The sequence below is a fragment of the Cibotium barometz genome, chromosome 26, assembly GCF_041138505.1.
Source record: "Cibotium barometz isolate CiBa-2024 chromosome 26, ASM4113850v1, whole genome shotgun sequence".
Classification (NCBI taxonomy): domain Eukaryota; kingdom Viridiplantae; phylum Streptophyta; class Polypodiopsida; order Cyatheales; family Cibotiaceae; genus Cibotium; species Cibotium barometz.
Genome location: NC_141071.1, coordinates 12,500,737 through 12,644,915, shown reverse-complemented (window position 1 = coordinate 12,644,915; position 144,179 = coordinate 12,500,737). Strand labels below are relative to the sequence as shown.

At 41.7% G+C, this 144,179-nt stretch overlaps 1 protein-coding gene across 1 annotated transcript; it reads left to right on the top strand.

The window, feature by feature from the left end:
* Positions 1 to 41,434: 41,434 nt before the first annotated feature.
* On the top strand, positions 41,435 to 75,745 carry LOC147623677 (ASI1-immunoprecipitated protein 1-like). The gene is made up of 2 exons (XM_086820263.1): positions 41,435 to 42,316; positions 75,338 to 75,745. Exons 1-2 carry the CDS (start codon positions 41,822 to 41,824, stop codon positions 75,491 to 75,493), a joined length of 651 nt encoding a protein of 216 aa, XP_086676389.1. The 5' UTR covers positions 41,435 to 41,821; the 3' UTR covers positions 75,494 to 75,745.
* Positions 75,746 to 144,179: the final 68,434 nt, after the last annotated feature.

The following is a 144,179-nucleotide window of genomic DNA, read 5'->3' as shown; positions in this document are numbered from 1 at the left end:
GATGTGATCGTTCTACTATAGATCCACGACATATGTCCTAAAAAAAATATAGAACTTATTCCTTTTAAACTCAATATCTGGTGTTCATAATCACTTAGACAATTGGAATTTTTATGGCTCCAAAAAGTCAATGCCTCAATTGCGTACGCATGAAGTGGCAATATTGCACTGTGAACATGTCGCGATGCAGTTGTGCCCTTACCACCATTGGTGTTACAATCCTACTCCTCGAGATAAAATGGCTGAGAAACCTGAAAATATGACAAGTGATTCTAAAATCTCGAGGTGAGGGGTGATAAAATATAACACCATGAACCAACCCTAGTCTCATCAAAACCATAGCTAAAGAGATGTTTTAACTCAGTCTCTATCGGGCTGATTTGCAAGAGGCGTGGACATATTGCGCTAAGAACCACATATGCTGTCGTCTCTCCACTGGGTCTAAAAATAATAGCTCCTGGAAATGATTGGCAAGACTCGCCCTGCTCGATCGAGTCCTGGCAGCGCGGCGGCCGGCGAAGGAGAGGATATGCTCAAAAGCAAAGGCAGTCATATCCTGATTTTGGGTAAGGTCGAGGATACCAGATAAGTACGGGGTGTCCATCTGTAAAATTCAATTTATCAATTATAAGTATTCATAAATGAAGCTTAATCTAAATGAAAATACAACATATGAATGCACCTTTCTAAGATTTTATTATAAATTTTTGACAAAATTCATCTTTGATTCTTAAGCTTTCAAAACACAGCTCTGATACCAACTGTGAGACCCCTGTGCTCTCTGTGCATCGAACTTTGGAGTGCTAGCAGAGTGAAAGTAGCAATATCTTGTGCAGGGCAGAGCTTCCCACTCAGGGCCTCACCCACGAATGTCTGGGCAAGGGACTAGTTCGGTGGTTCTTCCGAAATCGGGATCGAAAAAAATTTCCTCGAAAGCACGGGCGATTCCTCCAGCAAAATCTTTAACGAGAATTTATCTAACGGGGTCAAGAGCCTTAACTATCCTTTGTAATCTAACCGAACCCGCAGGTCACATGGCCAAATCAAGTAGGGGCTTGCACTTGGTTAATAGAGATCATCGCTTTTTTTCCCTGAAGTGAGTCTTCAAACACTTGCTTCACATGACATAGATGTTCCCCTTTGCTCTTGCTATAGATCAAGATGTCATCGAAGAACACTAGCACAAACTTGAAAAGAAGGGAAGCCAATATCCAATTCATCAATGCTTGAAAAGTGGCCGGAGCATTTGTAAGACCAAAGGGCATCACCATGAAGTGAAACAATCCCCTTTCCGTCCTAAATGCTGTCTTCTCTTCATCACCTTCCTTCATCCTTATTTGATGATATCCCGATCTCAAATCAATCTTGGTGAAGAACTTTGCCCCTTTGAGCTCATCAAGAAGATCATCAATGCGAGGTATGGGATACCTATTCTTGATTGTGACCTTGTTCAAGTCACGATAATCAATGCACATGCGAAAGGATCCATCCTTCTTCTTCACCAAGAGAACGGGAGATGCAAATGGAGATTGTGAAGGTTGAATAAGACCCATAGCAAGCAAATCTTGCACTTGCTTAGCCACTTCCTCTCTTTCTACCTTAGACAAACGGTAAGGAGGCTTGTTGACAACCTTTGCATTCGGTTCAAGTACTATGGCATGGTCAATCTCCCTCTTAGGTGGTAGACTCTTTGGCACTTGCAAAATATCTTCATACTCCTTAAGAAGAGTTGCCATTTCCTCATCTATGTGCTGTCCACTGCCTTCCATCCCCTCTTGGGTAACATGTAACACATAGATAGTGCCAAAAGCCTTAATCTCTTTCTTGAGTCGCCTTGGAGTGATCAAAGAGAGCTTCTTAGGTGCATTTGCAGCAAGTACCACTTGTTGCCCATGATGTAGAAAGCTCATGAAACCTTGTTGAAGGTTTATGTGAATGTCACCAAGTGAAGCCAACCAATCACACCCCATGATAATGTCGATGGGACCCATATCCAAAACCACCAAATCACCTTCCCAAGTGTATGAAGAGGATAAAACCACTTTTGTAGAAGGGCAAACCAAGCTAGTCTTCTCACTTTCCCCATTTGCCACTTGCACTTGGAACGTTGTAGGTGTCTTCTTTGTGTTGAGTTTGAGAGAGTTGATGGATTTAGAGTTGATGAAGCTATGAGTGCTCCCGGAATCCACAAGAATATGTGCAACCCTCCCATTGATGGTCCCCACCAACCTTAGTGTGCTTGGGTTCTTGCAACCCGCCAACAACTCTTGTGAGATAGAGCATATGCAAGCTGAAATTTCTGCATTGGTAGGCATGTCTCCGTCTACAAGGCTTTCCTTAACTCCACCTCCCGGATCAAACGGAAACTCACCATCCTCCGTGATGAAAGAATGGTCTTCAAGTGACTCCTCATGTGCTTCTTCATTGCAATCCTCCCATTCCTCAATGTCATGAGAGTCATCCTTGTTCTCTTCCTCATCCATGAGGATCATAGTGGCCACAATCTTCTTTGATTTGCACACATGCCCGGGTGACCACCTCTCTTTGCACTTGAAACATAGCCCTTTGCTTCTCAACTCCTCAATCTTTGGATCATCCATTCTTTGAGTCTTCTTGAAGGGTTGAAAGGGCTTCTTCTTCATGAAGTCACTACTCTTTTTGGCATCAAATTGATGTATCCCATTCTTTGGCTGTCCACCCCCAAATGATGTAGGAGTTCTTGGATTAGAGGATGGTAATGTAGAGGTAGGACCTTTCCCAAAATTGTAAGAAGTAGTGGTTGGTTTGAGTGTGTCTTTGGTGAAGGTCATGGGCTGAGACCTCTTGTACTTTGGCTCATAGAGTTCGGCTAACCTCATAGCTTCTTTGAGAGAGCTAGGCCTTTGAGCCGACACATCCGCCTTGATGAAGTGTTCAAGCCCATGCACAAACTTTTTCATCTTCATGTCTTCACTCAACCCTTCCACGTACATTGAAAGCTTCAAAAATCTCTTGATGTAACCTCTCACCATCATCCCCTTTTGAGAAAGCTCATACCATTCTTCATGGTATCGGTCGAGCACTAATGAAGGCCAAGTTCATCTCCCGCTTCAATCCTTCCCAAGTTGATGGCGTGTTCCCTTGTTTGACCAAGTGCCTCCACCATTGATGAGCATAATCTTCAAGATGTAAGGAGGAAAATTGTACCATATCACGCTCACTTTTTGGGTAAAGTTGGAAATAGGTGTCAAGCTTGGTAGCCCACTCCTCCAACTCTTGCGGAGATGACCCGTCACCTTTGAACTTTGATAGTGAGATTTTGTCTTTGACATCCTTGGAAGATATGTGGGATGGGTTATCATGTTGGGTAGAGGGCTTGAATCTTTGCATCTTCGAGTATGACTCCATAAATTGTGCAAAGTCTTTGTAATCCCTCTTGATGATATTCGACAATTCCATCCACTTCTCGTGAGCATCCCTTTGTCTTTGGGCAAAGGACATTTGCCAATCGAGTGCAATCTCCTCATCATTCACAAACACCTCATCCTCTTCCCTTGAATGCATTGCCCTAGAAAAGGTAGGACCCTTTGATGCATTGAGGTGAGACAAACCCGAATGAAAAGAAGGAGGAAACATGTCCTTGACAAGAGGTCTCCGTGCATCCGCCATGAATCCCCGAGTGGATGCTCCCAATGGATCCTCTTGTACGGCCTTCATGGAATCCTCATTCAAGATGCCCTTGCCTTTTCTTTGCTCATAGTCACCATAATTCCCATGCTTTTCTTGTGCTTGAGACTTCCCAAACTTGTCCTCCATCACACCAATCCGTGAGGATAATGTTTCAAAATGAGAATCAAGCTTGGAGTCTAAGGTCTCCAACCGTTGTACAAGCATTTGCATGAGGGTGTCATGGTTAACCGCCGCTTATGTCCCTTGAGAAATTTGATTATGTACATTGCCCCCATTGTCTTCATTGATGAATGCATCCCTTGCATCCATATTACCTTCCATGTCCTCATCACCAATGATCATTTCTTGCACAACATCCCCACCCTTGCGTGGTCTTCCCTTCGGCATAGTGAAGAAATACAAGATGTTGGTAGAATGCCCAAATGATGTCGGAATTGGACAAAAGAAGGTTCTATGGGTAGGTAATGGTGTCTACTATCCTCCCAAATGAACACAGTAAGAATTAGGTGTGGGCAAGTACTCTCTGTTTTAGGGTTTGTGCGGGACAACTGAAAGTAGTAATTTGGCTCTAAAACGCAAAATATATGTCGGAATTAGGATTTTGACGGCTCTATAGAAAGCTAACGGAAGATAGAACCTACCCCTAAAAGCATTTTGATTCAGTCAAAGTGAAAGTATATTCTGTTTGACTTTGACCAGAAAGTCAACATGACTACTTTGACCGAGATTGTGATATCCGATTAAGGGGTTCTATGGCTCATTTGAAAACTCTCAAGGAGTAGAATAGAGTCGTGTAATCACTCGGACCTAATCCCAAAAACCCTAGGACTGAATTAGGGTTTTGTAAAATCCCAGAAATTCCCAAAATTCGGTCCCAAAGCTCAATCCGGCTACAAATGATTGGTGTTTCTCCCCTTGGTAGTTGTGAATAACTCTTCAAGTGTATCCATGGGGTAAATCTCCAATCAATAAGCTTGTTTGGCTCCCTTGTTGGAAAAATTCCGCCAGAGTCTCCTTTGTAATTGGAACCAAATCTCAAATGAAAATGCAAGTTCTCAAATCACAATGCAATACTCTTTGTATCCCACAATGTCATGAAAGATCATATGCACTCTTTGTCCATCAAAGCATTTGCAATATCCACACAATATGACAGAAAAGGGGCCCCATTGCCCAAATGCATCCACAAAGTCGATGGTGAGGATTGTTGAGGACGCGCGTTGAAGCTTGCCGATCTCCCGGCCAAGCTCTTCTCACCCCTTCATCGAGTTTTCCTCCACCAAGGTGAAGGTTAAGGCCATTTCTTCACACCGGTGTACCTAATCCCCCTTTGTACCGCTTTACCAAGCAATCACGGCACAAAGAGTTCAAGCCATTCTCCCCTTGGCCTCTCCAACCAATGCCAAGGTACCCTCACACATTGCTAGATTCTATAGAAACTTGAAGTGGTAGCAATGGTGAGTGTAGGTACAAAATGATGTGGATAATATCAAATGATAGAACAAGTTTGTTGGCTTACAAGTATTGAGCATGACTCATGCCCTTTTACAATTTAGAACTCATCAATAAAGCATGGACTCATGCCTCAATCCATCATCCAAAAGCTCCAACACAAACCAACAATTCACAATGCCCTCACCATGGCATTTGCATAAGCATTTGTTAACCACAATCAAGGCATTTGCAATTGCATTCCAACAATCCCTTTCACATCATATTGACAAATGCATGCTTCCAAAACTTATGCTCTCTTATGCCCATGTGTAAAACATAGCAATGGCATGGCTATGTATAGCATCCATAGTGTCCATATGGCATCAAGATGAGCATGAGGGACTCCAAAAACATTGCATAAGCTTGCTATTCCATCAATGGCATGCCAAATGAGACATAATGAAGAAAATCCCCCAAAATGTGATCTATGAATTGGCCAAGCTCATGTGGAATCAATTCCTTTCACCATTGCCATCAATAATGCATGGAGAAGCAATATTGGCATGTGAATGGTCAAGCTTTAATGGTTAATTTCTGAAAATTAGAGGAGTTTGAATGTGTCCAACCCTAATCCATTCCCAAGCTCCACCAAATGGTTCAAATTTGCAAGAAATTGATCAAATCACTCACCAATGTCATCCGGAAAGCTTCAATGGAAAAAATTATTGAAGAAGCCTCTTGTAGGAGAAAAACGTGGCCTCTCTTTGCTCTCAAATTTGCAGCCAAAGAACACCATTTCTCCCTCTCCATTGGCCATGAAATGCTCCCCAAAATCTCACCAAAAAGGGCTAAAACACTTAGCAATCCTTCATGAAGCTTGTGGCTAAGCTTCATAGCTTGGAGGAGGCATGGAAGAGGCGACGAAAATCAGCGAAAATCAGCCCAAAATTCAGCGTGGAAGTGAAAATCGGTCCCATTGCTAGTCTCCATGCTTATTGAGAGAAGAAATCACCATAATATGATGCTTATCAAGTGTCTAAGAGCTTAGCAATGCAAGATTTCTCACAGCCATGGAAGAATGAACAAAAGCTCTCCAATCTTGAGAAAAATTTGCAAGAAAGAGGCTCAAATGAAAGATCTCAAGGAGCTCTACAAAAGCCCTAAGGTTTGGCATCAAAACGGGTAGAGGAAGAGCATCCCATGGCTATGGAAAGCTTGAGGAAGAAGAAGATGATTACTAAACGTGATTAGCAGAAAAGTTAATTATAATTAGTCACTTGCCCTAAGTTTTGGCCCGACTGCCCCAAATTTTTGGTCCAGAGGCCCAAAATTTGGTCCAAAAATGGCAAAATTGGCCAAAATCACTCAAAATTCAAGCAATTTCCATGAAATGCTCACCATCTCCATGAGATTAAGCAAGATTAGAGAAGATTTGTCAAGAATCACTCAAGGATTACAAGAAAATGAGAAAAAAAAATGAAAGAAACTCAAATTTTCAAGCAAATTTTCCCAACAACCCATGCATGCCCATGATCAAAATCAAGAGCTCTGATACCAATTGGAATGAAGGGATGTAATGCATGAAAAATATGAGTAATCACCATGTAAACATGATGCCTAAGTGTGTTTAGTCTCTCACCAAGAGAATGGAAATAGCCTTCCACAAGCCAAGAGAGAAGCCATGAGCTCCAAGAAACATAAATTTCCATTTCTAAAAATGATCATCAAAAGTTACAACCATGGTCCAAGTCCCCTCTTTTATACATGGACTTGTCCCATTATTAACCCTATTGAATAAAGTTCCTACTTTATTACAAGGCTCAATCCTTATGACAAGTGTGTGGAAGATTCAGCAAATGCAGTTTCTGATGAAAAGGCAGTTTCAGATGCAAAACTATGGCATGCTCGTTTTGGTCATCTGAACTTTGCTAGTTTGCTGCGTTTGCAGAAATTTTATATGGTTGCTTCATTGCCCCCTCTTGAGACACCATTGAAACATGTTTGTGAAGGCTGTATTTTGGGCAAAATGCAGCGTTCTGCGTTTCCAAAGGATGGTTCTGTGCGGGCCACTCGCAAATTGCAACTTGTACATAGTGATGTATGTGGGCCTATGCAAACTCCATCATTTGGTAAACACTTGTACTTTGTGACTTTCATTGATGATTACTCAAGGCATGCATGGGTATATCCACTGAAGGCAAAGTCCGAAGTGTTTTTGTGCTTCAAACAGTTTATGCTTATGGTTGAAAATGTATCCAATTGTACTGTGGGCACCCTTCGTTCTGATCGAGGGGGGGAGTACATGTCTAAAGAGTTTGATGCATTTCTAGCTAGTCGTGGGATAAAACACCAATGTACAGTGCCGTATACCCCTCAGCAAAATGGTGTTGCTGAGAGGAAGAACAGGTCACTTATAGAGATGGCATGATGTATGGTCAAGAGCCAAGCTTTCCCACATGCGTTTTGGCTTGAGGCTGTCATGTGTGCTGCATATGTACTCAACAGGTGTCCCACTAAGGCATTACAGTCTATTACTCCATATGAAGCTTGGCATGGCAGGAAGCCTTCTATTGGTCACTTGCGTGTCTTTGGTTGCTTGGCCTATGCTTTAGTGCCTGTGCAACAACGCAGAAAATTGGATGATAAGGCTGTCAAATGCATTTTTGTTGGTTACAATGCTGAAAGCAAGGGTTACAGATTGTATCATCCGCAGTCAAAGCGTATCTTGATTAGTCGAGATGTTGTTTTTGTGGAAGATGCTGTGCAGCCCTTGTTATCATGTACCAAAGAGACAGGTGTGAGCTCACGGGATGTATTTGCTACGTTGTTGCCTCTCTTTACAGGTGGGAATTCAAATGTAAGTTCTAATGAGGCAAATATTCAGCCTATGCAGATGTCAAACGACATCATAGATCAGCCTATTTCTGATGCAGATTTACAGGATGTAATTCATGAGGATAGGGCTGAAAATGAGCAGGCTAGAGGTATGCCTAAATGGCTGGTGCAAACCTTGTGTGATAGTAAGATTGATGCACCTATGACTAGTCGTACTCGTTCAGGTTTTCAGCATGCCTCTTATGCATCAGATTGTTATGCTTTGGCTGTGTCTAGTATGTGTGAAGAGGAAGAACCTCTTTCATTTGATGAGACACAAAATTCAAAAAATTGGTTGGCTGCAATGCAAAGTGAATATGATGCTATAATGAAGAATGGTACATGGTCTTTGTGTGATTTGCCTATTGGTAAAAAGGCCATTGGATGTAAGTGGGTTTTTAAGTTGAAACGAAAGCCAGATGGCAGTGTTGATCGCTATAAGGCTAGGCTTGTTGCAAAGGGTTATGCTCAAGAAAAGGGCATTGATTTTGATGACACCTTTCCTCCCACTTGTCGTATGACTACCATTCGTACCATTTGTGCATTGGCAGCTCATAATGGTTGGAATGTACATCAGCTGGACATAAAGACTGCGTTCTTGAATGGAGATTTGCATGAGGAGGTGTATGTATCGCAGCCTCGTGGTTTTGTTCAAAGAGGGCAGGAAAACAAATTGTGCAGGTTGAAAAAGGCTTTATATGGTTTAAAGCAAGCTCCACGAGCTTGGTATGAAAAGATACATGCATATTTGACTGCACATGGGTTTCAGAATAGTCCAACAGAAAGCACTTTGTACATTAAACGTGTGGATGGTGTACATCTAATCATTGCTCTCTATGTCGATGACATGCTGCTCACAGGACCAAATGAGAGTCATATTGCTGATTTTAAGGCTGATTTGAATGCCTCTTTTGAGATGTCAGATTTGGGGCATTTGCATCATTATTTGGGGATACAATTTAAGCAGTGCGATGGAGGTATTGCTTTGTGTCAGACAAAGTATATTGAGACATTGTTGCGGAGATTTGGCCTTGAAGACTGCAAGCCTATTGCTACTCCAATGGAGACAGGTTTGAAGTTGAGTCTTCATGATGCTGGAGATCACTTTGATGTCACACTCTATCAGACAGCTGTTGGTTGCCTCATTTATGTATGCATTACGAGGCCGGACATTCAGTTTGCAGTCTCACAGGTGAGCAGGTTTATGCATAGCCCAGGGTCTCAGCATTGGAAGGCAGTTAAACGCATCTTTCGCTACTTGAGTGGCACCATACATCTTGGGTTGTTTTATCCCAAGGGGGGATCGTTGCCGCCAAATTTACATGCTTTTTCGGACTCAGATTGGGCTGGTTGCTATGACACAAGAGTGTCCACAAGTGGTTTTTGTTTCATGCTCGGTAGCTCATACATATCTTGGTTGAGCAAGAAGCAACCTACTGTGGCCACTTCTAGTTGTGAAGCTGAGTACAGGGCAGCTTTCACAGCTACGGTTGAGTGTGTGTGGCTCAGACAACTTATGGCTGACTTGGGTGTTGGACAAGAGTCTGCCACCTCTATCTTCACTAACAGTCAGAGCGCATTGGCAGTTGCGAGAAACCCAATTTTTCATGCTCGCACACAAAGCACATTGAGGTGCATTATCACTATGTCAGGGAGAGACTCTCAGTAGGAGAGATCAGCTTGGCCTATGTGCCAACACAGGACAACCTCGCCGATCTTTTCACAAAGGCGCTTCCTCGTGAGAAGTTCGAAGCTTTCCGCAAAGCTTTGGGCTTGCTCCCCTTTGTGGATTGATCTACTTCGGGCATGGCACTCCCCTATACATGAGTGCCAGCTCTCGTTCACACCATCACTCCCAAGGGGGATTTGTTACCATATATATAGGCAGTGATGTGTGTGAACACACTTAGGACCGCCGGGGCACTTTTTTCCTCTTTAGGAGGTTTTTTCCCTCGGCTTATATATACGCCCATCCTTCTAGGGCTAACTTATCTTTGTACATTGACACAATCTAATACACTTTGTGTTGTGTGCATTCTTGCTTCTTCTTCTCCAAGCTTTGTGTGCTTTCCTGCAACCCTAATTCCAACACTCTGTTTTCTGCACACAAAACAAAGGATTAATTTACTAATCAGTGAATAATCAGTACTAATCACTATATTTTGGTATAATTGAGGGTTCAAATTAACCATTAGGTATCTGATACAGATCCCTATAACTTCAGATTTCAATTCGGAGATGGTTTGATTAGGTATCTGATACAGATCCCTATAACTTTAGATTTCAATTCGGAGATGGTTTGATACAGATCCCTATAACTTCAGATTTCAATTCGGAGATGGTTTGATACTCCAACCATTCCGTACAAATTGGTTACCCTTGATTTAATGTAATTTCTGGTGATTTTATGCTGATAAATTTGTTGTAATCATCTCTTAAACACTAAATTGAGTTGTAAAAGGGTAGACACTGCCCTTGAATCTTGAAATTGGATCAAGAGGTAAGACCCCCTTCACATCATCATGAGTACAGCGCACAAGAAATAGCCAAATTTAATGGGGAGCTGTTTTACACATGGCAGATAAAAACCATATATCTGCTCATGTGAGGAAAAATCTGTGAGGGGGCTAGTTGAGGGAAGAGATGAATGCCCAGAGGTGAGAGGGAAAAATGAGTGGAAGAGCAAGAATGAAAAAGCATTGGGACTTATTGCACTCGGTTTAAATGATCATCACATCACAGGGATACAATGGGCAAAAGATGCATGGGATGAACTCAATAAATTATTTGGCACACAAGCTAAAAATTCAAAGATAAATCTGTTAATGCAATTCTACAAATTGGATATGAAGGAAAGTGAACCTTTAATCACACACTTGAACAAATATAAAAGCATTAGGCAACAGCTGGCAGCTATTGGCAAAAAGGTAGAAGATGATGAGGCACTAGCAGTGCTTCTGAAGAGTGTGGACAAAGGTGAATATGAAAACATTATAGCAACACTAAAGAATGTACCTGAATTGAAGCTACACGAGATAGAAGGAGCTCTACTAGAGCAAGAGGCAAAGAGAAGAAATGGCTCGACTCAACAGCAAGAGGCAAGAGAGCAGAGGCAAAGAGAAGAAATGGCTCGTCTCAATAGCAAGAGAAGAAAAAGTATTCTTCACCCGAGGAGGATTCTCTCGAGGACGAGGACGAGGAAGAGGCAGAGTAGGAGGAAGTACCTTCACTTGCCACAACTGTGGAAAGCCAGGACACATGGCAAGAGACTGCTACAGCAAACCCAGTGGAGAAGGAATGACATCAGCAAACTTCATGGAGGCTGCTAAGGAATAGGAGTCGGATCATCTTTTCTGAGAGAGAGAGAGAGAGAGAAACCCCACAACCCAATGTAACCTACCCCAACAAAGTAAAACCACCTCTGAGAGCCACTGATGATGTAGGCCACGTGGTAGATGTATGTGTGAGCACTTTAGTCAAGGTCGCGGGCACTTGTAGTAGCCTTGGACACATAGAGAGAGAGCCAGTGTCAAGGACTATGAGTTTAGGGACTTGAGGCACTGGTTGCAGACTATCAAGTAAGAGGGAAACTTGGTATAGGGTCCACGTGTGCTAGGAGTATTCACTTGAGGGGAGGTGTTGAAATATACAAGTGAATAGGGTGTGTGCAGGAACAAGCCCTTGGCTAGAGGCTGTAAAAGAGAATCTGTAAATGTGAGAGAACCTGTGAAAAGGTGAGAAGAATCTACTGGGAGAGAATAAAGGGTAGCATGAGAAGATTTAGGAAGTGTGGAGATATTATGGGAGAGGTGGAGAGAATCAAGCAAAAGAGGTGGAGTGAATGAAGGAGAAATCAGTGGGATTAGATGCTTGGATGTAAACTCTATAAATTGAGGAGAATCAAGGAGAAATCAGTGGGATTAGATGCTTGGATGTAAACGCCATAAATTGAGGCATTGGCCTAATGAGAACTTGCTGGTTTTTTATTATCCATGCCTACATTAAGTTATTAGTTAATTACTCACTAATCACATCTTAATTATCATCTAAACACTTTGTTAATGATGTTGATTCTAGCATTTGATCCACCATAGCTCATCACATTACTGTAATTTTAACATAGATATGGCAAGAAAGTCTGAAATTTTGAGGCATCATGTGATATAAAATAACACCATGTATCACTTTCAGCCTCATCAGAATCATGGTTAATGAGAGATTCTATCTCAGCATCGCACGCTGGTCGCAAGAGGTGTGGACATACTGCCCTGCAAACCACTTGTGCTATCATCTCTCTACTTGGGTCGTTAGGGAAATATAGATCCTCAAAATGGCGTGCGAGTCTGGCCTGGCTCGTTTGAGTTGTAGCGGAAGAGATGAGATGCTCGAAGGCGAACGCAATCATGTCTTATGATTGGGTGAGGTCGGGAACACCAGATAAGTGTGGAACTTCCATCTATAAAATCCAATTCTTTGATTAAAAATCTTCATTAATGAAGCTTAAGGAATGAAAATACAATATGTAAATGCTGTTTCTGAGTTTTTTATTACAAACTTTTTATAAGAATTCATTTCTCCTTATTAGCTTTCAACAAAGCTCTGATACCAGCTGTGGGACCCCCGCCCCCTCCGAGGTCGCTGGCGACGAAAGCAGCGTTAGCCTCTCGCGCGGGGCAAGGATCCACACTCGGGGCCTCACCCACGGATATCCGGACAAGAGACTAGCCCGGCGGTTCCTCTGAAACCGAGCCTGGAAAAACTTCCCTCGCTCGGAAGGCACGGGCGATTCCACCAGGGAAAATCTTCGAACGGGAGAATTAATCTAACGAGTCAAAGTCTTAATTATTTAAACTGATTCGACCGAATCTGAAGTCACATGGTCAGATCAAAGAAGAGACTTGCACTTGGTCCATAGAATCACCACTTTTTTCCTCCTTTAAAACGAGGCACAACCGCTGGTTACCTCCCATAGAACAAGGGTCTTCTCATGACTTAATCTAACTAATCGTAACTTAATGGTATCGGAGGAATCCGCCGATTCCAACCTCCCAACCCGTCCATGGGTTAGCCCAACTGCCCACCATCGACCACTGTATTGGTGGGATTCCTTTATAAGGATTTGGTTATGTTTTGCTTAGGTACCGAGGAAAAGAGTTCCCATGCCCCCTAGCCACCCAGCATTTCATGCAAATATTAAGGTAGGCATACCACGTACACACCCAATATGAAATTGCCATTATAACAGCATCGGCTGTCTTTAAAACAATCCTTGAATGAAAATCATAATATTGTTGATCATCATCCTCCAAAATTCTGAGTCCATTGTATTACAATGTCATCTGGACTCTCCATTTGTTGAAGACCAGCTGGCCAACCAACGAGATCCAATATCAAAATTTGATTCACAAAAGTCATTTTTTAGTCCATCTAAATCTTCCTCGACACACGCATGGGTGTCCTAGCAACCGCGAGCCCATGCATCACCTGGTCAAAACCCTCTAGGATCCTACTTAGGTGTCCTAGTACTTCACTCAGGGGACCGCTTCGTCGGTCCTCGCCCATCGTACCGGAAGCGCACCATTTTAACCGTACCGAGGCTGGTCAAGGCCTCGACAGGCTTTGTCGCGAGCGACGTCTCTTGATGACTCCCCGCCAACTGTTGTAACGAGCCTTTTCTTAGATTAAACACATACCAAATGCTTCCTCCAGCATTCTCGCGTAAAACAATTCTTAAAAAGAAAACAGAGGTTCTATGCAAGTAAAATTCCTAGTTTAAGATTGGTTCCACAAAACCCTTTTTCCTTAATCCACAATCACGTAATGAGAATCCTTGATCTCTCATCAGGGTAATCTACCCATCATTTGATTGACTATCAAACTAGCTTCTTGGTGATTTCGGTCAAGGGAAAACTAGTTAATTTAACGGTACTCTATTCTTTGTATTATTAAGTGGAATCGGTCCACAAGGTTTTTGCTTGATTCAGATCAAGAGATGGACAAGTAGGTTTACTGACCGTCCCTCTCGTGGTCTACTAACCAAAAGATAGATGTGAATGAATGGATGAGATGTAATGTGATGTGAATCGGGATGTGAATGGATGAGATGTGATGACATGTGAATCAGATAGATGTGAATGAATGGATGAGATGTAATGTAATGTGAATGGATGAGATGTGATGACATGTGAATCAGATAGATGTGAATGAATGGATGAGATGTAATGTAATGTGAATGGATGAGATGTGATGACATGTGAATCAGATAGATGTGAATGAATGGATGAGATGTAATGTAATGTGAATCGGGATTTGAGTGAATGAGATGTGATGACATGTGAATCGGATAGATGTGAATGAATGGATGAGATGTGATGTCATGTGAATCGAGATGTAAATGAATGATATGGGATAAGAATGGATGATATGTGATGAAAATAGATGTGATGACATGTGAATCGGATAGATGTGAATGAATGGATGAGATGTGATGTCATGTGAATCGAGATGTAAATGAATGATATGGGATAAGAATGGATGATATGTGATGAAAATGGATGTGGATGTGTATGTGATAAAAATGGATGTAAATGTGTATGTGAAGAATGGATGTGGATGTGTGGATGTGTATGTGAAGAATGGATGTGGATATGTATGTGAAAGAATGGATGTGGATGTATGTGAAAGAATGGATGTGGATGTGTATGAAAGAATGGATGTGGATGTGTATGTGAAGAAAATGGATGTGAATGTGTATGTGAAGAATGGATGTGGATGTGTATGTAAAGAATGGATGTGGATATGTATGTGAAAGAATGGATGTGGATGTATGTGAAAGAATGGATGTGGATGTGTATGTGAAAGAATGTGACGAATGTGACGTGATGTAAAGAGATGTGATGTGACATGAATATATGTGGATGTGAAGTCATAGATATGCGTACATGTGAACGATTGGATGGATGTGGATGAATGAGATGAGATGTGTATGAATGAGATGATGTGGATAGATGTGATGTGATGTGGATCAGGGTAGATATGAATGGATGAGATGTGAATGAATGTGATGTGATGTGATGTGAAACGGGATAGATGTGAATGAATGAGATGTGATGTGAATGGATGAGATGTGATGGGATATGAATCGGGATAGATGTGAATGAATGAGATGTGATGTGAGGTGATGTGGATCGGGGTAGATATGAATGGATGAGATGTGAATGAATATGATGTGATGAGATGTGGATATGGGTAGATGTGAATGGATGATATGTGATGAAAATGGATGTGGATGTGTATGTGATGAAAATGGATGTGAATGTGTATGTGTGAAGAATGGATGTGGATGTGTATGTGAAGAATGGATGTGGATGTGGATATGTATGTGAAAGAATGGATGTGGATGTGTATGTGATGAAAATGGATGTGAACATGTATGTGAAGAATGGATGTGAACGTGTATGTGAAGAATGGATGTGGATGTGTATGTGAAGAATGGATGTTTAATTCTGGGACCCTGGCTTCCTTGGCCCACAGAAGGAGATGGGAAATCCTTGAGCTGGTGCCCAAATTTGTGACATCCAAAGCACCTATTCTCACTTCGAAGTTCTCCCCTCTACATTCTTGAAAGAGCCGGAGTTCCTGAGAAAGAACTTCGAGGGAAAGGTCTTCCTTCATTCTTGAAATTTCCTGACTCCAGATTCTGGTTGGGACCTTGGTGTCTCTTTGGAGGCGGAAAGTTGGAAGAACTTCCCGGTGTCTGGAATCTTTTGAAGGATGAGGGAGTTGGCTTTGGCGGGACTTTCACGATGAAGGCTTTGGCGAAGTCCTTTGCCATTCTGACAGCTTTTGCCAAGGACACTGGCTTGGCATTCTTGACCAGTGTGTCTAAGAGTTCGTTCATTCCCCAAATGAACTTGGCCATGAGTTGCTCTTCGTCTAGAGGTGGTGAATAGTTGAGGAGAAGAGCAAATGCCTGGTGATATTCTTCAATGGTTTTGCCCTCCTAGTTTAGCTCTAAAAATTCATTCATTTTGGTTTCTAAACCCCCGGGGGGGACAAAATCTCTTCATTAAATAGGCTTTAAGATCATTCCATGACTGGGTATTCCTATCTAGATGGTTGGTATCACAATCCATGCCACCCTGGCTGTTTCCACAATTTTTAGCCTGGCAAGAGCCATTTTGCTCCTCATTGTTGTAACCGGTGACATCAAAATACTCCTGCATTACTTCAACCCATTTCTCTATAGCTTCACCCAAGTTCTCCCCTTCACCTTTGAAGGGTCCTGGGCTGAGCTCTGTGAAGAGCCTTGCGAACGTTGGGGTCAAGCTCTTCTTCATCAGTGAGAGGTTCTGGCTGATGGCCACGGTTCCCTCGCCTCATGATTCTGCCAAAAATGATATATTATTAAATTTTTATTTTGATATTGTCCACGAGATCCTAAGACTTAAGAGGTTTGGAAAATAATTTCTTAAACAAGATAAATGATCTTATTGGAGATCTATGACATGTCCGGTAACAGATTTCGCTTTATCAATTCATCAATAAACAATCACTTATACAACATGGAATTTTTCCACAAAACATTTCTTTATTTATATAAAGGTTGCAATATGTACATAGAGTAGCTCGGCTCTAAAAGTCAAAATCTCCTTGGCAGATGTATAAGATGGCGGTACTGGTGGGCTATAGCCATGCCCTGATACAAATGTTCCCTTACTGCCAAGGAGCTACTATCTTCTCCTTAGGAATAAAGCGACTAAGGAGTCTGTAGATTGTTGAAATATACAAGTGAATAGGGTGTGTGTGGGAACAAGCCCTTGGCTAGAGGCTGTAGAAGAGAATCTGTAATAACTGTGAGAGAACCTGTGAAAAGGTGAGAAGAATCTACTGAGAGAGAATAAAGGGTAGCATGAGGAGATTTAGGAAGTGTGGAGATATTCTGGGAGAGGTGGAGAGAATCAAGCAAAAGAGGTGGAGTGAATCAAGGAGAAATCAGTGGGATTAGATACTTGGATGTAAACTTTATAAATTGAGGCATTGGCCTAATGAGAACTTGCTGGTTTTTTATTATCCATGCCTACATTAAGCTATTAGTTAATTACTCACTAATCATGGCTTAATTATCATCTAACCACTTTGTTAATGATGTTAATTCTAGCATTTGATCCACCATAGCTCATCACATTGCTGTAATTTTAACATAGTATCAGAGCCAAGCCTAGAATCCATCAAGTTTATGAGCCCATTATCTAGTTAATTAGGATTAATAGATAATTAAGAAATAATCAATTTTTTAGTTATTTTCAAGAAGCTTTCTGTACCCCCAGCCAATGGAGGAGCTCCCTCTCCTTGTAGGCTCAACATTAGCCCAAACCCTTCTAGCCCAACATAGCTACCTCATTGCTGCTCTAGCTCATCAAATCAAGCACAAATCGCTGGCGCATTCAGGAGAAATCGCGATTTTATCAAGCGCTTGTTTCTAGGAGAAAAACTAAGATCTTCTCTTCCACAGATCAAATGAGTCTAATTCCTCTTAGCCCCGGGGGTTTTCAAGCATGCTCTACAAGCTAGTGAAGTCAAAAATTGATTTGATCAAGTCTATAGCGAGATCCAAGTTCTTCATCAAATCTGCAGGTGACTTTGGTAAAACAGAGATTAAGCATTCAATGTTTGGTCAAATCTTGTGTTTCTTGGCTTAATCCTCTACTAGACTAATTGCTATTGATGGCCTTGAAAGCATTTGAGCTCATTTGAACTCTAAGGCCTCAGATATGGGCTCCCCGCATACTCTGTTTTCTGCACACAAAACAGAGGATTAATTTACTAATCAGTGAGTAATCAGTGCTAATCACTATATTTTGGTGCAATTGAGAGTTCAAATTAACCATTAGGTATCTGATACAGATCCCTATACCTTCAGATTTCAATTCGGAGATGGTTTGATACTCCAACCATTCCGTACAAATTAATTACCCTTGATTTAATGTAATTTCTGGTGATTTTATGCTGATAAATTTGTTGTAATCGTCTCTTAAACACTAGATTGAGTTCTAAAAGGGTAGACACTGCCCTTGAATCTTGAAGTTGAATCAAGAGGTAAGACCCCCTTCACATCATTCATGAGTACAGCACAAGAAATAGCCAAATTTAATGGGGAGCAGTTTTACACATGGCAGACAAAAACCATGTATCTGCTCATGTGAGGAAAAATCTATGGGTGCTAGTTGAGGGAAGAGATGAATGCCCAGAGGTTGAGGGAAAAATGAGTGGAAGAGCAGGAATGAAAAAGCATTGGGACTTATTGCACTCAGTTTAAATGATGAAATCATTCATCACATCACAGGGATACAACAAGGATACAATGGGCAAAAGATGCATGGGATGAACTCAATAAATTATTTGGCACACAAGCTAAAAATTCAAAGATAAATCTGTTAATGCAATTCTACAAATTGGATATGAAGGAAAGTGAACCTTTAATCACACACTTGAACAAATATAAAAGCATTAAGCAACAGCTGGCAGAAAGGTAGAAGATGATGAGGCACTAGCAGTGCTTTTGAAGAGTGTGGACAAAGGTGAATATGAAAACATTGTAGCAACACTAAAGAATGTACCTGAATTGAAGCTACACGAGATAGAAGGAGCTCTACCAGAGCAAGAGGCAAAGAGAAGAAATGGCTCGACTCAACAGCAAGAGGCAAGAGAGCAGACGCAAAGAGAAGAAATGGCGCGACTCAATAGCAAGAGAAGAAAAAGCATTCTTCACCCGAGGGGGATTCTCTTGAGGACGAGGACAAGGAAGAGGCAGAGTAGGAGGAAGGACCTTCACTTGCCACAAGTGTGGAAAACCAGGACACATGGCAAGAGACTGCTACAGCAAACCCAGTGGAGAAGGAATGACATCGGAAAACTTCATGGAGGCTCCTAAGGAAGAGGAGTCGGATCATCTTTTCTGAGAGAGAGAGAGAGAGAGAGAGAGAAACCCCACAACCCAATGTAACCTGCCGCCCCAACAAAGTAAAACCACCTCTGAGAGCCACTGATGATAGCCACGTGGTAGATGTATGTGTGAGCACTGATGATAGCCACTGATAATGTAGGCCACGTGGTAGATGTATGTGTGAGCACTTTAGTCAAGGTCGGGCACTTGTAGTAGCCTTGGACACATAGAGAGAGAGAGTGTCAAGGACTATGAGTTTAGGGACTTGAGGCACTGGTTGCGGACTATCAAGTAAGAGGGAAACTTGGTATAGGGTCTAGGTGTGCTAGGAGTATTCACTTGAAGGGAGGTGTGCTAGGAGTATTCACTTGAAGGGAGGTGTTGAAATATACAAGTGAATAGGGTGTGTGCGGGAACAAGCCCTTGGCTAGAGGCTATAAAAGAGAATCTGTAAATGTGAGAGAACCTATGAAAAGGTGAGAAGAATCTACTCGGAGAGAATAAAGGGTAGCATGAGAAGATTTAGGAAGTGTGGAGATATTCTGGGAGAGGTGGAGTGAATCAAGGAGAAATCAGTGGGATTAGATGCTTGGATGTAAACTCTATAAATTGAGGAGAATCAAGGAGAAATCAGTGGGATTAGATGCTTGGATGTAAACGCTATAAATTGAGGCATTGGCCTAATGAGAACTTGTTGGTTTTTTATTATCCATGCCTACATTAAGCTATTAGTTAATTACTCACTAATCACATCTTAATTATCATCTAATCACTTTGTTAATGATGTTGATTCTAGCATTTGATCCACCATAGCTCATCACATTGTTGTAATTTTAACATAGATATGGCAAGAAAGTCTGAAATTTCGAGGCATCAGGTGATATAAAAAAACACCATGTATCACTTTCAGCCTCATCAGAATCATGGTGGTTAATGAGAGATTCTATCTCAGCATCGCACGCTGGTTGCAAGAGGTGTGGATATACTGCCCTGCAAACCACTTGTGATGCCGTCTCTCTGCTGGGTCGTCAGGGAAATATAGATCCTCAAAATGGCGTGCGAGTCTGGCCCGGCTCGTTCGAGTTGTAGCGGAAGAGATGAGATGCTCGAAAAGGTGAACGCAATCATGTCTTGTGATTGGGTGAGGTTAGGAACACCAGATAAGTGTGGAACTTCCATCTATAAAATCCAATTCTTTGATTAAAAATCTTCATTAATGAAGCTTAAGGAATGAAAATACAATATGTAAATGCTCTTTCTGAGTTTTTTATTACAAACTTTTGATAAGAATTCATTTCTCCTTATTAGCTTTCAACAAAGCTCTGATACCAGCTGTGGGACCTCTGCCCCCTCCGATGTCGGTGGCGGCGAAAGCAGCATTAGCCTCTCGCGCAGGGCAAGGATCCACACTCGGGGCCTTGCCCACGGATATCCGGACAAGAGACTAGCCCGACGGTTCCTCTGAAATCGAGCCTAGAAAAACTTCCCTCGCCCGGAAGGCATGGGCGATTCCACCAGGGAAAATCTTCGAACGGGAGAATTAATCTAACGAGTCAAAGTCTTAATTATTCAAACTCATCCGACCAAACCTGAAGTCACATGGTCAGATCAAAGAAGAGACTTGCACTTGGTCTATAGAATCACCACTTTTTTCCACCTTTAAAATGAGGCACAACCGCTGGTTACCTCCCACAGAACAAGGGTCTTCTCATGACTTAATCTAACTAATCGTAACTTAATGGTATCGTTGGAATTTCCTGATCCAACCTCCCAACCCGCCCATGGGTTAGCCAACTACCCGCCGACCATTGTATTGGTGGGATTCCTTTATAAGGATTTGGTTATGTTTTGCTTAGGTACTGAGGAAAAGAGTTCCCATGCCCCCTAGCCACCCAGCATTTTATGCAAAAATTAAGGTAGGCATACCACGTACACACCCAATATGAAATTGCCATTATAACAGAATCGGCTGTCTTTAAAACAATCCTTGAATGAAAATCATAATATTGTTGATCATCATCCTCCAAAATTCTAAGTCCATTGTATTACAAATATGTCATCTGGACTCTCCATTTGTTGAAGACCAGCTGGCCAACCAACGAGATCCAATATCAAAATTTGATTCACAAAAGTCATTCTTTTTAGTCCATCTGAATCTTTCTCGACACATGCATGGGTGTCCTAGCAACTGCGAGCCCATGCATCACCTGGTCAAAACCCTCTAGGATCCTACTTACGTGTCCTAGTACTTCACTCAGGAGACCGCTTCGTCGGTCCTCGCCCATAGTACCGGAAGCGCACCATTTTAACCGTACCGAGGCTGGTCAAGGCCTCGACAGGCTTTGTCGCGAGGAGCGACGTCTCTCGATGACTCCCCGCCAACTGTTGCAAACGAGCCTCTTCTTAGATTAAACACATACCAAATGCTTCCTCCAGTATTCTTGCGTAAAACAATTCTTAAAACGAAAACAGAGGTTCTATGCAAGTAAAATTCCTAGTTTGAGATTGGTTCCACAAAACCCTTTTTCCTTAATCCATAATCACGTAATGAGAATCCTTGATCTCTCATCACGGTAATCTACCCATCATTTGATTGACTATCAAACTAGATTCTTGGTGATTTTGGTCAAGGAAAAACTAGTTAATTTAACGGTACTCTATTCTTTGTATTAATAACTGGAATCGGTCCACAAGGTTTTTGCTTGATTGAGATCAAGAGATGGACAAGTAGGTTTACTGACCGTCCCTCTCGTGGTCTAACCAAAAGAAAGATGTGAATGAATGGATGAGATATAATGTGATGTGAATCGGGATGTGAATGAATGAGATGTGATGACATGTGAATGTGAATCGGGATGTGAATGAATGAGATGTGATGTGAATCGGGATGTGAATGAATGAGATGTGATGACATGTGAATCAAATAGATGTGAATGAATGGATGAGATGTAATGTGATGTGAATCGGGATTTGAGTGAATGAGATGTGATGACATGTGAATCGGATAGATGTGAATGAACGGATGAGTGTGTGATGTCATGTGAATCGAGATGTAAATGAATGATATGGGATAAGAATGGATGATATGTGATGAAAATGGATGTGGATGTGTATGTGATAAAAAGAGTTGTGAATGTGTATGTGAAGAATGGATGTGGATGTGTATGTGAAGAATGGATGTGGATATGTATGTGAAAGAATGGATGTGGATATGTATGTGAAAGAATGGATGTGGATGTGGATATGTATGAAAGAATGGATGTGGATGTGTATGTGAAGAAAATGGATGTGAATGTGTATGTGAAGAATGGATGTGGATGTGTATGTGAAGAATGGATGTGGATATGTATGTGAAAGAATGGATGTGGATGTATGTGAAAGAATGGATGTGGATGTATGTGAAAGAATGGATGTGGATGTGTATGTGAAAGAATGTGACGAATGTGACGTGATGTAAAGAGATGTGATGTGACATGAATATATGTGGATGTGAATGATAGATATAGATGTGATATGATGTGGATCGGGGTAGATATGAATGGATGAGATGTGAATGAATGTGATGTGATGTGATGTGAAACGGGATAGATGTGAATGAATGAGATGTGATGTGAATGGATAAGATGTGAATCGGGATAGATGTGAATGAATGAGATGTGATGTGAGGTGATGTGGATCGGGGTAGATATGAATGGATGAGATGTGAATGAATGTGATATGATGAGATGTGGATATGGGTAGATGCGAGCGGATGAGATCTGATGAGGATAAATGAGGAAAGATGTGATGAGAAGAAAATGATGTGATTGGATGAGAATGGGAATACATATGAAATGGATGTGGATTAAATAATGTGGATTGATGTGGAACAATGTGGAAAGACAAGAGTTCGTTATAGAAACTGTATTTATGACTTATTTTTAAATGATTGTTTTATGTCAAGAATGTTGGGGAAGCATTTTGACCGTCTTATGAATGAGGTCTGGAGACCTATCTAATAAAGTTGCAACAGCTGACGGAGAGTCAATGGAGGACGTCTCACATAGCAAGGTCGGCCGAGGTCTTGACCAGCCTCGGTTCGATTTAAATGGTGAACTTCCGGTACGGTGGATGAGGGACCAAGGAAGCAGCCTATGAGTGAAGCTCTAGGTGACCTGCGAAAAGGATATCCTAGAGGGTGCTGACCATACGGTGCTTGGGCTTTGGGTCGCCGAAGATACCCACACGTGCGTCAGGGAAGATATTTGGATCAAGGAGTAAGTTGTTTTCTGAATTCGGGCATGGATCTGGTTGATTGACCTTGCTGGTCCTCAATGGATGAGTCCACAGCTCTTTTATATGGATCTGTTGTGGTTGATCTTGCTGATCTTCAACGGAGATTCCATTTTCATTTTTATAAGTGAATATATTGTTGGGTACTATGGAGCTAGGAACTATCAAAAAGGCCCCTGAGTGGACAGGTGGTGAGCATTCTGGTTGCCAATGATGCCATAGGTACACCGATGAAGGAAAAATTGGAAATTAGGATATTCAACCGGATATTTTGGAGGATTATGATCACTGATACTATAGTTTCAGTAAAAGATTGTTTTAAAGATAACTGAATCTGTGAAAAAGGCAATTTCATATTGGTGGTGTGACTAGTTTTAAGTTTGCATAAATATCCGGCTAGGGGGCCTGGGAAATTTTTTCCCTGGTACCCAGGACAAAACCTAACCAAATTCTTAAATGGATCCCATCACTACAGTGGTTGGGCAGGTGGTTAACCCATGGGACTGGATGGGTAGGCTGGACTGATGGATCCCTAAAAAGAGACTCAATTTTTGTTATGGTACGATAGATGAAGTAAATCTCGGATAAAAATTGTTCTATGGAAAAGAATCAATGGCTGTGCCTCTCAATGAGGAAAAAAGCATTGGTCTCTATGATCCAAGTGCAAGTCTTTTCCTTGATCTAACTATGGGACTTATGGGTTTAGTCAGATCAGTTCAGTTAGTTAAGGCTCTTGACTACGTTAGAGTAAATATATCACGGAGGAATCACCCTTTTCGGGCGAGGGAAGTTTTTTCGGGTTCGGTTTTGGAAGAACCGAGGGATTAGTCTCTTGTCTGAATATACGTGGACGAGGCCCTGAGTAAGGGACCCTGCCCCACGCAAGAAGTGCTACTTCCGTTGCTAGCACCCCAAAATTTGTTGCGCTGAGGGGACAGGGATCTTTCAGCTGGTATCAGAGTGAATTAGCTAAAGTGGATCAACCGAGAAGCCAAAAATGTCAAAAATTTATGAAGTAACAGTAAAAAGTTAGAAATGTGTGATGAAATTCATACAAATTGATAATCAGATTGAAATTCATAAATTAGTAATTGGGTCTTCAAATGGAAGTACCGCAATTGTATGGAATCCGTGACTTGCTTGAGGCCTAGACGTGATGGTATTTACCTTAAAATTCCACGAACTATGACTACCCGTATATACCGAGGGTATAACTATAGCTCTTTACTGGCAGTATATACGAGTAAATCTAAGACCTTGAAATTATAAGCAAAAATGCTATCCAAATGATGAATTCAAATGTGGTTGATATGATTTTAAAACTCTGGTTGAGAACTGATGAGTTGATTTGGATTCTGATTGAAAAATGATGATTCCTGAATTTTGATTGAAAAGCGATAAGTTGAGCAAATGTTATTCTTATTAAATTTGATTTTTATGCATAGAAAGATGCATAAAGGATTTTTATTTTATAAAAGTGTTATTCTTATAGAAATTGATTTTTATGCATAAATAGATGCATAAAGAAATCCTTTTTATTTTATAATTGTTATTCCTATTAAATTTGATTTTATGCATAAATAGATGCATAAAAGGATTTTTTTTAAATAAAAGTGTTATTTCCATTGAAGTTGATTTTTATGCATAAACAGATGCATAAAGAATTTTTATATCAAAATTAGAATTCTCTTAAATTCTATGTTTGAATTCTATGAGTATTTGATAAATAAATAATTAAATACTCTAAGAGAGAAATTTCTATCGTTTTATATTCACACAAATTGTAAAAAGAAAATTCAAGAAATCTATCGAGATCGAAATATTCAGATAAATGATTAATTTATTCCTCATTGGAATTCGTAACTAATATAGAAATTAGTTACATGAATATTCAAAGAAAGAAATTCAGTAAAATAGTAACTGAATTATCAAACCTTTTCGAGAAAGATAATTCAGGAAAAATCTTATCCAACTCGAACCTTGAATCAGATAGATGTGAATGAATGGATGAGATGTAATGTGATGTGAATCGGGATGTGAATGAATGAGATGTCATGACATGTGAAATAAGATAGATGTGAATGAATGAGATGTGATGAGATATGATTTGAATAGATGTGATGAGATGTGAAACAGGATAGATGTGAATGAATGAATGAGATGTGATGTGAATAGATGTGAATGAATGAGATGTGATGTGAATAGATGTGATGAGATGTGATGTGAATCAGATAGATGTGAATGAATGGATGAGATGTAATGTGATGTGAATCGGGATGTGAATGAATGAGATGTGATGACATGTGAATCAGATAGATGTGAATGAATGGATGAGATGTAATGTGATGTGAATCGGGATGTGAGTGAATGAGATGTGATGACACGTGAATCAGATAGATGTGAATGAATGGATGAGATGTGATGACACGTGAATCAGATAGATGTGAATGAATGGATGAGATGTGATGACACGTGAATCAGATAGATGTGAATGAATGGATGAGATGTGATGTCATGTGAATCGGGATGTAAATGAATGATATGGGATATAAATGAATGATATGGGATGTGAATGGATGATATGTGATGAAAATGGATGTGGATGTGTATGTGATGAAAATGGATGTGAATGTGTATGTGAAGAATGGATGTGGATGTGTATGTGAAGAATGGATGTGGGTGTGTATGTGAAGAATGGATGTGGATGTGTATGTGAAAGAATGGATGTGGATGTGTATGTGATGAAAATGGATGTGAATGTGTATGTGAAGAATGGATGTGAATGTGTATGTGATGAAAATGGATGTGAATGTGTATGTGATGAAAATGGATGTGAATGTGTATGTGAAGAATGGATGTGGATGTGTATGTGAAGAATGGATGTAAATGTGTATTTGAAGAATGGATGTGGATGTGTATGTGTATGTGTAAATGAATGATATGGGATGTAAATGAATGATATGGGATGTGAATGGATGATATGTGATGAAAATGGATGTGGATGTGTATGTGATGAAAATGGATGTGAATGTGTATGTGAAGAATGGATGTGGATGTGTATGTGAAGAATGGATGTGGGTGTGTATGTGAAGAATGGATGTGGATATGTATGTGAAAGAATGGATGTGGATGTGTATGTGAAAGAATGGATGTGGATGTGTATGTGATGAAAATGGATGTGAATGTGTATGTGAAGAATGGATGTGGATGTGTACGTGAAGAATGGATGTGGATATGTACGTGAAGAATGGATGTAGATGTATGTGAAAGAATGGATGTGGATGTATGTGAAAGAATGGATGTGGATGTGTATTTGAAAGAATGGATATGGATGTGTATGTGAAAGAATGTGATGTGATGTGACATGAATATACGTGGATGTGAAGAGATAGATATGAATGTATGGATAGATGTGGGTAGTCGTACATATGAACGATTGGATGGATGTGGATGAATGAGATGAGATGTGTATGAACGATTGGATGGATGTGGATGAATGAGATGAGATGTGTATGAATGAGATGTGATGTGGATAAATGTGATGTGATGTGGATTGGGGTAGATATGAATGGATGAGATGTGAATGAATGTGATGTGATGTGATGTGATGTGATGTGATGTGAAACGGGATAGATGTGAATGAATGAGATGTGATGTGAATTGGGATAGATGTGAATGAATGAGATGTGAGGTGAAATGGATGTGATGTGGATCGGGGTAGATATGAATGGGTAGTCGTACATATGAACGATTGGATGGATGTGGATGAATGAGATGAGATGTGTATGAATGAGATGTGATGTGGATAAATGTGATGTGATGTGGATTGGGGTAGATATGAATGGATGAGATGTGAATGAATGTGATGTGATGTGATGTGAAACGGGATAGATGTGAATGAATGAGATGTGATGTGAATTGGGATAGATGTGAATGAATGAGATGTGAGGTGAAATGGATGTGATGTGATGTGATGTGGATCGGGGTAGATATGAATGGATGAGATGTGAATGAATGTGATGTGATGAGATGTGGATATGGGTAGATGCGAGTGGATGAGATGTGGATATGGGTAGATGCGAGTGGATGAGATCTGATGAGGATAAATGAGGAAAGATGTGATGAGATGAAAATGATGTGATTGGATGAGAATGGGAATACATATGAAATGGATGTGGATTAAATAATGTGGATTGATGTGGAACAATGTGGAAAGACGAGAGTTTGTTATAGAAATTGTATTTATGACCTGTTTTTAAATGACTGTTTTATGTCAAGAATGTTGGGGAAGCATTTTGATCGTCTTGTGAATGAGGTCGTGGAGACCTATCTGATAAAGTTGCAACAGCTGAGACGGAAAGTCACTGGAGTACGTCTCGCGTAGCAAGGTCAACCGAGGTCTTGACCAGCCTCGGTTCAATTTAAATGGTGAGCTTCCGGTACGGTGGATGAGGGACCAAGGAAGCGAGTTATGAGTGAAGCGCTAGGTGACCTACGAAGGATCCTAGAGGGTGTTGACCATATGGTGCTCAGGCTCTAGGTCGCTAAAGATACCCACACGTGCGTCTCGCGGAAGATATTTGGATCAAGGAGTAAGAGTTGTTTTCTGAATTCGGGCATGGATCTGGTTGATTGGCCTTGTTGGTCCTCAACGGATGAGTCCATGGCTCTTTTATATGGATCTTTTTGTTGATCTTGCTGATGTTCAACGGAGATTCCATTTTTATTTTTATACGTGAATATAGTGCTGGGTACTATGGAGCTAGGAACTATCGAAAAGGCCCCTGAGTGGACAGGTGGTGAGTGTTATGGTTGCCAATGATACCATAGGCACACCGATGAAGGGAAAATTGGAAATTAGGATATTCAACCGGATATTTTGGAGGATTATGACTAGTGATACTATAGTTTCATTAAAAGATTGTTTTAAAGACAGCTGAATCTGTGAAAAAGAAAATTTCATATTAGGTGTGTAAGTGGTGTGACTAGTTTTAAGTTTGCATGAATATCCAGCTAGGGTGCTTGGGAACTGTTTTGGTACCCGGGACAAAACCTAACCAAATTCTTAAATGGATTCCATTACTACAGTGGTTGGGTGGTTGTTTAACCCACGAGACTGGATGGGGTTAGGCTGGACTGATGGATCCATAAAAAGAGACTCAATTTCTGTTATGGTACGATAGATGAAGTAAATCCCGGATAAAAATTGTTCTAAGGAAAAGAATCAAAGGCTGTGCCTCTCAAAATGAGGAAAAAAGCGTTGGTCTCTATGATCCAAGTGCAAGTCTTTTCCTTGATCTGACTATGGGACTTACGGGTTCGGTTAGATCAGTTCAATTAGTTAAGGCTCTTGACTACGCTAGAGTAAAAATATCACGGAGGAATGGCCCGTGCTTTCTGGGCGAGGGAAGTTTTTCCGGGTTTGGTTTTGGAAGAACCGAGGGATTAGTCTCTTGTCCGGATATATGTGGGCGAGGCCCCGAGTGAGGGACCCTACCCCACGCAGCAAGAAGTGCTACTTCCACTGCTAGCACCCCAAAATTCATTGCGCTGAGGGGACAGGGATCTTTCGGCTATGGTATCAGAGCGAATTGGCTAAAGTGGATCAACCAAGAAGCCAAAAATGTCAAAAATTTATGAAGTAACAGTAAAAAGTTGGAAATGTGATGAAATTCATACAAATTGATATTCACACTGAAATTCATAAATTAGTAATTGGGTCTTCAGATGGAAGTACCGCAATTGTATGGAATCCTTGACTTGCTTGAGGCCTAGACGTGATGGTATTTACCTTAAAATTCCAAGGACCGTGACTACCCGTATATACCGAGGGTATAACTGCAGCTCTTTACTGTGGCAGTATATACGAGTAAATCTAAGACCTTGAAATTACAAGCAAAAATGCTATCTAGATGATGAATTCAAATGTGGTTGATATGATTTTAAAACTCTGGTTGAGAACTGATGAGTTGATTTGGATTCTGATTGAAAAATGATGATTCTTGAATTTTGACTGAAAAGCGATAAGCTGAGCAAAACCACAATGAGGATGATTGGGACGAGTCCCTGTGATGATGTTCGTAACTGGAATGACGATAATGACTTCAGCAAATCACTATGAGATTAGTGGATTGTGTTGACAGATTGCTACTGTTAACACTTAACCCAGTGGATCAAGTTAAGGGATGACAAATTAAAAACCTGTATAATTGCAATTCCCATGGAGGAATTTTCAGATGGAAATTTCGGTCTAATGGACCATTATTGTGTTAAGGATATGAATGATATGATCTGAATGAATTGTTATCTGATGATGAGTTCTATATAAGGGATCTTTATCCCATGATTATGTTGGGTTGACCAGACTATAAGGAGCCCCGGAATCAATTGGATCTTAAGGGAAAGAGTTGTCCTCTAGTTTGCGAGATGAGGAGATCTCGCTTTTTTTAAGTGGGGTAGAATGTAAGATTCCTCCCTCTAGATTTTGAGGTGTGCTGGTGTAAGAACCTCCCCTTCTGATCTTATAATTATTCCCTTCTCTGAAATAAAAGAAAGATCTTGTTTTACCCTGTTTTGGTCTAGAGAGAGAAAATGTCTAGATGGAGGTAATTCAAAATTAAGATATTTTTGGATATAAAAATCCTGCTAGTGTCTAAAATGGTTTCCCCTGAAACAAAATTTTAAAAAGAACTTTCCAATGTGCAATTCGAATTAATTGAAAATAGGTATAAAGGACCTTAGCCTAAGGGTCTAGATTTTCAGAAATTTTTGAATTATGGTCCAATTAAGTTTCCTATGGGCCAATAGGATCGATCCAAGTGTAGGGAGGAGATAAATTGAAGAGTAAAAGAACCCCCCCCCAAAAAATGAGTAAATTCCCACATAAGATGAAGAGTGGACTAAGGACCAAAGAAAAGAAATAAAAAACTGAGTTTTGACACCTCAGTGTGGGGATCTCCCCTCATGAAGTAGGTGCCTTTTTCTCATCATTACCCCCAATTTTTAATCAATAAAATGAGATATTTTCATCTCTCCTCTCTCCTTTTTCAAAACTAGATCCAAAAAGTAAGCTAAACTGAACCAAAAATGGTCAAAAATTGACCAAACTGATCTAGAAAATTCTAGAATCAGTTTGCTTGGTTAGAGGCTCACTTCTTCCTATAAATAGAAGCCTCCCCCTTTGTAAAAGCTTAATGGTTTTTATGCACTGTTACTCTACTCCTGTCCTAAGCCATCTACATTGAATTTTTTAATAATTCAATTATTTTTGGCCTAATCCTCTCCAAAGTGAATTGGTGGCCATTATTGCTTCAAACAATAGTAGAACCCTCAATCCCTCAAGCCAAAGGAGAGCTTACAAGCTCCATGTAAGCTAATTTTCTTACTTTGTTTACAAATTTTGATGAAAAATCTATGGTTTTCTTGATTTTTATGTTTTGCAAATGATTGAATTAAATTCAAATGCTATGCCTTTGATGAAAAGGCTACCCCTTTCTCTTCTTTACATTCCAACCTTTCTTAATCCTAGAAAGATTAACTAAGTGATTAATTAAACTCTTCTTATTGTTTACTCTCTTGAATTTAGAAAATTATGTAGATTAGAGTTCTATAATTCTAAATTGGGTTAATTAAGTTAAGTGGAGAAAGATAAAAATGAGAAATGGTCAGCCATACAAAGGAGGTTATGGTAAAATTTTCTAGAATTTTGTGAAAAAGAAAGTTTTTATATTATTCCAAAAGAGTAATTCCTACCATTTTTGCATCTTAAAAAGAAATATTCTAATTACTCCATGTACATATTCACCTATGAATATGCATGGATATCACTGATATTAATTATTAAATTTGATTTCTATGCATAGAAAGATGCATAAAGGAATTTTTTTGATTACAAAAGTGTTATTCTTATTAAATTTTAAAGGAATTTTTTTGATTACAAAAGTGTTATTCTTATTAAATTTGATTTCTATGCATAGAAAGATGCATAAAGGTTTTTTTTAATTACAAAAGTGTTAATCTTATTAAATTTGATTTTTATGCATAGAAAGATGCATAAAGGAATTTTTTTATTATAAAAGTGTTATTCTTATTAAATTTGATTTCTATGCATAGAAAGATGCATAAAGGAAATTTTTTTATTACAAAAGTGTTATTCTTATTAAATTTGATTTCTATGCATAGAAAGATGCATAAAGGAATTTTTTTAATTACAAAAGTGTTATTCTTATTAAATTTGATTTTTATGCATAGAAAGATGCATAAAGGAGTTTTTTTTATTATAAAAGTGTTATTCATATTAGGTACTAGACCACATGGAGAGTTAACCTCCTTAATTACACCTGGCACACTAACTTGGAAGCAAACCAAGAGTCCTTCACTATGGAAGAGACCACATCAATTATATAGGGTATAAACCCCATAAAGCTTCTGACGAGCTAGCAAGAATGGAGTCTAGTGAGAGCCAGGTATTCATTGAATCATCAAGGGCTAAAAGGGCTCAAGTAGCTCAAAGAGATGAGTGAATAGTGAGAATGTGAGGTGCAACCATAGAATTAATCAGCTGGTTCTATGCGGTATAGTGCTACGAAGACTGTAAAAGTTCTAATCTATATTGACCATGACATAGTCCTCTTGGGGTGATGGTCACATCTAGCATTGCCAAGTCATGAACTAGAGATCCTTGACAATATAAAAATCATCTTGAACTAGATATCCTTGACAACCCAAAAATCATCATCATCTTGCTACACATAATGGACACGAATTCAATGTAGATATGGAAGAAAACATATGTATCCCCATAAAACTCCTCCAGTATCAAGTCATTTGGTGTACCTACTAGACCACAAGGACCTCATTTGATTCCATGAAACTTCAAGAGCTTGCACAAAGATCTTGTTGAGGCTCAACCTCCAAATGTAGTGGATATAATTTTTATGAATATAGTTCGAGCCAATCAAGGTGACATAGGCCTGTGTATATGAGGATACCCTTGGTAATGTCTACACTATGACCATCGACAATGTTGTACAAAGGGATGGAAACCACAAGTTTCTAGATACACCCTTAGTCCAGTAAGTGTTATCATCCAACTTGTGATTAAACTATGTATACAGATGAGGATATGAATACATATATCCAAAAACAATCAAAGAAGAAAGAGATACAGAAGATCTAGGTAGGGGGAATATTCCCATCCCCACTAGAGCATAGAACTTTAAGGCAAAGATAAGTAAGGACTTATATTGAGGAAATCATTTTAAGATCAGGAAGTTCTATAGTCAGAGGAGAATTTTCATTCTATTTCACAAGGGAAACTACCCTAGTAGGCGACAAAGCCAAAGTTAAGCTTTCCTCCACATTCGACCATATAAGGGATGAGCTCGCGTATCTCGGGCTTCAGTTGTTGTTATGAGAACCAGTAGGTAAGAAATTGCACCTTTTGAAAAAACCAAATTGGCATCCCCAATCAAACCAATAGTACTAATCCATTTAAGATGGGGAACTATAAGAGTTGAGAGCAATGAATATAGAGCCTACGATGGGGAATTGTAAGAGTTAAGATCCATGACTATAGAGCCTCAAGCATACCTAGAGTATTGGTATATGAATAACTAATGACACATTTAGGATTCATACCTCTTGAGAAACCAAGGGAAGTATCTTTTAGGGCACCAGCCTATGGTTATGTGGGACCATCCTATACTAAAGTACCTCCCACTACAATGGATTTGCAGCCAATATACTAATAGAAGAACCAACTAAAACAAAGGCCCAAGCTCATATAGCCCATGAAAAATGAAAAAAACTACAAAAGCCATTTAATTAGACCCATAAAGAGAATGAGAGAGAAAGTGGAATATAGCCATCCAAAGATAAGACTCTCTCATAGCCAACCTAATTTCCAAGTTTAACAGAATGGGAGATCCCTATAGCCATTTGGTCTCTTTCAAGCAAGTTTGTATAGTAGAAAGGGTGACTAATCTTGGAATGAACATAGATGATTGTCACACTTGGAAAGTAATACTTTGCTTTGGTTTCAAATGCTACAATATTCACCAAAAGAACCATAGAAGACTTGGAAAGTAATGCTTTTCTTTAGTTTCAATGCTATTATACTCACCAAAAAAACCATATAAAACCAAATTCCAACTATAATAGCAACCATCGTGTGATTATTCCTTTGGTACAAGGCTTATTCACTAAGTACAATAAGGCTTGATGGTCCACGAAGAATATGAATTTGTTGGCCAATTGGTAATGTCGATACTTCTTGACAGTGTAAACCATGGCCAATCCTTCTCTCTCTATGGTGGTGTAGTTTACCTCTGCATCATTTAATTGATGGACTAGCGAAGCAGACTACTATAGATAGTCCAATTTGAACTCACCGGGCTGGGCTAGTATGCATCCAATAGCAAAGTTTGATGCATCAATATGCACATGAAATATGAGGTCCCAATTGGGGGGTCGTAGAATTGGCGCGCTAGCCAATACCTGCTTTAGTTGATCATATGCTTCCTAGCATTCCTCAGTCCATTCAAAGACAATGAGTAGCTTGTACAATGGCCTCGCTATTTTAGCATAGAAAATTATGAAGCGGCGGTAATACCCCACGTGGCCCATAAATCTTTGCACACCTTTGTAATTAGTGGGCAGTGGCAGCTCCAATATCAACTTGACTTGGCTATCATCCGTGGATATACCGTTCTTTGAGACAATGTGTCCCAATATCACACCATGTTTTACCCAAAATTGGCACTTTAAAATGGGTTCAGGGATATGCGATATAATCGACATCACTCGAACACCTTCCTTAAGCAAGCCAGATGGTCCGCCCATCGAGAGGGTGCACACAGATCATCAATGAATACCTCCAACCACTTCTGCAACAAGTAGTCTTTGAAGGTTGTGCACATCAATCGTTGGAATGTTGGTGAGGCATTGGTGAGACCGAAGGGCATGACTTTATATGCAAATGTCCCCCACATTGTATTGAAAGCGGTTTATGCTGGTCTTCTGGTGCTATTAACACCTGATTGTAGCATGAAAATCCATCCAAGAAGCTGTAAGCTTCTTCACTAGCCACTCTCTCCAAAACATGTTCCGTATAGGGTAATGGATAATGGTCTTTCCTAGTAGCTGTGTTGACCTTTTTAAGATCGACACATACCCTAGTTTTCCATTCGTTTTTGGCACTATTATGATTGGTGACAACCAATCCGTATGTTCTATCTCATAAATGAAATCTGCAGCAACAATGAGCTTGTCTATTTCCTCCTTTACAATTGTCGCATACTTCGGATTCATCTGGTATGGTTTCTGCATGGTTGGTCTTAATCCTTTCAATGATTGGAATCGTATGCTGCACTATCTCAGGTGGTACACCCTTCATCTCCTTGTGTAAATCCAGGCGAAACAGTCCTTAAATTCCTTAAGGAGGGTAACAAGCTCATCTTCTTTAGCCGAAGTCAAGTCCTTAGCAATGTATATGGGTCTGGTTTCCTTCCCTGGTCTCATAATATCAACTTCCTTGACTTCCGCCAGGCCATCGTATGATGTGGATAGCCTATCCTCCTTAACCCTTGTTGCTGTTAGTCGGACCACTTTCCGTTCGCCATCACAACAGTGTAGGTTTTGAAGTGGTTTGGCATCAAGAGAAATTCTGGTTTATCCTCATTCTCACTTTTTATTTTAGCCATGACTTTTCTAGCCTCACATTCAGCTTCTGCCAAAGCTTTATTCCGTTTTCGACGCCCATCTTTTGTAAGCTTAGGTGTTTCTGGCTCTTAAAGGGTGACTGTCTCCTTGTGTCTTTGTTCCAGTGATATCTTACTCAACTCCTCACCCCAATCCTTAGAAAACTCATTGTGTACCTTAGTGGCTTTGAGGTATCTCAGCCACTAGGTATCCGTGGGTTTTCTTCGTAATAGGGCATTTTGTCGGGTAATATATCGTTTCTGTTTTCGCCATCTTATGGGGCGTTGAGCGTTGGTATAGCCTTGTGTTACTGTACCTTCTATGCTAGAGGCTTTCTCTTCTGATTCTTCATCAATGATTTGCCACTTAACCATACAGACAGAGGTCGTAGAGGGACATTTCGAGATTCCACATACTGCGCCCCCTGGGTTGCATCACACCTATGGTAGCTAGCACATGCATCCAGTTTTCATTGAAGTCCGGAGGAGGAAGTGATGCATACATTTCCGTTTCCTCTTCTTCCTTGGAATTTTCCACTGTGGTTTGGCATATTTGTATAGATGCGGTCCGCTCCATTGTGACCGAATCATTACCGAACAATTGCCCTTCCATGGGATGTGCTTTCCATGTTCTTAGATCTATCTTTAAAATTTGTAAATCCCTACGCACGTACACAAAATCTAATGCCCAATCATGCACCAATTGGGATTCCCTCATGAAGGGTCTCCCCAATATTATATCATATGAGTCAAGTTGGCGCAGGAAGTCCATTACCACAAATGTATGATGGTAGCGAAACGTAAAGAGTTTGAGTTTCACATTCTCTAGAAGTCCAATGGGCCTTGAAGATGTTCGGTCAGCCATTTTAGCGATTAGATTTGCCCTTTTTAGATCGGGTTTTCCCTAGTTCTCCCAACGCTTTGTAATGATGCTAACCCCCGCCCCACCATCCAGGATAGCTAGTGCTTGGTATCCACCATGATGAATCGGGATTGTAGCATTTGTGTCATCGCGTTTGTAACAACGTCCCAATTGATTAACTGGTGTCTTGACGACTCCGGTTTTCCTTGTGTGTCTTAAGAATCTTTCTGCCAGAGGTGGCAGAACCTTCTCTATAGTATTGGCTGGATTTAGTCCACCTTCTACACATTCCTTTATGTCTGTCCATAGGGTTGGTGAACTGCGTAACAGTTGCCCCAATGGCATTTGTACAGTCGTGGTGACAGTACGCCGGCGAGACTTCCGATATCTCTGGGTTCTCTGGTGATTGAGGGTTCCTTCTAGGTGTGTGTCTCGTATTTTTCCCACAGCAAGGAAGGAATGGATGGACTTGCCCAACACATTTTCCTCAAACATTCTGGACATTGTGTTTGCTTGAGATCCCTCTTTTGTTACTTTTGGAATAGGAGTAGGTACATCTAATTCCCTTTCCCTTGTGGGCTCGTTTCATGGATACATCGTGGATACATTGTATCCCTGACCCGGTTAGCCCTTAGCTTGGCTTCATGAAGCCGTTGGCATTCTTCTACTAAGGCCCTGGTGTCTTCGAGCTTTCTTATCTCCTCATCGGCATTGGGGTACTCACCGACTCCTTTCAGAGTTGAGGGTCGCTCCCCTTGCTCCTCTAGGTTTGGCTCCTTGTGGTTGATCCTTTGATCCCCTTCTTCTCTCGAATGGGTGGATCTGGTGTCGATTGTATCTTCTTCGGATCCATCTTGGATTGTGACCCTTGTGTCACCCTTATCTATTTTTTTCACTCTTCTCCTGTGGCTAGTTCTGGAAATGGTCGTATCTGCTCGGTTCTTCCCCTTGTCTCCCAATTGGGCTTGGGCTCGTGTCAGGACATTGTGTGGTGTGATATTTTCAGGCTGCACACTAATGGTTCGGATGGTGGCCTGATTAGCAGTGGAAGTCGAACCACTTGCGTGATATGGACAATCCTTGATCAAATGATCAATACCACATTTAGTACAAATGAGTATTGGAATGTCATTGGACGTAGTAGTCACTTGTTGGGGTTGGTGCATATGAACCATATTCTTGTTTGGGCACTCAACGATTCGATGCAGCCTTCCGCAGCCAAAACATTGTAGCGGTCCTCTCCTCATGTTTGAGTTCATGTCCTTGCCCTTCCACTGTATCGTGGTTTGAAACACAGGTGTACTGGCATGTTATTCTATAGGACATAGAATTCAGGCATGACCTCCACAGTTTCTTTATAGTACTCTCCGCTAAGTTCTACTTCACGTACCACATCAACATCTTTTGATGGCTCTGCAATCAATACTTGGTTGATTTTAGCCTGTGGTGGTTATGGTGGTAGAACTGGTGGTGGTAGAGGTGAAGTGTCTTGTACTCAGAACATCCCCCTAGGTAAATAGGAAGAGTTAGGTTGTCCTGCAGAGCAGCAGTAGTGATCTGTCCAAGTGGTGCTAGTAAAGCCAATGAAGCTCTAGGTGCTGGTAGCTGTGCAACAGTTTGGAATCTTGGATATCTACACATTGAAGTGTCATGATTTCCTAATTTTACACAGTGTGCACAATAGAGTAATGGCCTTGCTCTTAATTGTGGACATTCGGTGGTAGTGTGATTCAATCTGCACATAGAGTGCCACACCAATTCCTTGCGGGAGTAAAGATGGTTATGCCCCTACCCAAATGCTTATATCCTCTCTTTTATCTTCAATTTCTATAGTATTGCGTTACTGAGCGCATCCACAGTCATGTTTCTGACTTGCTTGCTCCGAGTTCCAATTTCTTGGTGACTCGAGGCACGAGAAGTCGTAGTTGTTGAAGATATTCTAACATCTTCTGTTTGCGGCAATTCCAGCATATTATCTTTATATTCAATTGCGAGTTTGCAACATGCATCTAGAGTGGTTGGTCAGGCTAGTATCAGATAATCATGCATCTTGTGGTCTCTAACCCCTCTCCGGAAGCAAGGCAATAACTGATTGTCAGTTAACCTCTCACGTAGTTTGCACCTTGAATTTAAGTGCTTAAGTCGAGACACGTAGTCTCTCATTGACTCCATTTCCTTTTGTTTGATATTGTGCAGTTGTGCCACCGGGCTCCATCACCACTTCTGGCAAAGCTGGGCACAAACACGTCGTTGTGAACTTAACCTTATCCTCGCGTTTGAGGGTTCGGAACCACTGATGCGCTTTCCCTTCCAGGGTCAGTGAGAAAGCATGAATCATTGTCACATCACTGACAGGTTCGCAGGTTTCGCATGTGGATTCAAAAATCTCTACATGTTGGATAGGGTCTCCGTCCCTAGAGAATTATTGGATGAGTTTGGAAATGATATGTGGCTTCATCTAGGAGGGTTGGGATTCTAGAGCGATGCTTAGTTCCTTGACTATTCCTCGGCTCATCTCTGTAGCTATATTCAACAGATCTGTCCTTGTGGCTATATTAAGGTCAATGGGTGGATCCACCCTTGGTCTTTGAGGAATTTCTCCCCCCTACCTAGACCTCGTCCTCTTCCTATGTTGGCTCTTCTAGGCATCTTCGATCCATGGGATGGTCCTACTACTACACCTTGGAGTAGCTCATCTCATTAGTTGCCTCTGTACGCCTTTGCATAATTAAAAGTTCCATGTCCTATAGGAACGTAGGATGATTGATCATATGCTCAATATCTTTTTCGGTGTACAAACGGTCCTCCACGTCACCCCCTGTTCTTGCTAGATTATCCTTTTCTTCTAGGGTTACAAACCCCTCCTCAGCTCTGGGCTCTTCATTTATGGGTTCTAAGTTTGGAATTTCTCTCTCACTTCTTCCCACATGACTAATTCCAGCTCCTTACCCCGTGATTGGAGTAAGTTTAAACCTCCCATCTCAGCTCTCGTCCTTCGAGTTGTCGAGCTCTTGTTTCCTTAAGCTCAACTCTTATAACTGTCGTTCCACCTCGATCCTTCTTAGATCTAACTCTACTTCCTATGAGGTGGGGAAGAATACTTGACCCGTCTTAGCCACACTTTCCATGTCCCATCTCATTTGGGAGGTGCTGGTGTTTGGCAGCCTTGAATTTGACGTTTGGATGGGTACTTCTTGTCTTGGACCAAGTCCAGCGCTGGTTGACGGACCCATGCCCGCAGATTGCGCTTCTTTGTCATGACTGGTTTGGAGACCAAAAAATCCCTAGGTGATATCAACGATACCACTGGATCTAGTTGGGGAGGGTGGTTTCTCCTCTTCCCCAAACCCAAAGTACCTCAACCCTTCTTCCATGGACTCTTCACTACTAGTTTCAACGGTGGTCAGGTTCCTTAAGACACTCAGGTGAGTGCTTTACTGAGTGACCTGAACCCACACTTTTTTGATATGAAGATCCTGGGTGATTCGATTGACTATCGTCAGGTGCAAGATCGTCTCCAATGAGCTTTCCAGATCTTAAGTGCATGTATGTATGATTTGATAAGCTACTTTAATGACCCAATTTAGTTTTGATCAGATCTTAAGTGCATGTATGTATGATTTGATAAGCTACTTTAATGACCCAATTTAGTTTTGATCTGATTCTGTCGATCTGTTTTTGAGGCCGTGAGATTGCAAAGAACAGTTCACGGTGTGAAGTGTTAGAAAACAATTCACATCGTGAATTTTTTTCTGCACTTTCACGTGTTCAAATTTTTTTACTCTTGGGGTCAGAATTCCTTGTCCTTGTTGTAGGTGTCACTCCTTTCCAGAACTTCGTAGCCTTAACCTGACTATACTAAACTCATGCGTTGGATTGGACTAAACCGTGAGTTTGCAGGAAAAAGTTAACGTCGTGAAAAATAACGGGTTCACACCGTGAAAGTCTTCTAAAATGGTTCACACCGTGAGGAGTTATGAAATAGTTTAACGTCGTGAATGAATTTCTACACCTTCATGATTCTTGATTTTAACAGACCTCGTGGTGTCAGGATAAGGTTACCTATTTTTGGCAAGGTAATCCCGTGATTTGCGGCGTTAATCGTGGCGGGAGCGGTTCGCGACGTGAAGTTATAGAAAACGATTCACGGCATGAATATTTTCATGCAGTTTTATATGGAAACTTTTCGCGGTCGACTATTATGATTTTGGGTGCAAAATACTTATCCAACCGTTCCCAAAATGATTGTGCTACATATAAGGAGTGGAATACAAGTTCAAGGCACAGTCAATGGTTCCTTATTTTTAAGATTTTTATGGATTTTTAGAAAGGAAGAAAAATAGAACACCAACTTGCTCATTCATGTTGATGCTTCCAATGATGCAAATATCAAAATTAACTAGAAAAAATAGTGAAGCTCTATTTCAAGAGCACTCCACCACACATATACACAACAAACATAACCAATTTCACACGATTTTTTATTCCCACACAATTCTTATCCATTAATTTTCTACACAATGCACTACTAGAATGCAAAGGCAATCATGAATCTTATGCAATGGGAGATGAAACTCCAAGAGGAAGGAAGAAACAAAGGTGTTTCCCTGACAGCGACGCCAAAAATGTTATAGGCTACCACACCTCCAAGAGGGAACTTAATGCATTCACCTAAAGGATGAGCAATAGATCACAACTGTCGTAGGGCACTTACCATTGCTTCGAACTTGAGTCCCTTGAGGCCTCCAAGCTCACTTGTTAAGCTCCAAACCTCTAAGCTCCACCTCCAAGCTCACTTGTTAAGCTCCAAAGCTCCAAGCTCCACCTCCACACTGTTACCGTAGAGTTGCTCACACTGTTACCGTAGAGTTGCTCACACTGTCGCATAAGGCAATCACTCTCTCTCACTCTCCCACACAAGCATAGAAGAGGCACAATGCTAGAATGCTCTCTCTCTCAATCTCCTCTATAGCACAAAGGGGGATTGTGTCTTTTCATTATGAGAAAATGTTTTATATACATTTGGCCCTTATTCATACTTGGGCGCCCAAAACTTACTTAACTAGGCCTTGGGTGGCCAATATCTCATAATGTATAACTTTTATAGTGCCATTTCATGACACTTATGCTTGTTAATCCAAAATGGGATTAACAATTAGTGAGAGAGTGGTGACTTTAGGTGAAAGGGAAAACCTTAGCATTTGGCAAGGTTGAAAGGTTTAATAAAAAGAAGACCAAAATATTTCTTTGCTATTAATTAATTAGTGAGAGAGTGGTGACCTTAGGTGAAAGGGAATACCTTAGTATTTTGGCAAGGTTGAAAGGTTTAATAAAAAGACGTGAGGTTGTGCAATTGATAAGAAGTTAAAAAAAAATAAAAATAATTATCCATCGTGAACTTTCGAGATGCTTCTCTCACTGCCTCTATTTCATATTAATAGAGGAACGCTACGTGATGGTTGTGAGGCTTTTTGCCTCCATGAGAGAGAGAGAGAGAGAGAGAGAGAGAGAGAGAGAGAGAGATATGCTTCTTATCTGAACTCGGCGAAAGAGTTGATGCGAGAGTCAGTTTTTGAAAATGACGATCAGTGATTGAGACAACAACATGACGAGAGAGAGAGAGAGAGCACTACGATGAGAGAGACAAAATTTGCCTTTTTTGAGTGTGCGTTCTATTTTTTTTTTTGTGTGCTCCCTAAGGTTTCACTCTTCACTTTTTTTTTTTCCCTTAATGAGAGATTTTTATTTGTACAGAGCAGTGTCCTTACGGATGAGAGTTCTATTGAACGTTGGGAAATGTCTCGAGCGAAACAAAAAGTGAAATAGAGAACCATAAAGAAATTCTGCAACGTAAGATAAACTAAGGTTTTGGAGCAGGCTAGGGTTTCAAGAAGAGAGCCTCATGTTTGGGGGAAAGGAAAAGCAAACGTAAAAGCAGAAGCTGATGCGACCCATAAAAGCAGAGCGATCAGGGATAAATCCATAAAAGCAGAGAAACTTGGGTTGCAGAAATTCAGCAAAAGAAATTTGGGTAGTTTTGGGTTGCAGAAATCAAATTTTCAGCAGATGGGACCTGCAGCTGAGCCATCCTCATCGGAGCAGAAACCCGCCCCCTCCAATGCCGCAAACGAGTTCCAGAAGTTCGAGGAGAAGGTAAAACGGTGCCTCGTGCTGGAAGACGTGACCCCGCAGGCCACTGTCCCTATGATCCAGACCGCCCTGGGGCAGTTTGGCAGTGTGGTCTCCATCGACATCATCACCGATCCCCTTGACTCAAAGTTTTCCGCAAAACGTGTCATTGTTGAGATGAACAGCGCCCGTGAAGCCTCTCGCGCTGTGAAGGAGATCCATGACCACGCCTTCATGCTCAAGGGAGTCCCCAGGCCCGTCAGAGCGGTAACCGCCGCGTCTACCATGTTTCCGGACAGGCCTCGAAAGCCTAGCAGCAGCTCCAAACACGTTTGCGAATGGGTAAAGCCTGGTGATCCTGATTGGGATAAGTGCAATGAGCAGAAACAACTAGCCAAGAGGCACGCAGCGGAGACGGCTTACCTTATGCAGGTTAATCTTACTCTACATCAAAATAACAGCATTTCCAGATTTGCAGAGTGACTGATGCAATGTCTGTATGTGGATGGGGTATGCCCTAGAGTCAGGAAACGGTTAAAGGTTTGACGAGTGTAACCGTTTTTTGACGGATGGAATAATTGAAGATAGATGTCCTTTTCTTCTTAACAAGACATGTTGCAAAAAACATCTGCTGATGAAGACCAATTTAAGGCCAAAGACGGATTACACAAGCTCAATTACGAGCCTGTGATGATGATCTCATCTTGATGGAACTTGTTGGCTTTAGGGATGGTGAGGGGTAGCCATAAGAGCTTGGAAAGAGGAGTGTTAGATACTCTTAAAAAAAGTAAAAATAAAAATGTGAGGATTGTTACTTAATGGCAGAGTCTTTGAGCTCTATCGCTCGGGTGCCAGGTTCAATACCCAATGGGCCCCTCCCATCCCCTTAAGGTGGGATTACGTGTCATATACACTTGTGGAAGTGATTGACTGTATGCATAGATAGACAACATTTACACAATTACCACACAACACTGATCCCATTTGCTGCACACACGCACACACACACACACACACCAGCTGGCTTTTGATGTTATGGTTTTTGTATCCCTATCCTTTTCCCAGCAAGTTCGGACTAACACGTCATTTAGAAAACCTTACTTTCAAAAAAGCAACAATTCTGTTGTTGCAAGTTCTCAACCTTGGTTGAGCAATGTCGTGATCGTGCGAGAACTGGAGCCTCCCCCTGTGTGAACATGTCGCCCCCTCACCCACAGCGCCGCCTTTGCCAGGTCGCCCCCCCTCCCTGCGCAATCTCAGCGCCCCCGCGTGCCCGTCACCAGCCCCCCGCCGTGCCTTGTTGACCTCCTTCGCCCCCCCCCCCCGCGGGCGTCTGCAAGCCTTTGTGCCCCAGCCGCCTCATTGCCCCTTTCCTCTTGCCCGATGTTGGGTTCTCGCCTGCTGCCCTCACCTCCCACCTCCAACTGTCTGCCGCCTCTCGTGTCTGCCAGCCTCTATGCCCCGGCCTCCTCGTCGCTGTGTGAAAATATACCCAAAAAGGGTATTTAACCCAGCCCAAAAAGGGCCACTTTGTCTTTTATATTATTTATCTGCTGGCCGACCAGCACCCTGCCCTCATATAAATATGAGGCGCCTCCTAAACCTCTCCACCAACTGACAATTACAGATCGGCTGGGCATCCACTCCAGGACTTCTCATCAGCGTTTTACCCTCCTTCTCCTGCTGGATTGATCGCCCACTTCAGGACAGCACTTCAGCGTGCTTCTGTACCGGCTGCTGGTGTTGGAACAGGCCGCCTACAAACAGGTGGAACCCTTCCCTACTGCTACTGAACTGGACGTAATCATTTGCAGTGTTTCTTCTGCGCTTTATCACAAGTTGCTGCTGCTGGTCCATGGTGCATATATCTGCGTTTTTCACCACAGCTCACTTCTGCCGTTTTCCATCAGCAGCCATCAGGACATAAGCGCTTACATCTCAGCCCTACATCAGGGATACATCAGCGCTCACTTCTCAGCCCTACATCAGGCATATATCGGCGCTTACATCAGGCTTGCTTCGGGATTGTCATCTGCGTTTTTGGGACAACAGCCTTCTTTGCTCGTTTGGAGTCTCACATAGAGCTCCTGTACTGGACTTCATCTTTTATATACATATCACCATTGCATGCTGTGTGATTTGCTCTGATCTTTCATATATTTGGTCATTTGGTCTCTTTTGCCCTCACAGTCGTCCCTTTCCTCCAGTCCTCCTCTGTAGTTGAATCCTCGTGCTATGCGCCGCCCTTCCTCCCTCTCTTGCTCCCCTCTTTTTTCCTTGTCCGCCCGTTAGCCTCCTCTTCCTTGCAGGTTCTAGCTTTGGGGTTTTTTGTTATTCTCTCGGCAAGCTTTTGGCTCCTCTGGTCTTTCCCCTTTAGGACTCCATGGCAGCCAATTGTCATCCCCGATCGAGGCCGTTGTCCCTTGCCCATCTTTTTCTGAAGTGGACCTCCAGCTCCTCGCATTGATTGTTGCCACCCTAGAGGTCACCAGCTTGGTTTGCAAGATTGTGGGGTAGCCACCCGGCGTGCAGACAACTCAGAGATCTTCTGTAGGCTGGCCTCATTGGCGAGTTGGAAAAAATTACTTTGCAAACGGCCCAGGTCTTCTGTGCGAGGTGGCAGTATAGCTTTGACCCAGCATCCGGCCCCCTGCTCAGGCTTCCCAGTCACTCCAGAGAGGAGATAGCCGACCAGCTTGGTGCGACAACTGAGACACGATTTTATTGAGCCGGTTGAGATGACCGTTGCTGCCTCTCCGGTGCGTGCTCTCCCCCAAAGTCCCCTTCCCCCCCCTCCCCTTGTAGCCAAATACTAGGCATCTAGCATGTAGTTGCATTAGAAGAAGGGGCAGCCCAGTGGGCTACCCTAGATAAGGGTTCAAGACCCTTGCCTAAGAAGGGGGTAGGCCTTGTAGGCCACCCTATGGGTCAAGGAGACCCATGGTGAGGTCCTATAGCCAAGCATGACTGGGCATGCAGTTGGCTAGGTCTAGAAGGGCATGGGCAGCCAGTCAGCCAGTCCAAAGGATTGGGCCGCTAGACTGGTAGGTGGCTAGTGCACAAAGGCTGCCAAGCAGCTTGGACAGCATCTCCAAGACAGCCAATAAAGCAAAGAGGTGCATGTTATATGCATATAAACGGGTCGTGGAAGATTTATCAACTGGCCGACCCCTGAATGAACATTTGAAGAGGCTATACAAGCATAGACTAGATTGTCATTTTGGTATCTCATAATTCACAAAGTGCTGAGGTTCTTGATGATTTGCACAATGTAGCAGAAATAAGAGAGAGAGAGAGAGAGAGAGAGAGAGAGAGAGAGAGAGAGGCACAGTACACCTGATTGGGTCCCAAATACCCTTTGCAGGGTCCCCACCAAGGATGAGGTATTTGCTTTATTGAATGATGAGAAAAGACTCAAATGTGTAAATCTTCTCTTGGCTCTAGATTTTCAGCTTGTAGATGATCTGGTTCTTGACCTTCAAGCTTCACCTTTGCTTAGGAATTCCCTTGGCTGTCCTGGCCCTTGAATACCTATATCGTTATCCGAAGTATAATCCTGTCTGAAAGCTTCCGCAAGTATGGGATCGAAAGATGGAGAAGCTACCGATCCGGATTCAGGACTACGAAGATATTTTGGAGTGCTATGTTATGCATCTAGAGCATGTAGAGTGAGAGAGACTGTTAAAACTTTGTTGTTGGAGGTTTAACACAAATCCATTTTTCTAAGTAGAAAATGATATTTTTGATATACAAATATACTAACATGGAGTTTTTCATCAATAAATTACATTTATGAGAAAAATTAAAAAATAACAATTTGTGGGGTCCCCACAATTTCGGGATCTCATGGATGTAGTGGTTCCTGACAGTTAGTTATGTTTATGGGGTTGTGGGGACCTGACAGTTAGTTATTAGGGATTGAGTGGTTTAAGACTCTTCAGGTCCAGATAAATTGGTCTAGTCATATTTTTTCTTCTGAACATAGGAACACCCAGTATTGTATCTTAGGTGATTGTATACATCCCTCTCAGGGACCTCTTGTAAATAACGTTGATTTTGGAAATATATTGGATTCTTCTTTGTATAATGCTTTCCACTGCGTCTTGATTTCACTTTCTTCATTTCTCATACCTATTATGGATGTCAATGAATTAAGTGTGTTTGAAAGCAAAGAATTACAGAAGTCACTTGATTCGTTTAAAGATGTATTTCCTAAGGAACTGCCATCAGACTTACCACTTGAAAGGGCAGTGGATCATCGTATTGATATGGTCCCTGGTGCTCAACCTGTTAGCATTCCACCTTAGAGGATGAGCCAGGCTGAGGAAGATGAGTTGGCCAAACAACTCGAAGAAGATTATTTGAGGATGGGCTAGATTCGTCCAAGTAAATCACCGTGGGGTGCACCTGTGTTACTCAGGAGAAAGAAGGACAACACTTGGAGAATGTGTATAGATTACAAGAGATTAAACAAACTGACAATCAAGAACCGTTATTCTCTCCCTAGATCATATGACCTGATTGACTGTTAGCCGGAGCGAAGTGCTTCACAAAGATAGATTTACGTACTGGCTATCACTAGATACGTATTCATGAAAGGCACGTCGAACGAACGGCCTTTCGGACTAGGTATGGCCATTACGAGTTTCTCGTATTACCTTTTGGGTTAACCTGCAAGAAATGCTACAAGTTGCGAAGGAATCTATTAGAAGTGCTCAAGACAGAGATAGATTTTATTCTAATAGACATCGTTTATCCAGAGAGTACTCTGAAGAAACGATGGTGTATTTGCGAGTTTCCAAAGATTTCGAGACTTTACGGACAGGTCGATCTCCGAAATTATCCCCTAGATAATGTGGACCATTTCGGGTTACACGACGGATTGGTTCAGTTGCATATGAACTGGATTTGCCTTCTCATGTGAAAGTTCATCCCGTATTTCATGTTAGTAGACTTAATGAAGTACTGGGTGGAATAGACCAATTAGTAACTAAAACTGATCCACCCACACGCGTAATAGCACAACTTAAATATCACAATATAAATGGACAACTCACTAACAACTGAAAACTGAAATGAAATGAAATGATGATCAATGGACACCAGCAGTGGGGGCGGAACGGGCCGACCCCCCCCTCAATATATGATATATTATCGGGAGTATTTAAGTGATACAATGCTCCATGGGTTCAATGAACCAGATGATGTGCATGCACAACTGAGATGAATACAGTTACCAAACAAGAGACTTGAAGTAGACGTTCGAAGGAGAGCGATCCACTTGAAGAAGTCTAATCTCTATGGAGGCATGCACCGTATTGTTGTAGGCAAATTCAACAAGTGGAAGATATTTCTCCCATGCAGTCTTTTGATCTGCCACATAACACGGCTCTCAATCATGCGTGTAGTAGGCATGATACCTCTATGACCAGCATAAGGTGGAGCGTGACATTCCTCCATAACCTTTGGACGCATATCCTTCACCACACATAAGCAATTATCCTTCATAAGATAACCCTCTTTGATCACATAAGAGGCATGTGAGTGACCAGCCATCAAATCAGTCCAAATATGACAAAAATCAGCATCCAAATGATACTAATTACACATAGTAGTCAATTCCCCATGTGAGGCTACTGAAATTGCAGCCACATATGGCCTCTTGGACAATGCATCTGCCACCAAATTCTTCTTTATTGCTTTATTAATATGGATGTGTGATACAATAAGGATGGAATCTCCCTCTTTGCCAGCATGATCAACACTACCCTACATATCGGGAACTGCAAGCACATTAGGCTTAGACTGCTTGTCCTCTTGCATCTTGCTTACGTTTGGGGCATTGCCGAAACATATGCTCTTTGCTTCCACATGCAAAACATTTTCCCTCTTTCGCATATTGCTCCCTTTGCTCAGGAGTCAAGCCAAACCTGTTCTTCTTGAGCACACTATCCATGGATGAGGTATTTTCATCTTTACCTCCCTTCTGGATCTCCCGGAAGCTCTTTTTAGGTGGCTGTCCACCTTTTTGCAGATTTGGGACAGCCTTATCTTTGCCCTTAGAACCCCCTTGATCTTGCTTAATTTTGAGCACCAATTGCTCCGTAGCAAGAGCAAAGGCTATAAGCTGTTGCAAAGTATGTTTCGGGTGCAATTCAATGCCTGAACGATAAGCTGGTTGCAATCCGGAGCGAAACTTCCTCTTTCTTTCATCTTCAGTGATTTGCATAAAGGGAGTTACCTCAAGCAACACTTTCCAAAACTTATTGACATACTGTTGCACACTTTCATTATCTCTTTGCTCAAGTCTATCCCACTTTTGGGTGAGAGTTTGCTCCGCATTAGGTGGCAAGAACTGGGCATAAAATCTGTCCTTAAACTCTTTCCAAGTGCAAATGGGATCTTTGGTGGTCTTTTCAGTGATCCACCAATGAGCGGCGGTCCCCTTCAAGAACATGCTAGCATGGTGTACTTTAGACTTCTCAGTGAAGTCCTCATCACTAAAAGCAATGTCAAACTGTGCCACAAATGCTAACACCTTGGAAGCATCATGCTCTCCATTAAAAACATCAAACTTAATGGACTTGTCACCTGCTTTAAATTCCTTGAGCTTTCTGGGATGAGGCTCATGGTCCTCTCTTTTTCTTTTCCCCTTATCCAACGGGGCAGCCCTATCTGCATGGGCTCCATGGGCCATCATGGAAGTTTCATGAAGCACGGTGGCATGTGCTCCACGAACCTGAGAATCAGATGCATGTGACCTTCCTGCATAAGGCAATGTCTCTCCATGAGACAACTCAGTAGGCAAAGCTCTTCTAGTGGCAGACCTGTCACCCCCTCCATGGGATACATGCTAGAATACATGTGACCATCATGCCCTCCATGAGCACTAGCATACATATACCTGTCACCCTTTGTGCCTTGTGGAGAAGATGCATGACGAGAGGTGGCTGTCACCTCTTTCCTTTGCATAAATGACCTCAACCTTTGAGATGCGGGATCTCCATGCTTCAAGCGAGGTGGATTTCTGAATTTCAGCTCTCCATCTTCCCCCTCTTTGATGTCACCTTTGCGGAGGAGGTAGGAAAGTGCCAACTCTCTTGGCTTCTTGCCCACTTCTTGTGCCATGGACTCAAAAGTCATGTCCACCATTGCATCGGCTTTCCTTGCTTCAATGGCACTTTGCACATGGGGATCTTTGAAACCGGCCTTTGGTAGAAACCAAAGTGCGGTAGACTAGCAGTCACCCTTCCAATTGTATCCAAATAAATAACAAATTAACAGGAGCTAGAATGCTCCAGAACTGAAAGGAAATCGACACCTGTTGGCCCCAAAGCTTGGCGCCCCTTTCGGTATTTCTTTATTCAAATTCAATGAAATGTATAACTGAGTACAACAAAGCCAGCCCAGGAAAGTAAACCTGCATGTCCAATCTGGCAGCCCTCAAGACCTCTTAGCACAGAGGATTCACACACAGATCTGTGTCCCACAAAAGCAACACATTGTGCTTCCCTCTAATCAACCAAGACAATTCAACAGGGCAGCCTTGAGCACACATCTGACTGTTCCATGAACATGGTTTCAATTCAGTTCAAATACACATCCATTGTCCAATCTCTGTTTCCACCCTTCAAACTGCCATACCTCTCCTCTCACAAGGGGCCAGATGATACAACTCTGCAGCAGACATATGCCAGTGGAAAGAAAGAAAGATTGATATGTTCAGAGCTTACCAATTTTAATGCGTGGTTCTGCACCAGAGGGACTGATTGTACCAGATTGTACTTGCAACAAGCTGTCTGTACTTTTCTCCCAGCAGCCGCCTGACTGATGCACCAACTATACTCTGATAAAACGCCGCCAGCAGCTGAAGATGCGCCGCCTGCAACTGTTCAGGACTGAACAGTACTGTAGCCGCCTGTACCTGTCCGTATAGGTTTGTAGTACTCGGCTGTACCAGTCCGTACAGGACTGTACTTGCAGTCGCCTGAACCTACAGCCGCTTGCTGTCCGTACTCTGGTCGCCTGCGCCGCCTGAACCAGGCGGTGCGCAGCAGCCTGTACCTGTTGTTGTACAATAGTCGCCGCTTGCACTAGCTATACGGAACTGCAGCCACCTGCTCTGTCCGTACAGTACTGTTTGTACTATTTTCGCCGCCTGTACCTGCTGGACAGGGTGGTCCTTGTCAGCTTGCTCTGTACGGCCTGCAATCACCAGCTCTGTACGGCCTGCAGCCACGTGGTCTGTATGGCCAGTTCTGTACGGCCTGTTCTGTACGCAGCAAAAACCAGCAGCCACTCTCCTCAACGCAGCTAGCTTCCACGATTCCTCCAAAAGCAAGAGAGGGAGAGAGAAGAGAGGCGTGTAACTCCAAAAGTAGAGTTGCCCCTTTCCCCCAAAAATATCCTAGTGACCCCTTTCTCAAGTTTATCAAACTTACGAAGGGTCACTTATGCCTAGGGGCCACCCAAGGTTAAAACATTAAAAATATTAAAGTCCTTGGTCCCCCTTCACATTTGAGGATGTCCACACATCATACCATTTGTCCGGGCACCCCAAATATGAATCATTAAATATTTATCTTGCTCACCAACCACCATGCCCACACTTGTGCTGTTCCACTTTCAGAGGGTCATGACATACCCCCCTCTTGAAAAATGGCAAGCGTCCTCGATTGCAATCTGGTGATATAGCAAAATATCCAAAGTGAAATGTACAATATGGCAAGATCAGCGTCCCAATCTCTCTAAGCCATGCATATGTAACAACATTCACTGCAAACCAATGGTGTAGTAGTAGTCCAAGTTGTATACCACTGTGAACCATACACAACCACAACATCCAATGTGACTAGTACACATATATCATAGAAGTCTCATAAACAGATGTACCATCAGCCATCAGTACCTTCGGGTGAGACAAAAGCTGCACCAAGCGACCTCTAGATGTCATCTGAGCTTGTCTGTATCAAGGGAGTGGAGGTGCTACCCCCCTCTTGAGCATCAGGCAATGCTCCAGACCCATGCTTTGCTGAACCTGAATGAGCCGTAACAAGAGTCGGCTCCAACTCAAAGGCATCGAGATAAAGCTGCAAAACCTGAGGTGAATCTGTTAAGTCACCTTCCTCCATCCACTTCGCATCCATCGGTGAATAATTCTTGAACTTCACAAGATAGCGACGGGAAACTTTACCTCGTACCTTTCTTTCCTTATGTGCCAGTATCTGCTCTGGAATAAGAACCTCATCAAGTTCCTCAACTTCCGGCTGAGCCTCATCTGATACATCCTCAGGCACATCCCCACGGAAAGGTCTAAGTAGACTCACATGAAATGCATTGTGAATCCTCCAGTGATCTGGTAGCTTCAAGCGATAGGCCACCTCACCAATCTTTTCCAATACCTGAAAAGGTCCATAATAGCGCATGCTCAACTTAGGGAATAAGCGCTCTTTACCCTTCATCTTCTTGAGCCTAGCTTTTTCAAAGCGCAAAAGAACCCAATCACCCAATGCAAACTCTAATGCACGTCTGTGACGGTCTGCTGCTTTCTTTTGCTTTTGCTGAGTTTTCTGGAGTGCCAACTTAACTCTCCGATAAGCTTCATCCATATTCTCTACATACTGATCAGCCTCAAAGATCTTATCCTTTGTATGCAAAATAGGTGGTACCTTCTTCCCTCCTTCCACAATCTCAAAAGGCGCCTTGCCCGTCGAGGTATGGACGGTGTTGTTATATGCAAACTCGGAAGATACTTTTCCCATTGTTGCTTGTGCTCTGACACATAACATTTAAGAAGATCTAACACTGTAGAATTAGCCTCTTCCGATTGACCATCTGTTTGTGGATGAAATGAAGATGAAAACTTAAGAGTTGTACCCATGTTGTCAAACAACCCTCTCCAGAATAAACTCGTCATCCGTGGATCACGGTCACTAATGATAGACGAAGGCAAGCCATGATACTTGAAGATGTTCGCCATGAACAACTTCACCATATGATCAACTTTGATCGTCTTACGCACGGGAATGAAATGAGCTTGCTTGCTGAACCTGCATATGATAGTCCAAATGCCATCATTCCCCGTTTGTGTACGTGGAAGATCAAATATAAAATCCATGGCAATGCTCTCCCATGGTCTATCTGGAATAGGTAAAGGCTGAAGTAACCCTGGTGTTTTTTGATGGTCAAACTTCACCTTCTGACAAACGATGCATTGCCTAACAAAAGCATCAACATCTCTTCTCAAGGTTGGCGAATAAAAGAAAGTCTCAACTGCTTTTACCGTGGCGTCAATACCTCTATGACCTGCATACGGTGGAGCATGACTTTCAATCATAACCTTGAGTCGAAGTTGCCTGGTAACACACAATCTACCATGCATCAACAAAAACCCATCTCTGAGAGTATAATGATCATGCCGCTGACCCTCAGACATCTGATCATAGAGCCTTCCAAAATCCTTATCATGGGCATACTGCTCTTTCATTTCATCAAGCTCATGATGATAAGCAAGTGAAACTGCTGAGACCTGTGGCTTGCGTGACAAAGCATCTGCCACAACATTCTTTTTGCCTTCCACATGCACAATCTGAAAGTGGAACATAGACAAAAAGTTGGCCCATCGCATATGCTTCTCAAAAAGCTTAGTTTGCGTGAGGAAATAACGCAAGGTCTGATGATCTGTCTGCACAGTGAAATCAGCCCCAAGCAAATAGTGTTTCCATGTGGAAAGAGCATGAATTACAGCCAACATCTCTTTCTCATAAACCTGTAAATGCTTCTTGGCATTCTGCAATATTCGACTCTCATAGGCTATCACATGTCCTTCCTGTATGAGAACTGCCCCAATGTTGTTTCCACATGCATCACATTGGACAACAAAAGCCTTTCGGAGGTCCGGTAATACCAATACTGGATCTGAAGTAAGCTTTTCTTTAAGCTTTTTAAAGGCTGTAATTTCCTGATCAGCCCATCTAAATGGAGTTGCCTTCTTTGTTAAGGCATGAAGGGGCGAAGCAATTTCAGCAAAATACCGTATGTACCGCCTGTAATAGGAACACAATCCCAAAAAGCTACGTACATCATACACGGTCCTCAAATTTGGCCAATTAAGAATTGCTTCCACCTTCGATGGATCCATACGGACTCCATGCTTAGACACAATATGCCCCAAGAAGTGTATCTCTTGCAAGAAGAACTCACTCTTCTTGCCATTAATGACCAGCCTATGCTTCTGGAGTTCGTCAAACACAATGGCCAAATGCCTTCTGTGCTCCTCCTCAGTGTGTGAATGCACAATCATATCATCAAAGAATGTGCCCACAAATGCTCTATGAGGCCGGAAAATCATACATATTCCCTTGCATACCAGGCTGAAAACTAGCTCCAAAATTCCCTGGAATACCCATGCCTCCCTGAGGATAACCCCCAGTCATGGATTGGAACACAGAGCCACCACCAAAATAGCATGGATGCATAGACTGCTGAGGAATAGATGGCTGCTGAAAAAGGAACTCTGTGAGTTGGCACCAAAAGTATGTTGCATGTTCGGAAACTGTCCAAAAGAAGGATCCTGTGGGAAGGCACCACTATTGCCCTGAGGTGGGTTCTTAGAACGCACTTTCTTCTTCTTCTTTTCAGGCTCAGAACGGGATCTCATAAATTCAGCAAACTTCTCACTTTGAGTGAGTTGCATAAACACATCCATTACACCTGCCAAACGATTTTTAAACTGAGCATCATCTTCCTCTTTACTAGACATATCTTCTGGCTATGTTACATCCTCATATTGTGCATTATCTGCAGCCCGTTCTCCTGCAAGAATATCCTCAGATTCATTTCTCTCAAGAGAGGTCTCTTGCTCTTCCTCTTCATTATAAAAATATTCATCTTCTGTGTCCGACATGTTGCTGATTTTTTTTTTTCAGCAATGACTTTCCTCGAGTCAACCACGAGCTCATGAAAGGGAGCAAGGAAGGTGGCAGGTGATGCACAAGGTCCAATAGTGTGGTCTGGGGGCTGCAGCAAAGAGGCGTGAGCACACACAGAGAGAGGCGTAGACCTTCGAAAAAGAGAGAGAGAGAGAGATCGTACGATTTGGGGGAAAAACGTTAGGGCATTTTGCCCTTGTGTTCCCTTTTTATTAAAAGTAAGGTCTTGAGACCTTTTTAAAAGTCTTTGGCCCAAGTTCAATGTGAACTTGGCCAAGGACCTTTTTTAAAAAGAAATCCTAAGCCTTCAAAAAGGCCATGTACAAAGATATACAAAAGTACATAGAGGGGGTCATTTAGGCCTGTAACCCAACAACCTCCCACTTAAAGGCATAAATGGCGCCTTTAAGCTAAGTCACTCCCACCATCTGTATGCATAGCTGATGTTGTGCTTTGGGTAAGCACTTAGTGAGAGCATCTGCAGGGTTTTGTGACGTATGTACCTTAACAACTGTGATAAGGCCATCCTCAAGCACTTCCCTAATGAAGTGATACCGCACGTCAATATGCTTTGTGCGCGCATGGAACATGGCATTCTTTGCCAGACATATGGCACTCTGGCTATCACAACCAAGCATAGGTGCCTTGTCAGGCAAACCAAACTCACTGCATAAACGTGCCAACCATATGGCTTCTTTGGAAGCCTCAGTGGCTGAAATATATTCAGCCTCTGTAGTAGACAGTGCAACTATCTTTTGTAGTCTAGAGCACCATGAGACAGCACCTCCTGCAAGAGTATATACATAACCACTTGTGGATTTGCGTGTATCCACATCACCAGCCATGTCAGAGTCACAAAATCCCTTCAATTCCAAAGGACCCTTACCATAACAAAGGCATTTGTTTTTAGTCCCTTTTAAATACCTCATAATGGACTTTACTGCATCCCAATGCAATTTGCCTGGATTAGCCATAAATCGGCTCACAACTCCCACTGCATGGGCTATGTCAGGCCTAGTAGCAACCATAGCATACATAAGTGAACCACAAGCTGATGCATAAGGAACACCTTGCATATCATTGGCTGCCTGATCAGATTTGGGGCAATCATCCTTGGAGAACTTAACATATGGCTGTAATGGCACACCAAGAGGCTTTGCATTAGCCATGTTAAACCTGTCCAGCACCTTTTCAATGTATTTTTCTTGAGACAAATACAATATGCGCTGGTCCCTTTGCCTTCTAATCCTTACTCCAAGAACATGTTCAGCTGCCCCAAGGTCTTTCATGGAAAACGCAGATTTCAGCTGCTGTTTAAGAGCATCAACAGTGCTTCTTTTCTTCCCAGCAATCAACATATCATCTACATAGAGCACAAGAATGATAGGGCTGCTATCCTCATCAAATTTTGTGTACAAACAGTGATCTGCATGGCTCCTTTTGTACCCATGTTTGAGCATGAAAGCATCAAACTTTTTGTACCATTGTCTAGAGGCTTGTTTCAGCCCATACAAGCTTCTTTTAAGCCTACATACCAAATGTTCCTTTCCAGGAATAACACAGCCCTCGGGCTGCTTCATGTAAAGTTCCTCATCAACATCGCCATGCAAGAAAGCTGTATGCACATCCATTTGGTCTAATTCCAAATCAAGGGCAGCCGCTATGGCAAACAATGCACGCAAAGTGGTCATCTTCACTACAGGAGAGAACACTTCCTGAAAGTCTATGCCCTTCGTTTGGGCATATCCCTTTGCAACCAGCCTTGCCTTATACTTGGGTTTTGCATCAACTGTCTTGATTTTATACACCCATTTGTTAGGAATGGCTTTCCTTCCCTTGGGCAATTCCACCAAGTCCCAAGTATCATTCGAATGCAAAGCTTTGATCTCTTCCTGCATAGCAAGCTCCCACTTCTTACTGTGCTCACATGTCTTTGCCTCTTTATAAGTGAGAGGCTCCCCCTCATCTGTCAGCATAATATAATGCAAAGAGGGATCATATCTACTCACATTCCGCCTAGGATGAGTAGATCGTCTCACCCAATGATCCACATTATCTGGTAATGGGTCTACATCAGGTGGCACAACAATATCATCAGCAAAGGGCTGTTGTACATCATTTTCAGCCCCATTTTCAGCATTGTTATGTGGCTGCACATGCCCTTCAGGAGCCTCATTTTGCTGTCCAACATCATCTGGCTCAAACACCACTGGTTCATCAACATTTTCAGTCATATGTGGTGCATCCTGAGGGTCAAAATCAGGCCTAATAGGTGGCTGTACATGCTGAAATTTGACCTTTTTATGGTCATCCTTAGAGGCACAATTGTTTTTAAGCAGCTTTGCCTCATTAAAAACAACATCCCGGCTGCGCACAACCTTTTTGAGTTGAGGTAACCAAATCCTGTAGCCCATTTCACCTTCTTCACCATATCCCATGAAGAGGCCTTTAATGGACTTTGCATCCAACTTACTCCTCAACTCAGGTCTTATATGCACAAACGCTTCGCAACCAAAGACGCGTAAGTGATCATATGAAGCAGGTTTGCCAGACCAAACCTCCTCAGGGATGTCACCTTTCAAAGACATGTGAGGGGATCGATTACATATATGCACTGCAGTTTTTAGAGCTTCTCCCCAAAATCCATGAGGGAGATTAGCTGTGGACAGCATGCATCTCACCCTCTCACATAGAGTCCTATTATATCTTTCAGCCACACCATTAGAAGAGGGGCTGTATGGAACAGTAAGCTCCCTCTTAATGCCCAAATTTTCACAAAATTTATTAAATTCACCACTTGTGAACTCACCCCCATTATCCGTACGCAAGCATTTCAGCTTTCTACCTGTTTGGGTTGTCACAAATGCATGAAACTTCTTAAACGCAGCAAAGGCTTCATCCTTAGATCTGAGCAAATGAACCCAAATTTTTCTAGAATGATCATCAACAAAGGAAACAAAGTAGTGTGCACCCCCCCTAGATTTGGCAGGCATGCTACAAACATCAGAATGTACAAGATCAAGCACATTAGATTTGCGAGAGACACCGGAGTAATAAGAACTCTTCACTTGCTTACCATATTGACATTCATTACAAAAGTCAAGTTTTGTGCCTTTAGCATCAAGCTTATTCAAATTACCAAGCTTAGTAAGGCCTTTTTGGCTCATATGGCCAAGCCTCTTATGCCACAACTCCATATGTGAGTTAATTTCAGCCAAAGCAATAAATTTGCCCAACAAGGCCTTTCCATGCAAGCAGTAAAGTGTCCCTTTCTTTGTACCTTTCACAATCAGCCTTGAGCCTTTGGTCATCTTCCATGATCCTTTCTCAAACAAAATGCTGTAACCATGCATATCCATCTGGCCAACAGAAAGCAGACTTTTCTTGATTCCCGGCACATATCTAACATCATGCAAGACAAGCTCATTTGTGCCATCTATAGAAAGATGCACAGTGCCAATACCCTCAATGGAACATGCATGATTGTTTCCAAGGTATACATGACCATGGCTGCCTGCATTAAAAGTAGAGAAACACTCCTTGATAGGAGTCACATGAAACGAAGCACCGGAATCGACTATCCAAGTCTGAGATAATGCATCATTAACAGTCAATAAAGCATCAATTAGATCACTCTTGGTGATCTGCATATCCTGTGTATGAACATTGAGAGAGGCATCAAACTCATGAGCATCATCGGCTGACAAAGTGGCACATAAGATGTCTTCTACATCTGACAGCTCCTCAATAACAACACTAGAGGCCACATTGGCCTTCTCCTTGTTCTTTGGGCTGTCCTGTGTATCTGTCTTGATCTCCTTCTTCTCTTTCTTTTTGTCTCCACCACTCTTCTTCCTTTCCAACTCTGCCTTATAGTACCTGCAGTCAGGTTTCTTGTGACCTTTCTTGCCACATTGATAGCATGTCACATCACTCTTGCCTTTGCTGGCATTTCCCCTTTCTCTACTCTTACTCTTACTCCTTTGTGCATAATCAGTCTTCTTTTCTGTCCTGCCTCTAACCATGTTGGCTGAACTGCCACCCTCTCCACTTGCTTTCCTCCTGATTTCTTCGTTCAATATAGAACCCCTAACACCATCAAAGGTCAAATTGGGATTGTTTGACAATGAGACCACCAAAGTCTCCCAAGAATCAGGTAGAGTCATCAGCAAGAAGATAGCCTTGAGCTTATCTTCAAAAGGGGGCAAACCTGAGTCCTGTAACTGAGATAGAGTACCTGTAAACAACGACAAGTGCTCTGCAGCGCTCTTGGACTCATCTAACTGCATGCCAACAAGTTTTCGCATCAAATGCACCTGATTAACTGGCGTTGTATTCTCATACGTTGCCTTCAACTTCTCCCACAACTCAAACGCATTGACAAGACCCTTGAGGTCTACCAAGATCTCGTCAGAGACGGCCATTTTAATGTAGGTAATGGCTTTCTTGTTCAATGTAAGCCATGCTGCATCTGACATATCTTCTGGCTTCTCTGCTTCAAGTGCCCTGTCACAATCTTTAAGGAAGAGGATTCCTTGAATCCTATCCTTCCAAAGATCAAAACCTGTTCCCTCAAACCGCTTGATCTCAAAGAGATTCTTGACGTCAGAGGAAGTCGATGCCATAGTTGCACAAACGAGAGGGCTTAAGTGCTGAAATTTTTTGGGTAAACTGCACAAAAACCGAACTGTAGCCTCACCGCAATGTGCACAGGAACTCCAAAGGGTCACAGGAGCAAATCAAGCCAAAATATGCAAGTTTAGGCAAGAATAATCAATTCTGAATTTTCTGCGCAGAAAATTCAGCAAGCTGATTTTTGCCCAAAAACAACAAAAATGTTGTTTTCTACCTCACAAAGCGTACATAATGCAAAAGCACAGCCTTTGGGAGCATATGTAGGCAAAAGCCCCAATTTTTAGCATAAATGTGCAGCAAATTGACTCGAAATAGGCATTTCGCATCCAAAACTTGCTTAATGCTCGCAAATTACATCAATTAATACATTCCCCAATCGAAATACATCACATGTACATTTGCATAAACCTGCGCAAATCTGTAATTTGCTGTAAAAACCCTGTTTTTGACCTGTTTTTCAGCAAATTTGGCCGATGTAGGGTAGTAGGGACCATGTACAAGTGTTCCCACAACTTAATACATCAAGATAAAACCTGCACTTCGCTGTAATAACCTGTTTTTGACCTAAAAACAGCCTGTTTTGGGCTGTTTTGTCAATGCCGGCACCCGTAGGGACCCGGGAAACAAGGGGCTTCGCGATGGAAAGCAATTTTGTCGCGATAGAAACCCTTTTTACTTGCTGTCCAGCCACCTGCTCAGAAATTTGGGAAACACTAGAGGCTCTGATACCAGTTGAAAGGGAGCAAGGAAGGTGGCAGGTGATGCACAAGGTCCAATAGTGTGGTCTGGGGGCTGCAGCAAAGAGGCGTGAGCACACAGAGAGAGAGGCGTAGACCTTCGAAAAAGAGAGAGAGAGAGAGATCGTACGATTTGGGGGAAAAACGTTAGGGCATTTTGCCCTTGTGTTCCCTTTTTATTAAAAGTAAGGTCTTGAGACCTTTTTAAAAGTCTTTGGCCCAAGTTCAATGTGAACTTGGCCAAGGACCTTTTTTAAAAAGAAATCCTAAGCCTTCAAAAAGGCCATGTACAAAGATATACAAAAGTACATAGAGGGGGTCATTTAGGCCTGTAACCCAACAGCTCACCCCCTTAAGAAAGTTGATGATGGGTCCCGGCAACGGAACCTTGAAACCGGCCTCTGGTAGAAACCAAAGTGCGGTAGCAGTCACCCTTCCAATTGTAGTCCAAATAAATAACAAATTAACAGGAGCTAGAATGCTCCAGAACTGAAAGGAAATCGACACCTGTTGGCCCCAAAGCTTGGCGCCCCTTTCGGTATTTCTTTATTCAAATTCAATGAAATGTATAACAGAGTACAACAAAGCCAGTCCAGGAAAGTAAACCTGCATGTCCAATCTGGCAGCCCTCAAGACCTCTTAGCACAGAGGATTCACACACAGATCTGTGTCCCACAAAAGCAACACACTGTGCTTCCCTCTAATCAACCAAGACAGCAACAGGCTGTCTGTACTTTTCTCCCAGCAGCCGCCTGACTGATGCACCAACTATACTCTGATAAAACGCCGCCAGCAGCTGAAGATGCGCCGCCTGCAACAACTGTTCAGGACTGAACAGTACTGTAGCCGCATGCACCTGTCCGTACAAGTTTTTAGTACCCGGCTGTACCAGTCCGTACAGGACTGTACTTGCAGTCGCCTGAACCTGCAGCCGCCTGCTGTCCGTACCCTGGTCGCCTGCGCCGCTTGAACCAGTCGGTGCGCAGGCGTACATCAGCCTGTACCTGCTGTCATACAGCCGCCGCCGCCTGCACTAGTTGTACGGAACTGCAGCCACCTGCTCTGTCCGTACAGTACTGTCTGTACTGTTTTCGCCGCCTGTACCTGCTGGACAGGGTGGTCCTTGTCAGCCTACTCTGTACAGCCTGCAATCACCAGCTCTATACGGCTTGCAGCCACGTGGTCTATACGGCCTGCAGCCACGTGGTCTGTACGGCCTGTTCTGTACGCAGCAAAAACCAGCAGCCACTCTCCTCAACGTAGCTAGCTTCCACGATTCCTCCAAAAGCAAAAGATGGAGAGAGAAGAGAGTCGTGTAAGTCCAAAAGTAGAGTTGCCTCTTTCCCCCAAAAATATCCTAGTGACCCCTATCTCAAGTTTATCAAACTTACGAAGGGTCACTTATGCCTAGGGGCTACCCAAGGTTAAAACATTAAAAATATTAAAGTCCTTGGTCCCCCTTCACATTTGAGGATGTCTACACATCATACCATTTGTCCGGGCACCCCAAATATGAATCATTAAATATTTATCTTGCTCACCAACCACCATGCCCACACTTGTGCTGTTCCACTTTCACAGGGTCATGACAATCTTCATGCAAAAATTTCAGCTCTTGCTCTTGTGCCTGCAAAAGCTTTCTCATATGCTCCAATTCAGCCCTCATTGCATTAGACTCTTCTTGCATAACTGTCTTTCCACGAGACGGTTGTCCCCTCGAATCACTATCATTCACCCTCTCAAGGGGCTTGTGCCTTCCCTGTAAAGCATCAGAACCACGCGGGGCACTTGATGGGCTCTCGAATTAGGCACTTCTAAAGGGTTGCCTTGGCTGTCCATTGTGTTAAGTGTGCTAGAAGCGGGGTGTCCAAAACACAGGTTCGTTTCCCCACTAAGAAGAGGGAAATGACTGTGCTCTGATACGAATGAAACCGATCCCGTCAAGTGGGAATAGACTCCGTTGGACACCCACACGCGTAATAGCACAACTTAAATATCACAATATAAATGGACAACTCACTAACAACTGAAATCTGAAATGAAATGAAATGATGATCAATGGACACCAGCACTGGGGCCGGAACGGGCCGACCCCCCCCTCAATATATGACCAGATGATGTCCATGCACAACTGAGATGAATACAGTTACCAAACAAGAGACTTGAAGTAGACGTTCGAAGGAGAGCGATCCACTTGAAGAAGTCTAATCTCTACGGTCGTGTGCCTTCACTGGAATCCGCAGAGAGTGCCCCACTGGTGGCCAGGACCACGCACAAACAGGTGCTCCCGTACTAACGCCTGGCTCTCCCGATCTCGGCACCCATGGACCGTGGTTCTCCAGAAGCTTGGACTACCCGGCACCGAACGGGTGTTAGCAGCAGAGAGTATCCCTTGTAAGATTTACACCGAATACCTTTGCTTAAATCTCAATCCACTTACCTTGTAAAATAATGGATATGGCCTTCAGACGTACTAGGCACCCACGTATGAAAGGAGAAGTCTCTATTACTGTTGTTGCTACCAGCCCGCAAGTGAGAGAGTCGCCTGTAGCTCGCTAGTGGGAGAACAAGTATCAGAGGCGCCGGAGTGCAACTGCATAGGGGCTAGAGAAGGACACATGGGCACAGCCGCCTGCGGGCAAAAGAAGGAGGGCCTGTGCGCAGCCGTCTGCAAGCAAGAGAGGGTGGCGCCTGGGCGCAGCCGCTTGTTGGCAAGAGAGGTGAGACCTGTGCGTAGCCGCCTGTGGGTAAGCGATAGAGATGGGAACCTGTGCGCAGCCGCCTGTGTGCAGCCGCCTGTGGGCAAGCGAAAGAGAGGTCGCGTGTGCGCAGCCGTTTGTGGGTAGCCAGATGAAGAGGTCGCCTGCACAGCCGCCTATATGCAAGAGGAGGATCACCCTGAGCGATGGAAGGGGCACACGTCGAACAGCTGGCCAGCCTGCATGGAGGCGGCCAGTTCCAAAGTTTCCAAGGTGGGGGGGGTAGGTGGCCATGCACGCACCCCCACACACGTGAGGGGTTCCCTTCCCCACCATGACCCAAACGTGGGTGTCCAAAATGGGTGCCCACCCTACCAAGTACACCAAGAAATATTTGGGAGGGTGCCCACTCATTAATGAGTGTGAACTTGCAACCTTATAAAAACAAAGGTTAAAAAGAATGCTATGAAATAAACAAATGCAATACACTTACCACCTGTTCACACGCAACAAAACTCGTTAGAAGACAGAGCAAACTTCACGACTCACTGGCAGGCATCCCCGCTCAGTAAGTGGCACGTCAAACAGGCAAACACAAGAATACAAGTCACACGAAAACAGTTCCAAGCATGCAAAACTTGAATGCATGTGCAAACAGTATCATGGACATATCTCCCGTTCATGGAACAAGTACTAAACATTCATGTCGGGCACAGTGATGGCACGACAGAAAGTATAAATCCCGGTCTTCCTATGGAGTGACAGTCCCATAGGTAAGACACAGATCCAGGCACGAGCCTCCCTATGGAGTGACAGTCCCATAGGCAAGACACGGCACAAATACTGGCTCTTCCATGGCGTGACAATCCCATGGATTGAACACAGTCCAGGTCATACACTGGTGGCACCAGTCTGGCTCCCGTCCATACGACACCATCCTGCTAACACACGGGTGGCATCAGTCTGGCTCCCGTCCATGTTATGCAAAAATACTGGCCCCTTCACATGAGACACCGGCCTGGCCTCAAGTGAACGAGACACAAATCTGGAGATGGACCAAATGGTCGGCCAATTGGTGACAGTAACTTCTCAAGAAATCATAGATGTCGAGGATATGGATACACTCTGTGCACATGACATACTCCCCTTCCTCTAAGAGCTCACTCCTGAGCTCAGTAAAAACCCAGGGTAATGCCTCTCAAGGGTAGTCAATGTCTCCCATGTAGCGTCCTCCTCAACACAATCCTTCCGCTTGATCTTGTATTCCGTGAGAAGTGTATTTCGCAATCGTCTTTCACGAAATCCAAGAATCTTTTCCGGTTCGTGTGGAACAAATGTTACCGTGTGCTACACGCACACAAGACTAGCTTCGAGGCTTGGGGAAGCTTGGAGCCAGGTAGGCTAATTGGCGAGCTGGGCTAGGGATAGATTGACGGGCAGGCACCCAAGTATGGATGGGCGAGCGCCCAAGTGTGGACGCCCGGTGACCGGCCAAGAGCCTATAAAAGGGTGGCCAAGGTTAGTCAATAGTTCATAGAGTCTCGCGTGTCTTTGTGAGAGCTCTATGGTCAGGAGCTTGGATCTAGTGCAGACGTGCACCTGCTTTATGCAGCTAAGGCCGGCAGTAGTCTTGAGGCCTGCGAGGGTAGCTTCGTGGTGGTATAGGACGTCACGAAGTAGAGATTGGTCGGTACGTCTAGCTAGTTAGCTCAGCTCGTGGCTCGGTGGGGACAGCCAAGACTTGTGGGTTGTACCCACGGCCGTCAAGGTTGGGAGGTGTGTCAGGCTTGCACCCCCTTTGTACCAGGAGTGTTCTACGAGGTGATCCTTGGGGGATTTGACACACACCTTGTGAAGAAGATGGGAGTGTCTCATAGGCGACAACGGAGCGGATCTAGCAGCACAGGCTTCTTGTGCATATAGAGTCTGGGCCCCTTCTTCATGAGGGGGGACAATGGACAGATCTGGGATTACAGGTCCTCAGTTGTAGCCTCCCGAGAGTGGCCAGCCGGAGAGGGAGGCTCCCTTTCCACTGTTTTGTGAGAGGGTTTTTTGTACTGCCTTGGCCTTTACGGAGGGTAACAGGGTTGTAATCTGCATCACACGGACATTACTAATAGAAGGTTCATATCTTGGACAAAAAGGCCATATCTAACTTAATGGCATCAATTTCTGATTTTTAAAAGAGTGTGTCATGTGCATGAATATGCCTTGGACCTTCTCAAAGATTATCCAGAAGAGGCAACCAGAAAAAGACCATTAGAACTAGGGATTTGGAGCACAAGATACAGAAGTGGACAGTGTGGACTTGGAGCAAGGCTTGGAGGGGTCCTGTCAGTGCGTTAGAAGAACAAGGATGCTGTCGGCTGCTCACGGAGTGTGGTCGGCTGAACCAAAGGACAGGGGCGGGCTGCAGACGCATCACAAAGTGAAGAGGTCCAGTCGGGCTGGGTTGAAGAGCATTTAATGTATTTTTGACTGGCCGACCAGCAGTCGGCCAGTATACCAAGTGTCCAAGAACCATATAAATAGCAAAGTGTGCTGATTGTTTTAGGCATTCAACTCATTTAGGAGTTGGGTCTTTAGGGTCCCAGCTAGGGACAGATTTTGGTGATACCTTTTCCAAGAAGGCAGCCTAGGGCTGTGGAGTGAGTACCTTTTTGTACTATATTAATATACTGAATTTCCAGCAAATCTCTCTCTCTCTCTCTCTCTCTCTCTCTCTCTTCATGTCTGCGTTTTGCATCAGCATGCTTCCAGTGGTGTTTAGGGCTGAAAGAAGACTTCCAGAGCTTCCGCATGTTACATTGGTATCAGAGCATCAGGCTCAGCAAAGCTAAACCTTGAATCAGTCCCATATGATGGTGTACAGGTCCAAGGTACAGGAAAGTACACGGATACGAAGCCCAAGGCAAGGAACACAGAATCAGGAAGAGCTCCCAGGAGGTTTGTTGGTGGTGTTCCACACAGAGCCAGAGGGGATGGCAGTCCTGTGAGCCAGATAGGTTCTCGGACAACAGTCCCAAGGGAGGATTATCCTCCAAGGGGCGATGTGAGAGTGCCAGACTCATTTCTCAGGAATGAAGACCAAGACAGTGTTCAGAGTCAGGGCAGGAATGGATTGTGGACTAGAGGGAACAGATGCATAGATTTTATTCAGAGTCAGAGTGGTTTTGGAGACCAGGCCGGGTGTTTAGTGAAAAGGGTTTGCCAGAGTTGGATGGTTGACAAAGGGACTCTGGGAATAGAGTGGGATGATGACAGTCATCCAAGAACAGGTTGGAATCCCGTCATCAAGTTTAGCAGAGGGGGATGTCATGTGCATGAATATGCCATGGACATTCTTAGAGATTATCCGGAAGAGGCAACCAGGAAAAGACCATTAGAGCTAGGGATTTGGAGCACAAGATACAGAAGTGGACAGTGTGGACTTGGAGCAAGGCCTGGAGGGGTCCTGTCAGTGCGTTAGAAGAAAAGTGATGCTGTCGACTGCTCACAGAGTGTGGTCGGCTGAACCAGAGGATAGGGGCGGGCTGCAAGCGCATCACAAAGTGAAGAGGTCCAGTCGGGCTGCGTTGAAAAGCATTTAATGTATTTTTGACTGGCCGACCAGCAGTCGGCCAGTATACCAAGTGTCCAAGAACCATATAAATAGCAAAGTGTGCTGATTGTTTTAGGCATTCAACTCATTTAGGAGTTGGGTCTTTAGGGTCCCAGTTAGGGACAAATTTTGGTGATGTTCACCTTTTCCAAGAAGGCAGCCTAGGGCTGTGGACTGAGTACCTTCTTGTACTACATTAATAGAATTTCCAGCAAATCTCTCTCTCTCTACTCTCTCTTCATGTCTTCGTTTTGCATCAATATGCTTCCAGTAGTGTTTAGGATAGCAAGAAGACTCCGAGAGCTTCCGCGTGTTACATTGGTATCAGAGCATCAGGCTCAGCAAAGCTAAACACTGAATTAGTCCCATATGATGGTGTATAGGTCCAAGGTACAGGAAAGTACACGGATACGAAGCCCAAGGCAAGGAACACAGAATCGGGAAGAGCTCCCAAGAGGTTTGTTGGTGGTGTTCCACAGAGCCAGAGGGGATGGAAGTCCCATGAGCCAGATAGGTTCTCGGGCAACGGTCCCAAGGGAGGATTATCCTCCAAGGGGTGATGTGAGAGTGCCAGACTCATTTCCCAGGAACGAAGACCAAGACAGTGTTCAGAGTCGGGGCAGGAATGGATTGTAGACTAGGGGGAACAGATGCATAGATTTTATTCAGAGTCAGAGTGGTTTTGGAGACCAGGCCGGGTGTTCAGTGAAAAGGGTTTGCCAGAGTTGGATGGTTGACAAAGGGACTCTGGGAATAGAGTGGGATGATGACAGTCATCCAAGAACAGGTTGGAATCCCGTCATCAAGTTTAGCAGAGGGGGATGTCATGTGCATGAATATGCCATGGACATTCTCAGAGATTATCCGGAAGAGGCAACCAGAAAAAGACCATTAAAGCTAGGGATTTGGAGCACAAGATACAGAAGTGGATAGTGTGGACTTGGAGCAAGGCTTGGAGGGCATGTCCTGTCAGTGTGTTAGAAGAAAAGGGATGCTGTCGGCTGCTCACAGAGTGTGGTCGGTTGAACCAGAGGACAGGGGCAGGCTGCAGGCGCATCACGAAGTGAAGAGGTCCAGTCGGGCTGCGTTGAAGAGCATTTAATGTATTTTTGACTGGCCGACCAGCAGTCGGCCAGTATACCAAGTGTCCAAGAACCATATAAATAGCAAAGTGTGCTGATTGTTTTAGGCATTCAACTCATTTAGGAGTTGGGTCTTTAGGGTCCCAATTAGGGACAGATTTTGGTGATGTTCACCTTTTCCAAGAAGGCAGCCTAGGGTGTTGGGGTAAAGGCGTTATGCCCACCCTTATAGTGTGTACAAGCCCATAAGTTATAGTACATAGTACACTTAGTACTTTTAATGTACTAAGTGCACTATGTGTACTAGTGCAATATACATGTGTGATAGGGGAGTCACACACTCATGCTTTTCATGAGTTGACTTATCCCCACAACTCTCTCTCTCTCTCCCTTGCTTCTCTGTGTATATCTCCCATGAATGAACTCTAACCCTAATTACAGGTTTCTCCCCATTAACTGGTATCAGAGCCATATGGTCCCTCCCTCTTCTCCTTGCTGATTTCTGGTCGTATTCAGCCCCATCAACTGGTCGCCTGCTTCCATCAACTGGTCGCCTGCTTCCATCAACTGTAGAAGGTCGCAGACAGGCTGGGCGAGCTAGTGGCACAAGGCAGCATTCGCAGGAGCCGATGCAGGTTAGCCAGCGCACCAATTCGCAGGAGCCGATGCAGGTTAGCCAGCGCACCAATTCGCAGGAGCCGATGCAGGTTAGCCAGCGCACCAACAAAGTGCACTAGGCGGGTTCTGTGCAACACAAGGCGTCGACAAGAGCAGCGAGCGGAAACAAGCGCTAGGCGAATGAGCGATGGCGTAAAGATACGCATGCGAAGGCGTAATATCAGCGCTCGCACAATACTTGGCGTCCGGAAACCAAAAGCTGTGTTACGCGAATGGAGGCAAACAAGTCACTTCTCCTGGCCGTCTTCGCCCAGTACGAAATCGCCTGAGGAGTCCAGAGCGTCTGCCATTGTGCCCTGCAGTACCAAGTGCCATTGTGCCCGCTGTTTCTCATCGCTTGCTTCCTGTCACTTAGCCTCTCGCTTCCCCCACTGGCAAGAGCAAACCACTGGCAAGAGCCCACAATAAAGAAAAGAGCCCACCTGCACAGCAGCAACATCAACAAGAAGCCTCCCTCCCTTTTCTGCAACAGCATCAAATCTCCTGCAACAGCATCTGCAATCAACAGAAATCAACCTGCAAATCAGAAAAAATCAGAAAAGCAGAGGTATTTTGCTTCAATTTTGGGAATTTCTCATCAATTCAATTAATTGAGCAGGTACAGGTGCATAATTGCTCAATTTTTGAGCAAAATTGGCAAAATTGGGTGACATTGGTCACATCCCACGTCAATTGGCAGGAAATCGGTGACATTGGTCACATTTGCAGTCAATTGGCAGTAAATTGGGCATTGAAATTTGGGGCTTTTGATGTAATTGTGCAATTAAGCACTCATACATGCTGTATGATGTGAAAAATCGCACATTTGGGCAAAATCGCAGCAAATTGCAGCAAATTGCAGTGCAAATCAAGGGGCTTTTGTGCCGATTTGGTTGATTTGCATGCAGGCAATCGCATTTGATGCTGTGAATAATGTGTTGATGCCTTACAAGCACTCAATGTGCCTGTAAATCAAGGGGCTTTCATGTATTTGATGTATATGTGGCCAAGGGGAAGCATCGTGAACACTCTGGATGTCTTCATGTGCGCCAATGTACCATGCATGATCAGAAATTGATCTCAAATCAAGGGGCTTTTCAAGTTCGTATGCTTGTTGAGCTTGGCAAAGCAGCAGGCAAGACTTTTATGCCTTGAATCCTCAAAAATCAGCTTGCAGTCAAGGGGCTTTTGCCCAATTTCTGTTCGGGACTGTTGTATGCAGTGTACAGGACTGTAAAAGTCTGATTTTCACTCATTTGGACAGCCAGGAGAGCATTTATTGCTATTGTACCTGCTGGTACAGATTTGGCACAGCTTTGTGCATGTTTTGGCATGGCTGTACACTGTTTTGAGTGATCAAAAGGTTCAAATTCAGCTGCTGAAATTGCCGGTACAGGTTTGGTACATCATTGGTGAGCGCTTAGTACTGCTGTACAGTACTTTGGAAGGGCAAAAGAGCACATTCAAGGTGCTGTCCAAAATCTGCAGCAACCAGATTTTGGTGTTTTCATCACAAAAAGTGGGAGAAAAGTTGCATTCTTGCTTCCGCAGTGGGAGATAAAGCTTGGGAGAACATTTGTGAGCACTTTGTGTGCTTTGGGTGCAGTGTTTGCACATCTTTTGGTGCAGTGTTTGCACATTTGCAGGGAGTCAGGCATTACAGGTTGCATTTTGCTATGGCAACCACAGGTGAGAGCTCTTCATTGCTTCACATCAAGAAGCTTGAAGGCTCGCATAATTATGATATTTGGCAAACCCAGTGCTACAATGTGTTGCTCCAGAAAAAGCAGCACAAGCCTATCAAAGAAAGGGGTGTGATGCCCGCTTCTCTTACAGCTGAAGAGTGGGAAGATATGGATGAGCTGGCAAGATCTACTATCATGTTGTCTGTGTCAGACTCATTACTTTTCAGCATTCGTGAAGAGAAGACAGCTTGGGGAATGTGGCAGAGATTGCAGGACTTGTATGCCCAACAAAGTGCCTCAAGCAAAGTGTATTGGTTGAAGAAACTCATAGGCCTTCAGATGAAGGAAGGGGCTTCTATGACAGCCCATCTCAATGAGTTTAATGGTATTGTCAGCCAGGTCATCAATCAAAAGTTGGCAATGGACGATGAGTTCAAAGCCACTTTTTTGTTATGCACTTTGCCAGAGAGTTGGGACACATTTAGGACAGCCACTAGCAATTCGAATGCTATGCTGTCATATGCAGATGTTGAGGGTGCTCTTCTTCAAGAAGAGATGAACAGGAAAAACAACTCTGTTGGCAAGTCAAATGCAATGAATGCACGTGGGAGATCCCAGCAAAGGGGGAAAAGCCAAGAAAGGGGAAGGAGCAAGTCTCGCTCCAAAAAGGATTTGGAATGCCATTATTGTGGCAAGAAGGGACACATTAAAAAACAATGCTACAAATGGAAAAATGATCAAAAGGAAAAGGGAAAAGGCAAAGACAAAGAGAAGGATGAAGCCAAAGATGTAAAGCCAAAGGGCAAAAGTGGAGTCAAGATCGAAGAAATCAATGTGTCACATGCAGGTGGCAGTGAGGATGAGGTCCTATTTACTTCTTCACTTGATGCCCATTCACTTCTTACAGGTGGTCATGGTATGCACTCATGGATCATTGATTCAGGTGCCTCCTTTCATGTCACAGGTTGCAGAGACTTGTTTGTCAGGTATACTGCTGGCAATGAAGGAGTGGTTTATTTGGGTGATAACCATGCATGCAAAATTCTTGGCAGAGGTGATGTGAGGCTTGTATTTTCAGATGGCTCACAGCTTATGCTCCATGATGTCAGGCATGTGCCTGAGATCAAGAAGAATCTGCTTTCTACTGGACAGCTTGATGATGCTGATTATGTTACCACATTTGGTAGTGGAAAGTGGAAGATTAGTAAGGGCTCACTGGTTGTTGCCAGAGGCTCTAAGGTGGACACTCTTTACTTTATGCATGCAGGTGTTTGTCACCATGCTAATGTAAATGCAACCGAGCTGCCGGAAATTTCTATGTGGCATAGCCGGTTGGGACACATGAGTGTCAAAGGAATGGAGCAATTGTCTCGTTTGGGTTACTTGCCTTCTCTAAAGTTTTCAAGTTTTCAGTTTTGTGAGCATTGTATATATGGTAGGCAACTACAGTGCCCCCACAAGAAAGCTCTTGGACAGAAAGATGCTCAGTTAGAGCTTGTGCATACAGATGTATGTGAGATGCCTTAGCTTTCTTTGGGAGGGGCAAAATATTTTGTGTCATTCATAGATGATGCCACACGCAAGGTGTGGGTTTATCCTCTTCGTTTGAAGAGTGATACATTCTCAGTGTTTCAGAAGTTTGTTGCTCATGTTGAGAATCAAACTGGCAAAACACTGAAAGCTTTGCGTTCCGACAATGGTGGAGAGTATACGTCCAAACAGTTTCAGGACTTTTGTGATGCTAAAGGCATCAAGAGGGAGCTCTCTACTCCTTATGATCCTCCACAAAACGGGACAGCAGAGAGGATGAACAGGACCATACAGGAGAAGGTCCGTTCTATGTTGTCACATGCTGCATTACCTCATGGTTTTTGGGCTGAAGCTGTTATGACAGCCGTTCACCTTATAAACAGGTCACCTAATACGAGGCTTGGTGGGAAAGTGCCAGAAGAAGTATGGACAGGGAAGCCTCCGTCATACAAGCACTTGAGAGTGTTTGGTTGCGTTGCGTACGTGCACATACGCAGGGAAATGCGCACCAAACTTGATCCTAAGTCTCACAAATGCATATTCCTAGGATATGGTGACAGAGGTGAAATGGGGTATAGACTTTGGGATCCCATGAATAGAAAGATCATACGCAGCAATGATGTCATTTTTGATGAAACATGCATGTATAAGGAGCCTGCAAGGCAACATGAGCCTGGCAGAGTCATCTTTGATGATGATGGACATCATGGACAACAACAAAGGGCTGTAAATCAGCCATTACAGCAGGAAAACCAGCCCTTAAATGGTGCTGAAAATGGTCCAAATGGACAGCCAGACATGGCAGAAGATATCCCTATGGATATACCACAGTTGGAGGAGATACCGGGCATGATTTTTCAGCCTTATGGCATGGAACAGGAGCCACCAATGGGTGATATGCAGGCTGGACAGCAACCTGCAAATGATGGTCATTGGGTACGGAGGTCCACTAGACCCTCCAGAGCCCCTGACAGGTTTGTTCCAGGGGTTGACTACTTGATGCTCACTGACTGTGGGGAGCCCTCATGTTATAAGGAGGCTTTACAGAGGGCAGACAAGGCTCTATGGGAGCGTGCCATGAAGTCAGAGATGGATTCTCTGCATAAAAATGGAACATGGAAGTTGGTGTCTTTGCCTGCAGGCAAGAAGGTTTTGCCATGCAAGTGGGTTTACAGGCTCAAAGTTGCACCAGATGCAAAGCCAAGATACAAAGCCAGGTTAGTGGCTAAGGGCTTCAAGCAGGAATATGGTGTGGACTTTGAGGAGATCTTCTCTCCAGTGGTCAAAATGACCACACTTAGAGCTGTGTTAGCTTTGGTTGCGCATGATGATCTGGACTTGATTCAGATGGATGTGAAGACTGCTTTTCTTCACGGTGATCTCCATGAGGAGATATATATGCAGCAGCCAGAGGGTTATGCAGTAAGTGGAAAGGAGAAGCTTGTATGCAAGCTGAAAAAGAGTCTTTATGGGCTCAAACAGGCACCAAGAGAATGGTATCATAAATTTGATACATTCATGAAATCTCAGAAATTCAGGAGAAGTGACATAGATCACTGCTTGTACACAAAGAAAGCTTTGGATGGCAGTCTCTTGATTCTCATTTTATATGTTGATGATATGTTGATTGCCGGGAAATCTCGTAAAGAGATGGATGCCTTGAAGCAGAGGCTGCATGAGACCTTTGATATGAAGGATCTGGGTGATGCAAATCACATCTTGGGTATGCGGATACTTCGGGACAGAAATCAGCATGTGTTGTATTTGTCTCAGAAGGAATACATTGGCAAAGTTTTGCAGAGGTTCAATATGGACGGGGGGAAGAAAGCTAGTACTCCTTTGCCTCCATATGTGAAACTCAGTGCTATGGACAGCCCACAGTCAGATAGAGACAGGGCTGATATGGCCAAGATTCCGTATGCTTCAGCATGTGGCAGTCTCATGTATGCCATGGTTGCTACTAGGCCGGACATTGCATTTGCAGTGGGAGTGGTTTCTAGATACATGGCCAACCCTGGCAAGAAGCATTGGGAAGCAGTGAAAGGTGTCATGAGATACCTGAAGGGCACACAGGATTTGTGCATTTGCTTTGGCAAACAGGATGCATTAGTGCATGGTTACACGGATTCGGATTATGCCGGTCATCCAGATAACCGGAAGTCTACTACCGGTTATGTGTTTACATTCACAGGAGGTGCTGTGTCATGGATATCCAGGATGCAGAAGTGCATTGCCTTATCTACTACAGAGGCCGAGTATATTGCAGCCACAGAGGCTTGCAAGGAGGCATTATGGCTATCTCGGTTAGTGGTTGATCTGGGCTATACAGGGGATATTCCATTGTTGCATTGTGACAGTCAGAGTGCCATCCAGTTGGCAAAGAACCCTGTCTTTCATGCAAAGACGAAGCATGTGGATGTGAAGTATCACTTCATCAGAGAGGTGATAGAGAACAAGCAAATTCAGCTTGTTAAGATTCATACGGATGACAACCCGGCTGATCTGTTGACGAAGAGTTTGCCTCCGGAGCGGTTTGCTCATTGCAGACACTTGATGGGCATTGGATGAGGCCATTTTCAGCCTTGATATGGCCTTGTATATTATCATGTACATGCTGATTTTTTCTTTTCCTTTACTTAAGGGCACTTTGCCTTTAAGTGGGAGGTTGTTGGGGTAAAGGCGTTATGCCCACCCTTATAGTGTGTACAAGCCCATAAGTTATAGTACATAGTACACTTAGTACTTTTAATGTACTAAGTGCACTATGTGTACTAGTGCAATATACATGTGTGATAGGGGAGTCACACACTCATGCTTTTCATGAGTTGACTTATCCCCACAACTCTCTCTCTCTCTCCCTTGCTTCTCTGTGTATATCTCCCATGAATGAACTCTAACCCTAATTACAGGTTTCTCCCCATTATAGGGCTGTGGACTGAGTACCTTTTTGTACTATATTAATATATTGAATTTCCAGGATCTCTCTCTCTCTCTCTCTCTCTACTCTCTCTTCATGTATGCGTTTTGCATCAGCATGCTTCCAGTAGTGTTTAGGGCTGAAAGAAGACTCCCAGAGCTTCCGCGTGTTACATTGGTATCTGAGCATCAGGCTCAGCAAAGCTAAACCTTGAATCAGTCCCATATGATGGTGTACAGGTCCAAGGTACAGGAAAGTATACGGATACGAAGCCCAAGGCAAGGAACACAGAATCGGGAAGAGCTCCCAGGAGGTTTGTTGGTGGTGTTCCACAGAGCCAGAGGGGATGGCAGTCTTGTGAGCCAGATAGGTTCTCGGGCAACGGTCCCAAGGGAGGATTATCCTCCAAGGGGTGATGTGAGAGTGCGAGACTCATTTCTCAGGAATGAAGACCAAGACAGTGTTCAGAGTCAGGGCAGGAAGGATTGTGGACTAGAGGGAACAGATGCATAGATTTTATTCAGAGTCAGAGTGGTTTTGGAGACCAGGCCGGGTGTTCAGTGAAAAGGGTTTGCCAGAGTTGGATGGTTGACAAAGGGACTCTGGGAATAGAGTGGGATGATGACAGTCAGGGCATGTCCTGTCAGTGTGTTAGAAGAAAAGGGATGCTGTCGGCTGCTCACAGAGTGTGGTCGGCTGAACCAGAGGACAGGGACGGGCTGCAGGCGCATCACAAAGTGAAGAGGTCCAGTCGGGCTGCGTTGAAGAGCATTTAATGTATTTTTGACTGGCCGACCAGCAGTCGGCCAGTATACCAAGTGTCCAAGAACCATATAAATAGCAAAGTGTGCTGATTGTTTTAGGCATTCAACTCATTTAGGAGTTGGGTCTTTAGGGTCCCAGTTAGGGACAGATTTTGGTGATGTTCACCTTTTCCAAGAAGGCAGCCTAGGGCTGTGGACTGAGTATCTTTTTGTACTATATTAATATACTGAATTTCCAGCATATCTCTCTCTCTCTCTCTCTCTCTCTCTCTCTCTCTCTCTCTCTCTTTCTTCATGTCTGCGTTTTGCATCAGCATGCTTCCAGTAGTGTTTAGGGCTGAAAGAAGACTCCCAGAGCTTCCGCGTGTTACAGAGTGTAATGATCATATTTACCCTCTCTTTGTATAGAAATCCTTAGAAAGTATCCATTAGTACAACCCAGGTATATGTTTTTGCATCAAATCTCATTCTTGATTGTGGTAGAAGTAGGGTGGGACCTGAATTGCTTTTCCTACCCTGGTCGAGCCTAGCACTTAGTAGAAGTTTTTCCAAGGCTGATTGCTGATTGCCACGTGCAGCTATAATGGATGGGTTGTGAAAGAACTGTGTTTCAACTCGTTGACTCGAGAGAGCTCAAGTGGCTCTGTCAAGGTTTCAATATCCATAAGGACCCAAGCAAGCTCTCTTGGGCAGCCCATTGTGTTGGGCTTTTAGGTGTCTTTGTTAAGTGGCTCTGTCAAGGTTTCAATATCCATCAGGACCCAAGCAAGCTCTCTTGGAGCCCATTGTGTTGGGCTTTTAGGTGTCTTTGTTAAGTGGCTCTGTCAAGGTTTCAATATCGATAAGGACCCAAGCAAGCTCTCTTGGGCAGTCCATTGTGTTTTGGACTTTTAGGTGTCTTTGTTGATCATCTGAAAGCTCACATATTGTCACGTGCAACAAGGGGTGCATGTGTCCCACTACAGAGGAACCATTAAGATTTAGCAGTGTTTGTCATTTTAAAGTCCAAGGAGACCAAGATAAATCAGCCATAGTTTGGCAGAGAATTGTTGTAATTTAGGTTTCAGAGTTTGATGATTGGGTTTCAAAGATGGAGGTCCTCATGGCTTCTTGATAGGTAGTATACGTGTGTGTTTAGTTGTTCATTCTTACTAATTAGCTCATACTCTTCAGTATAGTTGCTGACTGCTATGTGATGGCATTTTTGTGTTGGCAGGAGATACGGAAAGAGGAGGAAAAACTAGCACAAGAACAAGAAGACAAGGTGAAAGAGAACATTAAAAAGCTAGATGAAATTCAAATTTGCATCAGAGACAAAACCATGTACCGCTTGAGTCGATATTATGGGGTCAGATATGAGGGTGGTGATTGAACATAGAGGTGTTTCTATTGAATACATTTGAGAGTAGCAAAGTGGGCGATACATGCCTATCTTTTCTGAATGGTTATGACCTTGTTCTATTTTTGTTTTTTGTGATTCTTTCTTTTCTCTGATGATGAGCTTCTCTTTTAGCAACACATGCATCAAACTCCTCAGTCTCTTGTCCTTGCTCCTAACCAGCCTTGGCATTGGCACACCTCTCATGGTGATTTTTGATATATAGTTTGATGACTTCATTGTTTACACAGGGCTTCTGTAGTACACGTCTCCTTTGACTTTTGATACTTAGTTTGATGACTCCATCGTATACACATGGCTTGTGTAGTACAGTGGCCGCGTGTTTCTTTTGGGTAGCTTGATTTTTCTTTTTCGTAATGTCTTGACATCCAATTTACTCACGAGTCATAGGTAACATCTTTTTGGTCTATTGATTGCAGGATCTTCTGCGCGCGCCTGCCTGTCCCCCCTCTCTCTGTCGCCTGCTCGCCCTCCCACCTCTCCGCCTGTTCGCCCCTCCACCCCCCGCCTGCCTTCTTTTTCTTTTTCTCTTCTCGCCGTTACGCCCCCCCCCTCCTGCCTCGCTGCTGCGCCTCCCCCCTCATCGCCATTTCGTCCCCCCCTCCTAGCCGCCTCTTCGCATTTTCACCCCCAACCCCCTCTTCGCCTGTTCGCCGCCTCCCACCTCTCCGCCTGTTCGCACCCGCCTCCCCTCAGCAGCGCCCCGCCTCCCCTCCCTTTCGCCCTTTTTTCTTTGCCGCCCCCCCCCCTCAGGGCTTCTCCTTCTTTTTTCCCCCTCTCCCTCCTCGTTCGTGCTGTGTTTCACCCCCAGGGGGTTTTTGTTTTTCTTCATTTTTTGTTTTTCTTCATTTTCTTCCGGTCTTCCGCCTCTTCGTGTGCAGCCCGTTTCTTGCAGGTTTCCCGCATTCGCCTCGCCCTCGCCTGAGCTTCAGACTCTGATGGAGACTCCTCCCGCCTCGCCTCAGAGGGACTCATCCGCAGCCCCCTCGCCCGCCCCCGAGGACATCCCCATCAGGCTTTCTCTTTCGCCGGAAGAGGAAGCGAGCCTCACCGCAGAGGTGGAACGCCTCCAGGCTCATTCCACCATCTGCTGTATCGTCGGCACTCGCCCCAGTAGAGGGGAGATCAGGGATCTTCTTCAGGCTCGCCTTCTTGCAGATGTGGGCAGATCCTGGATGTACAGCTCCTGGGCCGGGGCCATTATCAGATCGAATTCGAGGCCGCCCAGAGTGTTGCCAAGGTCCTTGCCATGAGTCCTCTGGACATTAGGGGTGCTCGGGCTTTCTTCAGACCTTGGCAGCATGGTTTTGACCCAGCAACGGCGGAGCAGGGAGAGTGCCTCTTCCATATTACAGTTTGTTTCCCTGGTCTCCGCCGGGAGTATCTTCCGCTCCTCTCCAGGCTCGGAGCATTGGTGGGCTCGGTACTAGAGACGGGCCCCTCAGCTGCTTCAGTGGTGGCCAGAGCAGCTGGGCTACCTTCGGTCAGAGTGTTGGTGTCTGACATCTCCTCCCTTCCTAAGGTCATTCAGCTACCTAGGATAGGGGGGGGGTGGATAGATCAGAGAGTGGAGTTTTCGGGGCTCCGGAACCAGTGCTTCATTTGCAGGCAGGTCGGTCATCTGGCCAAGGCCTGCCCTCGCAGGAGACCTCGACCCGCACCACAGCAACAGGCTACTGATGGCCCGCCCACAGATTCGGCTCGGCAGGCTGCCTCAGGGACACCTGCTCAGGCCACAGAGACCTCGGAGTGGCAGCCTGGACAGGGGCGCCGCCGAGGGAGACAGCCACAGCAGCACGCACAGAGTCCGCTGCAGCAGCAGCCACAGTCTCAGCCTCACCGGGTTCCTGTGAGGAACAGCTTTGCTCCCCTTCAGGAGGAGACCCTTGCAGCGACCGAGGACCAGGAGATGCCAGCTCCCCCTCCTTCACCTCCCCCACCCCCGTCCCCTCCCACCGCCTCGCTTCCACCTTCGCCTCCGTCCGCCCCCGCTCCGGTTTCGGCAGCGGCTCCCTCTCCACCTCCCTCGCCTCCCCCTCCTCCCCCTCCGCCCGCCTCACCTTTCCGGGAGCCCCTGGCAGTTCCCTGGCGCTCACCTGCAGTCCGGAGAGCGCTGAGCACTGACCTGGCTCGAGCATCACAGAGGAGACCTATGCCGATTAGGGCCTCACGGATTTCATCTATTCGCAGTCGGCTGAGTCGCCTTGGCATTAGACAGCGCTCGGAGGCCTTTGATTATACCTTTACACGGCTTTTTGGAGCAGAGGGCCCCCATGAGCCAGCACCCATTCGAGTTCATGTAGTGATACCTCCGGCCCGCGGGGAGGAGGCACTAGACTCAACGGTGGCCTTCTCCGTCCCTCTTTGTGGACCCTGTGATCGGGAGTGGACTCTAGAGCTCGCTCTCAGCACTCTGAAGACTCAAGCAGTTGAGTTTTCTCACCACATGAGCGATCTGGAGGTGACTGATGTGATAGGCCGACTTTGGGAGTTGGCTCATTTTTTCTTGGATCCCGGGAGTGTGGATACCTCAGGGATTCGGCATTTGGTCGTGCGCATAGTGGCAGACTTGGCACGTGACCCTGGATATGTGAGTATACACGAGGTTTCTTTGTCAGAGCAGGAGGCAGTCGCCATGGGCCACAGCCACTGGCGCCTGATCCGGGATTCTTGCAGTACACCGGGTGGGCAGATTTGCAGCCGTTCGGATGGGGACTACTCCCCATCCAAGCCGCTTGCGAAGGCCCGCCATACAGCTGAGACAGCATCCACCTCAGCAGGGCATCCATGAGGATCATCTCATGGAATGTACAGGGCCTTGGCGGAGCACACTTTATACGCTATCGAGGTTGCTTGAGGCAGGAGCTTCAGAGATGCCTGGTTGGTGGTAGCATTGACATTTTGATGATGCAGGAGCACCACTTGGGTGAGAGCAGGATCCGGAGATATGGTTCGGTGATGCCTGGTAGATGGGACACTTTTTGGTCTGCAGGGTTTGGTCCTTTGGGTGGACAGGGAGGAGTATGCATGGTTATTGCAGATGTATGGCGGCAGGCCATTGTGGATCGAGGGATCATTGTGCCAGGTAGAGCACAGTATGTCATTCTGAGGATGCATGATGAGCTAGTGGGTGTGCTCAACATCTATGCGCCCAATCATGCTAGTGCCAGAGCAGAGTTCTGGACTCAGGTTACAGATGCATTGCCAGAGGCCGCACATTGGTGTGTTGGGGGAGACTTCAACATGCTTGAGGACCCGGCAGATAGGGTGGGAGGCAGTCATGTTACAGTGCACGGCACGGAGCTTGCAGCTTGGGACCGGTTTTGCATGTCACTGAGGATCACTGATGCATGGCAGCATGGGGCTTTCTCCCGGTCTCGGGACAGTCTTAGTTTCTCTCGGTCGGATCGCCGGCAGGGAGGGACTAATCTATCACGGATTGATCGCTTTTATGTGGGCGATTGGTTAGGGGAGCGAGGGGGCTCCGTCGGCATTCTCGCTGGCACCTCATTTTCAGATCATGCGCCAGTTATATTGACATTGGAGGAGGGGACACGGGAGCCCAGCTTGCAGTTGAGGATCCCAGAGAGGGTACTTGCAGATCCCAGTCTCGCTGAGGACATTGAGAGGATCTGGCATGATAGTCAGTGCTCTGACCAGGATGCAGCGGGCCAGTGTGCCCAGGGACTCATTGATCTTAGCTCTTTTCTACACGCTGCAGCTTTGACTCGACTGGGAGAGATTCGCGAGCGGGAGCAACGGCTGAGACGCAGCCTTGCTTCGCTACAGCGCCTTCAGGAGCAGCAGCCTGCATGTGAGTGGGTGGCGTCCCAGCTGAGCCAGGCACGCCAGGAGGTTAGAGAGGTAGAGGAGCAGAGACATGAGTTTTACTATCGTCGTCAGGCCTCACAGTGGACGCAGCTTGGTGATAGAGTGACTGGGGAATTTTTTGAGATCACTGGACCCCGTCATGCGCGAGCAGGAGTCCGTCAGCTTGGTAGACCGGATGGATCGGTAGCTACTGAGCTCGGGGAGATCAGAGCCATTGCCACTGCTTTTTATAGTGACCTGCTTTCAGCAGAGCCAGCCACTGAGGATCGAGATGTTTGCAGACAGACTGTGTGGGCCCATGTGCAGCGGAGGGTCACAGACCATATGCGTACAGTTCTAGGTGCGCCTCTGTCAGAGATTGAGCTTGCCGAGGCCTTGAGGGTCCTACCGCGACATAGTTGCCCAGGGGAGGACGGACTGACGCCGGCCTTTTTTATGCGCTATTGGGACCTTTTGGGGCCAGGCCTCCGCAGGGGCTTTCAGCATGTTTTGGACACTGGGGTGATGCCGCAGAGCTTTTCAGAGGGCTTGATCTATCTTATCCCCAAGGGGGAGGGAGTATCAGATGACATTCGGCATTGGAGGCCTATTACGATCCTCAATACTGTCTACAAGGTCTTAGCAAAGGCCTTGAGTTTGAGGATCCAGCCCTTCCTGGGGGAGTTGATTCATGCTACTCAGACAGGATTTGTCAAGGAGCGCAGTATCCTTGACAACATCTTTACTTTCTGGGAGGCGACGGCCCGAGCTAGGTTTCTTGGCGAGGACTTGGTCGTGATGCTTCTCGATTTTGAGAAGGCATACGATAGAGTTGATTGGGGATTCTTAGAGGGCACTATGCTTCGCCTGGGCTTTGAGCCAGGATGGATCAGAGGAGTGGCAGCTCTGTATTCCACAGCTCGCAGCCAGGTGCTGATTGCAGGAGGTCGGGGGCCGAGTTTTGAGCTGACCAGATCAGTCCGTCAGGCGTCAGGGGTGTCCTCTCGCCCCTTTCCTTTTTCTCTTCTTTGCGGAGGCTATGAGTATGTATTTGACGGCAGAGGAGGTTGGTTTGAGAGGACTTCAGCTCCCAGTCCAGGGGGAGGATTTGCTTGATGCTGAGTTTGCAGACGACACGGGCTTATTTTTGCATGGCCAAGAGGCCAATCTTATTCGGGCTGAGCAGTCGCTCCAGGTTTTTAGTGCAGCTTCGGGAGCATTGATCAATTGGCGCAAGACAGTGGCCTTTTGGATCAGTAGTGCTCCTACTCCGGCATGGAGCCCGAACCCCGGTTTTAGATGGATTCCTCCAGGCACAGCAGTGCGGTATTTGGGATGCCAGATTGGCCTCGATTTGTCACCTGAGCATCAGATTGCCCCGCTTCTTCTGAGCATTCGGAAGAAGCTATTGTATTGGAGTACAACTCGACTATCCTTGGCTGGGAGGGTGGTGGTGGCAAATCAGGTGCTGTTAGTGACCATGTGGTACATTACGTCTTGCTGGATTTTCTCGAGCTCTTGCATCAGCCAGGTACAGAGGCTGATCAAGAACTTTCTGTGGTCTGGGCGGGACGGTCAGCCAGCTCGGGCAAAGGTTGCATGGGCAGTTATTACACTTCCGCTGGCTCAGGGCGGTTTGGGCATTATAGATCCAGTCGATCAGAGTAGAGCCTTATTGGGGAAGCTTATTGTTCGGGGGTTGCTTCCAGGCGCTGAGCCTTGGAAAGAGCTCCTCTTGCAGCGACTGCAGGCTCGGGCGCCCCCTGCAGGGGGTACTTGGGCACCAGCGATTCGCTGGATCTTCATAGAGATGAGGAGGACAGGCCTCAGTAGAGGATGGGAGGACAGATTTGCTTTGAGTATCCTGAGAGCTTGGGAGCTGCTGAGGCCGGGGCTCTCTCAGCGGCCTCCTTCTTGTGTTGAGGAGCGGGCCAGGCAGCCGCTCATCTGGAGCCCAGCGGTTCGTACGGAGCAGGGTCATATGCTGGGTTCTCGGCCTCGTCTAGCCTGGGGACCTTTAGCGGCAGGCCCAGCTCGTAGTTTTGGAGACTGGCAGGCTTTCTGCAGTCTACCAGAGGAGATCCAGGTGGAGAGGCTGAGTCACTTCAGAGGGGGGTTGATTATGAGGGATGATATTCAGGAGGCACTTACAGAGGAGTGGTTCACACCTCTCGAGCCAGTGGCCCCACGGTGGATGGGAGCCTTTACACAGTTGGAGATCCTGATTGCTGTGAGAGCTAGCACTGAGGATGGCAGATGCCTCTACTATGAGATTCAGGATGAGGGCAGACTCCAGAGAGTGGAGGTGGAGTCGCCTTTGGTTGCAGAGTGCACCTTTCAGAGGATCAGGGTAGTGGCTGTCGCTTCTCGGAAGTGGCATATTGACCCCGACCCTGCTGATGTGCTCCCGGATTGGCGCATATGGGCATATGCAGCGCGCCCCTTGGCCCGGCTACAGTGGGACCCCGGGGAGTACGAGTGGCATGATCCTTATGCATCCCTTGAGGCCACAGAGATCACCTTTTTCCAGTACACTGTTCGGCTGGGACGGCATATTTTGACGGCGAGGAGGACGGTTTCTCCAGCGGCAGCGGGGCACTGGCGATTGCAGGGACTCTCACAGGAGTTCCTGGAGGATTTCTGGGCTCGGCTCTGGGCTAGTCGACAGGCCCGCAGGATCTCGGCTTTTCAGTGGTGGCTGGTCGCCCACAGGGGCTCAGCAGTTGGCACTTGGCTTGTTTACAGCGGTCTTCCGGCGGCCTGCGTCCGATGCGGCCACCCTATGGAGACACAGAGACATTGCCTTTGGGACTGCCCTCAGGCACAGCAGATTTGGCTGCGGATGCTGCGTATTCTGGCCCCCCTCTCTCCAGAGGGTATGTTTACGTGGGGTGCCGCTGCTTGGTCGACTTCGTCAGGGCCTGCTATGGGCTATGAGATGGAGCAGGGCAGTCAGGCCATCAGATTTATTAGGGGTCAGCCTCGCCTGGTTCCGGCACCGGATTTCTCGTCCGCCAGCTGGACACAGGAGAGGGATTTACGATGGGAGCTCCTCAGCAGCCTCACCATCTGGTTCACCTGGAGGGCCCGGTGCTTTACGGCCTTCGAGGGGAGATTAGAGCCACCAGCAGAGACTGTTCGGGGGATTTGGCAGGAGTTGATCCACACCCTGCGAGGACAGTACGACCGCATCCGGGGAGACTCGGATGAGGCGATCTTACGGCGGCAGGCCTTTCACACCACTTGGCACTGCGGCCCGTTCTACACCCTACACACGGGATCCCCCCGTTGGCACTACAGGCCACCTGTTTGGCTCTTCCCCCCCCCTATTGTATGATTTAGCCGCTCAGTTCTTTATACTGATTCTTGTATTTTGCAGCACCTAGGGAGAGTCTCCCGGGCTGCCATGATGTATTCACTGCTCTTCTCTCTCTCAGGAGCAGGAGAGATCTTTTGTAGCCCTACGGGCGTTTTTATATAACTAATGAAAGGATCTTTTCTCGGAAAAAAAAAACATCTTTTTGGTCTCATAGACCCTTAATGTCCACAAAATATCTATATGCTACAATAAATTTTTTTTCCAAAATCATTAATATAATAGTAAACAAAATGTGGAGGAGTTGGAGGTACCAAAAATCATCTGTACGAAAAGAAATACATGTCAACATATGCAATAAGCTTGGTAAAAGATAGACCTTCCTATTCTACATTTTCATAAATTTTGTAGTCATGAAAGACTACATATTGTACAAAAATCAGGAAAGAGCAACCTAAACAACCTTCCAATTCAATCATCTCTTCAAATTAAGTGAGATTAGAGACCGCAATGCATGGCTAGAAGTTTATCCAATAAGGCTCACTCAACTTTTTTTTTATTAAAAGTTGGGCGTTAGGAAGCGGGCTTAGTACCCATGGGACCCCCCTTATCCCACAAAGCAGGGGCAAGCTTCAATCGGTACACAAGGGTAAGGCATCAATCGGGGTAGCCAGCAGGGTTCGAACCCATAACCTGGGTTTTGACAACGAAACACCTTAACAACTGAGCTACCGCCCGATGATGGGCTTACTCAACTTTGCATCTTCCTAAAATTGAAGCAATAACTATACTAAATGTAAATGTAAGTCCCTAATTATACCTTTCTATCATACTTAAATGCACAAGAGTGCATATGTATGTTCCACTCAAGTATAAAACATTTTAGTCTATTAATAAGAATCTAGAAAAACTATTACCACATTCAATATGAAGAGATGAATCCATTGATGCAAATAGAACTCACATTGATGAGAGTGTTGGTCATAAGAAATCAAATGGCAGGTCCTTTTTCTCCGCTCTATGTGTGCGTGTTGTTGAGGGTAGTTGCATTGCTTATCATATATCTTCTTCTTTGATCACAATCCTTCTGGTGCTACCATCTGGCAAGGTGACCTCACTTGTTTTGGTCCTCTTATCATAGGTCTTTATGAACTCGGCACAGAGTGAGGCATTGACGATCTTTGGCAGTTGCTGTACGTATTAATCTAGCCCAATTGTTTCTAGCTTGGTCTTGACATCTGGTGTTTCCAAGAAAAGTAGGCACTCTGGGGAATGGTATTGGAAGGAGACTTTGCCCTTGGTGTTGGCACATCTCTGTTGTTGATGATGGTACTTGCCACATTCTTGAGGTACGTGTCTAAACGGGTTAGAAGCTATGCTCTTGAGACTTTCATTTTTCCCTTGTTTTTGGTTGGGGTGGTTCCAACCTCTCCAAAGTCTTTGGGCTTCGAGGGTGCATAAATTGAGTTCTTTTGCTCTTTTGCGGGGGAGTCATCCTATAACATTGAAAATCAGATATGTCAGCCCTAATTGGCTAGGGGGACTCCTCACTTGCCTTGCATGCTCTTTTTTTTGAAGTTAGTGTGTTAACAATACAAGCTATTGTTAGTGAAGCTTTCAGCATGATATGTGTTGCTTTGAATTAGTTTTTGTCAAGTGTGAAAAAATAGTCTAGTTTTTCACGGTCGTGAATATCTGGAGATATTCACACCAAAAAAAGATTTTTGAGTAAAAACAAGCAAGAATGATTCGCCGATACATATGGAGTTCATATTAAGTGTATGTGAACCATTTGCAAGAACTTTGAGTGATGTAAAAAACCAGTCTAGTTTTTCAGCCTGAATATATGATGTATTCACGTCGAACAAATGTTAGTGATCATATATTCACATCGAACAAATGTTAGTGATTGAAAATAGAAAAGTGTTAGAATGATTAAATTAGTCATGAGAATATGAAATCAGTAAAAAAGTTACTTCTAAGAAAAATTAGCCTGGTTTTTCACGGTTGTGAATATTTGGAGATATTCACGCCAAAAAAATTGTACCATTTTGATCAATATGATGCATACTAGTAATGCAAGTTATGCTCTTGATGAGATGAAGTTAATAACACATGCAATGTTTAAGATTTTGTAAAAACATTATGCTATAAATGAATCGAAGGCAAGCCTAACGAGAATCCTCTTGTTACTTTGAATTATGGGGGTAGGGATGGGAGGTGCAGAGGGGGTTGTTGGACACCTTAATGTGGGCGCAACCTTGCCCACAAAAAAGGATTGTCTTGATCTCTGTGGCTTCTTGTTTTGGTACGACACCCTTGGGTAGCTTTGGGAGCTACACATCTCTGATTGAGGAGCTGTGTAGGTGCGAAGGCACCTATATAGTGCATAGTACTTTTGCAGCTAGATTTATGTTTCGGGCAAGTTTCGACCTTTGTTTGGCCACTGCAAGATGTTTTCACGCACTTCTGGGAAGTTTCGATTTGGAACTATTTTTTTTCGAACTCTTATTTATTGTAGTGCGCAATGGTGCATTTTGGGTATGTATATAGTGATTGCACATATATTGTTGATTGTGGGTGTATGTATATGTACTCGTCACGTGTCGTGACATACAAATTGTGTAGAAGTACTGCTATACGGAAGTTATTGTAGATATTGTTGTGTTGCGGGTTACATACATAAATTGTCTGTTTGTAGGTTTCTGGTTGTTGTAAGTAAAGATGTCTGACATCAACCAAATTGTCAATGAAAAGATTGACAAGAACAACTTCCATGCATAGAATTTTAGAATGACCAATTTCTTGATGGGAAAAGGATTTTGGGACTATGTTGAAGGAGACAATAAGGAGTCTCCAGAACTACTCCAGAAGAGATAAAGGCGTTTAAATACTGGAATAGGGTGCAAGAAAAGTCATGCATTGGCTTTCAATCAGTGTGACATACACTATGATAGGGCATATATAGGATGCCAACACTCCCACACTTGCATGGCAAAACCTGGTGAAGATTTTCTAGACAAACACAAAGACAAGGAAGTTGCAAACTAAAACAGGAGCTGCATACAGTGGAGAAGAAGAACATATCCATCAATGAGTTTGCGTTGAAGATCAAGGGTATTGTTGAAGCCCTTGGGTCTATTAATGTCTCAGTGGGAAGACGATGACTTGGTGAGCATATGTTTGAATGGTCTTGGCAAAGAATACAAGCCATTCAAGACCTCTATAGCTATAAGAGAGAATTTTCCAACTTTTGGGGTTTGGTATCTAATTATATAAGAGAAATATTTGGGTTAAGAATCTTCATCCCAAATCAAAAACACTTTAGAACAAGCCTTCTACTCAAATTTAGGTAGAGGTAGAGGTAGAGGTTGTGGTTGAGGCCAAGGTGACGGCTATATTGGAAATTAGAATTATGAACAACAATAACAGCCAATGATTCGTAGAGCAAGTACACATAGGTGGAAGAGGCCAATCTTAAGGCAAGGAGAGCCACAGAGGCCAAGGAAATTGGCAAAGGTATCAATTGAGATCATGTTCAAAGGATGGTTTTTATTGTAGCAAACCAGGTCCCTTTGCAGAACAGAATGTCATAATAAGAAGTAGAGTGACATAAGAAGAGGCAAGTTGCAACAAAACAATTATGCATCTTCAAGCAAGTAGGCTGAAGATAGATATGAGCGTTTGTTTTTGTTATACAACACATGTTGAATTCAGTGAATGATGATTGCTGTAGATGTATCCACAAATAGTGATGATGTATGGTATGTGGGTTTAATAACCTCTAATCACATGAATTGTCATGGTGAGTGGTTTAGAGATGTCAAAAATATGGAAAAACCAAGTTATATAGAGATGGGGGATGACATGGCTCATTCTATTACTCAAATTGGGAAGTATCATTGGCACAATAATACAAGATGGAAAGATGAGGTACTTGATTGATGATGTACTTCATGTGTCTAACATAAAAAAAAATTTGGTTTTTGTTTTGGGGACAGTTGGTGGTTGAGCAGGGTGTATAGGTACGCTTTAACCCTGAGGGCTACTATGTTGAGGACTTCAACATAAAATGTCATTTGGTTGCATGAGTGGGCAAAATGTTTACTTTAGATGTAAGCATGCCTGGGTGAAAGCTTCTATGTTTGCAAAAGGTGCAGGTGTTGTGGCCGATATAGATATTTGGCACAAACGTATTGCATCTTTCATTGACCAAACAAGGAGGGTGTGGGTCTACTTCATGAAAGAGAAAAGTGAAGTGTTCAATCACTCTCAGAATTTCAGAATATTGGCTGAAAAGCAAACATGTTTTGTAGGTTAAGTGCCTAAGGTCAAATGGAGGGAGATTACTTCTACAGATGAATTCAATCAGTACTTGAGAAAGCATGGAATTCAAAGGTAATTCACATGTAGGTACACTCCATAAAATGGTAGTGCTGAGAGGAGAGCATTACAAGACACCGAGAGAGCGAACATAACCGAGCAAGCTGACTAAAAAAACCATATAGGTGATATGGTCTAGACCTCGATGTCAATGTCGTGTAGGAGATATGGTGTTTTGGTGGTTATGATGTGCCTAGTCAATGACCTCAACTAGGGATAGGGTCAGCTGTGAGGGTCAACAGTGGTCAGATAGTGTCAAGATAAGTCAGCTGAAAGTGTAGAAGGGTAGAAATAAGGCTTTTGGGCTAAGAGGAAGCCATTTAGGGTCAAATCTGATAGCCAGAAGTCTATCAGAGTCAGAAAAAGTCTTGTGAGAAGGAGGATGTCAAACAGGGCTCAGCTAATGTTAGATGAGGGACTGTAGTGCTGAATAATTATGGGATCTAAGGTGTTTGAGGGTTTGTAAGTGTCAGAGGACACAAAAGTGGAAAGGTCCGAAGTTAGCTGGAACCAGACAAGAGTCAATATAGTATATAATATCCCTGAGGTGGTTAATCTTCAAGAGATGTCCACATCACATGCATTCAAGCCCTATATATAAACCCCCCTTTTTACATTTTGTTTTGTTTTTAAAGGAACCCCTATTGTATACAAACTCCTTTTTATAAAAGGCTCTAATGTATGTATACATGTATCCTTACATATTTTTTCATTGCAATTTCACTCACCCATTTCCATATTAGATTGTGGATCCTTAAATAGCCAAGATACAAATAAACTCTTCATCTTCCTCCTTCAAGCAAACCTTCCTCTTCCAAGCAAACCTCCATCTTCAAGATTCATGATCTAAGCTCATTCATCTCCACCTCTCCCATGTGAATCCTCAATCATCATCTCGACCTACCATGTGAAACTTTCTTCATTGCTTACATCATTGAATTCACCTTTTTATCCATTTACTTTTATCCACATACATTCACTAATGTGGAAAATAACATGCAACCTTTGATGTGTGATAAAATACACATAAATACTAATCCATCCACAAAAGAATTACGAGATTCTAGATCCTTTACAAATTGCCACATAGGGTAAGTGGAAACGTGGCTGAGTTTACAAACGTGGCCTTTACCAAACCATGGCCAATAGTGTTGGGAAGCAGCCCCGTCTCGCGGGCTGCTTCCCAACACCATTGGCCATTGCTTGGCCATGGAAGTCATTGTAATTTTGCTCATGCATAGCATATATACATGGACCCCGTAGATTTTGCTTATGCCATCATGCATGGAATACACACATATTGTACCCATAATACAATCAATACATGGCCATGATTGTGCAAGCAACACTATTGGCCATGGCTTGGCAAAGGCTTTGACATCATGCATTGTATATATACATATAGACCCATAGATTTTGCTCTGCCATCATGCATGGAATACATACATATTGGACCCATAATACAATCATCCTTGCACACATAACTACCAATGTTAGCAAAACGGAACACACTCCCATGCTGTCCATGATACCTGGTTTTTGGGGTGGCCGTCTTGATACCCCGGTGGTGAAGTTGAAACTTTTATATGGTTCTGTAACTCCATCAGCACACACTTATGGGCTGTGGATACGTCCAAGTTCTTGGGGACACTTGGTCTGGCTCCTAACGTTTGGCCAGTTGCCATCGGGACAAGCCTCACCATCATTGAGATTGAATATCTTCATGTAAGTGGTTTTGTTTTGGAGAGAGGAAGCTCAACCTCTAAAATCAGTAGAGAGATCACCACACCACTCCAAGGTCAGTCATCGGTGTACGTCCTAAATGTAGCCTAAATGTAGAGACGGCAAGGTAGTTCGATGCAGGGAGAAGTTGACAAAGGAGTTCAATGAAAAAATTGAAAAGGGTAAAAATCTCTCACTTGAAGTGGTGCTGGATGGAAGTAAAGTTTGGGTTTTGGTTGTTTCTATTATAGTGTTGGATGTAGGTTTGTTTGTTTGATGGTGTAGCATTCCATTTTTGACATGCGACTGAGATATATTTCTAGCTTGCATATCAAGGGTGACAATTAATCCAAGCCAATGATATTTTTGGATGCTTTCTTGATGGGAAAGTTGAGTTCCGTTGGCTTCTTGTATTTCACACAGAGAATGTATGTTTTGATATCATTGGGCCAGATATGTTTGCACGCACTCAAAGATGCCTCCTGCTCCATACCCGTGATTTGGTCCTTTGAAATCCTCATAGACTATTTATGCATAGAGTGTATTGAGGTCAAACGTACCTTGTTTTGAGGTGTTCCACATTAGTGGATTTTTTATTTTTTGCAATGAATCTTTGGCTAATATGGAGCTGTAAAAAATTGCTTCTACGAGGACTCGGGAGGAATATCAAGGCAAGTAGACTGCTTTGCATGGAGGCTGCAGGCTGAGCCGGCACTCTTATGGGGTTGCCCTAATTTTGGCGCGGGGAACTCTGATTGGATTGATATGAAGGAGTCTGTCTCTGAATTCTAGGACCCTGGCTTCCTTGGCCCACAGAAGGAGATGGGTGATCCTTGAGTTGGTGCTGCCCAAACTCCTGACATCTGAAGCACTTGTTCTTACTTCGAAGCTTTTCCCTTTGCATTCTTGAGAGAGCCGGAGTTCCTGAGAAAGTACTTTGAGGGAAAGGTCTTCCTTCATTCCTGAAGCTTCTCATCTCCAGATCCATACATCCATTTCCACATCCGCATTCATACATCCATTTCCACATCCGCATTCATACATCCACATCTACATCCATACATCCATTTCCACATCCACATCCATACATCCATTTCCATACATCCACATCCACATCCACATCCATACATCCATTTCCACATCCGCATTCATACATCCATATCCACATCCACATTCATACATCCACATCCACATTCCATATCTACATCCATACATCCACATCCATATCCACATCCATACATCCACATCCACATCCATACATCCATTTTCACATCCACATCCACATCCATACATCCACATCCACATCTACATTCATACATCCACATCTACATCCACATCCACATCCACATCCACATCCACATCTACATCCACATCCACATCCATACATCCATATCCACATTCCACATTCATACATCCACATCCACATCCACATTCCACATCCATACATCCATATCCACATTCCACATCCATACATCCACATCCACATCCACTTTCCACATCCATACATCCATATCCACATTCCACATCCATACATCCACATCCACATCCACATCCACATCCATACATCCATACATCCATATCCACATTTCACATTCATACATCCATATCCACATTTCACATTCATACATCCACATCCACATCCACATCCATACATCCATATCCACATTTCACATTCATACATCCATATCCACATTCACATCCATACATCCATATCCACATTTCACATTCATACATCCATATCCACATTGCACATCCACATCCATACATCCACATCCACATCTACATTTATACATCCACATCCACATCCACATCCACATCCACATCCATACATCTATATCCACATCTACATTCATACATCCACATCCATACATCCATTTCCACATCCACATCCACATCCATACATCCACATCCACATCTACATCTACATTCATACATCCACATCCATACATCCATATCCACATTCCACATCCACATCCATACATCCACATCCATATTCACATCCATACATCCATATCCATATTCCACATTCATACATCCATATCCACATTCCACATTCATACATCCATATCCATATTCCACATTCATACATCCATATCCACATTCCACATTCATACATCCATATCCACATCTACATTCATACATCCACATCCATACATCCATTTCCACATCCACATCCACATCCACATCCATACATCCACATCCACATCTACATTCATATATCCACATCTACATCCATATCCATACATCCATATCCACATCTACATTCATACATCCACATCCATACATCCATTTCCACATCCACATCCATTTACATCTATCTGATTCCTATCACATCTCATCACATTTATTTATAGAATGTAAGAGAATTCTATTTTTTTTGATATAAAGATTCTTTACGCATCTAATTAGGCATAAAGACGACTTTAGTAGGAATAACACTTTTATAAAAATCCTTTTATGCATCTATTTATGCATAAATTCAATTTTAAGGAAAATAACACTTTCGAATTAAAAATAAATCTTTTATGTATGCATAAATTCTATTTTAATGAGAATAACACTTTCAAAATAAAAATAAATCTTTTATGCATCTTTCTATGCATAAAATCAAAATTGTTAAGAATAACTTTTTTGGAATAAAAATAAAATTCTTTATGCATCTATTTATGCATAAAATCAAAATTGATGAAAATAACTCTTTTGAATTTAAAATAAAATTCTTTATGCATCTTTCTATGCATAAAATCAAAATTGATGAAAATAACTCTTTTGAATTAAAAATAAAATTCTTTATGCATCTTTCTATGCATAAAATCAAAATTGATAAAGAATAACTCTTTTGGAATAAAAATAAAATTCTTTATGCATCTATTTATGCATAAAATCAAAATTGATGAAAATAACTCTTTTGAAATAAAAATAGATTTCTTTATGCATCTTTCTATGCATAAATCCAATTTAGTAGGAATTACACTTTTAAAATAAAAGAATTTCTCTTATGCATCTAATTTATGCATAAAATCTATTTATGATAAAAATCACGCTTTTAATATAAAAAATATCTTTTATGCATATATTGATGCATACAAATAATTTATGATGAAAATCATTCTTTTAATATAAAAGAATTTCTTTTATGCATCTAATTTATGCATAAAATCATTTATGATGAAAATCACACTTTTAATATAAAAAATATCTTTTATGCATACAAATCATTTATGATGAAAATCACTCTTTTAATATAAAAATTATCTTTTATGCATATGTTTATGCATACAAATCATTTATGATAAAAATCACTCTTTTATAATCAAAATAATAATTTCACTATGCTTCCTTCTATGCATAGAATTTAATTCTAAAGAGAGTAACACTTTTTTAATAAAATATTTTTAGTATGCATTTTCTTATACCTAGGATAAAAATTAACACTTTAAGAATACATATACGATGGGAATTACTCTTTTTGAATAAAACAAAAAGTAAAACCTTTTTTACACAATTTTAGAAAATTTTGCCATAACCGCCTTTGTATGGCTGACCATTTTTCAATTTTTAATTCTCTAGAATTAATTAGAATTTCACCAAGAGTATTTAAATCATTCTATTGTAAACATTTTCTACTTATCAAAGAGAAACATTATGAAAAACTTGATTTTATCCATTAATCATTCATCTAGGATAAAAAATGATTGGATTTACTAAAGAAGAGAGGGGAATGCCTTTTTTCAATGAGGCATAACATCATAATCATTTTAGAGAAGATAAAAATCATAAAAACCATTAAAATTAAGCATAAATGGGAATTTATGTATTTCCTTACTACCATTCATCAATTAACTTCAATAGCATTAAAAAGCCATTCCAATTAAGCTTCTCAAGCTTGAGAGGGGTTGAGAAGAGAGAAACATTGAGAAATTATAGAAAAAGATCAAAATTCACCCTTACCCTTACAAATTGCTTGATTCTTTGATCACAGTAGAGGCTCCCAACCAATCAATTGGTTTGGTGTGTTGATGGAGCCACCAATGGAGATTGAAGGAGGGAAGCTCCAATTTCTTCAATTTGGAGAGAATTTTAGAGAATAGTAAAAATTATCATTATTTCAGCATAATTCTGGCATAGTAAAATTCTCTTATTTTTTTACAAAGGCTCAGGTTCTATTTATAGGAGAGGGAGGCTCTAACCAAGACCAACTGATTTCTAGAATTTTTCAGATTCAGTTTGGTTGAATTTGGACCAGATTTGGACCTAGTTTGGTTCCTTTTGATTCCGTTTTGATTCGATTTGATCCAAGAGAGAGGAGAGAAAAAAATATCACATTATTTTTGAGTTTAAAACTCATTCAAGCATGTGAAGTAGGCGCCTCCTTGAAGGGAATCCCCTTCCTTACACGTGTCAAAATGGAATCATTATACCCAAAATATCTCATTTTTTTAGTAATACTCATAGTTTTTTACTAATAACCCTTGTACATAGTCAACTCTTCATCTTATGTGAGCATTTACTCATTTTTGGGTATTTTTCTTTTACAAATTGGATTTATCTCCTCTCCCCACACATAGATTGATCTTATTGGCCCATAGGAACCTTAATTTAAAATTTTGAAAAAATCTTGACCCTCAGGATAAGGCATCTTGAACAGATTATACTTGATTTCTAATGCACCTTCTGAAAATCTTTTTGAACTTTTATTTCGGGGAAACTTATTTTAATAAGAAGAGATATTTTTCCATCCAAAAATATTTAAAAACTGAATTACCACTCTCTAGAAGATTTTCTCTCTCTAGGCCAAATCTGGAAGAAACAAGATCCTTTATATTTCTGAAGAGGGATTTGACTACAGGGCAAGATACTGGATATCCTGAGAGGCTGGGGAGGAATCTTACATTCTACCCCACTTAAAAAAATGTGAGATGTCCTCATCTCGCAAAACTAGAGGAGAATTCTTTTCCTTAAGATCTAACTGATTCTGGGTTCCTTATAGTCTGGAGAACCCAACAGAATCCTGGGATAAAGATCCCTTATATAAAAATCATCATTAAATAACAATTCACTCCAGATCATAACATTCAAGTCCTTATCACAATAATGGTCCATTAGACTGAAATTTCTATCTGAACTGTCCATTGAAATTTTTCATTTATGCAGATTTTTAATTTGACCTCATTTAACTTGATCCACTGGGTCAAGTGTTAACAGCAGCGATCTGCCAGCACAATCCACTAATCTCATAGTGATTTACTGAAGTCATTAACGTCATTCTAACTACGAACATGATCACAGGGAGTCGTCCCATTCATCCCCATTGAGGTTTTGCTTAGTTATTACAATTCAGCCAAAATTCAAAAATCTTCATTTTTCAATCAAAATCCAAATCAACTCATCATTTCTCAATCAGAATTTAAAATCATATCAACCACATTCGAATTCGTATTAATGCTTATAATTTCAAGTCTTAGATTTACTCGTATATACTGCCAGTAAAGAGCTGCAGTTATACCCTCGATATATACGGGTAGTCACACGGTCCTTGGAACTATAAGGTAAATACCATCATGTCTAGGCCTCAAGTAAGTCAAGGATTCTATACAATTGCAGTACTTCCATCTGAAGACCCAATTACCAGTTTACGAATTTCAATTTGAATATCAATTTGTATGAATTTTATCACACAATTACAATCCTTTACTGCTTCTTCATAAATTTTTGACATTCTTGGCTTCTTTGTTAATCCTCATTAGACAATTTTGCTCTGATACCAGCTGTAAGTTCCATGTCCCCGCGCAACAATTTCAGGGGTGCTAGCAGCGAAAGTAGCACTTCTTGCACGGGGCAGGGTCCCACACTCGGGGCCTCGCCCACGGATATCCGGACAAGAGACTAATCCATCGGTTTTTCCAAAACCGAACCCGGAAAAACTTCCTTGCCCAGAAAGCACGAGCGATTCCACCAGGATAACTTTTCCCTAACATAGTCAAAAGCCTTAGCTAACTGAGCTCATCTGACCGAACCCGTAAGTCCCAAGTCAGATCAGGGAAAAAGACTGTACTTGGATCATAGAGACCAACACTTTTTTCCTCATTGAGAGGCACAACCGTTGATTCTTTTCCATAGAACAATTTTTGTCCGGGATTTACTTCATCTATCGAACTAAACAGAAATTGAGTCTCGATTTACGGATCCATCAGTCCAGCCTAACCCCATCCAATCCCATGGGTTAGCCAACCGCCCAACCACTGTAGCGATGGGATTCAATTAGGAATTTGGTTAGGTTTGTTCCCGGGTACCAAGGAAAAGAGTTCCCAGGCCCCCTAGCCGGATGTTCATGCAAACATAAAACTAGTCACACCACTTACACACCCAATATGAAATTGCCTTTTTCTCAGCATCAGCTATCTTTAAAACAATCCTTATGAAACCATTGTATCACTGATCACAATCCTCCAAAATATTCGGTTGAATCTTAATTTCTAATCATTCCTTCATCGGAGTATCTATGGCATCATTGGCAACCAGAACACTCACCACCTGTCCACTTAGGGGCCTTTTCAATAGTTCCTAGCTCATAGTACCCAGCAATATAATCACTTATAAAATCAAGATGGAATCTCCGTTGAAGATCAACAAGATCAACCAACAGATCCATATAAAAGAGCCATGGACTCATCCGTTGAGGACCAGCAAGGTCAATCAACCAGATCCATGCCCGATTTCAGAAAACAACTCTTACTCCTTGTTCCAATATCTTCCACGACGCACGTGTGGGTATCTTCGGTGACCCAGAGACGAGCACCGTACGGTCAACACCCTCTAGGATTCTTCGCAGGTCACCTAGCGCTTCACTCATAGGCCGCTTCCTTGGTCCCTCATCCACCGTACCGGAAGCTCACCATTTAAATCGAACCGAGGCTGGTCAAGACCTCGGCCGACCTTGCTACGCGAGACGTCCTCCATTGACTCTCCGTCTCATCAGTTGCAACTTTATCAGTTAGGTCTCCACGACCTTAATCACAAGACGGTCAAAATGCTTCCCCAGCATTCTTGACATAAAATAGTCATTTACAAACAAGCTACAAATACAGTTTCTATAATGAACTCTCATCTTTCCATATTATCTCTCATCAATCCACATTACTTATTCCACATTCCATTCATATGTGTACTCATTCTCATCCAATCACATCATTTTTCATCTCATCACATTAGATTCATTCACATCACATATCATTTATTCACATCCCAATTCACATGTCATCACATCTCATCCATTCACTCATATCGACATCACATCATTTCACACACATTCGCATTCATTATTCCACATATATATCCACATTCGTACATCCACATCCATACATCCACTTCCACATCCGCATTCTTACATACACATCCATATCCACATCCATACATCCACATCTACATTCATACATCCACATCCATATCCACATCTACATTCATACATCCACATGCACATCCATACATCCATTTCCACATCCGCATTTCCACATCCGCATTCATACATCCATTTCCACATCCGCATTCATACATCCACATCTACATCCATACATCCTTTTCTACATCCACATCCACATCCATACATCCATTTTCACATCCGCATTCATACATCCATATCCACATCCACATTCATACATCCACATCCACATTCCATATCTACATCCATACATCCACATCCATACATACATCCATACATCCACATCCACATCCACATCCACATCCACATCCATACATCCATTTCCACATCCACATCCACATCCATACATCCACATCCATACATCCACATCCACATCCATACATCCACATCCACATCTACATTCATACATCCATATCCACATTCCACATTCATACATCCACATCCACATTCCACATCCATATATCCATATCCACATTCCACATTTCACATTCATACATCCACATCCACATTCACATCCATACAGCCATATCCACATTCACATCCATACATCCATATCCACATTCCACATTCATACATCCATATCCACATTCCACATTCATACATACAAATCAACATTCCACATTCATACATCCATATCCACATTTCACATTCATACATCCATATCCACATTCCACATTCATACATCCATATCCACATTCCACATCCACATCCATACATCCACATCCATACATCCACATCCACATCTACATTCATACATCCACATCTACATCCACATCCATACATCCATATCCACATCTACATTCATACATCCACATCCATACATCCATTTCCACATCCACATCCATATCCATACATCCACATCCACATCTACATTCATACATCCACATCCATACATCCACATCTACATCCACATCCATACATCTATATCCACATTCCACATCCACATCCATACATCCACATCCATATTCACATCCATACATCCATATCCACATTCCACATTCATACATCCATATCCATATTCCACATTCATACATCCATATCCACATCTACATTCATACATCCACATCCATACATCCATTTCCACATCCACATCCACATCCATACATCTACATTCATACATCCACATCTACATCCACATCCATACATCCATATCCACATCTACATTCATACATCCACATCCATACATCCATTTTCACATCCACATCCATTTACATCTATCTGATTTCTATCACATCTCATCACATCTATTTATAGAATGTAAGAGAATTCTAATTTTTTTGATCTAAAGATTCTTTACGCATCTAATTAGGCATAAAGACGACTTTAGTAGGAATAACACTTTTATAAAAATCCTTTTATGCATCTATTTATGCATAAATTCAATTTTAAGAAAAATAACACTTTTGAATTAAAAATAAACCTTTTATGCATGCATAAATTTCATTTTAATGAGAATAACACTTTCAAAATAAAAATAAATCTTTTATGCATCTTTCTATGCATAAAATCAAAATTGATAAGAACAACTCTTTTGGAAAAAAAATAAAATTGTTTATGTATCTATTTATGCATAAAATTAAAATTGATGAAAATAACTCTTTTGAATTTAAAATAAAATTCTTTATGCATCTTTCTATGCATAAAATCAAAATTGATGAAAATAACTCTTTTGAATTAAAAATAAAATTCTTTATGCATAATTCTATGCATAAAATCAAAATTGATAAGAATAACTCTTTTGGAATAAAAATAAAATTCTTTATGCATCTATTTATGCATAAAATCAAAATTGATGAAAATAACTCTTTTGAAATAAAAATAGATTTCTTTATGCATCTTTCTATGCATAAATCCAATTTAGTAGGAATTACACTTTTAGAATAAAAGAATTTCTCTTATGCATCTAATTTATGCATAAAATCCATTTATGATGAAAATCACGCTTTTAATATAAAAAATATCTTTTATGCATATATTGATGCATACAAATCATTTATGATGAAAATAATTCTTTTAATATAAAAGAATTTCTTTTATGCATCTAATTTATGCATAAAATCATTTATGATAAAAATCACACTTTTAATATAAAAAATATCTTTTATGCATACAAATCATTTATGATGAAAATCACTCTTTTAATATAAAAATTATCTTTTATGCATATGTTTATGCATACAAATCATTTATGATAAAAATCACTCTTTTATAATCAAAATAATAATTTCACTATGCTTCCTTCTATGCATAGAATTTAATTCTAAAGAGAGTAACACTTTTTTAATAAAATATTTTTAGTATGCATTTTCTTATACCTAGGATGAAAATTAACACTTTAAGAATACATATACGATGGGAATTACTCTTTTTGAATAAAACAAAAAGTAAAACCTATTTTACACAATTTTAGAAAGTTTTACCTTAACCTCCTTTGTATGGCTGACCATTTTTCAATTTGTAATTCTCTAGAATTAATTAGAAGTTCACCAAGAGTATTTAAACCATTCTAATGTGAACATTTTCTATTATCAAAGAGAAAAATTTTGAAAAACTTGATTTTATCCATTAATCATTCATCTAGGATAAAGAATGGTTGGATTTACTAAAGAAGAGAGGGGAATGCCTTTTTTCAATGAGGCATAACATCATAATCATAGAGAAGACAAAAATCATAAAAATCATTAAAATTAAGTATAAATGGGAATTTATGTATTTCCTTACTACCATTCATCAATTAACTTCAATAGCATTAAAAAGCCATTCTAATTAAGCTTCTCAAGCTTGAGAGGGGTTGAGAAGAGAGAAAAATTGAGAAATTATAGAAAAAGATCAAAATTCACCCTTACCCTTACAAATTGCTTGATTCTTTGATCACGGTAGAGGCCCCCAACCAATCAATTGGTTTGGTGTGTTGATGGAGCCACCAATGGAGATTGAAGGAGGGAAGTTCCAATTTCTTCAATTTGGAGAGAATTTTAGAGAATAGTAAAAATTATCATTATTTCAGCATAATTCTGGCATAGTAAAATTCTAGCATAGTAAAATTCTCCTATTTTTTTTACAAAGACTCAGGTTCTATTTATAGGAGAGGGAGGCTCTAACCAAGACCAACTGATTTCTAGAATTTTCCAGATTCAATTTGGTTGAATTTGGACCAGATTTAGACCTAGTTTGGTTCCTTTTTGATTCGGTTTTGATTCAAGAGAGAGGACCTAGTTTGGTTCCTTTTTGATTCGGTTTGATCCAAGAGAGAGGAGAGATAAAAATATCACATTATTTTAGAGTTTAAAACTCATTCAAGCATGTGAAGTAGGCACCTCCTTGAAGGGACTCCCCTTCCTTACACATGTGTCAAAATGGAATCATTATACCCAAAATATCTCATTTTTTTAGTAATACTCATAGTTTTTTACCTAATAACCCTTGTACATAGTCAACTCTTCATCTTATGTGAGCATTTACTCATTTTTGGGTATTTTGCTTTTACAAATTGGATTTATCTTCTCCCCACACATGAATTGATCTTATTGGCCCATAGGAACCTTAATTTAAAATTTTGAAAAAATCTTGACCCTCAAGATAAGGCCTCTTGATTGATTTCTAATGCACCTTCTGAAAAGCTTTTTAAACTTTTATTTTGGGGGAACTTATTTCAATAAGAAGAGATATTTTTCCATCCAAAAATATTTAAAAACTGAATTACCACTCTCTAGAAGATTTTCTCTCTCTAGGCCAAAACTGGTAGAAACAAGATCCTTTATATTTCTGAAGAGGGATTTGACTACAGGGGAAGATACTGGACATCCTGAGAGGCTGGGGAGGAATCTTACACATGTTTACATTCAATGTAAACATTCTATCCACTCTGTTGTCTTTTGCAACCAACCTGCACTTGTCTTTAAAGTCTTCAACATAACAACCATCAAGGTTAAACCAAACCTGCAAACCTTGCTCAATCATCTGGCCAACTGAAACTAGATTCTTTGTTATGTGTTCGAAACATGAAGTACATCTGCAAGGTACTTCACTTTGCCATCCTGCATAGACAATGGCACATCTCCAACATGGGCAATTGGATAAGCAGTGTCATCCCCTGTTTCCACAAAACCTGGTCTTTCAAGGTTTTTCATCTCTTTGAACCACTCCCCATGACTTGTCATGTGGTTCGAAGCACCTGAATCAACGTACCATATATGTGCTGCTTCTACATTTTCAGACATGGCATTAATAACGACATGTTACATAATAAACAACCTTTCATTATCCTCATTGTTTCTGCTCGAGGATGCATAGTTGTTTTGCTATAATTTTCCATTTTGCATGTCAGCTTGCTTCTTATAACAATCTGCCTGCACATGTCCAGGAGGCTTACCATAATAAAAGCATCGACGTGTATCATTATACTACCTTTGTCGATTTCCACAACCTCTTTGACTCCCCCTGCCTCTGAATTGGCCTCTTCCACCTGCATGTTGTTATTGTTGTTGTGAATTTTGGGACTGTTGTTGTTGCTGCTACTGGCCATAATTTTGATTGCCTGTTCAACCACCTCCTTGGCCGCGTCCACCACGGCCTCCTCTACCTCGTCCTCTTCTTGAACTTGTGTAGAAGGCTTGTTGCTCTGAACTGTTTTTGTTTTGTGAAGGCTGTTGGTCTTCACCCAAGCTCTTCTCTTCTATAATCAACATAGACACCAAATCTGTGAAATTGGGAATGTTTTCCGGAGTCTGAATAGACATCTTGAATGCCTTGTATTGTGGCCCAAGACCATGTAGATAGACTTCCACCTTATCATCATCATCTACTGAAATGCCAATAGATGCAAGGGATTCCACAATACCCTTGATCTTCAATGCACAGTCATTCACAGACATACTCTTTTTCTCCACAGTATGAAGTTCATTCTTCAACTGTATCTCTCCCGCCTTGGTGTTCGTTTCATAGAGTTTTACCAAGGTGTCCCACGCCTCCTTGGGGGACTTGGCAATCATGGTGTCCTGTATACTGATAGAGAGCCAATACATAACTTTTCTGGCTCCTTGGTTCCAATCCTTGAACTCTTTCACATCTGCAGAGCAGTCCGATTGATCTCCGGTATCTCCGGTGCCTCTTCATGCTGCTCACCTTCTATGTAGTCCCAGTAACCCTTTCCCATCAGGAAATTTGTCAACCTGAACCTCCAAGCATGGAAGTTGTTCTTATCAAGCTTCTTTGCAACAATCTGGTTTATGCCATCATTTGACATCTTGCCAGACGCACAAATTTTACAGAAACAGCACTCTGGTTTGTCCTGCACAAACTGCTGTATTTTTTGCAACGGTACTGTACTACACTCAAATGTCACAACTAGTGACCTCAATGTGCATAAATACACCCAATGGCAATTGTTGACCCTCCTTGCAGCACACACAATGTCTGCACAACCAATCTGTCTTCCTGCAGAGTTCTGCACAGAATCGATGACTTACCTGGAGTGCTCGAAATTGCCTGCTTTTTGAAAAACAGAGGTCTTAACGTGCTCGAAACGCATTTTCAGCCCAAAAAATATTGTCCAATAGGATTGTATAGTTACCCTATAGCATTACTCCCGCGAAGAAAGCTCCTCAATTAAAGATTGTTTTCCGGTGCCTCCCATAGAGCTCCCGACAAGGGTGTAGTCGCCAACACAAATAGGGAAGAGTAGATGAAGCTCTTACCCTCGTACCGCTTCCTGTGCTTCTCTTGCTTGCAGCAGCTCAGCCCTTAGCATGAACTAGGCTCTGATACCATGAAAAGATGCAGGGGAGAAGAGAGCTCGAGCTCTTGTAACCACACACACACTCACAAAACCCTAAAAGAGAACACACAAGGTGAGAGGCTGAAAATCTTTTTGTTCTTCACACAACACTCAACACACCACATAAGAGTACACTCAACATGAAAGGTACTCAACCAAATATATACTAGGGTTCTCTATAGTGTGAACCCAACTAAATGAGCTGGCGCTATAACTATGCCAGTCTCTAGAATGGCTATCACACAGCATGTCATCCCACTGGCCGCATATCACCCATGATCTCACCAACCATGCCAGTGGTGTAAGTGTGGGGCCTATCCCCCAGGCGGGTCATTAGTGTCCACCGCCTCACTAGATGAGCTCGATATCTCAACACATTAGACTTTATGTATCTGAGAATCCATCTAGCCACACGTAAGTGTGGCTTCTTGGGGGCTTGCATAAATTGACTTACAAGTCTAACATCATAGCTCAAATATGGCCTAGTAATGCTCATATGGATCAAGTTACCCTCTACATAGTGGGGTCCTCCAAAAGCTTAGTTGTATCTGTAGAAATTTGTGTGTTCGCTCCAATGGCAGTGCTTACAACTTGTCATACCATACTTAGACAACATGTCCAAGCCATACTGGCTTTGTAAACAACAAAATGCCATCAGGTGATCTCACCATCTCTATACCAAGAAAATACTAGAACTCACCCAAATTTTTCATCTCAGACTTTTGTTTCAAAAGCATTCGACATCATATATGTCAACATCACTATCACCATTGATAATCAAGTCATCCACATGAATGACTAAAAAAAACATGATTCCTCTATTTGTCTTTTTTACATAAAGTGAAAAACCTACATTGGATATCTAAAACCATGCTTAGGTGCTTGCTTCAAGCCATATAAGGCTTTGGGTATCCTGCACACAAAATCTATATGTGCATGAAGGGGCTACATCATGCAAACTTCTTCTTATAAATCATCATGCAAGAACACATTCTTTACATCCATCTAATGTAAAGACCAACCCTTCACTGGGCAACCTAGCAATGATAGCTCTCACGGTTGCCATTCTCAAAACCGGGTTGAATGTCTCCTCATAGTAGATGCTACATGTCTCTATTAACATACACATGGATGTGATAATTGACTCATGACCAATAACCAGTGATTAATCTATAGTTCAGAGCCTAATCCTTGGCAACTAGTCTTGCCTTATATCTATTCACAAATCCATTTGAGTTATACTTAACCTTGTAAACTCACTTGCCTTCTATTCACAAATCCATTTGAGTTATGTTTAAACTTGTAAACTCACTTGCCTTCTATTCACAAATCCATTTGAGTTATGTTTAACCTTGTAAACTCACTTGACACATAGATGTCTCTATTCACATTGTTAATCCTATTTTGGATTAACAAATATGCTCCTCCATTTGAGGACATTAATAAGTGTGATGCAAAGGCACTATAAAAGTTGTACATTATGAGACAATGGCCACCCAAGGCCTTAGTTAAGTAAGTTTTGGGTGTCCAAGTGTGAATAAGGCCCAATTGTATATAAGGCATTTTCTCATAAAATGAATGGACGCAATCCCCATTTGTGCTATTGATAGCTCTTGCTTTTGTCTTGAGAGAGAGATTGAGAGAGAGAATTATAGCACTTGTGCCTCTTCTATACGTATATGTTGCATGCTTGTGATGAGGAGTGAGAGAGAGTGATTGCCTTATGTGGCGGTGCGAGTGACTCTACGGGTGACAGCAATGGAGGTGGAGCTTGGAGGGTTAGAGCTTCTCAAGTGAGCTTGGAGACCTCAAGGGACACAAGTTCGAAGCATTGGTAAGTGCCCTACGACAGTTGTGTTCTATTGCTCTTCCCTAAGGTGAATGCATTGAGTTCCCTCTTGGAGGTGTGGTAGCCCATAACATTTTTGGTGCCGCTACTGGGGAAACACCTTTGTTTCTTCCATCCTCTTTGAGTTTCAGCTCCCATTACGTAAGATTCATCATTGCCTTTGCATTCTAGTAGTGTATTGTGTAGGAAATGAATGGATAAGATTTGCGTGGAAGTGAAAAATTGTGAGAAATTGGTTGTGTTTGTTGTGTATTTATGTGGTGGAGTGGTCTTGGAAGAGGGCTCCACTATTTTTTCTCATCAATTTTGATGTTTGCATCATCGAAATTGTCAACATGAACGAGCAGGGTGTTGTTCAGTTTTTCTTTATTTTAAAAAATTTACAAGAATCATAAAAATAAGGAGCCATTAATTGTGCCTTGAACTTGTATTACATTCCTTAGGCATGGCACAATCATCTTGGAAGCATTTGAATAAGGATTTTGCACCCAAATTCACCTCAGTCGTCGACGCGGAAATTTTCCACGTGAAACTGCAGGAAAATCGTTCACGACGTGAAACTTTTTCTATAACTTCACGTTGTGAAATTCTCTCGACATTAACGCCGCGATTAGCGTCGCAATTCACGGGATTACCTTGACAAAAATAGGTAGCCTTATCCTTACACCTCTAACACCACACGGGGTCTGACAAAATTAAGAACCGTGAAAGTGCAGAAATTGTTCACAACGTGAACTATTTTAGAGCATTTCACGGCGTGAACCATTTTAGAACCTTTCACGTCGTGAACCATTTTCAGTTCACGACATGAAACCTTTTCCCTTCACGGCGTGAACTGTTTCTGCAATTTCACTCCTTACTCAAATCCAACTTCCAAACTTGGTATTGTCGGATTAAGGCCAAGGAAGTTCTTGAGATCATTGAAAATCATAACAAGGTAACATGGAATTCTGAGTCATTTTGAGTCCAAAGCAAAAATTTTAAACACGTGAAAGTGTAGAAAATCATTCACAACGTGAACAATTTTCTGACATTTCAAGCCGTGAACTGTTCTCTACAATCTCACGGCCTCAGAAACAAGTTGATAGTATTTGACCAAAATTTAATTGGGACAACAAAATAGCTTATCAAATCATATTCACATGCACTTGAGGTTTGTAAAGCTCATCGGAGATGACCTCACTCTTGAGTGACGATAGTGCATCAAATCACCCAGGATCTTCCTATCAAAAGAGTGTGGGTTTAGGCCACTCAGTAAGCACTCAATTGAGTGTCTTAAGAAATTTGACCATCGTCAAAACTAGTAGTGAAGAATCCATGGAAGAAGGGCTGCAATACTCTGGGTTTGGGGAAGAGGAGAAACCACCCTCCCCTACCAAATCTAGTGGTATCATTGATATAGTTCGGGGCTTTTTTGGTCTCCAAACCAACAATGATGAAGAGGCGCAATTTGCGGGAATGGGTCCGTCAACCAGCGCTGGACTTGGTCCAAGGCAAGAAGTACCTATCCATTGTTCAAATACGAGGCTGTTAAACACTCGCACCCCCCGAATGAGAAGAGACATGGAAAGTGCAACCAGAATTGGTCAAGTATTCTTCCCAACCTCAGAGGAAGTAGAAGTAGATCTGAAAAGGATTGAGGTAGAACAATATCTATGAGAATTGAGCTTAAGGAAACAAGAGCTCGATACTCGAAGGAGGGCTAGAGCCAAACAAAAGGAGATGGAAAGTGTATATTTACTTCAATCACGAGGTAAAGAGCCGGAAATAGCTATGGGCAGAAGTGAGGAAGAAATTCCAAACTTAGAACCCATCAATGAAGAGCCCAGAAAACGGAAGAAGGGTTTGTAAACCTAGATAAAGGGGATAATCTACCAAGAGAAGCAAGTGAAGTGGAAGACCGCCTGTAAACCAAAAATGACATCGAGCAGATGATCAATCATCCCACTTTCTTACAGGACATGGAACTCTTACTTCTGCAAAGGCGTACAGAGGCGACTAATGATGATGAGCCATTCCAGATTGAAGTGGCCGGACCGTCCCATAGACTGGAAATGCCTAGAAGATCCAACATAGGAAGAGGACGAGGTCTAGGTAGGGAGGGAGTAGTTCTTCAAAGAACAAGGGGATCCAACCATAGATCTTAATGCGGCCACAAGGACGTATTTGTTGAATATGGCTGCGAAAATGGGCTAAGGAATGGTCAGGGAACTAGGCACTGCTCTAGAATCCTGACCCTCCCAAATGAAGCCACAGATCATTTCTAAGCTCGTTCGAAAATTCTTTGGGGATGGGGATCCTATTCAACATGTAGAGATCTTTGAATCCACATGCAAAACCTATGGGCTAGGCAGTGATGTAACAATGATTCATGCTTTCTCATTGACCCTAGAAGGAAAAGCACATCAATGGTTTTGACCCTCAAACCCAAAGATAAGGTTAATTTCACAAGGCTCAAGAATGTGTTTGTGCCTAGCTTTGCCAAGTGGTGACAGATAGAGTCCTGTGGCACAGTTGCACAACATCAAATAAAAGGAAATGGAGTCGATGAGAGACTATGTGTCTCGGCTAAAGCACTTAAATTCAAGGTGCAAACTATAGGAAAGGCTAACTGATGATGATCGATTATTGCCTTGCCTCTGGAGAGGAGTTAGAGACCATAAGATGCATGATTATCTGGTATTAGCCCACCGACTGGCTACTCTGGATGCATGTTGTAACCTAGCAATTAAATATGAAGACAATATGCTGGAATTGCACAATCAGAAGATGTCAAAATATCTTCGGTAGCAATGACTTTGCATGTTTCGAGTCACCACCAAGAGATTGGAACTCGGAGCAAGCAAGCTGGAAACATGACTATGGGATGAACTCAGTAATGCAATACTGGAAAAATTGAAGGTAAAGGATGGAAGAGAAACATCTGGGCATGGGCATACCCATCTTTACCTTCATAGAGAATTGATGTGGTGCTCTATGTGCAGGTTGAATCACACTACCACTGAATGCCCATAGTTAAGAGCAAGGCAACTACTTTATTGTGCACACTGTGTAAAATTAGGGAATCATGACACCTCCATGTGCAGATATCCAAGGTTTCAAATAGTAGCATAGCTGCTAGCACCTAGAGCTCCATTGGCCTTACCAGCACCACCTGTGCAAATCATTGCAGCTGTCTGCAGGACAATCAAACTCTTCCTATTTACCGAGGGGGGATGTTTTGGGTACATGACACTTCACCTCTGCCGCCACCTATTCTACCACCACAACCACCACAGCCTAAAATCAACCAAGTATTGATTGAAGAGCTATCAGAAGATATGGATATGGTGCATGAAGTAGAACTCAGTGGGGAGAGTACTAAGAGGAAGCTACGGAGATTGCACCAGAATTCTATGTCCTATAGAATAACATTCTAGTACCTGTGTTTCAAACCATGGTATAGTGGAAGGGTAAGGACATAAACTCAAACATGAGGAGAGGACCGCTACAATGTTTTGGTTGCGGTGGACCGCATCGAATTGCTGAATGTTAAAACAAGAATGTGGTTCATACGCACCAACCCCAATAATTGACTGCTCCACCAATGACATGCCAGTACTTACTTGTACTAAATGTGGGATTGATCATTTGATCAAAGATTGTCCATACCACTAAAGTGGTTCGACTTCCACTTCTAATCAGGCCATCGTCCGGACCATTATTGTGTAGCCTGGAAATATCACACCACTCAATGTCCTGACATGAGCCCAGGCCTAATTGGGGGACAAAGGAAAGAACCCAGCAGATGCAACCACTTCCAGAACTGGCCGGAGAGGGAGGGTAAAAAAAGTGGGTGAGTGTGACCCCAGTGTCACAATCCAAGATGGATCCGAAGAAGATATGATCGATATCGGATCCACCCAATCAAGAGAAGAAGGGGATTGAGTGGTCAAACAAAAAGAGCCTGATCTAGAGATGCAAGGGGAAAGACCATCAACCCCTAAAGGAGTCGGTGAGAATAACCAAATGCTGAAGAGGAGATAAGGAAGATCAAAGAAGACAGGGCCCTAGTAGAAGAGTGTCAATGACCTCACAAAGCCAAGTTAAGAGCTAACTGGGTTAGGGATACAATGTATCCAAGAAACGAACCAACAAGGGAAAGGGAATTGGATGTACCTACTCCAATTCCAGAAGAGATGGAAGAGGGATCTCAAGGAAACACGATGTCAAGAATGTTTGAGGAAAATGCACAGGATGAGTCCATCCATTCATTCCCTAGGGATGGGTACGAGACACACACATGGAAGGAACCCTCAACTTCCAGAGAACCCAGAGACATAGGCAGCCTTCGCGGTTGTATTGTCCACTTTTGTGCAAATGCCATTGGGACAACTGCTATGCAGTTCACCAACATTATGGGCAGACGTAAAGGAATGGGTAGAAGGTGGACTAAGGCCAACCGATACTATAGAGGATGTTCTGTCACCTTTGGCAGAAAGAACCTTAAAACACACAAGGGAAAGAACAACCAGAGTCATCAAGATACCGGTTAATCGATTGGGGCGTTATTACGAAAGTGACGACACTAATTCTACAATCCTAATTCATCATAATGGGTACCAGACACTGGCTATCCTAGATGGTGGGGCGGGGGTTAGCATCATCACAAAACAATGTTGGGAAAATTGGAGAAAACCTGATCTAAAAAGAGCAGACCTTATCATTGAAATGGAAGACATAACATCTTCAAGGCCCATTGGGCTTTTAGAAAATGTGAGACTCAAGCTCTTTACGTTTTGCTACCACCATCATACATTTGTAGTAATGGACTTTTTGCACCAACCAGACTCATATGACATAATATTGGGGAGACTCTTCATGAGGGAATCCAAATTGGTGCACGATTGGGCATTAGACCATGTGTATTTGCATAGGGATTCACAAATTCTAAAGATAGATCTGAGAACATGGAGAGCACACCCCATGGAAGGGCAACTATTCGGTAATGATTCGGTCACAAAACTGAGCAGACCACATCTGTACAAATATGCTAGCCCACTGCGAAAAATTCCAAAGAGGAAGAGGAAACAAAAATGTATGCATCACTTCCTCCTTCGGATTTCAGTGAAAACTATGGATGCATGTGCTAGCTACCATATATGTGATGCAACCCCGAGGAACCCAATATGTGGAATCTGGAATTATTCCCACTACCTCTGTCTGTATGGTCAATTGGCAAACCATTGATGATGAATCAGAAGAGGAGGTCTCTAGCATAGAAGGGGCTGGATATCACAGGGCCGTACCAACACCCAACGCCTCAGAAGATGGCAAAAGCAGAAACAATATATTGCTCAACGAAATGCCCTACTCTACGAAGAAAACCCATAGATACCTAGTGGTTGAGATACCTCGAAGCCACTAAGGTACACGACGAGTTTTTTAAGGATTGGGGTGAGGAATTGAGTAAGATATCACTTGAAGGGAAACATAAGCAGGAAGTCATCCTTAAAGAACCAGAAACTTCTAAGCTTATGAAAGCTGGGTGTCAAAAATGAAACACAGCTTTGGCAGAACCCGAGCGAGAGGCCATGAAAGTTATGGCTAACACAAAAAGTGAGAATGAGGATAAACTAGACTTGCTTTCAGTACCAGACCATTTCAAAACCTACACAGTTGTGATGAACAAAAGGTGGTTCGACTGATGGTAAAAAGAGTTAAGGAAGATGGGTTGTCCTCATCATACGATGGCTCAGATAAAATCAAGGAAGTTGATATTGCAGGACCAGGGGAGGAAGCCAAACCTGTTTATATTGCTAAGGAATTGACTTCGGTTGAAGAAAATGAGCTTGTTACTCTCCTTAAGGAGTTTAAGGATTGTTTCACCTAGAACTACAAAGAGATGAAGGGTGTACTGTTGAAATTAGAGAATGTGATGAGCTATGGTGGATCAAATGCTAGAATCAACATCATTAACAAAGTGATTAGATGATAATTAAGATGTGATTAGTGAGTAATTAACAGTGATTAGATGATAATTAAGATATAATTAGTGAGTAATTAATAAAGTGATTAGTGAGTAATTAACAAATAGCTTAATATAGGCATGGATAATCAAAAACCAGCAAATTCTCATTAGGCCAATGCATCAATTTATAGAGTTTACATCCAAGCATCTAATCCCACTGATTTCTCCTTGATTCACTCCACCTCTTTTGCTTGATTCTCTCCACCTCTCCCAGAATATCTCCACACTTCCCATAATATCTCCACACTTCCTAAATCTTCTCATGCTACCCTTTATTCTCTCCCAGTAGATTCTTCTCGCCTTTTCACAGGTTCTCTCACATTTATAGATTCTCTTTTGCAGCCTCTAACCAAGGGTTTGTTCCCGCACACACCTTTTCATCATAGGTTCTCTCACATTTACAGATTCTCTTTTACAGCCCTCTAACCAAGGGTTTGTTCCCGCACACACCCTCTAACCAAGGGTTTGTTCTCGCACACACCCTATTCACTTGTATATTTCAACACCTCCCCTCAAGTGAATACTCCTAGAACACCTAGACCCTATACCAAGTTTCCCTCTTACTTGATAGTCCTCGCGACCAGTGCCTAGCACACCTCCCCTCAAGTTAACTTAGCACACCTGGACCCTGTACCATGTTTCTCTCTTACTTGATAGTCCGGGACCAGTGCCTCAAGTCCCTAAACTCATAGTCCTTGACACACTCTCTCTCTCTATGTGTCCAAGGCTACTACAAGTGCTCGTCGCGCGACCTTGACTAAAGTGCTCACACATACATCTACCACGTGGCCTACATCATCGGTGGCTCAGAGGTGGTTTTACTTTGTTGGGGTAGGTTACATTGGGTTGTGGGGTCTCTCTCTCTCTCTCTCTCTCTCTTTCAGAGATTTTCACATGGCTCCTCACTCTTTGGAGCCTCACATCTTCTCTTGTCTTCAGTCTTCTTGTCGTGGCAGCTTCTCTTCACACGTCCGTGTCTTCCTCTTCTTTCAGTCTTCTTGTGGCAGCTTCTCTTCTCGTGTCCATGTCTTCCTTCAATGCTTCCTCTAGATCTTCTTGGTGTGGATCTTCTTCTTGGAAAGAGATCTTCTTCTTTCATGGCTAGGGCCATGAGCTTGTCCGTCAGGTCTTCTTGCTCCATGTGAGCAACATTTTTAAATGTTTTGTTGACAGTTCTTTTGGGCTTTTGATGTTTATCTTGTATCATTATGCAATGCAAACCCAAATCTATGCGGGAGGTCTTACCTCTTGCCTTATTCTGGACAAGGACAGTGTCTGATCCCATTTTTACACTGATGCAATGTGCCCAATACATAACGCGTATAGCATTCATTCTTATGCACATTCCCAAATGCAACTCTAGCTGTGAATAATCTTGAATTTGAGTGAGATTTACAGGCATTAACCAAGGGTTAAATGTAAAATGATGATTACCATAATTTTATCAGCATAATTTTACCAGAAGTTACATTAAATCAAGAGTAACCAATTTGTACGGAATGGTTGGAGTATCAAACCAACTCCGAATTGAAATCTGAAGTTATAGGGATTTGTATCAGATACCTAATGGTTAATTTGAACCCTCAATTGCACCAAAATACAGTGATTAGCACTGATTAATCATTGATTAGCAAATTAATCCTCTATTTTGTGTACAAAAAACAGAGTATACGGGGAGTCCAGATTTGGGGCCTTAGACTTCAAATGAGCTCAAATGCTTTCAAGGCCATGAATAGCAATCAGTCTAGTAGAGGATTAAGCCAATAAACATAAGATTTGACCAAATATTGAATGCTTAATCTCTGTTTTACCAAAGTCACCTGCAGATTTGATGAAGAGCTTGGATCTCACTGTAGACTTGATCAAATCACTTTCTAACTTCACCAGCTTGTAGAGCATGCTTGAAAACACCTGGGGCTAAGAGAAATTAGACCCATTTTATTGGATGAAGTAGAGATCTGAGTTTTTCTCCCAAAAATAGGCGCCTGTAAAAAATGCAATTTCTCCTACGTCCGTCTGACGGTTTGCGCTTCTTTCTTGATGGGCTGGATCGTGGAGATGTTGGAAATGTTGGGCTAGAAGGGTTTGGCCTAATGTTGAGTGTGCAAGGAGCTAGAGCTCCTCCACCAGCTGGGGGTACAGAGATGAGTTGAAAAATAACTAAAAATTTGATTAATTTCTAATAATCCTACTTAACTAGATAATGGGCTCATAAACTTGATGAATTCTAGGCATGGCTCTGATACCATGTTGAAATTAGAGCAATGTGATGAGCTATGGTGGATCAAATGCTAGAATCAACATCATTAACAAAGTGATTAGATGATAATTAACAAAGTGATTAGATGATAATTAAGATGTGATTAGTGAGTAATTAAGATGTGATTAGTGAGTCATTAAGATATGATTAGTGAGTAATTAAGACATGATTAGTGAGTAATTAAGACACGATTAGTGAGTAATTAAGACATGATTAGTGAGCTATGGTGGATCAAATGCTAGAATCAACATCATTAACAAAGTGATTAGATGATAATTAAGATGTGATTAGTGAGTAATTAACAAATAGCTTAATGTAGGCATGGATAATCAAAAACCAGCAAATTCTCATTAGGCCAATGCCTCAATTTATAGAGTTTACATCCAAGCATCTAATCCCACTGATTTCTCCTTGAATCACTCCACCTCTTTTGCTTGATTCTCTCCACCTCTCCCAGAATATCTCCACACTTCCCAGAATATCTCCACTTCCTAAATCTTCTCATGCTACCCTTTATTCTCTCCTAGTAGATTCTTCTCACCTTTTCACAGGTTCTCTCACATTTACAAATTCTCTTTTACAGCCTCTAACCAAGGGTTTGTTCCCACACACAGGTTCTCTCACATTTACAGATTCTCTTTTATAGCCTCTAACCAAGGGTTTGTTCCCGCACACACCCTATTCACTTGTATATTTCAACATGTACCACCTGAGGTGGTACAACATATGATTCCAATCATGGAAGGATCAAGACCAACTAGGCAAAAACCATACCAGATGAATCCTAATATGCGGCAATTATAAAGGAGGAAATTGATAAACTCATGGCTGTGGATTTCATCTATGAGATAGAATATACGGATTGGTTGTCACCAATCGTAATAGTGCCAAAGAAGAATGGGAAACTTAGGGTAGTGTTGATCTTAAAAAGGTCAACGCAGCTACTAGAAAGGACCATTATCCATTGCCCTATACGGAACACGTTTTGGAGAGAGTCGGTGGTGAAGAATCTTACAGCTTCTTAGACGAATTTTGAGGCTACAATCAGGTGTCTATAGCACTAGAAGACCACCATAAGACAACCTTCAATAAATGTGGGAGACGTTTGCATACAAAGTCATGCCTTTCAGTCTCACCAATGCCCCATCAACATTCCAATGCACAACCTTCAAAGACTACTTCAGAAGTGGTTGGAGGTATTCATCATTAATGATCTGTGTGCACACTCTCGATGGTGGACATACCATCTGGCTTGCTTAAGGAAGGTGTTTGAGTGATGTTGATTGTATCATATATCCCTAAACCCTTTAAAGTGCCAATTTTGGGTCAAACATGATGTGATATTAGGACACGTTGTCTCTAAGAACGGTACCACAGATGACAACAAGGTCAAGTTGATTGGAACTGCCACCACCCACTAAATCCTTAACCTGGAGAGATTACGGCTCGCAAGGTGCTTCAAGAAGCAAGACTATAGTGGACTATGTTGTTCGGGGATGCCATAGAGTTTGTCAAAAGGTGCAAAGAATGTCAGTGATTTGCTATCTCACAACAAAGAGACAGGATGCCACTCACCCTTATTATTGTAAGACAACCTTTTGAGAAATGGGGGATTGATCTTGTTGGACCTATTAGTCCAGCGGCGCATCCATCACACAAGCTCGATATGTAATCATGGGGCCATATACTATTTCACAAAATGGGTAGAAGCCACTGCCTCTAAGCGAGCTGATGTTGCACAAACAACAGTAAAGTTCTTATATGAGAAAATCATCTCGCGATTCGGCTTCCCATTAGAGTTAGTGAGTGATCGCGGTTCACATTCATTAATGAGGTGATTGGTCACTTACTTTTGCTCGATTCTTAGTAGTGCACTAGAAGTCATCACCTTATTATCCACATGATGCTAATGGTCAAGCAAAAGTACAAACAAGATTTTGTGTACTATCTTGACAAAAACATTGGAAGCAAGTCGAACGGATTGGGAGCATAAGATAATAGCAGCCTTATGGGCATACCGAACATCGTATAAGGTGGTGACATGATACACTCCTTTCCATCTAGCTTATGGGGTGAGGCAGTAATGCCAATGGAATACTTAGTTCCAAGCGTGAGAATTGCAGTGCAAGAACGTTTGATGGAAAATGCATTAGCTGAAAGGCTAATCGATTTAGAGAAGCTTGATGAGACCAGACTAATTGCATCGCATGGACTTATGGTCGAAAAACTATGAAGAAAACATTGGTTCGACAATAACTTAAAATAAAAAAACTGGAAACGGGGGACCTTGTCCTCATGTATGGTGTAGGGAGCACCAGAAAAAAGAAACTCAAGTACAAAGTTCTAGGACCCTTCCAAGTGTCCGAGAGCACACCTCGGGGGTCGGTTAGAATTGAGACAGTCAAGGGTGTACAAATGGAGGTTTACGTCAATGGGAGAGACCACTGACCTAAGAGATGCTCTTGAAAGAACATCTTTTAAAACAACGGAAGGAGCTTGCAAAAGAAAAAATCCAGCAACAAGCTCAAGAAGAGGCTAAGGCAAGGGAGGCTAAAGCTAAACAGATACTCCAGAGAAGAGAATGTTGCATGTGAACATGGCTTCACTAACTCTCGTAGTAGATGAAGATACACTAAACATTGAGCCAGCGCGCGACTGAGGGTGGGACTCTCTACGGCTAAATGTCATGCAATGAGCATTGCATTGATAGATACGGGATCAAGTCATAACTTGATCTCATATGAGACATGGGTAATTTTAGATAAACCGCACGTTGAAATCACCAATGCACAAGTACGCAGTGTGCACTTGTTTGACAACTATGAAAGTTGAGGGATTTTTAAGTGTTAATGTTTCCATCCAAAATAATTCCTTGGTTGGAAAGGTGTTTGTCATGCCTGCAGGTTCGATGGAGGAGGAAATGATCCTAGGACGATCTTGGATTTGCGGGCGAGCAACTGTAATATCCAATGGGAGAGAGAGGACAACACTACTGAACAAAGCCAACAATGTCATTTCCGTACCCTTATGGAGCCCTATATACATAGGGAAGCAGGACATGATTGAGGATATAGAAACACCAAAGCACGATGACATCAGCTCATGAAGCAAAAAGGCATCAATTCCACAATCCCTATGCAAGAAGTAGCCCAAGTCATAGGGTACACATTAGTGGGTGCCTAAGGGTCAACTTGGAAACTAGCTCTACAAGGATGAGAAGGGCATCAATAAGGAATCAAAAAGAAAGGTTCAAAGAGGAGACGAAGGACAAAAACGGTCTTCACAACAGGTAAGTTGGCGGTATTCCAAACAAAATAGTACTCCAGAAAGCCTTCGTAAGCAATGGGTTCGAAAAGACTTGCTAATGGCACAAGGTTATTACCAAGGCAAAACAACCATATGGGTGCCCAAACTCCACCCAGTGGCTACCATTGCAAACACCTCCGAATACAAAGAAAAGAGCAGTAAAGGCATTTAGAACCAAATCCCAACTACAACCAATGCTAGTAGTGCACAAAAACTGGTGTTGTGGAGGAAGAAGCCAATCCAAGAGGATGGGTTAAATTTAACAAAAACACTACCTGTAGTAACCACCTCAATCAAGGAGCTGGCCAAGGACATTGAAAAGAAGAAAAAAAAGGTGCAACAAATAGACACTGTTACAAGCCTCAATCCACATGACTCAGTAGAAACATTGTTTAGTTGGGTGGAGGGAAGAATCAAGCACTCTCACACGGAGTTAAAGTGCCTACAACAACACCTACCTAGAAGTGCCAAAGTACCACCTTGGTTTCCATGGCAATAAAAAGATGAAGGTATCCATTACTCAAAAAATGGATACAAGGTAAAATTGGGTATCATTCACTTCTTTGAATGCATGGTTTAGTGTCTGAGCATGAAGAGAAATATAGGGTATCAATCTTGCACACACATGGCCCAAAAAGGTTCACGCCACGCCATGAACTAGTCTTAAAAGCTTCACGATGTGAACTGGTCTTAAAAGCTTCATGCCATAAACTGGTGCAAAATGCTTCACGTCGTGAAACAGTTACTTTTTTTTAGACCAATCATAGGATGATACATGGAATTCTTCATTAAGGCAGCCGCCCAGTCCGACGGCTACGGCATAAAATCAAAATTCCTTCATTTTTTCGTCATTTTGCATTTGTCGCTCATCGTGTGTACAATGCAAGAATTGAGCCCTTCCTTGCATCGCCTTCCTCCTCACTTCTTCGAGTACAAAATCGACACATACAGTTTGAGATGGGAGCTTGGGCCTTTCCTTTGTGTTTTCCTTCCTTTCAAATCATTCATTGCCCTTGTTGAACAATGTCATTGCTTATCAAACAATGTCATGTGTTCAAATTACAAAAATTGTAATCATTGATTGCCCTTGTCAAACAATGTCTTTCGTTATTATCCTTGCATAAACCCCACTCTGCGGTTCATAAAATCATGCATTCATTAAATCAAATTAATAAAAAATGAAACCTCACTAATTCACGACCACAAACCTGCAAGTTCACGGGGCTGCCAAAAACCTATAAGTTCATGCGCTAGAGCCAAAAACCTGCAAACTCATGGAATTCCAACTCAAGAATCGCGCCCTTCCTTTCATTGCCTTCCTCCTCACTTCTTCAAGTACAAAATCGACACATACAGTTTGTAGGAGCTTGGGCCTTTCCTTTGCATTTTCCTTCCTTTCATGTATTCAAATCATTGATTACCCTTGTTGAACAATGTCATTGCTTGTCGAACAATGTCATGTGTTCAAATTACAAAAAATGTAATCATTGATTGCCCTTGTCAAACAATGTCTTTCGTTATTATCCTTGCACAAACCCTGCTCTATGGTTCATAAAATCATGCATTCATTAAATCAAATTAATCAAAAAAGAAACCTTACTAATTCACGACCAAAAACCTGCAAGTTCATGATTGAGAGCCAAAAACCTGCAAGTTCACGGGGCTAGAGCCAAAAACTTGCAAACTCATGGAATTCCAACTTGCAGGGTGGTTTATCCCATCTCACGAAACTACCATTTCACCCGTAACTAACTCTCACAGAATTCTAACTCACGGAATTCCATCTCACGAAACTAACTTTCATGGGTTTATCCCATCTCACGAAACTACCAACTCATGGAATTCCAACTCACGGAATTCCATCTCATGAAACTACCATTTCACGTAACTAACTCTCACGGAATTCCATCTCACGGGATTCAATCTCATGGAATTCCATCTCACAGGAATTCCATCTCACGAGATTCCATCTCACGGGATTCAATCTCATGGGATTCCATCTCACGAAATTCCATCTAACGAAACTACCATTTCACGTAACTAACTCTCATGGAATTCCATCTCACGAAACTAACTTTCAAGGGTTTACCCTATTTCACGGGATTACCTTTCATGGCCTGCACTTTCACGGAATTCCATTTCACAGAATCCCACCTACACTTTCATGGTGCTTAACCCAATCATGAGAATTGGACCCTCTTATGTCCACAACACTTATACCTCGTTAATTGCTCACACCACTAACTGACTTCCCATGAAAATTAACCTTGTTACAACCCAAAAAAGAGAGAGAGAGAGAAAAAGAGAAAACAACAAGGCGTGGAACATGCCCCACCAGTCTATGGACTAACCTTTTTCTCCATGTACAGATGTCGACCTCAGCAACATTTGACCTGGAAGTCGTAGAGACCCCTGCGATGACACAAGCTAGTGCAATGGGATCCCTAGTGAGCAAAAAGAAAAGACCAACACGGGGCCCGAAGCTAAGCTACCTAGGTTAATACACCCAGGAATTCCATGGTGCCATAATTAGCAGGAGAACTCCACACGGCGCATGGAAAGGTGGCATTACAGTACCACAGCCCTGAGTGCCTCAAGATTTTGGAAGATGCAGAAGAGTCAAAGACAAGCTGGAGAAGGTGGGCCTCGACGAGTGGATGGCACAGATTCTCCCTGAAACATAGACATAGATCTATGTGCAGAGTACATAAAGACATATGACAAAGCCACCAAGAGGGGGACAGTGACTAAAGTAGATGGCACCATGGAGCAAGTTTTGATCACAAAGGACTTAATACATGAGGCTCTGCAGCTCCCACCACCAGTGAAAATACATAAACATGCCTTTGAAAAGATGCCCTTAAATGCAGTGCTGAAGAAGAGTTCGTACAACTCCAATGGAGCAGAATACGAAAATCTCAGGGATGAAGTCAGAAAAAGCATGCAAGGAAATGTCACTAATAATGCAAGTGAAGCCAGTGGACAGGTACAACAGGGTGTCATTAAATAGAATAGCAAAGGTGCATGAGGAAAAGGAGGATGACTGGGCCTAGTCCATCCAGAGGGAGATGGAGAATTATCTTAAGGCTCATTATTAGGTGAAGATCTACAACCCGTATACCTGATGACACATGTACTAAATCATGTGGCTCAGAGGCCTCTCCTAGAACCAAAACTAGAAGAAAGAATGCAATTGGCACTCCTGACATAGCAACCAGCACTGACTGTTGTGAAGATGCAAGAAGGACAAGCTGTGCTCATGGTGGAAACTAAAGAGATAATGAAGGAGATCAAGAGAGGAAGGAAAAAGAAGACTGAAAGAAAGATGAGGGGATTCATACTAGATGTTGCTGAAGAAACATAGAGAATTGAGGCCGAACTCGCTCAAGACATAAAGTCATACCAAGAAGTACTAGGGCAGCAAGAAGCCAATATCAGCGAGGCAACACATCAAGAGAGGACAGAAGTATAACACATGACTCCTCCTCAAAGCCCCAACCCAATTAATCTTCAAAAATCTGTCTCCCCTAAAGAATTACACAATGTTAGACATACCTGGCAGGGTTGCAGCCAGAGAGCCTGAACCGAAAGCATTGCCAGTAGTAGCAGAACCCCAAGGACTTGAAGAAGCTACATCGCTCCCGTGCAACTCACATAAGAGCCAGTAGATACAGGCAAAAGGCCACGGGATGAAGATACAGTGAGTCCAAGAAAAAGGAGATGTCTGGAGGACGAGGAGGTGATACCAAAAAATTTCTTCCTACATAATTTGGATTATGAAAGAGTCTTTCAAGAAACCATGGAGGGATTGGACGAGCTCCTGAATTTTCCACAAGCTAGATTTGGAAGGGGTTGCAGGACAAGTGCTTCACTTTGGGAGAAAAAACAATGGGTATGGCAGTGCCATCTCCTCACGATCCACATGCTTTATGATCGCAATGCCACACTCTGGAAGCAGGTTCAAGAGGCAACCAACCAAGTACAGACATTGCAAGAACACCTCACAATGGTAGAAGAAACCCATAAAGATGTGATCCTAAAGAGCTTAAAGGTGACTGGAGGAGCAGGAAGCCAGGTACCAAGCACTGGAAAATAATAATCTGGTTCTAAGCCAAACAATTGTGCAAAGTATTAAAGAGAATACAAATTTGAAAGCGCAGCTGGAGCAAGCCAAAGAGAAACTTCAGAAGGAAATCACACATAACCAGGAGCAAATAACCAAGAGCAAGCAACTATCCATGCTCAGCAGCAGCTACAGGAGCTTAAGCACACTTCCCTAGCTAAGGAAGAAGAGCTACAAGGCCAAATCCATACACTATCCTTAACTCTAAAGGAAGTAGATGCTGAATTGGATATAGGCATGACATCGTATCCCAGACCAAACAATAGTGGCCAGTGTTTGATTCCAAAAATTGCTCATGGTCCTAATAGATCAACCCAAGGAAAGGTATGATGGATATGATGCTGAGCAGCTATAGTTCAACATGAATCAAGGACCTTGTGAGACAGAGGCATGATGTTGTATTATCATCTCCTAAGGTGTCTACTAGCCTATATGCATGTCACATTCGAAGACATGGTTGACACCGGGTTATGGAGATCACACTCGACATTCAAAAGAACCCTAAAAAAGCTTCAGTCATGCTGCAACTTCTATTGTCATGAGTTCAGTGACTAGGTCTTTCGACCTCGATAAACAGGTTCTGAGGACAGAAGGAACACCAAGGACTCACACATCCAAGAGTTGGAACATCAACTAGCTATCCAAGAACGGAGTCAATGACAAGAACCCACAGATGAGATGCGCCTACTCCTTGAGTGAGCCAGTTGCCAGTAACTCCTCGAGCCCCTCCTCAAAATCTTACTCTCTTTTTGTCTAAACTAACCCTCTCATTGCTTTAAAATGATATAAACCTGTCTGAGGACCTAAGCCTAGGAGAACTAACACTCATTAAACAAAATACCGAACGTGATGCTGATCCCACCATCATCATGGGACCTTTTTGGGAGGGGGGGACATAGTACTAACTGATCCTCAGGATATTTACTTTTATCCCTTGCACCCTATTGCTCATGGTCCTGATAGATCAACCCAAGGAAAGGTATGATGGATATGATGTTGAGAATCTGTAGTTTGACATGAATTAAGGACCTTATGATAGAGGCATGATGTTTTATTATCATCGCCTAAGGTGTCTACCAGCCTATATGCATGTCACATTCGAAGACATGGTTGACACTGGGTTCTAAAGATCACACTCGACATTCAAAAGAACCCTAAAAAAGCTTCAGTCACACTGTAACTTCTATCATCTCATGAGTTCAGCAACTAGGTCTTTCGACCTCGATAACAGGTTCTGAGGACAGAACCTACATCAGGTAGGGGGGATGCTAATCCCATTTTGGATTAACAAATATGCTTCTCCATTTGAGGACATTAATAAGTGTTATACAAAGGCACTATAAAAGTTGTACATTATGAGATAGTGGCCACCCCCAAGGCCTTTGTTAAGTAAGTTTTGGGCGCCCAAGTGTGAATAAGGCATATATAAGGCATTTTCTCATATAATGAATGGACACAATCCCCCTTTGTGCTATTGAGAGCTCTTTATTTTGTCTTGAGACAGAGATTGAGAGAGAGCATTCTAGAACTTGTGCCTCTTCTATACCTGTATGTTGCATGCTTGTGTTGAGGAGTGAGAGAGAGTGATTGCCGTATGTGGTGGTGCGAGTGACTCTACAGTGACAGAGTAGGAGGTGGACCTTGGAGGATTGGAGCTTTTCAAGTGAGCTTGGAAACCTCAAGGGACACAATTTTGAAGCATTGGTAAGTGCCCCTAGGACAGTTGTGTTCTGTTGCTCTTCCCTAAGGTGAATTCATTGAGTTCCCTCTTGGAGGTCTGGTAGCCCATAACACACATACACATGGATGTGATTATTGAGTCATGACCAATAACCAATGACTATAGATAGTTCAGAGACTAATCCTTTGGCAACTAGTCTTACCTTCTTATACTTGTTCACAAATCCATTTGAGTTATGCTTAACCTTGTAAACTCACTTGCCTTCTTATCGATAGGCAAAGTGACTAATTCCCATGTTGCATTTTTATCCAATGTTTCAATACCCTCATCTAGGGCATCTTCTAATCTCTAAGTGCCTGCTCAAAACAAGTGGGCTCTATCTCCTGTATTTCTTTAACCATGTAAGCATAGTGATGTTTGTATATATCCATCACATCTGAAATTGTCAAGGGTTATCTAACCCAAGTAGACCCTGCGTACACTTGGACTAGGTGTCCTCAAAATAGCCTTGGTTCTTCATGCACTAGGAGTAACCACTGTGAGACAGAATGTTAATCTCCTCATTAAAGCTCTGCTCAGAGCCACTCGAGTCACCATCAACCACATAAGAGTGACTAAAAGATTAGGCACAAAAGTTTTATCTACCTTTTCCTTCCCTTTATAGGATACATGTGTACCACTATCTCTATAGTACCATGAGATGGTGCATCTACATTCCTTGCATATGTCCTTAATCTACCTCACCGTGGACTAACACTACTAGAGGACTCTCCAGGTCCACTTAAGAACCTGAGTTTTACTCCACATGTGGGGCAACATCATTACTTCTTACATCTACATCTTCAATTACCTTCACTGGTGTATACCAGCTACTCATCTCATCAAAGATAACATCTTTGCTTACTCGTATCTCACAAGAGGTAGGGTTAAACATCTATAATCTTTCTACTCCAAAGCATAACCAATAAAGGTGCATTTCTATGCATTTGGATCCAATTTGGTTATCAAAACATACACATATGTAAACACATCCAAATGCATTTCTATGCATTTGGATCCAATTTGGTTATCAAAACATACACATATGTAAACACATCCAAACACTTTTTAGGTAAGACACATCCAAACACTTTTTAGGTAAGACACATCCAAACACATCCAAACACTTTTCAGGTGAGACACATCTCGTTTTATGCTTTTTGTTTAGGCATTATACCATGAATAGCTATAGTGGGGGTCTTTTTCATAACATAAATATTAGTTGTTGCTTTAGTCCAAAAATACTATGGCATATTCTTTTCAAACATCAAGGCATGACTAACTTCAATGTGCATGTTTTTCCTTTCTTTGCAACACCATTTTATTACAAAGTGTACCTATATTTGAATTGCCTCTTGATTTCCTACTTTTGATTGACTGCATGTGAACTTCCTTTTTATTACTTGATTTCTTGAGAAATCAATGAACTCATTGGAGAAATGCTGTCCCCCACCATCTGATCTTAGGCATTTGATATGCTTTTTCCTTCTTGACCAAGGCCTTAAAATCTCTAAAAGTTAGCAAACACCTCACTTTTCTCCTTCATGAGGTAAACCCACACTTTCTTAGTGTGGTCCTTAATGAATGTAACATAGTACTTGTAACCTGTAACACCTCACTTTTCTCGTTTTCATGAAGGAAATACACACTTTCTTAGTGTGGTCATTAATGAATATAACATAGTACCTATAACTTGTAAACACCTCACTTTTCTCCTTTCATGAAGTAAACCCACACTTTCCTAGTGTGGTCATTAGTGAATGTAACATAGTACTACCTGTAACTTGTAGTTGTTATAGTCTTGGTTGGTGCATCATAATGTATAACATCTAATGGCCTTTCATTGACATGATTTTATGTGGGAAAGCTTGTTTGGCTTGCTTACTACGCTTGCATGCTTCACATATGTCATATTTTGGGCTTGCATAGACTTTAGCCATTGTCGCTATATATGTGAGGTGGGTTTTCTATCCGAAGGGACATGGTACCTTGAGGGTATGCTAGCCCGCCCCGAATAGTTTGCCTTTATATTCACGTGACCAATTTGCTTTTGTGCCATGTGTTAATATCTATGATGACACCTGTCTCATGTGCAAGCATGGTTGCCTTCACCTCAAGCGTGTTAACATCTAAAGTAAATATCTTGCAATTTCTGTTACACTACAATAAACCCGTACTCATTTTTGAAGTCTTCCACAAAGCACCCTTAAGGACTAGACCTCACTTACAGACCCTACTCAACCATCTATCCAATAGAAGCTAGGTTTTTCATAATATTAGGAACATCAAGTACATCTTCCAAGTACTTCATTTTTTCACCCTGCATAGATAGTGACACTTTACTAACATACGTACTGGGGTGCATAGTATTATCACCTGTTTTCACATATTATTGTTTTTCCATTATGTACATGTCTCTAAACAACTCCCATTACTGGGTTCATGTGGTTAGAAATGCTAGATTCCACATACCAAATATCTCCCGGTCTTGGTATATCTCTTGTCATGGACTTGAGCATGTGTTGCATCACACATAGCTGCTCACTTCTATCATCACCATGTTTACTTGATGATGCATAGTTACCTTGTGCAACTTCCACTTTTGATATATTCTACTTTTATAGTAGTTCTTAGAAATGTGTCCTGGTTTACTATAGTAATATCACTCCATACTATTTGCATTTTAATTTCTTTGTCGAGCACCTCAACCTCTTTGGCTTCCCTTGCCTCTAGAGAGTCACCTTTTCCGCATGTTTGTACATTAGATTCCCGTTGTTTGTTGCCCATAATTTCTATTTTTAAAATGACATGTACCTATGTCTCTAGATGATGATCTTCCCCTACCTCTACTTGTTTATGAGTAGAAGACCTTCTCATGTGAAGTTTCAAAAGGATGAACCTCCCCTAATATTTATCTCCTTACAGATGAGGAGAGAAAATAAGGAAAGTTCTCTCTAACTCTAATGGAGGTCCGAAACTGACTGTATTCCTTGCCAAGACAATTAAAGGGCTCTGCTACTATATTATCATCATCTATTTGATAGAAGCAAGGGAATCTATAAGCCCTTTAACCTTCATTGAGTAATCATTTATACTCAACTTTCCTTTGGTCCCATTATGCAGTTCCTAATTTAGCTACATATTTCGAGCTTGAGTGTTTGTATTGTACATCTTCACCAAGGTGTCCCAAGGTTCCTTAGGCATTCAGCATGTATATGTATAATCATAGAGTTTGTTACACTGACAAATAACCAGTACAACACCTTTGTGGTTCTTTCATGCCATGCTTTAAATGTTTGCACACCTGTTGTGGAGTGAGATTTTCTTTAGAAATCTTTGGCTCATTTTCATCACTTGCATAGTTAATAAATTTAACTATAGTTAATGAAGTTAACTACATAAAATAGGTCTTCTTCCTTTATTCAAGAGGATACCTCAATCTGAGATAATGACTTCCCTATCTGCTCTATAGCTCTCACTACCCAAAGCTGTTACTCAAAAATCAAAGAGAGAAAGAGATGGAGTTACCCTTACCTGTGTACCGCTTTCTTTGCTTGCCTCTTGATCTCTTCACATGAGCAGGTGCTATGATACCATGAGAAGAATATGGGGAGAGGATGACATTGAGCTTGACCTTGAGCTTATAAGCAAGCACACACACAAACACACATACACAATAATAGATAAGCACATAAGAGAGATGGATGATTGAATTTTCTTCTATTCTCTTCTCTTCTCTATAACCATAATCTAAAGATATAAAAGTACATGCTATAAAAGAAACTAGTCTCCCATTATAGTATATGAAGGTCAAACCATAATGTGAACCTGACTAGATGAGCTGGCACTATAATTATGTCTCTAGTATGCCAAAGTGGCTATCATGTAGCCTATAAACCATTGGTGGCATATTGCCCATAATCTTACCAACCATGCCTGTTGTGTAATTGAAAGCTATCACCTAGGTGGGTCATCAATATTTGTAGCACTAGTTGAGCTAGATATCTCAACAAATCCTATACGAACAATTCTCTATACGAAGTCCTTTTGGGCTTGATATCTCAAATCCTATATGAACAATCTCTATAAATACTAAGACATTTTGAGCTCGATATCTCAACAAATCCTATACAAACAATCTTTATACCAAGACCTTTTGGGCTCACCATACCCTATAAAAAAGGTTATTTTTTACCTTTGTGTGAGGTCCCCCTGTTCCCACCGAGCAACGGATTCGGGTACTAGCAGCGGAAGTAGCACTTCTCGCGCAGGACAGGGGTCCCACATTCGGGGCCTCGTCCACGGATATCCGGACAAAAGACTAATCTGTCGGTTTTTCCAAAACCGAACCCGGAAAAACTTCCCTTATCCGAAAAGCACGGGCGATTCCACCAGGATAACTCTTTACTCTAACGTAGTCAAGATCATTACGGATCAACTGATCTGACTGCACCTTTAACGGTACTTGGTCAAATCAAGGAAGAAACTTGCACTTGGATCATTGGGATCAACGCTTTTTTTCCCATCAAGAGGCACAGCCGTTGATTCCTATCCATAGAACAATTTCTATCCGGGATTTACTTCATCTATCGTAATAATAGAAATTAAATCTCGATTTACGGATCCCTCAGTCCAGCCTAACCCCATCCGATCCCATGGGTTAGCCAACCGCCCAACCACTGTAGTGATGGGATCCAATTTGGAATTTGGTTAGGTTTTGTCCCGGGTACCAAGGAAAAGAGTTCCAAGGCCCCCTAGCCGGAAATTCATACAAACATAAAACTAGCCACACCACTTACACACCCAATATGAAATTGCCTTTTCTTAGCATCAGCTAACTTTAAAACAATCCTTTAATGAAAGCATGGTACCACTGATCACAATCTTCCAATTTATCCGGTTGATTCATAATTTCCCATCATTCCTTCATCAGAGTATCTATGGCATCATTGGCAACTAGAACGCTCACCACCTGTCCACACAGGGGCCTTTTCAATAGTTCCTAGCCCATAATACTCGGCAATATAATCACTTATAAAAATCAAGATGGACTCTCGTTGAAGATCAGCAAGATCAACCAACAGATCCATATGAAGAGCCATGGACTCATCCATTGAAGACCAGCAAGGTCAATCAACCAGATCCATGCCCGGTTTCACAAAACAACTCTTACTCCTTGTTCCAATATCTTCCTCGACGCACGCGTGGGTATCCTAGGCGACCCAGAGCCCGAGCACCGTATGGTCAGCACCCTCTAGGATCCTTCGCAGGTGACCTAGCGCTTCACTCATAGGCCGCTTCCTTGGTCCCTCATCCACCGTACCGGAAGCTCACCATTTTAATCGAACCGAGGCTGGTCAAGACCTCGGTCGACCTTGCTACGCGAGACGTCCTCCATTGACTCTCCGTCAGCAGTTGCAACTTTATCAGTTAGGTCTCCACGACCTTAATCACAAGACGGTCAAAATGCTTCCCCAGCATTCTTGACATAAAACAGCCATTTGCAAATAGCATTTACAAACAGTTTACAAATACAGTTTCTATATTAACTCTCATTTTTCCACATTATCCCTCATTAATCCACATTACTTATTCCACATTCCATTTATATGTGTACTCATCCAATCACCTCATTTTCCATCTCTTCACTTCAGATTCCTTCACATCACATATCATATATTCACATCCATATGCACATCCATACATCCACATCCACATCCACATTCACATCCATACATCCACATCTACATGCTTATCTCCATTTTCACTTCTTCATTTATACATCCACATCCCATATCCACATTCATACATACACATCCATATCCACATCCATACATCCACATCCACATCCACATTCACATCCATACATCCACATCTACATGCTTACCTCCATTTTCACATCCTCATTTATACATCCACATCCCATATCCACATTCATACATACACATCCATACATCCACATCTACATCCACATACATACATACATCCACATCCACATTCCACATTCACATCTATACATTCACATCTACATTCACATTCACATACATCCACATCCACATCCACATTCCCATACATCCACATCTATACATCCACATTCCACATTCACATCTATACATCCACATCTACATTCACATTCACATACTTCCACATCTACATTCACATTCACATACATGCACATCCCCATTCCCATTCACATCTATACATCCACATCTACATCCACATACATACATACATCCACATCCACATTCCACATTCACATCTATACATCCACATCTACATCCACATTCACATACATCCACATCCACATTCCCATTCACATCTATACATCCACATCTATACATCCACATTCACATTCACATCTATACATCCACATCTATACATTCACATTTATACATCCACATCCATTCACATCTATACATCCACATCTACATCTACATTCACATACATCCACATCCACATTCCCATTCACATCTATACATCCACATCCATTCACATCTATACATCCACATCTACATCCACATTCACATCTATGCATATACATCTTCATGTATATATCCCTTTTCACGTTCATACATCCACACTCCCATCTCCACATCCACACATCCACATACATACATCCATTTCCACATTCCCATTTATATAACCCCATATACCTTCACATCTAATCTTTTACATCACATCCATTCTCACCCTATCACAACCCATATACATCTTATCTCATCTCATACACTTCTTATCTCATCCCATACACATCTTATCACATCTTAACTCATCTTATATGCATCTTATCATATCTTATCACTTCCCATATCTTTTATGCATACTTCTATGCATGAAATTCAATTATGCTAAAAGTAACACTTTTATAATAAAATAATCATCTCTTATGCATACCTCTATGCATGAAATTCAATTATGCTAAAAGTAACACTTTTGATATAAAAATTTATCCATTATGCATACTTCTATGCATGAAAATAAAAATGATAAAAGTAACACTTTTGATATAAAAATTTATCCATTATGCATACTTCTATGCATGTAAATAAAAATGATAAAAGTAACACTTTTGATATAAAAATTTATCCATTATGCATACTTCTATGCATGTAAATAAAAATGATAAAAGTAACACTTTTGATATAAAAGTTTATCCATTATGCATACTTCTATGCATGTAAATAAAAATGATAAAAGTAACACTTTTGATATAAAAATTTATCCATTATGCATACTTCTATGCATGTAAATAAAAATGATAAAAGTAACACTTTTGATATAAAAATTTATCCATTATGCATATTTCTATGCATGTAAATAAAAATGATAAAAGTAACACTTTTGATATAAAAATTTATCCATTATGCATACTTCTATGCAAGTAAATAAAAATGATAAAAGTAACACTTTTGATATAAAAACTTATTCTTTATGCATAATATAAAAATTCAATTTCTCCATGATTATAATGAAATTCTTTCAATTAGTCTAGGATGATAATTCCTAGAATATGGTAGGAAGTCCTCTTTTTATGCTTTGAATGAAATTATTTTATGCATAATTTTTATAAAAATTTTGCCATAGCTCCGCTGCTATGACTGATAAATCTCAATTTTTCTAAGGGATAAAGCTTATCATTAAGGAAATAATTTAAAATGATCTCTAATTGGATCATTAATCTATAAATGGATTGAATCATCAATATGCATAAACTAAAAGCATAGAAAAAGAAACCATTAATTTGGCCTCAAGCATAGCTTAATCTTGGATTAAGAAAAAGCTTTATGAAAAGCTTCTTTTGGATTGAGAATGGGTCATGAGTATGACCATTTCTTGAGTGAGAGAGAGAAATTACATAAAAACCATTAGAATTTAAACATAAATGGAAATTAACTTCAATAGCATTTATTAAATTATGTAACTCTTCACTACTATTCACCAATTAACTTCAATAGCATTTAAAAAACCATACCAATTAAGCTTCTCAAGCTTGAGAGGGGTTGAGAAGAGAGAAACATTGAGAAATTATAGAAAAGAGCAATATTCACTAATTACCTTACAAATTGCTTGATTCTTTGTTCACGGTAGAGGCCCCCAACCAATCAATTGGTTAAGTATGTTGATGGAGCCAGTAATGGGGATTGAAGAAAGAGGGAAGCTCCAAAAAACTAGTGAATTATTAAATGAATTCATAGTTCTTGGCTTAGGTGGAGTAGAGTAACGATGCATAAACACTATATATTTTTCAACAAGGGGGAGGCTTCTATTTATAGGAAAAATTGAGCTCCTAACCAAACAAACTGATTCTAGAATTTTCCAAATCAGTTTGGTCAATTTTTGACCATTTTTAGGTCAGTTAAGCTAATTTTTTGGAACTAGACTTGAATGAGGAGAGAGGAGAGATGAAATATCTCAATTTTTATGAGTTTAAAACTCATTCAAGCATGTGAAATATGCACCTCCTTTAAAGAACTCCCCTTCCTTACATATGTCATATTTTTAATATTGCTCATAGTTTTTTACTAATAAACCTTGTACATTTTCAACTCTTCATCTTATGTGAAATATGCACCTCCTTTAAAGAACTCCCCTTCCTTACATATGTCATACTTTTAATATTGCTCATAATTTTTTACTAATAAACCTTGTACATTTTCAACTCTTCATCTTATGTGAAATATGCACCTCCTTTAAAGAACTCCTCTTCCTTACATATGTCATACTTTTAATATTGCTCATAATTTTTTACTAATAAACCTTGTACATTTTCAACTCTTCATCTTATGTGAAATATGCACCTCCTTTAAAGAACTCCCCTTCCTTACATATGTCATACTTTTAATATTGCTCATAATTTTTTACTAATAAACCTTGTACATTTTCAACTCTTCATCTTATGTGAACATTTACTCATTTTTGGGTATCTTCTTTTTCAAATTGGATTTATCTCCTCCCTACACATGGATTGATGCTATTGGCCCATAGGAACCTTAATTGGACCATAATCCAAAAATTTCTGAAAATCTAGACCCTTAGACTAAGGTCCTTTATACACATTTCCAATTAATTCCAATTGCACATTGGAAAGTTCTTTTTGAATTTCTGTTTCAGGGGAACTTATTTTAATAAGATGAGATAATTTTCTATCCAAAAATATTAAAAATCTGAATATTCTCTCTCTGGAATATTTTCTCTCTCTAGGTTAAAACAGTTAGAAACAAGTCTTTTATATTTCTGAAGAGGGATTGATTATAGAAGAAGATACTAGACATCAAAAAGGGGTTGGGGGAGGAATCTTACATTCTACCCCACTTAAAAAACGCGAGATGTCCTCATCTCGCAACTTGTGATAATTTCGCAAGATTCACGAATATGAGACTTAGAGAAAAATTTTAATCAAGATTAACCACCAAGATAAGTCTTAAAGAGAGCAAGATTCAAAATACGAACAAGATTTAAACTTTATTCATTCTCGGAACTTATACAGTAAAGATAGAGGAACTCTTTACACTTCCATAAGCCCGTCCATCATATGGTCACAAAAGCAGTCCTCACAAGCTGCACAAGTATAAGGTAACTCATCTATGGGAATGATTCTGTGGGTTATTGCTGCGCCTATCTCAGTGGTATGAGGTGTTCTAACAAAAGGACCTCTGAGAGGCAAGCCAAAAACGGGGTAAAGGCATATCTTCTCATGAGGAAGAAAACACGCCAGTAAGAAGACCCGCTCAGAAAACCCAAGATGTCTTGATCTCATGACGCAGTAGTATCGAGGACCCAAACCCAAGGCTTCGATAACCATGGCCAAGCGGACATTGTTACGAAAGTGCTGCTGACCCCAGGGTGTTACCCTAGTTATGTCTTGACAGGTCCGCCATTTGGTCTGTGCTACAGAAGTTCCTAGGTGAGGAAAAAGTGAGCGCTCATACTGTTCTATAAAATCCTTCTTCACAGACTCACTTGCGTCTTGAAGGTGAGGAATCATTATGGATAAAACTAATTCTTGTTGCCAAGCCATGAAGGAGATTAAGAAAGAAAGGAGATCGATGGGAGTAAGATTACTGTGAACGACAAGTAAAAGTTACGACTTATATAAAGGAAGGAGCTAGCGTAACTTAGAAGCCAACGGTAACTTGCCACTGAAGTTTTACCGTCTTTCCATGATTTGGGTTTGGCATATTTTTCTATCAAAGGCATTTAGAACTTTGAGATGAGGAGATAAAAGAAGTTCGTAAGCTAAATCACCTACTTTCTTTGAATTCAGATAAGGCTCACAATATCTGGGGGATAACTTCTTAAACTCCCCAATAGATAAAGAACTTCTTTTGTGCCGTACTCGAATGAAGACCAAAACCTTGGTATCCAAAACACCGATTTTCACTTCTGAACTCATTGTTCTGAATCCTTAAAACAGCGTGACTCCTGAGAAGTATTCTAGGGAAAGGGTCTTCCTTTTTTTAAACAGAATACTTCTGAACTCATTGTTCTGAATCCTTAAAACAGCGTGACTCCTGAGAAGTATTCTAGGGAAAGGGTCTTCCTTTTTTTAAACAGAATCTTTCTTTTATTTTTGAGAGGGAATAATTATAAGATCAAAAAGGGAGATTCTTACTCCTGTATACCTCGAAGGCTGGGGAGGAATCTTACATTCTACCCCACTTAAAAAAAGTGCGAGATGTCCTCATCTCGCCAAGTAGAGGACAACTCTTTTTCTTAAGATCCAATTTATTCTAGGGTTCCTTATATTCTGGTCAACCCAACAGAATACGGGGATAAATATCCCTTATATAGAACTCATCATTAAATAAATTCATTTCAGATCATATCATTCATATCTTTAACACGATAATGGTCCATCAGATCGAAAATTTTTCTTTCTGAACATTCCTCCACGGGAATTTCAGTCAAGCAAGTTTTCAATTTGTCATCCCTTAACTTGATATACCGAGTCAAGTGTTAACAGTAGTACTTTGACAGCACAATCCACTAATCTCATAGTGATTTGTTGAAATCATTATCATCATTTATCATTACAGGGACTCGTCCCATTCATCCTCATTGCGGTTTTGCTCAGGTTATTATATTTCAACTAAATTTCAAAAATCATCATTTTTCAATCAGAATCCCAATCAATTCATCAGTTCCCAAACAGAATTAAAAATCATATCAACCACATTCAAATTCATCATCTGGATAGCATTAACGCTTATAATTTCAAGTCTTAGATTTACTCGTATATACTGTCAGTAAAGAGCTGCAGTTATACTCTCGGTATATACGGATAGTCACGGCCCTTGGAATTATAAGGTAATTACCATCATGTCTAGGCCTCAAGCAAGTCAGGGATTCTATATAATTGCGGTACTTCCATCTGAAGACCCAATTACCAATTTACGAATTTCAATTTGAATATCAAATTGTATGAATTATATCACACAATTACAACCTTTTTGTGTTTCTTGATAAATTTCTGACCTATTTGTCTTCTCAGTTGATCTTTATTAACCAAATGCTCTGATACCAACTGTGAGGTCCCCCTGTTCCCACCGAGCAACGGATTCGGGTACTAGCAGCGGAAGTAGCACTTCTCGTGCGGGACAGGGGTCCCACATTCGGGGCCTCGTCCACGGATATCCGGACAAAAGACTAATCTGTCGGTTTTTCCAAAACCGAACCCGGAAAAACTTCCCTTATCCGAAAAGCACGGGCGATTCCACCAGGATAACTCTTTACTCTAACGTAGTCAAGATCATTACGGATCAACTGATCTGACTGCACCTTTAACGGTACTTGGTCAAATCAAGGAAGAAACTTGCACTTGGATCATTGGGATCAACGCTTTTTTCCCCATCAAGAGGCACAGCCGTTGATTCCTATCCATAGAACAATTTCTATCCGGGATTTACTTCATCTATCGTAATAATAGAAATTAAATCTCGATTTACGGATCCCTCAGTCCAGCCTAACCCCATCCGATCCCATGGGTTAGCCAACCGCCCAACCACTGTAGTGATGGGATCCAATTTGGAATTTGGTTAGGTTTTGTCCCGGGTACCAAGGAAAAGAGTTCCAAGGCCCCCTAGCCGGAAATTCATACAAACATAAAACTAGCCACACCACTTACACACCCAATATGAAATTGCCTTTTCTTAGCATCAGCTAACTTTAAAACAATCCTTTAATGAAAGCATGGTACCACTGATCACAATCTTCCAATTTATCCGGTTGATTCATAATTTCCCATCATTCCTTCATCAGAGTATCTATGGCATCATTGGCAACTAGAACGCTCACCACCTGTCCACACAGGGGCCTTTTCAATAGTTCCTAGCCCATAATACTCGGCAATATAATCACTTATAAAAATCAAGATGGACTCTCGTTGAAGATCAGCAAGATCAACCAACAGATCCATATGAAGAGCCATGGACTCATCCATTGAAGACCAGCAAGGTCAATCAACCAGATCCATGCCCGGTTTCACAAAACAACTCTTACTCCTTGTTCCAATATCTTCCTCGACGCACGCGTGGGTATCCTAGGCGACCCAGAGCCCGAGCACCGTATGGTCAGCACCCTCTAGGATCCTTCGCAGGTGACCTAGCGCTTCACTCATAGGCCGCTTCCTTGGTCCCTCATCCACCGTACCGGAAGCTCACCATTTTAATCGAACCGAGGCTGGTCAAGACCTCGGTCGACCTTGCTACGCGAGACGTCCTCCATTGACTCTCCGTCAGCAGTTGCAACTTTATCAGTTAGGTCTCCACGACCTTAATCACAAGACGGTCAAAATGCTTCCCCAGCATTCTTGACATAAAACAGCCATTTGCAAACAGCATTTACAAACAGTTTACAAATACAGTTTCTATATTAACTCTCATTTTTCCACATTATCCCTCATTAATCCACATTACTTATTCCACATTCCATTTATATGTGTACTCATCCAATCACCTCATTTTCCATCTCTTCACTTCAGATTCCTTCACATCACATATCATATATTCACATCCATATGCACATCCATACATCCACATCCACATCCACATTCACATCCATATATCCACATCTACATGCTTATCTCCATTTTCACATCTTCATTTATACATCCACATCCCATATCCACATTCATACATACACATCCATATCCACATCCATACATCCACATCCACATCCACATTCACATCCATACATCCACATCTACATGCTTACCTCCATTTTCACATCCTCATTTATACATCCACATCCCATATCCACATTCATACATACACATCCATACATCCACATCTACATCCACATACATACATACATCCACATCCACATTCCACATTCACATCTATACATTCACATCTACATTCACATTCACATACATCCACATCCACATTCCCATACATCCACATCTATACATCCACATTCCACATTCACATCTATACATCCACATCTACATTCACATTCACATACTTCCACATCTACATTCACATTCACATACATGCACATCCCCATTCCCATTCACATCTATACATCCACATCTACATCCACATACATACATACATCCACATCCACATTCCACATTCACATCTATACATCCACATCTACATCCACATTCACATACATCCACATCCACATTCCCATTCACATCTATACATCCACATCCATTCACATCTATACATCCACATCTACATCTACATTCACATACATCCACATCCACATTCCCATCCACATCTATACATCCACATCCACATTCCCATTCACATCTATACATCCACATCCATTCACATCTATACATCCACATCTACATCCACATTCACATACATCTATGCATATACATCTTCATGTATATATCCCTTTTCAGGTTCATACATCCACACTCCCATCTCCACATCCACACATCCACATACATACATCCATTTCCACATTCCCATTTATATAACCCCATATACCTTCACATCTAATCTTTTACATCACATCCATTCTCACCCTATCACAACCCATATACATCTTATCTCATCTCATACACTTCTTATCTCATCCCATACACATCTTATCACATCTTAACTCATCTTATATGCATCTTATCATATCTTATCACTTCCCATATCTTTTATGCATACTTCTATGCATGAAATTCAATTATGCTAAAAGTAACACTTTTATAATAAAATAATCATCTCTTATGCATACCTCTATGCATGAAATTCAATTATGCTAAAAGTAACACTTTTGATATAAAAATTTATCCATTATGCATACTTCTATGCATGAAAATAAAAATGATAAAAGTAACACTTTTGATATAAAAATTTATCCATTATGCATACTTCTATGCATGTAAATAAAAATGATAAAAGTAACACTTTTGATATAAAAATTTATCCATTATGCATACTTCTATGCATGTAAATAAAAATGATAAAAGTAACACTTTTGATATAAAAATTTATCCATTATGCATACTTCTATGCATGTAAATAAAAATGATAAAAGTAACACTTTTGATATAAAAATTTATCCATTATGCATACTTCTATGCATGTAAATAAAAATGATAAAAGTAACACTTTTGATATAAAAATTTATCCATTATGCATATTTCTATGCATGTAAATAAAAATGATAAAAGTAACACTTTTGATATAAAAATTTATCCATTATGCATACTTCTATGCAAGTAAATAAAAATGATAAAAGTAACACTTTTGATATAAAAACTTATTCTTTATGCATAATATAGAAATTCAATTTCTCCATGATTATAATGAAATTCTTTCAATTAGTCTAGGATGATAATTCCTAGAATATGGTAGGAAGTCCTCTTTTTATGCTTTGAATGAAATTATTTTATGCATAATTTTTATAAAAATTTTGCCATAGCTCCGCTGCTATGACTGATAAATCTCAATTTTTCTAAGGGATAAAGCTTATCATTAAGGAAATAATTTAAAATGATCTCTAATTGGATCATTAATCTATAAATGGATTGAATCATCAATATGCATAAACTAAAAGCATAGAAAAAGAAACCATTAATTTGGCCTCAAGCATAGCTTAATCTTGGATTAAGGAAAAGCTTTATGAAAAGCTTCTTTTGGATTGAGAATGGGTCATGAGTATGACCATTTCTTGAGTGAGAGAGAGAAATTACATAAAAACCATTAGAATTTAAACATAAATGGAAATTAACTTCAATAGCATTTATTAAATTATGTAACTCTTCACTACTATTCACCAATTAACTTCAATAGCATTTAAAAAACCATACCAATTAAGCTTCTCAAGCTTGAGAGGGGTTGAGAAGAGAGAAACATTGAGAAATTATAGAAAAGAGCAATATTCACTAATTACCTTACAAATTGCTTGATTCTTTGTTCACGGTAGAGGCCCCCAACCAATCAATTGGTTAAGTATGTTGATGGAGCCAGTAATGGGGATTGAAGAAAGAGGGAAGCTCCAAAAAACTAGTGAATTATTAAATGAATTCATAGTTCTTGGCTTAGGTGGAGTAGAGTAACGATGCATAAACACTATATATTTTTCAACAAGGGGGAGGCTTCTATTTATAGGAAAAATTGAGCTCCTAACCAAACAAACTGATTCTAGAATTTTCCAAATCAGTTTGGTCAATTTTTGACCATTTTTAGGTCAGTTAAGCTAATTTTTTGGAACTAGACTTGAATGAGGAGAGAGGAGAGATGAAATATCTCAATTTTTATGAGTTTAAAACTCATTCAAGCATGTGAAATATGCACCTCCTTTAAAGAACTCCCCTTCCTTACATATGTCATATTTTTAATATTGCTCATAGTTTTTTACTAATAAACCTTGTACATTTTCAACTCTTCATCTTATGTGAAATATGCACCTCCTTTAAAGAACTCCCCTTCCTTACATATGTCATACTTTTAATATTGCTCATAATTTTTTACTAATAAACCTTGTACATTTTCAACTCTTCATCTTATGTGAAATATGCACCTCCTTTAAAGAACTCCTCTTCCTTACATATGTCATACTTTTAATATTGCTCATAATTTTTTACTAATAAACCTTGTACATTTTCAACTCTTCATCTTATGTGAAATATGCACCTCCTTTAAAGAACTCCCCTTCCTTACATATGTCATACTTTTAATATTGCTCATAATTTTTTACTAATAAACCTTGTACATTTTCAACTCTTCATCTTATGTGAACATTTACTCATTTTTGGGTATCTTCTTTTTCAAATTGGATTTATCTCCTCCCTACACATGGATTGATGCTATTGGCCCATAGGAACCTTAATTGGACCATAATCCAAAAATTTCTGAAAATCTAGACCCTTAGACTAAGGTCCTTTATACACATTTCCAATTAATTCCAATTGCACATTGGAAAGTTCTTTTTGAATTTCTGTTTCAGGGGAACTTATTTTAATAAGATGAGATAATTTTCTATCCAAAAATATTAAAAATCTGAATATTCTCTCTCTAGAATATTTTCTCTCTCTAGGTTAAAACAGTTAGAAACAAGTCTTTTATATTTCTGAAGAGGGATTGATTATAGAAGAAGATACTAGACATCAAAAAGGGGTTGGGGGAGGAATCTTACACTTTGTGTTTTTACTCTACCTGGATATTTACATTGGATAGTATGGTGTTATTGTACCTCAATAGTTCTATTCAATCCATAGTACTATTGATTGGTTTATGTGGTAGCTTCTTAGGGACTAAGATGTTTTGTCTTTCACATAACTGTGGATATATTATTTTATTGTAGATAGTATTATTTATTCCATAGTTCTATTTTTTCCATAATACAACTTACCATCTCATCCATAGGACTATGTTCCTAAATGGTAAATCCATAGAACTATTTTTCTATATAGCTTTATTAGCCATTTTGTCCATTTTCCAAATTTGTTTGTAGTACTTTGTATTCTATATGTTAACTTTATGTATAGTTCTATTTACCATCTTGTCTTACAAGAGTGCTAATTTCTTTTATAGTACTCTTTATTGTTTTGTCAAGAGTGCTATTTTCCTTTATAGTACTCTTTACCTTTTTGTCAAGAGTTCTACTTTCCTTTATGGTACTCTTTACCTTTTTGTCAAGTGTTCTATTCTCCTTATAGTACTCTCTACCTTTTTGTCAAGAGTGCTATTTTTCTTTATAGTACTCTTTACCTTTTTGTCAAGAGTACTATTTTCCTTTATAATTTTTACCATTTTGTCCATAGTACTATTTATCATTGGCACATAATTATTTATATATATATTACTATTTATATTTTGTCCATTGTCTAATCCTATCCATAATACTATTTTGTTCACATTACTTTTTATTCCATAGTTCTATTTTCTCCATAGTACTATTTACCACTTTGTCTGCCTTATGGCTGGGCATTTGTTACATCATTGGGGCCCATGACCATGGTGAATTGCTGTTAGGATAAAGGCGGATATTTCAAGTATATGACATGCATTAGCATCTTTAAATTTATCTTAGGATGAAGCCTTGTGGTTTTTGGGGAAGACACGAAGGTATATGAATTATATTTTTGGGGATGACACAGAGGTATATGAATTATATTATTGGCTCGGCATTTCTATAGCTCTATACTACTAGCAGAATTTTATGGTTGCCTCGTGTTGGGCTGTGTTATGGCATTTGTATTTGGATAATCCATCATCTCCCATGGGGTGAGTAAGGCCCTCAAAGCTTGTACATGACACTTTATCCTTGGGTTATAGAAATACTTTCTCCATTCCAGCCTGTATGTGGTGTTAGTGTTGTGCACATCTCTCTTTTACAGTTTTGTGGATTAAGTGGCATATGTTTAAGGCGGAGACCAATTTCAATGTTTAATTGCATTAACAGAGGTAAAGTGTTTTGGGGGAAACCCCCAAGCTCTCCGGGTGAAGTTGTAGGCCATAAAGGATGAACTTAGAGGAGAACATATCTTCAAAGGCCTACATCCTCTAGGCTTAAATAAACTAGACATGCACAAACTATACATAGATTATTATTAGAGAGTGGGCCCAATATTGAGGTTTTAGGTGAGGCGTTACACCTGAGATTCATTGTACTTGTGATAGTGCATGCACGCTTTCTCTTGTTTGAAATTTTAGAGGACACATCCAAATGGTGTCCAAGAATTTGATGAAAGCTTAGATTACAATGTCGGGATTCTCTTGATAGGAGTTGATATTGAGTGATCATCTTGCACATCAAATCTTGAGTTGGGATCATGCCAAAGGACGATGATTCAAACTCTAGAAAGTTGAGGAGCAATGGGTTGTGCTTATTTTTAGCTTCATACTCCTTCCACCAATGCATGTACCTACATAGTAGCATGTAAATCACATTCACCCTCTGGTGAGACTGGTGTAAATAGTTTGGGGTCTTGAGGTAATAGAGCTACCATCTTGGTTGATCCTTCATGTTTGCACAGTTGAAAGCTCTATTATTGTTGGGTCCCTAATATCCTCCTCTTTCTTGAATTGAAGTCTATTGTGGTAGCATTCATTGAGGGATTTTCTAGGTAGAGTTGCGCATCAATGGGACCTAGATCATGTGAACAATGTGGATGGGCTCTCTATAGGGTAGGGACTTTGCCATCTTGTAAATAATGTCATCATAATTTCTTATGGCTAGTAGGTGTGAGAGATCCCATGGGAGTTCTTAGAGTAGCCTTTCTTCAGCTTCAAAGAAGAGGTTTGGTGGGTTGAATGTGCCTAGAAGGGGATCCCATGCCCATTGTGGAATGAATCTTTGATCTGACATTGGTGGAAACTCACCTTCTTCTAAGGGATTTTGGGCATCTCTTTGTTGTGGTGGCTCATATAATTATTGAGATTAGGGAAGTCAATATCTTGGGGCCACTTTCCTTGTTCTTTACCTATCCTCTTGGATGACTCTACATCCCTCATTGGTTCTTCTGTTCACAGTGCCGGAGGGTGGCTCCTTGTCCCCTTCTTCATTATCTTTCTTTGCATCTTTTGGATCTTTACCCGAGACCTTGGGTATCGTGACCTCCCGCCGACTTGTGGAGCTTGTCAAAATATTCTTTCCTATCTAGATCTTTAATGAAGTCTAGTGCCTCATCCTCTTCCATTCTATCAAAGGATGGATATTCCAATTCCACATGGGTGGTGTTAAAAAATAACATATTGGCTACCTTTTGTGCTACAATCTGATGGTAGAGGACTACTATGCCAATTGGGTTATAAATGGCAGCCAAGGGACCGACCTGCATAGCCTTGTATTGGCCCTCATAAAGTGTAAGGCCTTCTCCATTAATCCATTACATGGCATGGTCCATCATTTCGTTATACCCAATACAATGGGCTCTACAAATTACAATATTTAGCAATACCTGTTTAGTATCTGCAGGAGTATAATGTTAAAATCTACACCAAAATATAATATGAAGCGACATTGGGGCTAAGGGCACATGGTTCAATGGTCAAAAGCCACTCTTATAAGCAAGTAATTTGGAAAATACATTCACCTATGAAGATGTGAAGAACTATTCAACAATATTTGTTTAGTATCTGCTTGAGCATAATGTTAGAATATGTACTAGCAAATACATTCACCTATAAAGATGAGAAGAACTATTAACAATATCTGTTTAGTATCTGCTTGAGTGTAATGATAGAATATACAATAAAATATCATGTAAGGTGAGGGCACATGGTTCAATGGTTAAAAGCCACTCTTACTAGCAAGTAATTTGGCAAATATATTCACCTATGAAGATGAGAAGAACTTGTGGAGAATCTAGGTAGACTGAGATAGTTAGGGGCTTGATTCTAGGAGATGGTGGCCAATTTATGGTGCTATAATCAAGGGAGATAATGTAGGAGACCCAAATCACTCAACTAATAATAGATTAGTTGAGTGATGTAGGAGACCCAAATCACTCAACTAATAATAGATTAGTGTGAGATAATCACTTGTACCCTTGCCTATATAAGAGGCTCACATCTAATGCAAAGTACAAGCTTATTTTATCATCATTACGTTGTCATAGCATTCTACACAAGCCTATAGCTTAAGCTCTACACTCTCAGCACACTGAGAAGCCCCATCAAAGGAGGTCACTATCTCAGTTTTTTGACCTAAAAACGGTGCCTTTTTGTGATAAATTTGAAGCTCCCAAGCTCCACATGCCAAAATCACCTAATTGCTCTTGGCTCTCCATTATTTTTTATGGTGCTGGAACACGATGGTGGAGCCGATTTTGATAAAGGAGCTCTTTGAGTAGGAGTTATGACCCAAGGAGCTCACAGAAAGATGTTCTAGTAAATATGAGGTTAAGAATTATTTATTATGCCTAGTAATGTGTTTATGGTGCTCAATCTCAAGTAAATACACTATTATTGATGCTCCAAAGGTGCTTTGGTCTAATCTTGGTGAGATCTACTTCAAATCATCACTCCAAGTGTCCTATGTTCTCTGCTCTCAAAATAATAAATTAATTTCACTAATCAAAGATTAACAAGGATTAATTTTAAACTTTTTGGACCATTGGTTGTTCATTCATACCATTGGGGATCTGCTATACAACTCTCTATCACCTCACATTACAAAAGGACTTTTATTTAGTGTTCCAAATACCCACTCCAAATAAATATATTCTCTGTTTTTATGCTTTTGGGAGCGTGTTTGACATTCATTGATTAATCTTTGTTTAGCACTAACCATTTATAAAGGGTTTAGACACTACCATTGATCTACTAGCTCAAGTGGTAAGACCACCCTATCTCATTCACAAATCATGGGCACATATGAGTGGATTCAAGTTTGATGGGATGAATTCCACAAATGGCAAACTAAAATCAAATTCATCTTAATGAAGAAGGGCTTGTGGAGCGCGGAAAATGGCAAGGAGAAGAAACCTATCACTAGGGATGCTGAAGCACTTTGGATAGCCAACAATGAGAATGCACTTGCCATTATTACCTTAGGATTGCATGACCAATTCATCCATCACTTAGATGGTAAGGAAACTTCATTCAAGGCTTGGGAAGAGCTAGAAAAGCTCTTTGGCACACAAGCTAAGTGTGAATGCACCACTTGTGTTTATCTTTGTGAACGCACCACTTGCGTTTATCTTTAGCTTTTGAGTTTTTTTTTGGTTTTAGCTTTTGTGTTTGCTTTTGCGCCAAGAAACCTTGTATAAATCCTCAAAGGGGTCATTGTATGTAGTCGAGAGCCTTGATCAAAGAATATTTTTGAAAGTTTTTTTTTATTTTTATTTTTTATGTGAGTAGCATTGATTCGAGGTAGCTTGCAAGCGAAGGTAAAAATAGAAGGGCGTCCATACGCTGCCATCATCATCGGTCGCCGTTTTTTCTGCAGGAATCCTCTTTACAAATGGCTTTTATTATTCCCACCGATCTATTTTCAAAGGTCGTTCATCCACATTGTTTTTTCCGTGTGGAAGATATTTTGAAGGAAGGTTTTTATCATGGCCAAAGTGCAATTAGCCAAAATTGAAAAGCTTGATAAGCTGGATTATCATGCCTCGCGGTTCAAAGTTCGCCTTTATCTCGAATCCCATGAGCTTTGGGGTATTGTCATCACTGGCCACCATGAGATGGACCCGTTTCACACCCGTGTCAGTTGCACCAACCGCCCTCGTCGCGTCGATGAAGCCGAAAGCATGGAGTCTACTGCCGAAGTTGTGCCATATTGTCCACCACCGTCAAAATGCCGCTGGGACCATTGTTACGCAATACGCCGACATTATGGCAGGACTGGGAAAAAGAGGGAAGATTAAACCCGATGTCCACTGCAGAGGAGACTAAGTCACCTCTAGCAGAGAAAAACCTAGTGCATGAGGAGGAGAGAACTCCCATATTCGTTAAAATACTTGCCAATCAACTGAATTGATATTATGAGAGTGCTGTGATCCCAATTCACCATAGCGGATACCAAGCAAGCTATCCTAGACAGAGGAGCGGGGTGACCATTATCACCAAATGATGTTGGGCAAATTGGGGTAAACCAGAATTGGAAAGAGCAGATCTAATCGTCAAAATGGGAGACGGAACATCCTCAAGACCAATGGGGCTGTTGAAAAACATAAGGTCTTTTTGTCCCGCTACCATCATACATTTGTTGTAATGGACTTCCTATGCCAACCAGATTCATACGACATTATCTTAGGTAGACCTTTAATGAGGGAAGCCAAATTCGTTCATGATTGGACACTAGATCAAGTGTATGTTTGAAAGGACTTGCAGATTCTAAAGATCAATCTACAAACGTGGAAGGCACACCCAATGGAAGGGAAATTGTTTGAGAATGATTCGGTTACCACCGAACCATTACCTACAAGTCTGCCAACCCATGGAGGAGAATTCACGGGAAGAGGAAGAGGTTGCAATGTACGCATCGCTTCCACCCTTGGATGTTAGTGAAAACTAGATGCATGTTCTTGCTACTACTATAGATTTTGAGAAGCGCATCAAAGCATGGTGCCTGAAGGATAAAAAAGTCATGAGTATTTTGTCTTATACAGTTACAACACCTATCATGCCGCACATTGAGCATTGCAAGTCAGCGCATGAGATGTGGAGTGCACTTGCTAGCATGTACGAGCATGTGTAGCTCAAGGACGAGCTGAACAATATTTAAAAGAAATTTTTTTCTATTTTGGATTATTTGGCAAAAATTCACAATATCTGTGATCGGCTACGTGGTCGATGATGATGATGTCGTGTTGAGCATTGCAAGTCAGCAACATGTTTCTTGTGCTTTATTGGATGTGTCATTCGGAGTGGTATTTGGATTTCGGATGTTCTAATCATATGACATCACATGAAGATTGGTTCAAGACAAAGAGACCATTGCAAAGCCCATCCTATGTTTGCACTGGTGATGATACGGCACATCAAGTCATGCATTATGGAGAAATTCCAGTTAATTTTCTAAATCACAGCATCAAGAGTTTGGAT

Excerpts from the sequence above, each read along its gene's own strand:
- LOC147623677 (XM_086820263.1), top strand. The coding sequence starts at position 41,822 with ATGGGACCTGCAGCTGAGCCATCCTCATCGGAGCAGAAACCCGCCCCC. Across the intron at positions 42,317-75,337 it reads AGACGGCTTACCTTATGCAG|GAGATACGGAAAGAGGAGGA; the intron begins GTTAATCTTACT and ends TTGTGTTGGCAG.